The sequence below is a fragment of the Abramis brama genome (genome assembly GCF_963993115.1).
Source record: "Abramis brama genome assembly, chromosome: 1".
Lineage (NCBI taxonomy): Eukaryota > Metazoa > Chordata > Actinopteri > Cypriniformes > Leuciscidae > Abramis > Abramis brama.
The window spans coordinates 23,042,174-23,169,624 of record NC_139963.1 but is presented as its reverse complement, the minus strand read 5'-3'; the positions used below and the strand labels follow the sequence as shown (position 1 = coordinate 23,169,624).

At 36.4% G+C, this 127,451-nt stretch overlaps 9 protein-coding genes and 1 long non-coding RNA gene across 21 annotated transcripts; 7 read left to right on the top strand and 3 right to left on the bottom strand.

Annotated features, from left to right (window-relative positions):
• The first annotated feature begins 7,846 nt into the window (after positions 1-7,846).
• Positions 7,847-36,408, top strand: scn4ab (sodium channel, voltage-gated, type IV, alpha, b). Of its 2 annotated transcripts, none has more exons than XM_084091293.1 (25): positions 7,847-8,001; positions 9,596-9,920; positions 10,032-10,152; positions 10,380-10,467; positions 12,995-13,123; positions 15,156-15,247; positions 15,352-15,609; positions 15,798-15,861; positions 16,044-16,185; positions 22,072-22,269; positions 22,388-22,598; positions 22,740-22,978; positions 23,107-23,280; positions 24,222-24,578; positions 25,071-25,415; positions 26,854-26,971; positions 27,052-27,206; positions 27,299-27,472; positions 28,331-28,453; positions 29,972-30,256; positions 30,356-30,409; positions 30,563-30,700; positions 30,784-30,888; positions 31,604-31,874; positions 33,021-36,408. In XM_084091293.1, exons 1-25 carry the CDS (start codon positions 7,907-7,909, stop codon positions 34,256-34,258), a joined length of 5,499 nt encoding a protein of 1,832 aa, XP_083947419.1. In that variant the 5' UTR covers positions 7,847-7,906; the 3' UTR covers positions 34,259-36,408. The 2 variants fall into 2 exon arrangements, with proteins under 2 accessions (XP_083947419.1, XP_083947418.1); XM_084091292.1 differs by having other exon boundaries at positions 30,563-30,704; positions 30,788-30,888.
• An 8,547-nt stretch (positions 36,409-44,955) lies between these two features.
• gh1 (growth hormone 1) lies at positions 44,956-47,422 on the top strand. Its single transcript, XM_084115155.1, has 5 exons — positions 44,956-45,013; positions 45,291-45,430; positions 45,581-45,697; positions 46,407-46,568; positions 46,723-47,422. The coding sequence occupies exons 1-5, from the start codon at positions 45,004-45,006 to the stop codon at positions 46,924-46,926; spliced, it is 633 nt and encodes a 210-aa protein (XP_083971281.1). The 5' UTR covers positions 44,956-45,003; the 3' UTR covers positions 46,927-47,422.
• A 466-nt stretch (positions 47,423-47,888) lies between these two features.
• rdm1 (RAD52 motif containing 1) lies at positions 47,889-53,734 on the top strand. The gene is given in 8 exon segments (XM_084123468.1): positions 47,889-48,144; positions 48,419-48,598; positions 48,693-48,815; positions 48,937-49,099; positions 52,930-53,028; positions 53,116-53,195; positions 53,506-53,563; positions 53,566-53,734. Coding segments are annotated over 8 exon segments (840 nt in total). The 5' UTR covers positions 47,889-48,039; the 3' UTR covers positions 53,598-53,734.
• Positions 53,735-60,421: 6,687 nt separating this feature from the next.
• On the top strand, positions 60,422-62,414 carry ifnphi3 (interferon phi 3; the record flags this gene model as incomplete). The annotated part of the gene is made up of 5 exons (XM_084111458.1): positions 60,422-60,547; positions 60,693-60,776; positions 60,868-61,014; positions 62,119-62,214; positions 62,322-62,414. The coding sequence occupies 5 exons, from the start codon at positions 60,422-60,424 to the stop codon at positions 62,412-62,414; spliced, it is 546 nt and encodes a 181-aa protein (XP_083967584.1).
• A 5,177-nt stretch (positions 62,415-67,591) lies between these two features.
• Positions 67,592-72,835, top strand: LOC311098462. Of its 2 annotated transcripts, XR_014609485.1 has the most exons (5): positions 67,592-67,950; positions 68,208-68,396; positions 68,762-68,837; positions 70,943-71,008; positions 72,061-72,835. It is a non-coding gene; the product is annotated as an uncharacterized lncRNA (long non-coding RNA). The 2 variants fall into 2 exon arrangements; XR_014609486.1 differs by having other exon boundaries at positions 67,592-68,396.
• A 1,995-nt stretch (positions 72,836-74,830) lies between these two features.
• On the bottom strand, positions 74,831-75,870 carry LOC311080792 (interferon alpha-13-like). The gene is made up of 5 exons (XM_084110928.1): positions 75,787-75,870; positions 75,605-75,691; positions 75,316-75,465; positions 75,141-75,224; positions 74,831-75,036 (listed from the first exon to the last, which is right to left on the bottom strand). The coding sequence occupies exons 1-5, from the start codon at positions 75,850-75,852 to the stop codon at positions 74,947-74,949; spliced, it is 477 nt and encodes a 158-aa protein (XP_083967054.1). The 5' UTR covers positions 75,853-75,870; the 3' UTR covers positions 74,831-74,946.
• Positions 75,871-78,574: 2,704 nt separating this feature from the next.
• ifnphi1 (interferon phi 1) lies at positions 78,575-81,349 on the bottom strand. Its single transcript, XM_084108658.1, has 5 exons — positions 81,084-81,349; positions 80,444-80,512; positions 80,133-80,288; positions 79,429-79,521; positions 78,575-79,269 (listed from the first exon to the last, which is right to left on the bottom strand). The coding sequence occupies exons 1-5, from the start codon at positions 81,210-81,212 to the stop codon at positions 79,165-79,167; spliced, it is 552 nt and encodes a 183-aa protein (XP_083964784.1). The 5' UTR covers positions 81,213-81,349; the 3' UTR covers positions 78,575-79,164.
• Positions 81,350-85,246: 3,897 nt separating this feature from the next.
• On the bottom strand, positions 85,247-87,985 carry LOC311096152 (uncharacterized protein). Its single transcript, XM_084135141.1, has 4 exons — positions 86,648-87,985; positions 86,024-86,167; positions 85,861-85,935; positions 85,247-85,749 (listed from the first exon to the last, which is right to left on the bottom strand). The coding sequence occupies exons 1-4, from the start codon at positions 86,738-86,740 to the stop codon at positions 85,651-85,653; spliced, it is 411 nt and encodes a 136-aa protein (XP_083991267.1). The 5' UTR covers positions 86,741-87,985; the 3' UTR covers positions 85,247-85,650.
• Positions 87,986-91,008: 3,023 nt separating this feature from the next.
• arhgap27l (Rho GTPase activating protein 27, like) lies at positions 91,009-119,928 on the top strand. Of its 10 annotated transcripts, none has more exons than XM_084089160.1 (20): positions 91,776-92,024; positions 98,379-99,285; positions 109,114-109,297; positions 109,415-109,566; positions 110,158-110,370; positions 110,888-110,968; positions 111,121-111,234; positions 111,585-111,671; positions 112,034-112,096; positions 112,845-112,909; positions 115,147-115,234; positions 115,761-115,862; positions 116,265-116,363; positions 116,472-116,559; positions 116,651-116,773; positions 116,976-117,074; positions 117,436-117,513; positions 117,974-118,108; positions 118,339-118,444; positions 118,543-119,928. In XM_084089160.1, the coding sequence occupies exons 2-20, from the start codon at positions 98,443-98,445 to the stop codon at positions 118,715-118,717; spliced, it is 2,895 nt and encodes a 964-aa protein (XP_083945286.1). In that variant the 5' UTR covers positions 91,776-92,024; positions 98,379-98,442; the 3' UTR covers positions 118,718-119,928. The 10 variants fall into 10 exon arrangements, with proteins under 10 accessions (XP_083945281.1, XP_083945283.1, XP_083945279.1 ...); XM_084089159.1 differs by having other exon boundaries at positions 112,842-112,909; XM_084089155.1 differs by lacking the exon at positions 91,776-92,024 and adding an exon at positions 91,009-91,365 and having other exon boundaries at positions 109,114-109,566.
• A 687-nt stretch (positions 119,929-120,615) lies between these two features.
• coa3b (cytochrome C oxidase assembly factor 3b) lies at positions 120,616-123,747 on the top strand. The gene is made up of 2 exons (XM_084136250.1): positions 120,616-120,824; positions 123,431-123,747. The coding sequence occupies exons 1-2, from the start codon at positions 120,650-120,652 to the stop codon at positions 123,535-123,537; spliced, it is 282 nt and encodes a 93-aa protein (XP_083992376.1). The 5' UTR covers positions 120,616-120,649; the 3' UTR covers positions 123,538-123,747.
• The last annotated feature ends 3,704 nt before the right edge of the window (positions 123,748-127,451 follow it).

Genomic DNA, 127,451 nt, shown 5'->3' with positions numbered 1-127,451 from the left:
AGTGTGTTCTTGGCTGCTTGGGTAAGTTCTTGATTCTCATGGTTGCTTGGCTGCTAGAACTGAAATTGGAGAAATACAGTCCCGGCGGGTCTATCAGAATGATAAGCCATTGAGAAATTTGAGTGCCTAACCCTGATAACATTTCTGAAGAGACCAGGAGAGTTGTGTGTGTGTGTAACTGGTATTCCCTACGTCATGAGGACTAAATGTCCCTGTAACACAGTTCGTTGTTATGGGAAGGAGGAGTCGGGAACCGGCGAACGTTCAACAGACTTTAATAATAAAAAACCCTCACGGATGACTGCTGCTACATACAATAAAACAGAAACAAAACACAACATAAATCCAGGCCTGGTCCTCTCTTATCCTTCACTGTAGTCGATCCTCCTTTTATGCTTCCACTCCTCCGTGAGAGATATGAGACAATCACTCATTATCAATCACGCCACCGGCCTCGCGCCGTTCTCTCACGGCCCTCGGCCTTGTCCTGCTCGCCACCCTATAAGGATAGTAATACAAGTTTTGACCTCATGGGAATTTTTTTGGTCCCCATGAGGAAAACGGCTTATAAATCAGACTAAATGAAGTGTTTTGAAACTGGGGGTAGGGTTAGTGTAAGGGGATATAATATACATTTTGTACAGTATAAAAGTCATTACGTCAATGGAATATCCCCATAAAGCATGCAAACCGGTGTGTGTGTGTGTGTGGCACCAATTAAATTGTGAGTTACACAGTCACAGGTAACATTGCAACAAAATGTATTTAAAGCTACTGTTGCGAAACGAAGAGCAAAGATGTGCATGTTTTGGTGTGTGAATAATGCTTTACCAGCATTGCCTTGCCACAGAGAAAGATGTAGTGTAGTTACATAGGTCTGTCACATCATCAAGCAGCTAAATGAGTATGATTTCACATAATCAGAAAGAGCAGAATAGCTGTTGTTAGAGTGATTAGTAATGTCAGAGGCCACTGGAGAGGAGAGCGGGGATACTGCCATGTCCCTAACATTGCTGGAGTCCTTTCTTAGTATCAGCGCAGTGTTAGCAGAATTTGCCTGACGCTGTTGATCTTGACATGTTTCATGTTTCGCTTTCCTCATTAAATGTTCAAGAATAGGATTTGAGGACAGCGACTATAGATCTGAATTCATACGTGGAGTATTTCGCTCCGGCACGTTGCAATCACACAAGGTGAGGACGCTAGACACGAGGCGATCGGCAAGCGTCAGGGTGTTGAAGTGTGCTGGAGTAGAAGTGAGATATCACTCCATGAGAGAGGGAAAAAAGAAACGAGAACACAATGCGATGCATGTGAAAGAGAACCAGAAGATAGAGACTGAGAGACTTTAGTAAAAGCTGTCTGTGTCCAAGGCCCTTTAAAATCACATTATGGCGTCCCTTTATCAGAGCTACGAGTGGTTTTATGACAGGCCGCTGATGGATGAACGGTACTGTATTTCGTATCTGAGAGACCGGTTGAGGCTGCGCGACCCAGCGGCGGCGGGGTGATGGACTAGTATAGTGCCCACTTGTAGCTGTGACAAAGTGTTGTCATGAACACTGTTGTAATGCTTGCTCAAAAAAGCTCCCATCGTCATGACTTGAACAAGCGGAGACATTATTCATTGTAAGTCATCTCTGAACACTGTCAGAACTAATTCCTAGGTCCAGTTGTATATTCTTTAATATTGTTTTAGTCAGTCAGTTTTTGCTTGTCTTTTATTTTCTACTTGTCATCCATTAAAGACAGTTTAGTGGCTCTTGGTCCTTGTTTGTTAGCTTTGAGGCTATGCTAGTGTACTCTAACAAGTTGATGACGGTTCCCTTTTGTGCTCAAAATGTCTTTCTCATGACCAAAAATATTGATGACTCAAGTTGCACTACTCAGACTTTTGTCCAATCAATCACATGTTTTTAAATGTAATGTATTCCTGTGATGTCCAAGCTGAATTTTCAGCATCATTACTCCAGTTTTCAGTTCAGTGTCACATGATTTCTAAATAATGCTTTAAATAATGTTTGTCCATATTTGACCCAAACATGGGTTGAAACGACCCAGCCCTTTTTTTAGAGTGTAATATGCTGATGTGGTGCCCAAGAAACATTTCTTATTATAATCAATGTTGAAAACAGTTGTGCTGCTTACTATTTTTCTGGAAACTGCGACACATTTTGTTCAGGATTCTTTGATGAATACAAAGTTCCAACAGCATTTATTTGAAATCTATATATTTTTTGTAATATTATCAATGTCTTTACTGTCAAATTTATCAATTTGATGTGTCCTTGCTAAATGAAAGTGTTAATTTATTTAAAATCTTCCTGAAGCCAAACTTTTAAACGGTGGTAACCCAAACCTTTTAATAGAAATATGTCAACACTGAACAGAAAACTGTGCTCATCAAGCAATTTCATGCAGTCTTTTACTTTGTTAACATTAGGCATTAAGTTAAGTGCAAGAGCTACCGGAGTATTTTCCCTGACAGAGCAAGGTTTTTTTTTTTTTTTTTGCTTAGAAGTAATTTCACTTTAGAGAAATGAGGACAGCTATTTTATCATTATAATGGTTAACTTTATTCTAGCTTATGTTGTTGCATTCTTTGTTTTGAATGTGCTTTAGATAAGTGTCTGCTAAGTGCAGAAATGTAAATGCAGATTTTATTCAGTTTACAATTTCTGCTGTGTTGTTGGTAAAAAAAATAGCCTTGTAGAGGAATCAGATATAGTCTTGCAATACTGCTTGTTGACTGCTGCTCCCTTTTGCATTATGTAATATCTCTTATTTGTGAGAGACTGAGAATGTGTGAGAGGCTCAGAAATATGGTCTGCCATCAGTCCTCCACATGATACGGTACATCGGCACCTCTCTACAAACATCCTGTTTTGAAACCTCCCCTCTTCCCCCCACCCCCACCTCACTCTTTGAAATGGTACGTGCCTGTGGTTTCCTTCAATGCCTCTCTAATGATCCTTGCAATAGAGCCAAAGACCTAAAGCCACGCAACTTTGTTTCCGGAACAAACACCTGTTTCTTTGAGACAGTCTAGTGTTGCTCACCTCCCACTGTAGACTTCCACCCCACTGCCCTGCTCTGCCCTCCCTTATGTGGCACGTCCTTATGAGTCAGTGCATATCTGTCAATGTGAATGAACTATAGGCTACATTTGGTATCTCCTTAACTCGTCTATATGTTTTGCTTATCTGCTGTATGTTCATTGAAGTTCTGCTGTGATGCATTACAGATGCAGACAAATGGGTGTTTATTCAACTTTTATGTTCTATGGGCTAAATGATTTCAACTTTAAAAAATATTTTTTTTTTATATATATCATTTATTTGAGCTATTTTTCACATGCATACAATTTACCTTAATATAAACATTCATCATACAAATATATGTTTATAAATAACTAAGAAAGTATAAAATAAACAAATCATTTCAATATGTATTGAATGAAAATATAATTTAATATTATATATATATATATATATATATATATATATATATATATATATAAAATATTAGTATTGAAATAAAAATACATTTAATTTTTATTTCTAATTTTATTTAGTAATTTAATAATATCTTTTCATTATTTAATATTTTTTTTTAATTTATTAGTTTTATTTATAGTTTTCCAAATATTATGCTTGACCCATAATGTTATTTATCCAACTCTTTTTTTATTTATACATTCTGTAAAATGCTATCTATGAAATTAGCCTTAGCATTTTAGACTTCCATTTTTCCCAAATATTTTTAAAATGTAATTTCTATACATCTTTTACAATATGGTGGGAATGAAACTGTGGTGACCATGAAAATGTATGTGACTTTCATAAAAAGTCAGTTTGATTGGCTTAAATTCTTTAACAGTAGAATTGTTTTTTTTGTCCCGTCTATCGCTATACTCAGATTACTTTGCTCCATCCTAGTGAAGATGGGATTTCGAGACTTTACAGTACGTTGACTAAAATTATAAATGTTGTGTTGAGACCGGTATGATCTCCAACAGCTTTTTGGAATTGGAAGGCCATGTTACACGGCAAAACACTAGATGATACTGATCCAGTTTAGACCTTGTGCTCCTGAGGCATTGTCAGCACAGTCCATATCCTCATTTGACCCTACACTGGCCCTATATAACTAATGCCTTGTTCTGCCGGGTGAAAACACTTGTTGAACATGTTGCCATCTGGATCTTCACTCCTGTCTGTTTATTGTTAGGTTGGATGTATCAGACTTTAATGGCCTGTTTGGATTGCGTCTGTGTCAGGGAGACTCTAGTTCTCAGGTCTCAGCTCGGGCCCCCTGGCTTCGCAGTATACAGTGCATAGCGACTCTGCACAAGCAGAAATCGTGTCTCTGATCTGCTGACTGTGAGCTCTGGTGGCCCGGTTGGCTGTCACTAAGTCTGACAGTGACACAATCCTTTAAAAGCCATTGATGGGACATTCTGTTTATGCCATTCCTTTAAAAGAGATAAAAGGAAACTGCTACAACATGATGGACATATTTAATCATAATGTGTGTGAACAGGTGTATGCATCTAAGTATTTATATTTATATTATTAATGTAGATTTTTTTAAATATTTGTTTATGTGTAGTACTTTTATTCAGGACGCATTAAATTGATTAAAAGTGTAAGTAAAAATATGTATAATGTGACAAAATAATTATTTTGAGCTATCTCTTATTTAAAAATCTAGCATATTTTTAATTACATATATATTAGTGCTTGGTAGTAATGGATTACATGTAATCTGGACGTAATCAGACTCCAAAAAATAAGTAGGCCTACTTGTAATTAGATCATATTCCATTTTAGAATACTCATAATCAGACATACAGTTACTTTTTTGATTACTTGATTACATGTAATTCTTACAATGGCAGTAATTCATTCATAATTTATTGATTCTCCCTAATTCTTTTTAATGTTTTAAATTTTCCTTTTCTAAAAAGCATGTAGCTTATATATATTCAGAGAGTCTTCTAGTTGTTATTCAGACTCTGCTGTTGACCCTCTGACTCTCGATCTCTCTTTTGAGAGAGAGACCGATGAAGAGAGGGAGAAAGCGCAAACCCAAGTGTGCGTGATCTGAAGGAGACCATATTGGTGCACTGAAGCCCAATAGTTGTGGGAAAATACCAGTCATCATCCATCTCTGGCAGCCTGAGATGAAAAATAACCTGACAGGAGCGTGTTTGAAGGAGGGAACAGTTGAGGTCCAGTACATGTAACCCAATCTAACTGGTCTACAGTCCCCTCGAAAGCCCTGTCCCAAATGGAGCACTTGATGAGCATTTGCAGGCCGTTGTAGAACATTGAAGAGTGTCCCATTTGACATTTTAGGTTTCAGAAGGCTGTTATGTTTCCAAACTAAAACTTTCAGCTTGTATAGTGAATCTGTTGTCTACATCTTGATAAGTCAGAGGAAGAACACGAACAGAATGTTAAAAGAGCTGCAGTTTGTCCTGGACAAAAGTGTGCATTATACTGTGTATATATAACAGTAGTGTACAATAGTGTTCTGAAATAAGAGGGCAAAGTCCAGATTCATGTTCCAGTTACAGTTAATGATACAAATAAACACTACTCGCACTATCAAAAAAGTAACAAATTTCAGATTACATGTTTTATTTGTGAGCTCATGTTCAGCTGTTCTTTTTTATAGTCAACTTATTTTTAGATAATCAGTCATCAAAGCTCAGTCAACACTGCAGGTGTCATGAGTTTAACAGACACAGAGATGCACCATTTAATTTCACCAAGCTGACTTAAAAAACTTCCCAGATCATGTTTTCAAGTCATTTCAGGTGATTTTGACATGACATAAAGTGGGTGAGTTGTTTACTTTTTTATTTAGTTTCCCCATTAACATCATTATTTGTTCATTCAGACTGATTCACTGATGTGGAATGTGCACGAAAATAAGAGGCCGGATTTATTATTTGAACAGCCAATCATATTGCGATGGAAGCATTTCCTCCACTCATGTGAATTTTTACCGTTCATTCTCAATTCATTCTGCGCACACACACACACACACACTAAAAGCCAGATTGACCCCGCAGGATGATCGAGCAGTGGGCGGGAGGAATTTATCAGGAGGCGGGACTTGTTCATCGCACAATGTAAGCGAGCGAACACACGACAGGAATGAGTAGAGTCACCAGTAACTCGACGCCATACAAGGTGATGGCCTACAGCAGCTGCTGAGGTACCGCATGAGTCTTTGGCTTCGGTCCCTCCCAACTTCACAGAACCACACTCTACATCATAACAAATTCATTAAATTCACTTTCTGCGCAATCTGAAGAACCCAGAAGCCGAACATTATAGGCCTCATTAGAGACACATTCCAGTTCTGAACTGGTTAGTCTGTGTTATGTAACAGTGGAATGACCCTGACCAGCGCTTTAAGGAGCAGCATAAACACAGGTCTCAACACCCTGCACATGGATCAGTGGGCAGATCTCAAAAGAGTACATTTAGTGACTAAAAGATTTTGGTATCACCAAACATTGGACAATAACAGCCAATAACAGACAATAACATTGGACAATTACAGCCACGTGATCATGTGGGGTACATTATTTGTAGTCGACTGACCTTTTATACAAATAAAACATTTACTCAGATCTGGTGCAATTTTTTAGACATAGGCATTTTGTTTCTCTGTTCTTTGTTACATGAAAAGTGAAAAGTTTTGTCAATTTAACTGTAGGTAAATGGTTGTGGAATAGAAAAGATTTCTTTTTGAAGTTGTAATGTGAAGTTGGTTTAAAATGAAAATTAGTTTTCCATTGTATAGGAACATGGTTTAGTGTTGTTTGAAATGCATGTTAAGGTGAGCATTTTTGTTTTGTATTGTCAGATATTGGCTTTAAAATATAAATAATGATTGGTATCAACCAAAATGTTTAGATCACATCCCTAATTATTTTTTTATTTTTGGGGGGTAGATATATTTCTTGGATCAAGGCAAATAAAGGTGTGCTCAGGAATATACTTTCAGTATCTTTCAAAAATATGATGGCATGAATAAACAATGCAAAAGTGACTTTTTGACCTTCACTACTGTAGAGACAGCCAATCAGATTGGGCCTTGCTGTTTTGATATTTTTGTGTGCAGTATTTATCAGATGGTCTGTGATTTATCTGTGATCAAATGCAGTTGAATTGCGTAATGTATTTCAAAAATAATAAAGGGGAAGATGTAAGAAAGGCTTTTTTATATAAGCAGCTCCCTGCTGGGTGGATTTGGCACCAAAACACAACTTCTGGGAAGTTACCAGTGCTCTTCTTCACTCCATGTACGTTCATGTGCAGTGAGTCACTGCCTCGCTGAGAGTTAAGGAGTCTGCAAAAAGACTTGAATGGGGTCACTTGAACAGTCGTGATGCAATTTTACTGATTTTTCACATATAAGAACCAAATGATTTTTATGCAGAAATGTAAGGCGTCACATATCATAGCATGGAAAATATACTCAAATAATGATGATAAATGTTGTTTTGTAATTATAATGTGATGCAATATTAAAATCAGAACTTTGTTCTTTTAAAATTAGATACACGAGTGTCTGATAAATGACACTTCTCAACACAGCGTATGTTTCTTCTCATTTAGTGATCACATTTGACAGAGAGAGTTGTCTAGGACAAATCTTTTGAAGTGGAAACTTGTTCAGTTGTAGACAACACGCTGATCTCGCCTTCAATAGAATCTTTGTGTGCTGAATTGTTTTGTTACTTTGAGGGGGCAGGGTCTCATCCTGGTCCAGCTTGACCTAGAAGTAAAAAAGCGTCCCACAAACTTCAGCACACAGTCTAAATAGCATTCTTCAATTTGTCGAGAGCTTTTAACTGTACGCTGAAACTGGGGACACAGCAGCCATGCCTAAGCGAAAGATAAACCTGTCAGAGTTTTGGCGTAGGAACCGTGATCCTTACATATTCAGACCTAAACTAAAACTATGGCCTTGTCAACTGTAAGTTTGAAAACTTTTAAAACAGGTTACTTGGTCAATATATGTAACTTAATTGCGACTATTTGTCATAATTGCTAATTTTTTGTGCAGCTCAATTATAGTTGTTTGTTGTGGCAGTGCTGTGCAAATTTTAGTGTATTTCTGTTTTAATGATGTACAGTTTAGTAAAACTGTGGAATATAAATGCTTTGATTTATGTTTTAATGAAAGTTTTCATTGTTGCCTTAATTTACACATTTCGTTGTACTGAAACAGGAAAGATCCTACATGTAATATTTAGTTTCTCGTAAGTTTGTCTGTATATATACCTCAAAATTTTAAGAAATAGTCACCTCACTATATGAAGAGTTGGATTTACATAGCAAAAAAAAAAAAAAAAAAAGACATTTTATATACAATACCTTTCAAAAGAAATGTTTTTGAAAGACGTCTCTTATGCTCATCAAGACTGCATTTCTTCAAAATCAAAAATAAAGTAAAACACTAATATTGTGAAATATTATTAAAATGTAAAATAATTGTTTTCTATTTCAATATACTTTAAAATATAATTTATTGCTGTGATGCAATGCTGAATTTTCAGCATCATTACAGTCTTCAGTGTCACATGATCCTTCAGAAATCATTCTAATATGATGATTTGATGCTCAGTTATTCTCAATGTTTTTATAACCTGTGATACTTTTTTCGGGATTCATTGATGAATAAAAAGTTATTCATCATTCAAAAAGAACAGCATTTATTCAAAATAGAAATCTTTTTTAACAATATAAATCTTTACTATGACTTTTTGTTAATTGAACACATCCTTGCTGAACAAAAATATTAATTTTGAAAATTACTAGAAAGACTAGAAATTAAAAGAAAGAAATTACTGACCCCAAACTTTTGAACGGTAGTGTATATTGTTACAAAAGATTTCTATTTTAAATAAATGCTGTTCTTTTTTTCTTTCTTTTTTTACTCATCAAAGAATCCTGGAAAAAGTATCACAGGTTATAAAAAATATGAACTGTTTCCAACATTGACAATACATCAGCATATTAGAATGATTTCTGAAGGATCATGTATATGTCTTTAGTGTCAATTTGATCCATTTTTATCAAGTCAAGTCAAGTCATCTTCATTTATATAGCGCTTTTAGCAATGTAGATTGTTTCAAAGCAGCTGGATTTAATATCAGTTTAATATATTTAGGTATTGATTTCTTACTGACACAAACTTTAAAAGGCTATAGTGTATAAAATCTCACTTTATTTAACTCATTATTTAAACTATTTCCAAATATCCTGTTCTATTTCTAACTCTGAGACATACAAAAAAAACGTTTTATGTTTGCAGAAAACTAAGATGTGATGACAAATGCTATTTATAAAATAAATTATAATATATTATAAGCTGTAATTTCATAATTTCCTTTTTTTAATTGACAGAAATTGAATTCATTGTTAAATACTTGTTTAGCATGACTGAATATGAATAATGTTGTACAAGGAATTACAGACGGTCTAATATCTCATGTGATGACTTTCAGAGAGGGTTTACTAATGTACCACACCTTTCTCTAATGGACCACCTTTCTCTATCCCTGCAGGGCACAGTTGAGAGACCCCGAAGTGGTGGCAGCCCTCCTTCAGCAGAATGTCAAGATGGCATGCCTACTCCCTCCCACTGGTATCAATGTTTTCCGCCCCTTCACTTTGGAGTCGCTCGCCGAGATCGAGCGGCGGATGGCAGAAGAAGCCGCCGAGCAGGAACAGATGAAGGCCCAGAATATCGAGGTGGCTGAAGAAGATCTGCCCAAACCCAGCAGTGATTTGGAAGCAGGAAAGTCCCTACCATTCATCTACGGAGACCCTCCACCAGAGCTCCACAATGTTCCTATTGAAGAGTTGGATCCATTCTACAAAGCACAAAAAGTCAGTGGCAAAAGTAAAATACCAGTGATGTCAACAATATTTTACAGGTCTGGCTTATCAGAATAATAGTTACTCCACAAGAGGTGTTCTGTCCCTTTTTTTGTTTTTCAGACTTTCATCGTGGTCACCAAAGGGAAAACGATATTCAGATTCAATGCTGAACCTGCCTGCTACATTCTAAGTCCCTTCAACCCTGTTCGACGAGTAGCCATAAGAATACTCATACATTCATATCCTTTATATTCAATATAACCCATGGAAATAATCATATATATATATATAGTATATATATATTATATTATATATATATACAGTATGTCAACAATGTTCTCCATCTGTTCTTTGATTTCCATGTTTTAAGTTGACATCTTAGGTTTGTGTAATGCTCAGAGACAGAGTTTTTGTTTAGTTTAGAGGCACAAATCATTACTTCTGAGTTCTCCTTTACTCACAACAAATTGTTCAGCTTGTTCATCATGTTAACCATCTTGTCAAACTGTGCTTTCATGACATTGAGTGACCCTCCATCCTGGAGCAAAACAGTAGAGTAAGAGTTGCACCATTTCTCCAAAATCTATCCAACATTCCTCAAATACACAACCCCACCAATGACATCTATCTATCTATCTATCTATCTATCTATCTATCTATCTATCTATCTATCTATCTATCTATCTATCTATCTATCTATCTATCTATCTATTTATTGTTCCATCGGTCTGTCAAATTAGTTATATAATTTTCTGTGAACATCAGTTAATTTTAATTCTAATTTAATTTAAATTACAGTTCTGCATCCTGTTTGGTACCTCAATTCAAATTTAATTTAAATTCAGGAATTGGAACTTACAGGTAGGGTAGGCAATGTTTTTCATAAACACTTTTGTTATACTGGTTGAAACTCTCTTCACATCCTGATAGCAATCAATAATAGAGGTGGTCTAAATATATACACTCACCTAAAGGATTATTAGGAACACCATACTAATACTGTGTTTGACCCCCTTTCGCCTTCAGAACTGCCTTAATTCTACGTGGCACTGATTCAACAAGGTGCTGAAAGCATTCTTTAGAAATGTTGGCCCATATTGATAGGATAGCATCTTGCAGTTGATGGAGATTTGTGGGATGCACATCCAGGGCACGAAGCTCCTGTTCCACCACATCCCAAAGATGCTCTATTGGGTTGAGATCTGGTGACTGTGGGGGCCATTTTAGTACAGTGAACTCATTGTCATGTTCAAGAAACCAATTTGAAATGATTCGAGCTTTGTGACATGGTGCATTATCCTGCTGGAAGTAGCCATCAGAGGATGGGTACATGGTGGTCATAAAGGGATGGACATGGTCAGAAACAATGCTCAGGTAGGCTGTGGCATTTAAACTATGCCCAATTGGCACTAAGGGGCCTAAAGTGTGCCAAGAAAACATCCCCCACACCATTACACCACCACCACCAGCCTGCACAGTGGTAACAAGGCATGATGGATCCATGTTCTCATTCTGTTTACGCCAAATTCTGACTCTACCATCTGAATGTCTCAACAGAAATCGAGACTCATCAGACCAGGCAACATTTTTCCAGTCTTCAACTGTCCCAATTTTGGTGAGCTCGTGCAAATTGTAGCCTCTTTTTCCTATTTGTAGTGGAGATGAGTGGTACCCGGTGGGGTCTTCTGCTGTTGTAGCCCGTCCGCCTCAAGGTTGTGCGTGTTGTGGCTTCACAAATGCTTTGCTGCATACCTCGGTTGTAACGAGTGGTTATTTCAGTCAAAGTTGCTCTTCTATCAGCTTGAATCAGTCGGCCCATTCTCCTCTGACCTCTAGCATCAACAAGGCATTTTCGCCCTCAGGACTGCCGCATACTGGATGTTTTTCCCTTTTCACACCATTCTTTGTAAACCCTAGAAATGGTTGTGCCGTGAAAATCCCAGTAACTGAGCAGATTGTGAAATACTCAGACCGGCCCGTCTGGCACCAACAACCATGCCACGCTCAAAATTGCTTAAATCACCTTTCTTTCCCATTCTGACATTCAGTTTGGAGTTCAGGAGATTGTCTTGACCAGGACCACACCCCTAAATGCATTGAAGCAACTGCCATGTGATTGGTTGATTAGATAATTGCATTAATGAGAAATTGAACAGGTGTTCCTAATAATCCTTTAGGTGAGTGTATATTTTTTTTACATATATCTTCTGTGGAAGTCTCAGGACCTAAAGTTTTTCGTCCACTCACTGCATTTGGTCCAAATGCAATGATACGATGTTCTACCTGCCTGTCAACATGCTGTATGTATTTCCGTAACACCGTCTCTCGTGACGCTTTGCAGACTCTGTTCTGGCTGTATGCGTTCATGTGTTTTAAAGGAGGCGTGTTTTGGAGACGCTCTGAAGGGAGGGTGGGATCTTATGTTTTTAAAGCTAGCTTACTGTATCTAGCCTCTCTGAAATTGCCTACCCTACCTCTAAGACATACTGTAATGGTCTTGACATAAAATCAAGCATAGCGTCATTTCTGGCAGGTCATGTTAGTCAAGCTCGCATCAGCTGACTCTTAGCTGATCCACGTCTACCTATAGGAATACCATCAATACCACCAATACTATCACTGTATACATATATAAGCTCCTTCAGTATTATCAGCAGCTATCGCGTTTCACAGGAATTAATTACCCTCCTCCATCCCCAGCTCCTCCTCTCGTCAGCCAGGATTTGGCATTCTGATTCCCCTTGAATCAGAATAAATTCTCAAATTATGTTGTACTTTAAAATCTTGAATTAATGATCTGAATACATTCATGTTGGTTCTGTTCTGTTTACCCTAAGGGGGGTTATTGATGCTCTCCCTGCTCTTATCCATGCTAGGCTGCATGGATGTGCAGGGAGTTCTCACCCAGAACAGAACCATACCTCCAATCCAAACTGTATGCTAATTGTCAATCGTATTTGACGATAGTGGTCCTGACAGAAATAAAATTCACACAAAATGAGCTGACCTGAAACCTAAAGTGGATGTTATAGAGACACATTTATAGACCTTGATTGTTTATTGTACAATTTGGATCTTCGTAGGTACGTTTTCACTGGCATCTATACCTTTGAGGCATTGGTAAAGGTGCTGGCCAGAGGCTTCTGCAAGGGTAATTTCACATTCCTACGAGACCCGTGGAATTGGCTGGATTTCATGGTTATCAGCATGGCGTAAGTATGACCGTGATTGAATATAATCAGTGGCTAAACAAGCCAGTGCAAACATTTGTTATGGCTCTAAATTTATTGATGAAAAATGTTTGTGAGTTCCAAAATGTTGCACTATAAATCCTTCAATTAGAGTTGTGGTTTTAATGCAAATGGATTGTTCAGAAGAGGACTGGAACCATTTACAGCTTTATTTTTAACAGTAGTTTCCGTAATCAGATGCCATTCCAAATAGTCAGCATAGTGTGCGACTAATCAGTTTTTGCTCAGTCAGGGTATGTGGCAACCACATTAGACACAAAGGCATTGTGAAAATACCCACTCAGATGTGAGGGGTCAAAGGTCAGTGTGTTTACAGCATCACCAAAAGTGTAATGAGGCTGCCTGCATGGCCTGGTCCTCTGCAGACAGCCCTCCTTTGCTTCTCCATACGCCTCCCCAAGGTCCACCCTCACCTCCCTTTACAACCACTGCCTGGCTGAATGAAAATGTTTATCCACTTGTAAAGCGAGAACACTTACCAGGCCTATTTTTAGCAGCTTCACACTTTGGCCCTCCTCAGAACACTAAAAGGCTGCGGTTTGATTGTAGTTCTGAAGGTGTACAAGAACTTTTGTGGTCCCGATACTGTCCTGATAGACTGTTATTATTATTCCCTCTATGATTCCATCTGCTGTTATACATAGTATTACTTGGTACTAATAGCTAAAAGTATTTTATATGTATATAGGTAAGTATATATAGTCATGCATGTTATCAGAAAAAAAAATATGTGTATTTCCCCTGATGTCTAGTCAAGTGAATCCTCAATATATAAAGTGTATGAACACAACAGGTTGTTGATGAATATTTTAGCTTCCTATTGCAGCTTATTTTTGTTTTTATATTTATGATTTATGATTTTATGCAAAGCGACTTACGTTGCATTCAAAGTACACATTTTTTAATAGTCCCTGCGAATTGAACCCATGACCTTGACACTGTTAGCACCAAGCTCTACTGATTGTGCTACAGGAATCAGGACTATTTTAAAAGAACACATTTCATCAATGCTTATTTTTCTCAATACTTTCTCACAGTACTTTAGTAACTGTATAATGTGTTTCTCGTGGCTCCTGTACTACTTTCACATGAAATCAGTCGCCTGAAGTTCACAGACGTCATAATTCAATGCTGTGATCCAACTACCCCACAGGCATCTCACTTGCTATTGGTCCATAGTATACACATAATGATGCCATTTGGCTTCTGTGATCGACTGTTGCACTCAAGCTAAATATAGTCTACACTGAACATATCTCTTACCCCAGCAATTTCGACACTCCTCAGAAGACTCTGCAAAACTGACTCTTCAAAAATATGCCTAAAGGTCATGTCGATAAAAGAGATTTGAACGTACACTATCTTGAGCCATAAATACTCCAAAAGGACTTAAACAAAGTTTTTGTACATATTTTCAAGGATTTATCCACCAAAAAAAGAGTTTTTGGTTTTGGGTTTTGATTAATGATTTAATAGGTGGGATGATAGTTCATTGTAAAAAAAAAAAAAGTTATTTTTTGTTGCTTGTTAAATGTAATAAATTAAATGAGCTAATACATTAACACGTGAACATTGTGTCACAACTTACCATCAAAGCAGAAGTATACTTAATCAATGTGCTTTGGGACGACATAAATCATGTTCATTGCCCAAGACCAGATGTACAGAAATATCTAGGCAAACATATTAGAACCTGTTGTTATTATTCAAAAATAACATTTTCCATCCATTTAATTGCATAGTCTATTTAATTTATGTAAAATACTTAGTGCTCTATTTTTTATTATTAAAAAAAACAAAGAACAATAGTCGATTTTCTTTGGTAAAAAGCCAAAATTGTAAAAGGTATTAAACATTTTTTATTTTTTATTATGTATTATGTGGTAAAATTTACAACTATTAATATTAATAAGTTGAACATATACCATGTCAGTGGTATAATTGTGTGGTTTTAAAATAATAAGCATTGTGAGTCTATTTACTTCATCAACAGGTACGTCACAGAGTTTGTGGACTTAGGGAATGTATCCGCTCTGAGGACTTTCCGTGTTCTCCGCGCCCTGAAAACAATTACTGTAATTCCAGGTAAGTACAGCATGTCATTTAACATGGCAACTCACTTGAAATGAAAATGTTTTGTACAGTTTGGTAATGCATCAGCCGAGATTTTGTTCAACTACGAATTCCAGGTCTAAAAACCATTGTTGGAGCCCTGATTCAGTCGGTGAAGAAACTGGCAGATGTCATGATCCTCACCGTCTTCTGTCTCAGCGTGTTTGCTCTCATTGGCCTGCAACTGTTCATGGGAAATTTGCGGCAAAAATGTGTCATATGGCCTCCAGTTGGCTACAGTGACAACCTGACCATGCTCTTCAATCACACAGACGTCAATGGCACTGAAGCTGCCTATAGCTTTTTCAACTACGAGGAATATATTGAAGATCAAGGTGACTTCACATCACATTACTGAAGTAATAAGTCACAAATGTAGCCTGCAATTGCTGTACATAGTAGGAATTATTACGAATGGCTTTGGATACAGATGAAGTTGTTCAAAATTAATGAGAACTTGTCAAGTACTGCAGTTACAGTCATTTAACACTTTAGTAAACAGATATCCATTCCCTTTCCATAGAAAACTACTACTATGTTCCTGGCCATATGGATCCTTTAATCTGTGGGAACAGCTCTGATGCAGGGTATATTTTTCAAATATGATATTTGCCTTAAGCAATCATTTAAAGAAGCAACTTTGAATTGGTGTTTTGCAATACCAACAGGGAGAAATGTCAAAGAATTTAATTCAAACTTTATTCAGAGTAGTTTTAAGCAAACTGAATGTATTTATATTAAATTACCTGTTCATGGTTGCTGTTCACAGGAAGTGCCCTGAGGGGTTCGTATGCCTGAAAGCTGGCCGAAACCCAAATTATGGCTACACTAGTTATGACAACTTTGCATGGGCTTTCTTATCCCTTTTCCGGCTAATGACTCAAGACTTCTGGGAGAACTTGTTTCAGTTGGTGGGTATATGCATTCTGTTAAAGTCACATTGTTCCTCACCTTCTTGCATGTAATAATACAATGCCATACTATTAAAATAGTTAACAAAATGACATGAATCAATCCATAACAAAAGTTTAAGATTGTACAATTACAATTCATTACAGTAATAAACACATCTTAACATGAAGTGAATGCTTGTTTTAGGTGCACTGCTGTTACTGCTACTGAATTAATACTTAAATTCAGCAAGGCCATATTGAGTATTTCAAATAAATGCTGTTCCCTTTCGTTCAGTCACTATGAGTTAAGTCAATGAATGACAAAATGGGGGTTTCGCTTAGAAGCCTACCTCCTTCGAGTTCTACAAAACGAGCCAATGGCAAGGAAAATGCCATGGGTCTGTGGAATTTGCATACCGCAACTCCGCCCCACCGCGTGGGTATAAAAGGAGGGACGCTGGCAATTTTGCATTATGTTTTTGCTTCGGAGCCAAGAGCATCTCTTCACTCCTCTGCAAGCCTGTATCTGAGTTCTTCGAGACTATGAGACGAGCGGCTCTCCAGTGTGTTGGTGCAACGGTGCTTTCCAGTGAGATCACATTGCCTGCTGATCTGTGCAGTGATCTGCCAACAGTGTGTGTGCTTCTCTCTGGGCGCTTCAGCACTCTGCTGAGCTTTTTCCTCTCCTCACAAAAGAGCTTGCGCGTGGCACGTCTTTTTGGCATGTCTCGCCCTTGCACTTCTGGGTGCGGTCAGTTCGTTTTGCCATCTGATAGGCACAATCGCTGCCTAGCGTGTTTGGGCTTAGATCACGCTCAGGCAGCGTTTGTTGATGAGTCATGTTCTCATTGTGGGAACATGACCATCGCGGTGCTGCGGTCAAGATTCAATGACCTCCGTAGAGGTAGAGTCCCCTCTGCCACACCCCAATCTATCCCCTCCGCAAGAGGCGATACTTTGGCTGGTGGCCAGGGTGACCTGAGGGTGACGGTGTGGAAACAGAATACCCTTCTTCCCGGAGGTGCATGAGGAGGTCACGAGGTCCTAGAAGTCTCCATTGTCTTCCTGCGATCATTCGGCGGCCTCCTCCGCCTTCTCTTCCCTTGATGGGGCCGCGGCTAAAGGGTACACTGGGGTCCCCCCAGTGAAGCGCTCTGTTGCAGTGTAGTTGTGTCCTCAGAGCTCTTCTACCTCACGTGGTGATCCAAAGCACCCCTCCGAAGCCTGTAGGTTTTTGTCTACCCTGGTGGTGAAATCCTATAGAGCTGCGGGGCAGGCTGCCTCCTCGCTGCATGCCATGGCCATCCTGCAGGTCAATCAGGCCCAGATGCTCAGGGACATGCACGAGGGAAGAGCTGATCCGGGGCTCATGGAAGAGCTGCGTGCCGCTACCGACCTCGCTCTCTGGGCGACTTGGTGACCGCATGCTCCCTGGGTCAGGTGATATCCACAGCTGTGGTCCAGGAAAGACACCTCTTTTTTTTCTTATCAGTGGAAAAGAGATTTTGATCTTACATATAGGTGTTGTACATCATTCGATCCTGTTAAGTGTCTATTTTTTTTTGTATACTCACAATAAAAACAAAGTGTTGTTCTTTTCGCCAAATGTGAGGGACCAAGCAGTCAAGGAATGAGGGCCATAGAAATATGTTCCCAAAAAATATATTTTACTGAATTCAAAAAATCATATACAAAGGTTTCAAAAAGGAAACAAAGTCCAAATAATCAAAACAAATGTTTAGGCCTATAAAAGAGATCAACAGAACAAACTAAACTCAAACAACTGAGTACGTGTAAAGACAAACTGAACTGATCTACAAACTAAACATCAGGGACACATTTATACAAACGGACTAGTCCACATTAACACATAAGGGAAGACAAAAACAACAACTTCACTAATACAACAACAAAATCAATACCAAAGCCAGTTAAATAATTACACTATAATTATGTGCATATTTTTAACACAAATAAATCTAGGAAAAAGAACAAGCAATTAGGAAAGAAAATACCAACACAAACATTCGAGAACCCCCCACAGTTAATCTGCTGGTTGGTAGCGGCAAGCGGAAGTAAAATAACAGTTGAAGCGGCATGCCGGCTCTTAATTCGCGCAGACCACAAACGGAACTAGCCGATCACCATCCGAAGCTCCAGTCATCCACTCCTCAGCAACACAGCAGTAACTTAAACTCAAATAAAGCAATATTAATAAATGTGTGTACTGCACAACACCAACTAGATTGTGTGCACTTCAACCAGTCAGTGATGTACTGCAACTCAAATAAATATCTTAATGAGAAATAACCAGTGTCTTAGTCTTATTGCTAAATAAATATATGAACAGAAACTATTGAGAGAATAAAACGAAATACTAAAGAATGTGCAGGATAAATTACAAGAACATATGAGTAATGGGTGTTTGTATGTATGTGCGTGCGCAACATCACCGCTCACTGATGTGTGGCTGCATCGGGGCCATCACACCAAATAAAGAAAAATAAACATGATGCGAGTTCTGCCTTCTCTCTGTCAGTGAAGTCCATTCTGAAACGCGTCTGAAAATGAACTGTAACTCAGCGAATACTCAGTCACACAGGCAGAAGAGATATGTCTTGAATTCTCTTCTTTTAAATGAAGTAATTTATATAAAAAACTAATATTCTCTGTTTATGTAATCTGTATGAAAAGAGAGAGATGTCAGTCGTTCTCATTTCAGCTCATTATCTGCTAATGTGAACACGCCTATACGGAGAGCGCGCACTATTCAAACGCAAATGATCTAAGGCAATCCATGCAAACCTGTGAATGCCCACATCAACTCGATAAAACTCATCAAGTTTTATCAGATTCATGTACTTTGCGTCGTCTTGCTACGCTGTGAGGAATAATACTATCGTAATAATAATCCCGGGAAATTTACCTCAGAAGTGCTGGTTTAGTTTCACTTCGAGGAGCAATGGATCCAGCTGAGGATTGTGAATAGTAAGTTCTTTGTTCTTAAGTGCTTTGTTCTAATCGCGATATGGAAGTGTCTGTAAACGGCAAAAAGACTGTTTAAAGGGGTGGTTGAGTATGATTTCACTTTTCTAACTTTAGTTAGTGTGTAATGTTGCTTTTTGAGCATAAACAACATCTGCAAAGTTACAACGCTCAAAGTCCAAAGCAAAGGGAGATATTTGCTTTTAAAGAAATCGTTTTTTAAGGACTACAACAAACAGCTGGTAGAGACTATATGACATTCCTCCAGGGTTAGTGACATCACCAACCCTAAAATTTACATAAACCCCGCCCCCGGGAACATCCAGTCCATGTTGAGAAGAGGAAGAGTTGTTGTAGTCAAGCACATTTGTGAGTCAGCTCAAACTGTAGCATCCATCTTTTCACATGCAATAGAAAGTCACTCTGTGTACATCTCACAACAGTTCCTATACAAGCAATTTATACATTATCATGACAGAATATGCTAATTGAAGATAGTTAACTCCACATCAGCTACATAAATTCATCAACTAACCATTCAGAGATGTCCTGTTGCATTCTACGTGTTGTCACATCTTGAGTCTCTCCATCTTTGTCTGACTCCAGTTTGAACATAAAAGGCAGAACAGTTTCTGTCATTTTAGTGTGTGTCTGCATGAGGTAATCGGAGCTGCTAACACACAAGCTCTTGAAACCCCGCCCTCTGTGTCGGGAGCAACAGCTCATTTGCATTTAAAGGGCCAGACACTAAACGGTGCGTTTTTGCTCACCCTCAAAAAGTGACAACTTTAACATGCTATATAAAAATATCTGTGGGGTATTTTGAGCTAAAACTTAACACACACTCTGGGGACATCAGAGATTTATTTGACATTTTGTGAAAAGGGCATTATACCACCCCTTTAAATATGAATCATGTGTCTGTGTGTGAATGAATGAACTGCACAGATGTGGGGTATTCATCTGTGCCTTCATTCACACTCGCACTTACATTAGTAAACATGTTAGTTTTACATGAACACATCTACTAGTTTAACTTTTACCAAACTATATTGCTATACTGAGATGAGAAAAAATCGACTGAAATATGTTGAAATAAAATGTCTTTGTATAAGCAACGTATTAAACTGCAAATTAACATTTATATGCTAATATATCATAAAAACGATATGTTACAGACGAAATATGAAAGTTCAGACAAGATTTCGTTGATTAGTTTTGGATAGATTATAAAGTTTTTGCTGTAAAAAAGACTACTGCCACATCAAATAAGCTTTTGTTCGCCAATTTCTGCTCATATGTTAAATATATAGTATGGGATGTTTTGTCCAAAATAAAGTAGGTATAATGAATTATCAAATAAGATGTTATTATAGTGTTTGTTCCAATATTCAAACTAATGAATCCTTAACTTTGAAATACTTATGATAAAATGTATACTTTTTACAAAGAATGATTACACTTGAAATATAAAATTGTAATTGTTGTTGTAATTGTTACCTTTTTAATAAAATAGCAAAAAATATATTTACAAGGTAAATCTAAACAAAACAAAATCTAAATCGGTCAATATAAGCCTTCTCATTACATTATTTTATTGTGTTTTATTAGTGACAAATTTGGGGAGAGGATACAAAAGATGTTTCCAACTCTAACTTTGAACCAATTCTGTAGAATTGTATATAAAAATATAATATATATAGCTGGTCGCTTTGGCCTCCATCAAGAGGGTAGGGGACCTGCAGGCATTTTCGGTTGATGAAGCGTGCCTGGAATTTGGGCCGGTTGAGACCCCGGCCTGGATACATGCCCAAGGTTCCCACCACTCCTTTCAGGGATCAGATGGTGAACCTGCAAGCGCTGCCCTCGGAGGAGGCAGACCCAGCCTTGGCACTGCTCTGTCCAGTTAGTGCCCTCTGTGCTTACGTAGACAGAACGCAGTGTTTCAGGACCTCAGACCAGCTCTTTGTCTGTTATCGTGGGAAGCTGAAGGGAAAGGCTCTCTCCAAGCAAAGGTTGTTTCACTGGATAGTGGACACCATTGTCTTGACTTACCAGACGCAGGGTCGTCCATGCCCTTTAGGGGTAAAGGCACACTCCACCCGGAGTGTGGCTTCCTCCTGGGCTTTAGCGCATGGCGCCTCGCTAACAGACACCTGGGCAACACCTAACACTTTCTTGAGATTCTATAATCTCCGGGTAGAGCCAGTGTCCTCTCATTTACTCGCTTCCACTAGCCAGTAAGTAGGACCAGCTCGGTGTCATCGCTTGCTGCGCCATTCCACTCCACGGACTGGATACGTGTGCTATTTCACTCAGATGAGTTCTCCTTAGACCCTGAGTTCCTCCTGCACTTTTGATGCCGTCACCAGAGTGCATGTATTTCCACAGTAAGTCTTCTCTGAGCATGTTTTGAAGACAAATATCCAAAAATGTCAAAATTGACCAGTAAAAAAAAAACGATGTTTTTGCCTGCCGTGTCTCGCCTTAAGCCTAGCCCTTCGTCCGTGCTAGTTTCACAATAGGGAGCTCAGTCTTGCGCAGGGCACTGGAAGATAGCCGCCATGGCGTGATTAAATTGGGACCCCCATTTCGTCATTCACTGACGTAACGTCTCCTTTCCCTCCTCAGGGAACGAGGGTTACATACGTAACCGAGACGTTCTTTTGAACTTAGCAAAGAATTTTGAAAACTATGTCCTGGTTTCCAGAAAAAATCTTATATTTGGCTAAAATAAGAGACTTTTTTCAAAAAATGTGTAAAAATTCTTACCGACCCCAAACCTTTCAATGCATGTTAGTGTTTTATAGAAGTAACCATTTACTTCTCTATGCTTTTGTCCAAGAATATAAATGAAGCATAAAAAGTCATATGTGTGCAAAAAAAGCACCACTGTGAGAAGTGTCTTAAATGTTTCAGACGCTCCGTGCAGCAGGGAAGACGTATATGATCTTCTTTGTAGTCATCATCTTCTTGGGTTCGTTCTACCTCATCAATCTGATTCTGGCTGTGGTGGCTATGGCATATGCTGAACAGAATGAAGCCACCTTTGCAGAAGCTAAAGAAAAGGAGGAAGAGTATGCAAAAATCCTGGAGCAGCTCAAGAAACAAGCTGAGGTTTGTCATGCGTTAACATAACAGCTTAACTAGCATAGCCTGAGCATTGGATCATTTCTTTTTGAAAAATACTAATTGTTAGTTCTGATTTTATCTGATGTTTTTATTTGTCAAGCAGCAGAAGAACGGGGTGGTAAATGGCAGCAAGACATCACTATCCAGCAAAAAGAAAGGTGATGATGACCAAATTCAGAGCGACTATGATGGGATTGCACTGAAACCCCTTTCAAAATCGAATGGATCCAAAGGCAGCATGAATTACTTAGAAGTCCCTGACTCTCAGATGAGAAAAGTGAGTGCAGTGAATGCTACAGACAATGCTTTAGATGGTAAGTGTTAATGGTGAGTTCCAGAACAATTAAATCATCCAAATAATATATTATGATATACAAATCATACAAATCATATATATATATATATATATATATATATATACACACACATATATATATATTTACTTTAATTAACAGAGCTGGAAGATACTCAAAGGGTTTGTCCTCCCTGCTGGTACAAGTTTGCTGACATATTCCTGATATGGGATTGCTGCTCGCCATGGGTGAAATTTAAGAAGATCGTATACCTATTTGTGATGGACCCTTTTGTGGATCTGGGCATCACCATCTGCATTGTGCTAAACACAATGTTCATGGCTATGGAACACTATCCCATGTCTGAGAGTTTTGAAAACACGTTGTCGGTGGGAAACCTGGTAAGTACATCTACCTATCAATGTTAAATGTGTATTGAGAAAACTTATACTGTATATCCTTTGAGAATATGTTGAAAGTTTGTTGCAGAAGCTGATGGCTTACTTGCACCATGTTCTATCCCATGCAGGTTTTCACAGGTATCTTCGCAGCAGAGATGGTGCTGAAACTTATTGCACTGGACCCTTATCATTACTTTCAGGTTGGCTGGAACATTTTTGACAGCTTCATTGTGACCATGAGCCTGGTGGAGTTGTTTTTAGCCGATGTTGAGGGCTTGTCTGTGCTAAGGTCCTTCCGTCTGGTAGGTGAAACTTGGTTGAATTGCCAACTATTAAAGGGATAGTTAACCTAAAATTTCCAATTCTGTCATAATTTACTCACCCTCATGTTGATCCGAACGTATAAAACTTTGTTCCATGGAAGACAAATGAAGAAATCAGAACAACTGGAAGTAGATGGGGACCAATGGCTCTCAAGCTAAAAAAAGGGTGAAAAAGCACCATAGAAGCATAATAAAAAAAAGTCCATGTGACTTGTTAACTATATTCCAAGTCTTCTAAACCATATGATAGTTTATGTATGGAAAAGACTGAAATGTAAGTCATTTTTTACTGAAAATCTCACTTGAGAGTAGTGGACACCATTCACTTTCATTGTATGGAAAAGAGCAGCTTAGACACTGCTATAAATAACTCATTTTGTGTTCATTCGAAGAAATAAAGTAATACAGGTTTCAAAAAAATAAATTCTTTGATTTGTTTTTTTGTTTTTGTTTTAGATTTTTTTTTTAATTGTGTAATATTGTAGTATTGTTTTCAAGTTAAATTTAATTTAAAATGTAATTTATTCTTGTGATGGCAAAGCTAAATTTTCAGCATCATTACTCCAGTCTTCAGTGTCACATGATCCTTCAGAAATCATTTTAATATGATGATTTGATGCTCAAAAGAGGTTTCTTATTATTATCAATGCAAAGCAGTTTTTTTGTGCAATTTTTTTGTGGAAACCGTGATGCATTTTTTCCAGGACTCTTTGATGAATAGAATGTTCAAAAGAACAGCATTTATTTGAAATATAATTATTTTGTAACATTGTCTTTTGTACCATTGTTGCTTTTGCGTTGTCATAAATAACTATAATAAACTTAAATACATTTTATGTACAAATTTGTTTACTGAAATCGCACTGTTCAGAGTTTCAGGACTTATCTCTCTATTCAAATCATGACTCTGTTGGTTGCAGATGCGTGTGTTCAAGCTGGCAAAGTCTTGGCCAACCCTAAACATGCTGATAAGGATCATCGGTGATTCTGTGGGTGCTCTTGGAAACCTGACCCTTGTCCTGGCCATTATTGTCTTCATCTTTGCTGTGGTGGGGATGCAGCTTTTCGGAAAGAGCTACAAAGACTGTGTGTGTAAGATCTCAGTGGATTGTGAGCTCCCTCGCTGGCACATGACAGATTTCTTTCACTCATTCCTCATCATCTTTCGTATTCTGTGTGGGGAATGGATCGAAACAATGTGGGACTGCATGGAGGTGGCTGACCAAGGCATGTGCATCATCGTCTTCATGATGGTTATGGTTATAGGAAACCTAGTGGTGAGTAGATTAACTCCTATCTTTAATAGATAGATGGATGGATGGATGGATGGATGGATGGATAACAAAAGTTGGTTGTCAAATCTAGAGGGACAACCTGCAATGGCTTTTTTGAATGTTTTGAATGGACCCAAGAAGTAAAAAATGTCTATACCTATTTGGTATACCAGAGAAAAAAAAAAGATGGACCTGGTCTAGTTGTTGATTTTGGCATCAAAAAGCAGCTGAGATTACATAAAGATAGTCCTTATATTTAAAATACCTTTAAAATTATCCATAAAATAATGCTTTCTGTTGCAGTGTATTATACATGTTTCAGTCACCTATTTGAGATATTCAGTTTCAATATCAGTTTAGCAGGAGTCAAATATTTTCATACTATTGCATTCTTGAATGGCCTGGTAAGCCACATATCCCCATCCCAAATATGGTACTGTATGTCATTGTATTTCATCTTTTGCATTATTAGTTTTTCTCATTCTCTTCCTGAAGGTGTTGAATCTCTTCCTGGCTCTGCTGCTCAGTTCCTTCAGCGGGGACAACCTGTCAGCGTCTGATGATGATGGGGAGATGAACAATCTGCAGATTGCCATTTCTAGAATAACAAGAGGCATTGACTGGGTAAAGGCCTTCGTTATTGGACATGTAAGACAGTGTCTGGGCCTGATGCCAAAGGAAGAGGGTGCGAACGCAAACAAAGAGGGAGATTCTATAATGGCCACCATGAATTCCAGTCTGTCCGTTATCAAAGTGCCTATAGCCAATGGTGAATCGGATTATGAGGATGGCAACAGCTCTTCTGAGGATGAAGACGAAGGCGTCGATAACAATTCTAAAGTGAGTTTTGTTCAGTGAAAAATTCTGATAGTTGTGTTCCTAAAATCTAATGTGAAAGTTCACACAAATGCAAACCCGCTCACCAAAGTGTCACTGACATCCGTCCATCAACACCTTTTGACACCTAGACATGTGTCCCAAATACTGTGACACCTGCAAAGTCCATCTGGAGCCCCATGGGTCATCTTGTTTAGAGAGTATGTCTGAGGAATGGCAGAGATCATGTGACACGGTGACGGGGCGTGGGAAAGAGCACCGGCACAGCATGATTAGTTACCTTGCTGAACAACGTCCTGAAGAAGAACCAGCATAAAGCACGTCCATGCCTAATAAACTTTCTAAAATCAATCCCTACCTGCACTGTATACCAATGCACAGTAAAATGTATCTCTTACCAATTCAAGTCATACATTTTATTTCATATTTGGTTTGCTTAAGCGCGCTGGCTCTAACTCATTAGACAACTGATTGTTGGCATGCCACTGGATCAGGTAACACAGTTCATATGTCATGCCCTCATGTGTCGCACAGCCATGCATTTCACCACCAGCTATGTATCAGTGAGAGGGAACACGAAAGCAAAGTTGTACTTTAGTCTCGTGTGAACAGTCGAATAAGATCTGTAAGGTAACAGAAACATGATCTTATGTTAGTTTTTTCTTCACAAAGCCTAATCTTGGAACTTTTAGTCACATTAGTTATTTTGAACACACCTGCCAGTGATGGTAAATTGGAAATAAAATGTCACTTACCGTTCTTTTTTTATTATATTTTTGTTCATATTTTTTAAGCCATTTTCCTTGCGTTTTTGTCAAACTACACAAGATATTTAGCAAATAATGACGTTTGCTTGAGTTGACAGTTAAAATATCTTTGATTTTCTCTTCGTACAATTCAGCCTAAACCATTAGATCACACTAGATTTTTCATTCTGTTGACTTCCATTCATACGCGTGACCTTTTAGCTGAATTAAAAGAACGCAAACTTTAAATCTGCAGGAATCCTGTAGCTCGAACAGTATCGCATGGTGCTAGCAATGCCAATGTCATTGGTTTGATTCCCAGGGCTTGCATTAACTGATAAATTGTATACCTACCTATTCAAAGTAAGTTGCTTTGGATAAAAGCATCTGCCAAATGCATTAAAGTAAATGTAAAAAAAAAAAGATGTTGCCGAGTGTGATGTCATATTACGAAAATCTATATGTCTGTTGAAATTGTGCATGCTTAAAGTCTAATGTGAGTGCGGCTTTACCTGCCGAATCCAGTTTTTACTTGATTTGGGAGCTTGGAAGTAAGTTTGAACCTCCCTCAACCAGTTTGAGACCTTTTTAACGACCTTTTTGCCGGTTTCCAGACACAGAGGATATTAATATGTTTGTAAAAGTTATATTCAACCTAGAGCCAAAATTAACCTGCAGTTTTTTCATCTGTACAGAAGAAATATGGAGATGAATCTTCAACCTGCAGCACAGTGGACAGACCTCCTGAGGTAGAAGAGGTAGAACTGGTGGAAGAAGAGGATTCCACCTTCCCTGAGGACTGCTACACAGAGAGTGAGACATCAACAATGACTATGTGTAGTATACTGAGTTATATTCTTGTTATTAACATATTGGTTTGTCTGCGTTCCCAGACTGCATCAGGCGATGTCCTTTCTTGGAGCTTGACGTTACCCATGGTAAAGGTAAGGCATGGTGGAACTTACGTAAAGCCTGCTACGCCATTGTGGAGCACAGTTATTTTGAAACCTTCATCATCTTCATGATTCTACTCAGCAGTGGAGCTTTGGTGAGTCAATCAATAAACCATTTTTATTTGTTTAACCAGAGTCCACTGAATTAATTTTTTTTCTTCGTATGTATACTTTTTTTTTAAATTAGGCATTTGAGGACATATACATTGAACAACGGAGAATGATTAAAATCATCCTTGAATATGCAGATCAGGTCTTCACCTATGTGTTTGTCATTGAGATGCTTCTGAAATGGGTAGCCTATGGTTTCAAGGTCTATTTCACAAACGCATGGTGTTGGCTGGACTTTCTTATCGTTGATGTAAGTATTAGTTCATCCCACTTGAAAATTTCATGTTAAAAGTACAAATAAAATTCACACTATCGTTTTACCTTCCTAAGAAACTTCATCTATCTGTGATCCTTGAGTCAAATTTGATTCACACTGAAAGCCATTATAATGAATTTCTAATGTACTTAAGTTATAGATTATTTCTGTAATATCTCATATTTTATAACAGATTCTGCATTATTCTGCTATTGGTAAATGGATGGTGTACATCTTAAATGTCAAATTTCTATTATTGTGACTGGAGTAGTCAATATGTCACAACAAATCCATTTCTCTCCACTTATATAAAACAATGTGTTGCAGTACTACAAATGTTTAGTAGCACAGCCTGTGAGGTCAAGTCAATATAAAGACATGTCATGTTATTTTTATTTGTCTTTTTATTGCATCCCATATACTGACATGTGAAGGCCAAGTATGGTAACCCATAGTCTGAATTTGTCCTCTGCATTTAACCCATCCAAGTTAGTGCACACACACATAAGGAGTAGTGAGTAGTGAACACACACACACACACACACACACACACACACACACTGCAAATCGTGGACACCTTGCTCATTTGCACATCAATAACAGTCATTTCCTGCCGGTACTGAAAATCGAACCCGCAACCTTTGGGTTACCAGTCTGACTTTCTATGCATATTATTTACCAGCAATGGATCAGGTAATTTGGTAAGCAATATGTATTTAAAGACAACAGAAGGGTTAATTCAGTATTTTGAGAATTAAGGCTTCAAGATGTGTTATTGATGTGAAAATAACCAGTGATATACTTTATACTTATACTTAGTAATATACTTTATTTTAATTATTCTTTCTTCAGGTGTCCCTTATCAGCTTGACTGCAAATATCTTAGGCTACTCTGAACTGGGGGCCATTAAATCTCTCAGGACTTTGAGAGCGCTAAGACCTCTTCGAGCTCTCTCCAGGTTTGAAGGAATGAGGGTAAGTGTGTGTGTAGTAAGTTTTCTTGCGTCCACCCTCATCTTAACTCCATTCATTAATTACAAGTCCATAATATTATTAGTTCCTCACATTACACTTTAGTTACACTTTATTTTACAGTAGGTGCACTTTCAATGTACTTACAGTGTACTTCCCCACAAAAGTACTGAGTCATGCAAGGTAACAACATGGGATATGGTTAGGTTAGGGGTAGTTTCAGGGTTAGAACCTAGTTATTACCCAGTTAGTGTTATTACTATAATAAGTACATAGTATGTACATGAGAAACGGGGTAGGGTTGCACCAGTCGTTTGTAAGTTCTTTCTTCATTGGAACGCAAAGTCCACACTAGAGGCTTAGTAACTACTAGCTAGTTTGTAACTAACTCTGTACTTTATTCAGTTGCACCATTTGTTCTTAAGGCAGAACGTAGCTACTAGGTCGTAAACTGTCCGTAAAGTAATGCATAGTCTCATAATATGACGTTTACCCTCAATATTCCAATAGCCTTCAAATACATGCTGTGAATTTCAGTTTATCTTTCATTCTAACTTCTTTTGCCTCGCATAACTAACGTTATAAATAAGTTTCTATTAAATATGATGCCACTTAATCATGAATAACACAAGTGTTTTTATATGTAGGATAAATAACATTCAGAAACTGTATTTGAAACAAAATTAATAAGGATCAACAAATAAATTCTGATGCAAAAAAAAAATTAGGACGGATATGTTTTGAAGAGCCACTAACAAAGTAATATTTTCACACAATGTTCTTTCTCTTAAAAAGTAAGCGAGTATAAATGTCAGCATTATCACAGTCTAAAGAATTGAGTCTGTCGGATAAAAGTTCAGTCTGTCTGCTGTTTTATTCCAACCGTTACTCCTGATCGGAGGCTTCCGTAAATATTTAGCTTATACGTAGAGTTGAGCTTCAACGCAAAACTATTTAGTAGTGCGTAAGTTGTAACTTAGTGTCCATTTGGTGTCCACACTGCTGGAGCAACCGGCCCCAGGACTGTAAAATAAAGTGCTAACCAATTTTATATATCTTATTCATAGCTTTCATGTGACGTACATATTCTGGGCTAATCTGCTCCACTGTATATAATATGCATCATCAATAAGGTTTATAATGAAATTTGAACATTTAATCTCACTTGAACACATAAAGCCAATTTTCACATTAAGCATTTTAGAACGTCCCGTTGTTTTAGTTATTGAAATACCGCAGCAGGTGATGTACTGTATATGGACCACAAATGCCCAAAACTTCCATTTTGTTCACATATTTTTGTTTTTCTTCTATTGAGAGGTGATCTAAATATTTGTGGTTAGAAAAAGTCTGTGTTGCAGTTCTATGGTGGTTTTGCCAGCCACGTGTCCACATCAGTAACATGACTAAAAACTATGAATCATTTTCAAGTTGAAAAAAAAAAAAGTTGGCTATTCAATCTTTGTGAAGGTTAACGGTTTAAGGTTGGGTTCCAGGCTCTCACGCTGTCAATATGCATAGGTGGTGGTGAATGCCCTGGTGGGGGCCATCCCCTCCATCTTCAACGTCCTCCTGGTGTGCCTAATCTTTTGGCTCATCTTCAGCATCATGGGAGTCAACCTTTTTGCTGGAAAGTTCTACTACTGCTTCAACACAACATCCGAGACAATTTTCCTTCCCAGTGAGGTCAACAATAAGACTGAATGCATTGAGCTCATCATGGCAAATGAATCAGATGTGCGATGGATGAATATGAAGGTCAACTATGATAACGTAGGCATGGGCTACCTCTCCTTACTGCAAGTGGTGAGCATTGGTATTAGTCGTCGAATGTCTGCCCTCCGTAAACAGATGTGCACTGATCTGCAATGACAAATACACTTAAAAATACACTTTGCTTTCCAGGCAACATTTAAAGGATGGATGGACATCATGTATAGTGCTGTGGATTCCCGTGCGGTAATGTTGATTTTAACCATTAACTAAGAGAATAAAAGAATCATGACTAGTTGTGTCATCTCACATTTGTAACCCCAAATGATTCAAATTCAAATGCGCAATATTGTTTTCCTACAATACATGTGTGATTGCTTAATAGTGTTCTCCGTGCAGGTGGAGAGTCAGCCGGAATATGAGTCAAATCTCTACATGTACATTTACTTTGTGATCTTCATCATTTTTGGCTCTTTCTTCACCCTCAATCTATTCATTGGTGTCATCATTGACAATTTCAACCAACAAAAGGCAAAGATAAGTGTCTGCAATGGGTCTTCTTCATCTGTAGCGACACTAAAACACTTTATGCCTTAGAATAATTGTCTCTGTGCCTATACTTAGGAGGAACAGACATCTTCATGACAGAAGAGCAGAAAAAATACTACAATGCCATGAAGAAACTTGGCTCCAAAAAGCCACAGAAACCAATTCCAAGGCCTACGGTAATAAATAAATAAATATATATATAGATGTATATATAGATAGATGAATCTATATATTCTCATATAAATCCTTAAAATGAATAGTGAAAAATAAAATGTACCAAAATGTATTTGAAATACATTTATTTCATGGTAAGTTGAATACATTTACATATTTATGTACTTAATAAAAATACCCTACAATTGTACTTTTGGTATACTAAATTGAATAATAGTCTGCTAAATTGGAACAACTAAGTTTGCACTTAATGCACTTTAGTTATCCAGAAATAGTGCTGAGAGGTCCAACTAAATATATACTTAAGTATATTTGATTGTGAAACTATTGCAAGTATACTTTAGGGACACTTTAAATATCTTGCATTTAAAGACTGATATTATACAGTGATCATACTATCCTAATAATAATAGTGATATTAAAACAAATATTTAGGATTGATATTAAATGAAAATGCAATAAATAAGTACTCCAAATAAAGTTTAATTGCAATATTTATATCAGTTAGTGTCGTTATGTCAGTAAATATTATGTTAATGGAATTGTAGTATACTTAGTATGAAATAAATGTATTTTAAATACATTTTGGTATAGTTTTTTTTTTTCCACTAGAGTTGAATTTGATATCTTATTATTTTTAAAGTACTAACTGCATCTTCTCCTCCTCGGTATGCTCTTCTCCCATATATGCTACCTGGATATATCTGATGTTTGAAGAACTGCTTCCAAGGCTTGGTATACGACCTGGTCACCAAGCAATTCTTTGACATCTTCATTATGGTGTTGATCTGCCTGAACATGGTGACCATGATGGTGGAGACGGATGACCAGAATGCAGAGATAGAAAAAATTCTGTTCTTGATCAACTTTGTCTTCATCGTGCTCTTCACCGGGGAGTGCATTCTCAAGATCATCGCCCTGCGCTATCACTACTTCTCCATTGGGTGGAACATTTTTGATTTTGTGGTGGTCATTCTTTCAATCTCGGGTAAGGCTGCTTTATTAATAGTAATCACTAAGCAATCATGATGTAGAAAAATGTTAATGGATGCTATTTTTTGTTGTCCTATATATTCATTTAAATTCAAATGAATATATGAATTAATCTTCAATGATTTTCTATTATGAGCATTTTTAAGATTAATTTGAATGTCATACTAAAGACAAAAGCCCCATTAAAGGATTTTTAATTTGTGAAAATGAAACCTTAATTTGGCATAATCCTTTATTATTTTACCTTACAAAAACATTGAATACTTCAACAAAACTGCTTCACAAAAAACAAAAACAATCAACAAAAAAAGATATCACAGAGAAGACATGACTCTCATGAAATGACTGTGTCGAAGGTCTATAAGCTTCTTAACTTTCCTTTTTTATGACAAGATAAGGTTAGTTAAGATTGTAAAATGTCATGTGGTGTAACTTCCCAAAAACGTATATATATGAAGACTTCAGATGCAAAAGCCTCTAAGTGCCATCTGAAATTTCCTTCTAGAATGATCATTTTTATCAAGCTTGTATGTTTATGTTCTGTTATTTTACTTTAATGGCAATGAAAATGACCTATTAATTGTAATTAAAGTGAAATTACTGAACTTAAACATACAATCTTGAAAAAAATGCTCATTTTAGAAGAAAATTTCAGATGGCACTTAGAGGCTTTTGCATCTGAAGTCTTCATATATATATATATATATATATATATATATATATATATATAAAAAAAATTTCAGATGTGTGTATATATATATATATATATATATATATATATTATGAGCATTTATGTATATATATATATATATATACACAACATTTTTCTCAGATGAATCCTTAAAATGAATAGTGAATAGTGCTAAGTATACTACAAATACAATGTACTTAATATGTAGGTACTTATTATATATATATATATATATATATATATATATATATATATATATTTCTTTTTATTTCTTAAAAAAAAAAAAGATTTATCCAAATATTACACAAAAGCTATTACTTTTGACTTGATTTACATTACATTTTTAGAGGCTTGAAAATGCCATGATTGTTTTTGATATAATTTATATAATTATCTAATTGATTATAATTGACCATAATACTTCCATGTTAATTCTTTGTCGTCTCACAGGTTTTTTTCTGGCAGACCTCATTGAGAAGTACTTTGTGTCACCTACGCTGTTCCGAGTCATCCGACTGGCCAGAATTGGCCGCGTCCTGCGTCTCATCCGGGGTGCGAAAGGAATCAGGACGTTACTGTTTGCGCTGATGATGTCGCTACCTGCCCTCTTCAACATTGGCCTTCTTCTATTCTTAATCATGTTCATTTTCTCCATATTCGGCATGTCCAACTTTGCGTACGTGAAAAAAGAAGCAGGCATCGATGACATGTTTAATTTCGAGACCTTCGGGAACAGTATCATATGCTTGTTCATGATCACGACGTCCGCCGGATGGGATGGACTGTTGTCTCCTATTCTCAACAGTCCACCAAACTGTGACCCGGATGTGGAAAACCCAGGATCGTTTGTCCGAGGAAACTGTGGGAGCCCCGGGGTGGGCATCGTCTTCTTCTGCAGCTACATTGTCATGTCGTTCCTCGTCGTGGTCAACATGTACATAGCCATTATCCTGGAAAACTTCAACGTAGCGACGGAAGAAAGCGGCGACCCCTTGTGTGAGGACGACTTCGAGATGTTCTATGAAACCTGGGAGAAATTTGACCCCTCTGCCTCTCAGTTCATCGATTACAGTAAACTGTCTGAATTCTGCGACACGCTGAAAGACCCCTTGAGAATCCCGAAACCAAACACATTGAAGTTGATCACAATGGACCTTCCCATGGTCCCTGGTGATAAGATCCACTGTCTGGACATCCTCCTGGCCCTCACTACAGAGGTGCTGGGCGATTCTGGACAGATGGATGCCATGAAAGGAACTATGGAGGAGAAGTTCATGGCGAACAACCCCTCAAAGGTTTCGTACGAGCCCATCACCAGCACTCTCAGACGTAAGCAAGAAGAAGTGGCTGCTGCGACCATCCAAAAAGCCTACCGCTCACACGTCCTCAAACGCTGCCTCAAACACGCCTCGTATATGTACAGAGAGAAGACAGACTCGAAGAGACGAGAAGAAGATGCTCCGGAGAACGAAGGGATGATTGCTAACAAAATGAGGTATCTTTATGGAGATCAAACCATTGAGGACAACAGTCCTGTGGGTTTCTCTTTCTCTCAACATGGGAAAACACAGCACGGGGCTAAGCGTCCCCCGGTGAAGGTTCAGAGAGACGTGGTCTTGCACTCTGCCCCTTTTCCCGTTCCTGACTCCTCAAGGGCTGCGGAAAACTTGAAGGAGTCAGTTGTGTAGCAGGTTCAAGCCATGGTGTACACTCAACCTTTGGAAAGCCCAACAATACTGAGACCCTTCATGAGACTGAGTTATACTTCGGCACACAGCAGCAAGTATGAAAGAAATTCATTGAGTTAGTAAGGCGAAGATTCTTTGCAAATGGCTAAGAGTTGTAATCAGTATTACATGTATTGATGCAATCGATGGCTCCTCTCAGTACTGCCCTTGAGAAGACCATCAACTGTTTGTCTAATGGCATTGGAAATGATTGGGCTCTTAAGGCAGACATCAATCATTTTTGACGCACAGAACCTGAAATGACAACTTTTTTTTAAAGAAAAATTGTTAATGGTAATGATTACTAATCATTCAAAAGTAATTTAAATTATGGAGTAATTTTTTACATTTTAGAGTAATTTAAAATTACTACTCAGAATTGAATCAAGTATATTAGTCTTAATAGTTCAACGCAAAGACATGTAATATTATGTGCGTTTGTATTTATACAGACTTTACTAAAAGCAGTACATTTTGGTTATTGACTCATTTTAAACCTTAAATCAAATAAAAGCAGAATCTCTAGTTTGCCCGAAAACAAAAATGTCACTATAAAATTGAATTAACCAAGGCTAACTCAGACCATAAAACAAATAGGGCATGCTGGAATATGGATTCTGTAATGTTTCACTTGCCTAATGAGCCTTTTTCATGTGGAGGGTGTACTTGCAAATTGTTAATTGCAAGTCTGTAAAATCCTTGGCTTATGAATGTAGGTCATTTTTACTTTATTTTGAGCCAGATGTGCAGTTGTGTCCTGAATGTCAGGTTGTTCAGCACAGTCATGTAGTGAACGAAAATGGGCATGATGACATAATATACAGAGTATATTCTGTAGAAGATAAACTATGCTTTTAACAGGGTATTGTATGTTGGAAAAACTGCATGTATGAATGGATTCATCAGGGTCAGAAAGTAGAAAAAACTAGCCAGCTTAGCATATTGCATCCTACAATTTATTAGCATTCTGTGGAGACTGTCTCCCAGACAGCAACATAGTGTCGGCCCAGATCCGGCCCACATCTGGTACGTGTGGAATGCACATGTTGGTGACACTATGTTGCTGTCTGGGCTGTCGATGACGTTTTATGGACGCAGTCTGCTATAATGCCTCCAGAGAGTCAGACTGAACAAGACTGACCAAACGTGCCTTGTCAGACTGTTAGCATCCCTATCGTGTTTCACTGCACCTATACTCATCCAGCATTTACAGTCACTCGCTCAAATGTATTGTTATTTTGATTATCAATGTTTAATTGCAAAGTTAACAATTTATCTTTCTCTCACATAATCGATTAACAGCATTTAAAATATGACAGTTTATTTTTTGCTGCCAGGTAAAGAGGTTTAAATGTTTTTAAGAAGTCTTTTCATTTGCTTGTCGTTTCACACAATTTTTTTTTTAATTATTGAATTGGTGAAACATTTTGTACTTTTGAGGATAAATTTAATGTAATTAAACATGCACTGGCTTCTGAAGCAGCCAGTTTATTTAAGCCCCCAAGCTGAAAGTGTTAGAATAAGCACTTAAATGAGCATGAAGCTTTGGTTGCTTTCAAACTCTTTATTTATGGCATTTCTATCAGTTTTTTATACGTGTGAAATGCAAACCAATAGTGAGGGTGATAAGCAGAGAGATGAGGATTATGCACTAAGATCAAATGCAACTTATTTATTCATAGTTCAGTTAGTTCATAACATGACCGTGATTAAAATAGCAATGCACAGAATAACTGAATGCTTTTTAGAAAAAAACGTTTTCATTTATCATTGATTTGATTTATTTTATAAACTAAGACGAATAATAATAGAATAAGAATCTGAATCCACTTCTTGATGTTATGCATTGATAAAAACCATGTTGATCTATTATTTAATTTTCTAATTAAATCACTATTAAGAAATTTTAGTTGAATCTTTTATCAGATGGTCTTTAATGTTCTGCTTACTACTAACACACAGTTTACTGAATGTATTGACACTTCACAGTATCTGTCACTTGCTGAATGCATGTTATGGATAATGTAACATTTTTCAAGTTCTGAAATATTTGTAAATTTTATTGTATATTCTTTCTGTTTACATGCGTGAAATAAACTCTTGTTTTTTGAGTCTTTGAGTTTTTATTATGTTCTCTAACAATATGCAATGACAAAAAAATACAAGATTCTGTTTGTCTTTGGGATATTTTCTCATTAGTATTTTAATTAAATGCAGTTAAGAGAAAGTAAAGCTTAGAATTATGTTACCAAAAAAATTATATTAAAAAACAGCTTTATACTTTTTACTTTTTCTATTGCATATTCAATTGTCCAGCTGATAAGGTAAACATGCGCCACCCCGTGGTCAAGATCATTTTTATTCATAGTAGCCTATTAAGCTGACTTTAAACATCGAATCAGCGATGGTTTATTATTATTTTATTTTATTCATTTTGTATAGTCTTACTTAAGGATACACTTTAGCCATACCGATTTTTTTTTAAATGAATAAACTTCAGTGCACTAAATCTGTGTATCTTATACACACATTCAAACCTATGGGCCTACACACAAGAACACATGCTGCTCACTGGAACTTCTGCGGCATCCCCTGGATCACAGCCGTCCGAGTTCCGTGCATGCAAACCAGGTCAAGGGTCAGCTGTGAAGTGACCTCAGGACAGACGGTCAGTGCGTTTAGTGAATCTCTTTCACTCTGATGAGTGATTTTATTAGGCTCATTCATTCTCACTGGCGTCTGAGTGACAGGTGACTCTCAGTGCTGAGGGTTTATCAATTCAATACACTTTTATTTGTAGCGCTTTTCACAATACACATCATTTCAAAGCAGCTTTACAGAAAATGCATGAATCTGTTATCGGAGATAACTGTCTAAGTTATGCATTTTCAGAAATGTACATATACAAAATCACAGTTAGCTAAAAATGTATTAATTTAAACAATGTAATAATTATGTATTACTGAAGAGAATATTCTTGAAATAAACTCTCGTCATTTACAATATTACTAAAACTAGGGCCTGGTTTCACAGACAGGGCTTAGATTAAGCCAAGATTAGGCCTTAGTTCCATTAAGACATTTAAATAGCTTTTATAAACGTGCCTTTGAAAAGAAACCTCTTGAGACAAAACAATGGCACTGATATATTTTAAGATATGTCAGTGTAAGTGGCTTTCAGTTAAAACAGCTCAAACATGCATTTTAGTCTGGGACTAGTCTTAAACCCTGTCTGTGAAACAAGGAGGAGACGTTTTAAACCAAGTGTGACTTAAATGTATGTTTAGATTTAGTTTTGTGTCATGGTAATCAAAGTTTCAGCATCTGGAAAGAAATCACTAGAATCATAACATTCTTACAATAACCTGTTAATTATTTGCTTGCTTTATTTTTGTTTCTATTTAATTTTCTGTTTTTATTTTATTCATATTTACTACTCATACATGTTAAATTTTTTTAATTTGTCCACTTCTGTTGTTTTCCTATAACTTTTTTAAATAGTCAATATATGAATACATTTGTCATTTTTATTTATATTTAACTATTTTATATTTTTTTATTTTTTTAAATTAAGTGTTTATTATTCATTTAAATGATCCATTTATTTATTTTTAAGGCTGTTTATCAATAGAAACATGGACATTATTATGTAGAAAAGGTTTCCACAAAACAGGCTAGAACACTGAAAAAAATGTTATGTTGAATTTACTTAATTTTATTACGTCAAGGGGTTGCACGAAATAAATTTATCTAAATCCAGATATATTTTTTAAGTTGAGTGTACTTATATTTTGTAAATTGGTTGTACTTATATTTTATAAGTAATTTCAGATTAATAATATTAATAATTTTAGCTAAACTATTTTAAGTTGAATTTACTCAATTTTTTCAAGAATCAGCCTGTGAATCTCAACAATGGTGACAATTATAAAGCATGTTGCAGTGCATTCTGGGTGCCACCAATCAAAACTCATTCATGGCTCCCATCATGCATTGCTGCATGAATAAATAATGAGCTTATGTTCAGAGGTGATCAGTTTCAGTGTTTCAGGTCAAATGATTGTGAAATAATGATTATGTTAAAACACAACCAACACCATCAGATCACCTTTTCTATTTGTTCAGCTGGCTGTTATAACTCAGGTACAGCAGCCAAACAAAATCTAAAGTTAAAGGTTTCAGGATAAAGAGCCCAACTAAAACACACACTGATCCCCATGATGGTAACTTAAAATTACGGTTGTAACATTACAGTTTTCTCCTTCAGTGATTCTGCTTGTTAACATCAGGTGTCTTCAATGTTGGCAATACAAAATAAAGAGTTCTTAATTCATCTTTGACGTCTGTCTGTTATTCAGATATTTTTGTTTAAAAATTGTTAAATGGTTAACTTTTAAGGAATTAATTTTATTAATTATTACTCAATTCTAATGTGTTAAATTTAATTAATAATATTGCTTGTAATCTGCACAATTTTATTGAGTAGATATAGCGTATTCATTTTACAGTGTATATGGAAATTAAATTAAACTTATTTTTTTCTAATTACTTTTAATTGAATGAAATTAACTTGTTTTAAACAAGAGCAGTGAATTTGAAAATTAATAATAAAAAATAAGTAGGATTAAATAACACATTATAATCAGTGAAATTAACCAGATAAAAACATGTAACATTTACAAGGGGCCAGAATAATTTTTTTCAGTGAACCAATTACTCTGAACCACGTGCAGAAACACAGAAGTCACAGATCCAGCTTATGTTAGGTAACTTTTCACTTTTAACTGAATAGATTTCATAGTGCTTAGCACTGTCAGAACAGCACACTTGACCTGAACAACCTTTGTTTGCTACTTTTACAGGCTGGACGGGAACGTGAAAGACCTCTTCTGGGATTCAGCCTTTATGTAAGCTAAGGAAGCAATGGAGAAGCTTGTCCCATCAACGAGTGGCTCCTCCAAAGCAAAGAAGCCGCAGCTGCCCGGAGAGATGCAACATGAGACGACTCCAGAACTGTGATGAGCAGCTTGTGGAACCGGAGAGAGGGTGGGATGGAGTCAGTGCATTCCAGGGTAGATGTGTAACATTGCCCCCCTTTGAAACAAGAGTTGACGAGAAGTGGGAACAAGGTGGAGTTCGCCTTAAAGGAAGAGAGTGTCCTGAGCACGGCTTATACAGGTCTCTAAATCGACACAGAAAGACACGGCTTGTCTTTGTGCAGAAAAGTTATGGCTGCAAGTGCATCAATGATGCCAAAAGTTCAAGAACAGTTTACAACGAAAGGGTCGAAGGTCATTGTGAATATAGCAGGTGGCGTCAGGGGCAGGTGCCTCTCCTCTGCCTAAAGGTTGCCAAGTATATATATTATTGTTCTGAGCATTAAAGCACATAATGGAAATATTCTCAAATCATTCTATTTATATATATATAGGTACAAGAACAGTTTTTTTTCCCTCAGGCTATATTAAGTCTGAACAGTTAAAACTCTCATAACTACTGTATATTGTCTATCATAACTGTCCATTTGTACATCATCTCAAAATTGTACATCTGAAAATAACATATTAAACTGTACACCTGTAAATAATATATCTGTACATTCATAACACCATAAATTCCTTCTATATTTCTATTACTGTAAATTTTGTTTTCTTTATAATATAATTATTGTGTTATATTTCATTCTGATTCTGATTGATCGACATTTCAAGGGGCTACTCACCTTAGAAATAGAATAGGCTATTTCCTGTAAATGTGTGAAATTTCAAATAAGTTTTTTGGTGTTTTTGTATGAATAAAATAACTGGAAGCAGCTTTAAAACATGAAATTCCTAATTCGTAAATACAGCCTCTTTAGATAGAAAGAGATCTTCAATTTAGTTGCGCCGTCTTGTGGCTAGAAAGGAAATTACAAAGAAAATTGTGTAATTTTAGTAATTATTTTGGCAACTTATTCTCATACAAATCATATAGGCCTTTATATAGTTGTGGTCAGAATGAATGGCACCCCTGGTAAATATGATTAAAAAAAATAGCTGTAAAAAATAAATCTGCATTGTTTATCCTTTTGATCTTTCATTAAAAAAAATTGCAAAAATCTAACCTTTCACTGAAGTAAAAGAATTGAAAGTGGGGAGGAAATCCCATTATGAAATAAATGTTTTTCTCCAAAACACGTTGGTAAAAAAATATTGGCACCCTTTTATTAAATATTTTTTGCAATCTCCTTTTGCCAAGATAACAGCTCTGAGTCTTCTCCTATAATGCCTGATGAGTTTGGAGAACACCTGACCAGAAATCAGAGACCATTCCTCCGTAATGAATCTCTCCAGAAAGGTTCCCGGATCCATATTGGCGCTTCTCTTCAGTTCACCCCAGTCATCAGGTCAGGGAACTGGGACGGTCATGGCAGAAGCTTCATTTTGTGCTCCGTAACACATTTTTGTGTTGATTTTGATGTTTGTTTTGGATCGTTGTCCTGATGGAAGATCCAACCACGGCCCATTATAAGATTTCTAGCAGAAGGCGTTAGGTTTAGATTTTTTATCTGTTGATATTTGATAGAATCCATGATACCATGTATCTGAACAAGAAGTCCAGGACCTCCAGCAGAAAAATATGCCCACAACATATAAGATCTAGCAGTATATTTAACCATGGGTATGGCGTACTAGTTATCCCTGTTTGCACCAAACCATTCTGGTGGTTTCATCGAGCGAGGAGGATTTTTCTTGAAACCCTCCTGAACAACATGTGGGGATGTATGTTTTTTTTTTGTTTTTTTTTTTTTCTGACCCCAAGACTCAACTAATCTTTGCAATTCTCCATCTGTGATCCTTGGAGAGTCTTTGGCCACTCAAACTTTCCTCATCACCGTCCATTAACACAATATAGACACACGTCCTCTTCCTGGCAGATTCGTAACATCTTTAGTTGATTATAACTTCTTAATTATTGCCCTGATGGTCAAAATGGGGATTTTCATTTCTTTAGCTATTTTCTTACAGCCACTTGCTATTTTGTGATGCTCAACAATCTTTTGCTGCACATCAGAACTATATTCTTTGGTTTTACTCATTGTGATGGATGAGCAAGGGAATTTGTATGGAAGCTTGTTTCCGCCACAGAATAAAACATTTTAAAAGATAATTGCGACTTTTTATCTCACAATTGTGAGTTTACATTTCGCAATTCTGACTTTATTTCTCAGAATTGCGAGATATAAAGTCAGAATTGCGTGTTATAAAGTCAGAATTGTGAGATATAAAGTCAGAATTGCGCGTTATAAAGTCAGAATTGCGTGTTATAAAGTCAGAATTGCGAGATATAAAGTCAGAATTGCGTGAAATAAAGTCGCAATTGCGTGTTATAAAGTCAGAATTGTGAGATATAAAGTCAGAATTGCGTCTTATAAAGTCAGAATTCTGACTTTTTTTCTCGCAATTGCGACTTTATATCACGCAATTCTGACTTTATAACACGCAATTGGGAGATATAAAGTCAGAATTGCATGATATAAAGTCGCAATTGCGTGTTATAAAGTCAGAATTGTGAGATATAAACGTCCGTCTTTTTCCCCCTTAGAATTGGACTTTATATCTCACAATTGTGAGTTTATATCTCACAATTCTGAGAAAAGATGTCAGAATTGCGAGATATAAACTCGCAAATATGTGTTATAAAGTCAGAATTGCGTGATATAAAGTCGCAATTGCGAGAAAAAATGTCAGAATTCTGACTTTATAAGACGCAATTCTGACTTTATAACACGCAATTGCGACTTTATTTCACGCAATTCTGACTTTATATCTCGCAATTCTGACTTTATAACACGCAATTGCGACTTCATTTCACGCAATTCTGACTTTATATCTCGCAATTCTGAGAAATAAAGTCAGAATTGCGAGATGTAAACTCGCAATTGTGAGATAAAAAGTCGCAATTATCTTTTAAAATGTTTTATTCTGTGGCGGAAACAAGCTTCCATAAATTTGGCCTTTGTGTTTCCTCATATTTAAACTCCTGTGAAACAAGAAGTCATAGCTGGACAATTTCATGTTCCTAGTCACCCTAGTCTGCTAAAAGAGGTAAATATTAATGGGAATATTCTTCAGAGATATGTTACTCGTAATAAATTCTAGGGGTGCCAATAATTGTGGCTAACATGTTTTGGAGAAAAACATTTATTTCATAATGTGATTTTTGAGTTGATATTTAAAGGGAGGATGCTGTTCCTAGGTGCACCTGACTGGGCTTTCATCGGGGAGAATTGGTTTCCCACACTTGACTGACAGGTGCCATCAGACAGTCATCAGAATGCCCAGTGTGAACAGCTGAGGCATCATGGGGGATTTATCTCTGGCACCTGCTTTCATTCCGATTGTAACCACAGGGTGGAAGTAAGTTACAGTCTTCGAATGCTTGTGGTGCCAGTCAGTTCTGTTCTGTCTCTCTAGATGTTTCCCTGGCAAGCTGATCTGAGACCAGATACAATTGGTAAACCAAAAAAAAAAAAAAAAAAAGCTCAGGGAAAATCAGGCCATACCTACTCATTATTTTATATGGTATGGTAGAAGAATGATATTACTATATATATATAGGCTAGCTCTATATTTGACACACAAAATTAAGCCTATTTTAAAACATTTAAGATTGTGACATTACTCTTATGATAATTAAGAACATTTCCCTCCAAAATGTTCATTTGTTTACTGCACAAAACATTAGTCTCATTACTTTGATTTGATTTATTTCTGGATCAAGACGATACAAAACAGCAATCCAAAGGATAACATGCTAAAGTAAAATACTTATTTCCAGCACAGTCCTTGGTGTTAAACACAAGAAAACAATAAACAAGAAGCAGACAAACCAGATTAAAAAAAGACATACAGTATGAGGAGGGGGATAAAAAAGTCATCATATATAAAAAAAACAACAACAAAAAACAGAAAAAAACTGAAACACTGTAAAGAAACTCTCCAATTTATCAATAAATATTCACCTTGTTCCATAAAAGTTTCTTGACCTGTGTTTTAAACATCCCTTGTGATGATAGGAGTTTTGTAGCAGTAGGCAAACTATTCCATGCCCTGATACCAGTATAAAAGAAATAATTGTTTATTGCATTAGTAGCTCTGGGAACTATGCAAGAGTGGACGCTGGCCCTAGAATTATGACTATGCTGCGTATGGACCATGGTTAAGTTAGAGCATAAATATTTGGGGGAATGACCATTAACAATGTTAAACATATGGTTCAGCTTAAGTTGTTCCACTCTTAGATGTACAGGTAGTAGACCAGCTCTTATAAACTCCTCCCTACATATAAGTACAGGAGGGTGCTTTTAATAGGAACCGAATACCTGCTACTTTTTATATTAAAGTAGGTAAAGTTGCGACAGTCTTTTCTTCCTTCTAGTGACGCATATCTAAGTGAAACGGCTTCTTGAACAAGACTTGATTTAGTCCATCGGTAATTAATTAGATGGTTGGATGCTGTGATGTCATGTGAGTGACAGGTTGTCCCGCCCTCACGTAAGAAGAGAAGAGAAGAGAAGAGAAGAGAAGAGAAGAGAAGAGAAGAGAAGAGAAGAGAAGAGAAGAGAAGAGAAGAGAAGAGAAGAGAAGAGAAGAGAAGAGAAGAGAAGAGAAGAGAAGAGAAGAGAAGAGAAGAGAAGAGAAGTCACTGCAAGAGGGATGGGAATATGTTTTTGTTTTTTAATTTAAGAATGGTCAATTTTGATTTCATGGCGTCTTTAAATGCGTCCATTTGTCATGAACAAGTAGTTCACAATGAAAAAAACATACAAACAATGGTATTAAAACAGGATTATTTTTTATTATTATTATTATTATTTCCTTTGATTCAGGAGTGAAATATGACCCAGATGTTTTTTGACAGATTTGTGAGATTGACCATTCGCTATATTTTCTCTATCTATTATCTATGAATTATCCAACTTTAACTGTCCAGGACATACTATACTCTTTGGTCCTTATGCCACTAGTGACGGGCCAAAAATACAGCAATGAGGGTCAGGTAACTGATTGTATTCTGTTTTTCCACCAAAAGGGATTAAACTATTAATGTCATATCCTGACATTTCGCGACCCCAGTATACTGCTGAATATTACACACAGGGCAACATCAAGTCTGAATAGGAAAATCCTCCCACATCCCCACAGTGACAACAAACACATATATGACCTGATTCACTCATAATTATTGACAATGTGTCCTTTCAGAAGGAGATGACACCATTTACAGGTTACGTGGCGATGCTACACACATCTCCTTGTGTTTTGTTCGTAAAACATTTTCGGAATAAAAGGACGACTATATTTTCCATAATTTCACCAGATTTTTACATGGAAAGAAATATTGCTCATGTGTTTCTTTCATATTTAATTCAAATGATACAAAGGATTTTATTCATATTCAGTGAATAAAATGATGACCTCTATGTTTTTTCTTAGAGCCAACAACATCATACCAGAGTCATGGAAATATCCACATAAATGACTAGAACCACAAATGTATGTTGTCTAAATACATATTAAAGCAAGGAAACTATCATGTTTCTGATTAGGATGCATCAAAACATGCTCATGCCACATATAAATATCAGCACACCTGAGCCAGGAAAACAAACCTTCACAAGCCTTCAACTAAGACCGCAAGAGTTCGTCTATACCCTGAGTAAAAATGGCTAGAGGTATGGATGTGATGCTTTCTTTTGCATGTCATTTAATGTATTTTTTTAATGTATTTTTGACTTTTTAGTTTAGATGTTTATCTTCTTACCTGTAAAACCAATTTCATAGTTGTAAAAGTGTTTATTGGAGCATGGCAAATAAACCAAACAAATGTATTTGATCTTTTGATTAATTCAAAATCTTGATTTCATAAGTTACTTGGTTATTTTATCAGGAGCTTTAAAGCAACTATGTTGCAAATGGCAAACAATACCTCTTTCTTTTCTTCTCCTATAGCATTAGTGCTGTTGTCGGTGGTCCTGGTTAGTTTGTTGGTGAACCAGGGAAGAGCCTCAGAGAACCAGCGGCTCTTCAACAACGCAGTCATCCGTGTTCAACACCTGCACCAGCTGGCTGCAAAAATGATTAACGACTTTGTAAGATTTCCATTCAAATAAATTATGACAAAATTTCCATTTTTCGGTGAACTATCTATTTAATTAGTGTTCTTTGCATTTCTATCAGATCAACATGTATGCATTTGTAACATGTATTTTACTAAATACTATTTTACTTTTATTATCAAGGAGGACAACCTGTTGCCTGAGGATCGCAGACAGCTGAGTAAAATCTTTCCTCTGTCTTTCTGCAACTCTGACTCCATTGAGACGCCCACTGGAAAAGATGAAACGCAGAAGAGCTCAGTAAGTACACTGTAAAAAGTGATCAGTTGACTTAACTTAAAAAAAAAGTGAGGAAACCCATTGCCTTAAAATTAAGTAAATGAACTTCATGCGTAATTGAAAAAGTTAAGTCAACTTGACATTGCCACATAACTTAATTTTTTCAATTACAAATGAAGTTTGTTTAAGACAACAGGTTTTTCTCACTTTTTTAAGTAAAGTCAACTGATCACTTTGTGTAGACAATATCGTTAAAAATTAAATCTCAACCTGTCATGTTTTATTCAACAATATATAGAACTATTAAACAAATAATAGTATCAAACAATAATAAATATAATATTAGAGTACATGCATGATGCAAGTGAAATATTTTTGTTGTTTTCACGCAATTAGATGACAATTTTATTCTTAAATTGTTCAAAAATCAGAAAATGCTATAAGAGATGAAAAGTTCCATCATCACAAAAAAAAGTTAAAATGATCAATATATTATGACAACGGGTGTTTTTACATCAGCAAAATAAGTTAAGCAATTTTCAACTTTTTTATAAGTTATACAAGATTCAACTAATTTTTTTTAAGTCAGTTTAATAATTTAAGTTAAAATGACTTGAAAAATCCAAGTTGATTGTACTTAAAAATCTGAGGCAGTACCAAATATGGGCAGCATAAACATAAAATATAGATAGTGGTCTAAAGCCTCCAGTATTCTTTTTTCTTTCTTCAGATTTTGAAGCTCCTTCGCATCTCTTTCCGCCTCATTGAGTCCTGGGAGTTCCCCAGCCAGACCCTGAGCGGAGCCGTCTCAAACAGCCTGACCGTCGGGAACCCCAACCAGATCACTGAGAAGCTGGAAGACTTGAAAGTGGGCATCAGCGTGCTCATCAAGGTGAGAGAGACCAGAGACCCTTATTCTAGGCTACTTTAGGTTTTTTACTTTAACAATATGTCTAGTGGTCGTACCAGGAGGTGTGATGACATATTCACATCTTGTGGGCTTATTTGGATAGCTATTCCATAATTTGCCTTTTGTATCTGCACAGGGATGTCTGGATGGTCAACCAAACATGGATGATAACGACTCCCTACCGCTGCCTTTTGAGGATTTCTACTTGACCATGGGGGAGAGCAGCGTCAGAGAGAGCTTCCGTCTTCTGGCTTGCTTCAAGAAGGACATGCACAAGGTGGAAACTTACCTGAGGGTTGCAAATTGCAGGAGATCCCTGGATTCCAACTGCACCCTGTAGAGGGCGCCAATGTAGTGCTAGTCAAAGCCTGTGTGCTTTGCTGCAGATCTAAAACCAGTTTAAGTCCTCAAAACCTCCTAAAGTAGGCCTAATTATTATCTGGTCTTATATATGCAGGAAATGTCAACCAGGCATGGCTAGGTCTGTTCTCTAATTCCCTCCCATATCTAAACCCTACTATTGTATTTATTCTTCTCATTGGGGAGTGCTCATAAATCAAGGTTGAATCTTGCATCTGATTTAACATTTCACAGTGGTGCTAATCAATTTATTTTCAAATGTGCCCAAATCACTTTGACATTAGTATATTATGGCTCCAAAAAATGGCTAAAGATGCCTTTTGTCGACACTGTCATTTGGATGGTTGGGTTCACTCCCAAGTGTATGAATGTAAACTTTTGTCTGTCTGTCAGATTGATTATGCCCTTACTGTTAGATCATGCTGTTCTCTTGAAGCTGTGTGTCTTTATCCATTAAAGTGTTTAACTGCATCCAATCTGTCTATCACCTGTGTGGTTTCATTTTTCTGCCCGTCTCAAAATTACTCGTAGCCTACCTTAAATGCTCGGATATTCATCTAAGTCTGTGTTGTGCCCTGGTAAGGCGTCCACAATGAATGAGTTCAATATTGGACCGAAAAAAAAATAGCCACAACATTTCTACAGTAGCTATGATGTCAAACCAGGGGACCATTTCTTTGTTCTTAGATGCACTGCTGCAGGTCTCTATAACAAGATGATGAGACAAGACTAGCCTACATTTTTAAATGTTTCTAAATTGTGGTTATTATTATTTAAACGCTTCTAGAACGTTTGGAACGTTCGTAGCAGAGCCATATAGATGGCTCTGGTTCGTACGTACTATCACACTGGCTGCGCGGAAACTAAGTTCTCATTTGTTAAATCCTTCCGATCCAATCACGGCGCAATACGTAATATGACGTATTGCGCCGAGAGAAGAGCGCGAAATGCAATTCTGTTTACGGAAGTAGTAGAGGGTAGCCGTGGTGTCAACTCAATACTCAACTTTTTCTAGCGTTTTAAATAAATGTAAATGTTTTATGAGGCAACAACACCGTTTTCGAGTGGTAGCTTTATTTAAACCCATATCTCAATGGATATTGAGGTCGATATAATTGAGTTCAAAGTCCCTCTCGAAAACAACAAAACTATTTTTATTTGGGACATTCAGCCAAACTTTTCAGAGGCCTACATTTATGTAAGTTAAACCATATTACATTATTACATTTCTTCTTTATTGTCTTGATTTACTGTTCACCCGCTCTTTAAGTCAGGCTATTTTTAATTTTTGCCCATAGATGTACATAAGCATAATGTTTGCATAACAAGACCTGGATTGCTCAACTTTGGACTTTTAGTTTAAAAATCTTAGGGATTTTTAGTGCAAAATCACCAGTAATAGCGTGAATGTACCTAACTTTAATCTTAATGACTGTTTATTAAACTTCTCACTGTATCACCTGACTTCTTAGGAGTCCCTGTGGAGCGTGTATTCAGCATTTGGAGCTCTTTACCTTTTGAAGGTGTGCCCTAATGCCACGGTGGCAGAACCTGGGTTCTACACGATGGTGAAGTTCTATTCATCAGCACAGGCATCCAAAGCTCAGCGGGCCACTGATAAACAGTGTCTTTTCCAAAGCTCTCCTTTAAAGGTAGCCTAATCTATTACAACGACAGATAAAGCTGTAATGCGATTGTTTGATTTTATTTTGCTTATATTATTCTCTCCTTCAACCAACCCCTCAGGTCCGATTGAGCACAAAGCAGAACCTGTCCTTCTATAGCACTAAACCTCTCAGCCTTTCCAAATGTCACAACCTGGCTAACCACTATCTGGGCTTCAGCGGCTGGTCTACCCGCATTATCACTGTAAGCATCAATATGGATGATATACACTGAATATACTCTTCATTCCCCCCCCCCAAGGCTAAGTGTGCATCTGTTCATGGCGGCTTTGTAAACAAAAATTTTTTGTGTGTTTCATCAACAGTTGAAGGACATCTCAAAGTGTGTGGATGCCGGGTATCAAGAAGAAACAGATGACCAGGGTGTGCTTTTGAAATATGGCTGCATAGCAGAGTTGACCTTCCCACAGCATGGCGTGAGCTGCCAGGGGGTCGGTGTGGCAGAGGAGATCATTGACAACGATCGAGGTGATTTGATTCAAGCAACATGTTTTTTTTAGTTTTTTTTAGAAAACTCAGATTTTTAAGAAAACTTGAGTACACTTCAATTTACTTATATAAATATATCGTAAAATAATAATACATCATTATAATCAGTATTGGGGAAAGTTACTTTTGAAAGTAATGTGTTGTGTAACTTAGTTACTTTATATGGAAAGTAATGCATTATGTTACTTTGCCATTACTTTTTTCACCTGGGCTGGGCTTGCTTGTTTGTTTTTTAATAACAAACAAACAAAAGTTCTATTCTGGCAAATGTAAAGGCCCTTTCACACCAAAAGTGAAATTATTAAGCCTCATTTTGAAGGAAAAGCAAATTCACGCCTGTACAGTAGAGGGCGCAGATCAAATGTACCTTTCAGCTGTGCTGCCATTCTGGATCGCAGAAGAATAGGATGGAGAGGAAAGTTCAACACTCTTACTTCAGCAATAAAAACTAAAAAATGAAACTCAAATGTGATGTTTAACTAAAGTAATTTTTGCTTATTCGTATGGTTGATTTGGACCATCAAAGGTCTGCAGCAAAGACATTGGTTAATAAAGTGAGATTAAATCCATAAAGTATATTTGTGTTATTTAACATATTTGATTATTGCAAGCTTGTGTAATGTTCTGAGTTTGCATTTCACTGTTTGTAATTATTTTAAGGAACACTAAATCTATTTGTTGCAAGTGAGATGATTAAATGCATGCTCACATTTAGTCTAGAACTATAATAACCGTCATGTTTACACAGCGCACAATACACCTCTGAACTTACTGCCGATTTCTCTCAACATGGGGACAGAAGAAGACAGTCTATAAATGGGAAAACAGTAACTTGTGTAACTCAGATATTTTGTTGTACATTTAGTAACGTAAAAAGTTAATCTGATTACGTAACTCTCATCTCCCCCAACACTTTTTATAATAATAATAATAAATGTAATAATCATATTTAAATGAAAGTCATTATTTTAAATTAATTACATTTATAATTAAAATAATATTTAAATTATTTAACTTCTTTGTTTGTGAATTTATTTACTTTTTTGTTAATTTTTTTACCTTGTTCTTGTCAAGTAATAATAGCCCTACATGAAGATATGGCCAAATATACAGCGGGGGAAATAAGTATTGAACACGTCATCATATTTCTCAGTAAATATATTTCCAAAGGTGCTATTGACATGAAATTCAACATGAAACATTTGGAGGAGAAATGGCAGTGCACATTACCCTAAAAACACCATACAACTTGGTGTTGGCTCTTGGACAACTCTTCTGATTATTCTTTTCACTTCTCTATCAGAAATCTTGCGAGGAGCACTGGTCGAGGCAAATTTATGGTGATTTTATTGTCTTTCCACTTCCGTATTATGGCCCCAACAGCAGGGCCGTGCACAGACATTTTGAGGGGCAGTGGCTTAAACCAAAAAAGGGGGCACTGTAAGGAGTTTGAATGAGGCAGTATCATCTTAATACAGAAAATTAAAAACAACTATTTTATATGGGCAATAAGATTACAATTAGGATTTAGTGCAAAATCAAGTTATGTTGTTATAATTACTCTTCCAATTAAATAATTCAATGTCAATGCCAGTTTAACTGTCTGATGCTCAGTGGGTTCTCACTCTCTGAGCTGCCTCATCCTATGGAAGTAGTATAGACATTTAATTTAATATTATACACTTAAAGTATAAATTGAAATGATATACAGGTTACAACAGTTATAAAGTCACACCGGGGTAAAATGCGCATTTGACTTAATTCTCTTTTATACCACTCAATGGCACAAATTCTGCTCAGCACTTTTTTTCATAAACGCTTTTGATGATGGACTTGGAAATTTGGCTGATCATTTACTTGATCAAAGTTGATTCTGTGCTAATTTAATCTACTATTTTATGTATATTTTTTTTATGTTTTAGACTTATGTAGCAATTTAAATACAAAGATCTCAAGAATCTTGTTTCTGTATTTTTAAAATGAAAATTATGACAGATAGCCTATATTTATTGAACAAACATTTATTATTTAATTTATCAAAATAACTCCAAAATTGTTATAAACTTTACTAAAGTGATTGGTTTGAACAAGTATCAACTTAGACATTATTAAAAGCATATTAATTTAGCTTAAGTATTTTTATCAATACTGTGTGTCTTACCATGCTGGTTTTACCCCGTGTGTACCTCCTTGCCACCTCATACATTAATAAGATTTTTAAACAAACCACCTTTCTGATTTATTTTCACACAAAATCTGTTGCTCCATAAATTTTCAAACATTGTTCTGCAGTCATACACTGGGAGTAGTGAAAATTAGAATTCTTGTTCAATCAAATTATTTAACCTGATCTAATCTAATATAAATAACACTAATAAATAAATCACAAATAAATAAATAACATTTTCTGTTGTTTGCAGATTTTGTAGACAAAAAAACAATGCCTTCACAAAATTAGAAGAACAGAGTGAGAAAGAGCAAAGACAAAGCCTATTCAACATGGCAAAAATTGAATCAAAGTTCTAGAAAGCCAGAGGGTAAATCATTATGTATAGAATATTTAGCAGACAGTTTTTCACACTTTAACTCCTGTAAATATATTTCCCATTATAATCAGTTGCCTTAGTTGATATAGTATCTATCTATAACATACATCATATTTATAATATTTTAATGAGACCATATTAACATTATACATAATAAAAAGGTAATATACTATATATTATCTAAATGTGTTCTAATCTAAATTAATAGTACTTTAGTATAGTAGGTTACAAGGTGGCTAACGGCACAAAACACATTTGCTTTTCTTCCAAGAACATGGATGTTGCACGAGTTGTAACTTGTTAGCACTATTTGAAGACCAGGAGCAAAACATTTTGCGACAGAAATACAAAAACATATTACCAAAATACTAATTTTGTGGATCGATTACTGTCTGTAATGTGGATTGTAATTTGTAATCGACCTGTGAATGGGACGAAATTCTATTCTGAAACTGTCGTCGGAGAGCGGGCACATGCTTGTCTACGAGTGACGCTGCGGAGCGAGCAGGAAAACACGGAGCGGATTAGCGGAATCAGTGGATCTTTAGCGGAGCGATAACAGAACGTTTTTATGGGAATCTTCTGGAGGGTTAGGGAGGGGTCGAGAGGGGCACCTCAGCTGATGAGGGCAGAAGGGCAGTGGCTCTAGCCACCGGGCCACCCCCCTGTGCACGGCCCTGCCCAACAGTGCTCACTGGACCATTCAGAAGCTTAGAATGGCACCTAACCAATGCCATCATTATGTTTTGCAACAATTAGGTTGCGAAGGTCTTGAGACAGCTCTTCGCTTTTACCCATCATGAGATGTGTCTTGTGTGACACCTTGGCAATGAGACCTTTTTGTAGGCCATCATTTGGGACTGAACCTGTTATTAATTTCCACTGACAGGGGGCTGGATTGCTTTTTAATTACTGTAAGTTTTTTTGCGCCTCCCTTTCTTCATGTGTTCAATACTTTTTCCCTGTGTCATTTCACATTATTACACACAACTTAATTTCTGAACTTATTTTTGTTTGTTTCTTTGTATGTATGGCTTACTTGGGTTGTTACCAACATCTGGTGAAAATTTCATGTCAATAGCACCTTTGGAAATATATTTACTGAGAAAAATGATGACGTGTTCAATACTTATTTCCCCCGCTGTATGTAGTATAGTTTCAGGTGTGTGTGTGTGTGTGTGTGCGTGCCTGTGTGTGCAATATATCATTTTTGTTTTTCATGTGAAACATGTTATGAGTTCACATCTGCTAAAATTTTTTGAGACCCGGAAGAAAAGTTGAGAAAAAGAGGGACACTAATGAAACGAGCCAAAGACAAAGCTGTGGCGGTTGCCTTTGAAAAAGTGCTTCTCATGATCTTGGGTAAGTATCACACAACATATACAGCTATTATACAATGTACATTGCAGTCTGTGGTAACATCCATTTCATGTAATTAATGTGTCATAGGAAATGGAAAAGTGGCAATTGAAATCAAGTATGATCCAGATGAGATCCTTCCAGAGGAGAACTCAGATGGAGTCATAAAAGTAAGTGTTCCTTCAAGATCTTTGAACACTTCAGTCAATAACTTAGCGAATTTATTCCATTTACAGAAAGCTAAATTCTAAATTTCAGTCAACATTTGCCTTTTTATTAGAAAAGCTTGTATTAAAATATATTGTCCCGTGCATACCAGATTACTGTAGTTCAAGTCTACTGAAATCAGTTCATAAGTTTTGCTATGAGGAACATTTCCCATAAGGAACTAGCCAGTCACTTTCAGTTCTTTTTCCTGTTGGTCAGTGGTTTAGCAACAGCTGATCAGAGAGCTAACTATTAAATAACTTAATTTGCCAGGTAAATGACATCTCCTGGAATGAGTTTGAAGGTGCTGACAGTAACACCGAGGAGGATTTCCATGGGACCTCACTGGGGACCTCCCTCACTGAACCACCACTCAACTTTCTCAACCCACACAGTTGCCAATATTTTCCAGAGAACTGACCATCAAAAATGATATGTTTTCTCTTTAATGTATGGTATTGACCATAATGTCATACGTGTGCCGCGTTACAGTCATAATCTGTGGTAGACCTCTTGATTTCAGTGCAACTGACCCCAGATTCCTCTTCTCTATTTCCAAAGCAATTCTCTGTTTTTTTAAGTGGCTGATACAGTGGCCACACAGTTTGAGGTTTGAAGGTCAGGTCAGATGTCAAGCAAAGAAAGTTGTGTAATTTCATAAGGAATTGAGGGAAGCTGGAATGCATCACTTTATAACTTTATAAATCTGTTGTTAAACTGACTTTAAAAATTGTTATTTGTGCTACCTTGAAGAGGCTGTTGTATGTTGTCATTAAAAGGGTTTTTGTGTGTTGTGATGTGTTATGATTTTTCTGCTGTGTTAAAACTAAATTGTATCTTAATCATAAGTGCCTCTCTTTCCTTCATTGCATTTGATTATTGTTCAGGTGGCTGTCTTTTCTTTGTAGAATAGATGTTTAATCATGTGTTTTGGGTCTTAGAAATGGAATTATCCGGATTGAAGAATAATATCAGTAGACTGAATTTATAGAATCAAGGCTACTCTGTTTACCTATAATTTCTTGTGTCTATTTGTCAGAGTGATTAGAGCTGATGTGCTTGCTTCTTAACCTAATTGACACTAGGTGGCAGTGTCTGCTTCTATTCAACTGAATTGTACAAGGAGTTCTTTCAGCAAGCCATTGGCGACAGTGGAAGACCCTAAGAAAAAAGACCCTTAGATTGTAGCGTAAGAAGAGGGAGAACTAAACTCAGCTGGAAACACTCAGACTGGCACATATTTAATCTGTATAAAAACATATGTATGATAATATTGACTAATTAGTTTGATCAAAAATGTAATCAAAAAAAGGAATGCACACGCATTCTTCCTCGTTCTGCATTGTAGATGATTCAATCTGCATGCACTGAAAATATATACAAAAAAATCGCTTATTCCAGTCCAGTGACAATATCAAATAGGATTGTTTTTGAAGAGATAAAGATTTTTCTTTTGTTGTCATGATTTCTGTTCATACTTGTGTTTTGTGTATACCTATATGTTGAGGCTTAAACATGCATGTATGTATTTGTCTTCTTTTTCATGTCATTCCTGCATTATGTAATGAGAGATTATTACACTGTAAAAAAAAAGTACAACTTCATTATTTAAGTAGGGGGAGCGCGGGGCACAACCTAACGCGGGGTTAGTTGTAACACGCTTGTTTTAAATACTTGGATGACGAGACTTTGTTTATTTACTAGCTGCCATATCAACACTATATAGAAAAAAAAATTCCGCCAAAATGTTTTGTTTTTTTGGAAGATATCCATAGACATTTATTAAACCATAGCAAAAGTAAATTTCTTACTTAAGTTAATTTTTCATCTCTATTTTTTGTGTTTATTTAAAATAATACAAATCTGATATTATTTTAATCTCCAAGATGTTATTTAACAGTTGAGATAGTTCTTTAATGCTTCGCTAACTAGCAGAAGACACTAGCAGGGTTTAAATCCCAGTTGTGCAGGCGGGGGCATGTTGTAACGGGCGGGGGCACGTTACAATGTGCCCCTATTAGAAATATGCTATTATATTCTATACTTTTATTAATTTTATTGAGAAAACGTGAGAAAAAGGTGAATAAAGACTGAGAGTCAATGTTCAGAAATGACTATTTATTTGTTTTGAACTATGTTGTATAGCTGTGTTTTCATGTGTTCGTAGTCAAAACTCAAAAATGAGTTTGTATTTAATTATTAAAAATTGCCATTATTTTATATGAAAAAGTTTTTTAATTGTATTTTATTTAGAAAATATTTTAGTTTGTTTTGTATATTTTTTTTATTAGATCAGATAACATTTTAAGCTGCCATATGTTATGTTACAATGTCAGTCCCTCCAGGATTTCGCGATTTTTTTGTGTGATTTTTGCGATCAAAATGACTGATTTTGTGGTGGTAATTTCCAGAAATTTGTGAAAAAATTTGCGATTTTTATATTTTATAATTAGGACATCACATTTACCATAATAGTATTATGTCAGATGCACAATAGTCATACATGACACAAATCACAAACAAAAGAATTCTAATCAAATTCTCATCAAATGAAAAACTTTTGAAACAGCCTATATTAAATATTAGAGCAGGTGTAGTAAATATTAAGAGCAGGGGCACGTTCAAGTTCAAAACGGTGCGCAACGTTTTGCTACGGTTTCCGGGTTGAACGTCATGTTTCCTGGAAACGGCGTGCACCGGTGTGCAACGGGGTTTGAGATACGTTTTCTCTTGTTTGGTGGGTGTGTCAGAACTGCAGTCCAATCAGCAGCAACATGTATATAAAGCATGTGGTATTAAAGTGAACTCGCACAATGGGTTCAAGGAAAGTAATTTACAAATGTGTTCGATGCAGCTCGGTATACGCAACAACTGAGTATATTAGAAGACATGTTTGTCGTAAGTTTTATTGTAAAAATATAGGATATCAACATAATGATGTAATTGTTTATATTTTTAGCTTCATTGCAAGTGTATGACATTTGGTATAGAAATAAACAATGGTAATTAAGTGCTTTTCCTAAAAATGAGAAAGAAAATGCAGGGTATTAAAACAGTATGAGCTACAAATAAAGTCAGTATGTGAGGCTAAATAGATGTGTTTTAGTCTGAATTAGGTAAGATGTGTGCTTCCATTTCAGTTTCAGCAATCCCTTCACTCGATTGGGATGTTCTCTTTTGTTCTGGGCGGCAAGTGCAGTAACTGTAACATCGGGCATATTTTGTAGTATTAAACACATATTTATACCGACTTCATCAGGCTCCGAAAATTCTTCACAAAGAACACAAAGAATGGCCTTCTCAGCTGCCATAGTTGCAACTCTTGCGTCATCAGAACAGTGTGTTCAACGCATCACCGTTTCTGTTTAAAAAACGTTGTGCAACGTTTTGTCGGGGCTGAACGCAGCCCTGGTGTAGTAATCAGGCATGTAATTGGCGAAGGACAAAAAAGCAGGAAAATATACTGAAATTCAATCAGGCAATCATACATTTCACAATTTTATATTTATATATGAATGTCAAGAATTCAGAAGTGTGAATATTTATATAGCCTACACTACACAGAAATAACATACAATTAAATTATGCTTATTTTAAATGTATTGTGCAGGCTAGGTATACAAAAATACAGGCTTTTAATAATCTTTAAGTGCGCAAAACCATGAAAATATGAAACGCTTCAAAACAGAGCGTACAAAGCGCGTATGCGCATCGCGGGTGCAGAATGATGTGCTCAAAGCAACATGGAGTCACAGTGTGCAGCGCTGCACAAGTGCGCATTTAAAAGTTCACGGCACAAAGCGAAGAAATGTCGAGCGCACAAATCCTAGTGTCTATCTGTCCAACAGTTTATTGATCATTTGTTTCTTCACAGTTTTAAATTCCAGTTATTGTGCGTTTGATGTCGATTCATAGTCCTTGTGATGTGTGTGATCTAACAGGCACACGGTAGCGAGTCGTTTAAAAACAGCAACAAACTCCAACAAAATAAAGTCATTTTCATTTTATGCAAATCCACAGCCTTTTCTCTACAGATCAGGCATTATAATGTGAATATCATATTGGAGAGAGTTTTACCGTGCATGTATGCTGCTGTAACCGGAATAGGCGCGCGCGCTGTTTGAATACTGAATGGAGAATGATTGACAGCCGCAGAGGAGGGAAAACGAGTTTTCGTAAACTTTAATGATGTAAATAGACTTCTGTCCCTCACATTAAGCTATGAATTTAGGCTTCAGATGAATTTGTCACCCAAACTGACGTGAAAAAAGTGGGAGCTGCCGAAAAGCGCGCTGTTTCATCCCTGTACTTGGAAAGTAAGGAAAAATGCATCTCTTTGCCATCTGTAACCATGGTGACGTGCCGCCCGGTGTGGCCCTGTTGCGCCGGGACGGCGATTGTGGTTTAAATGCGTTTTACATTACAGGCTTCAGTAAATCGAGGAAAAGGAGTTTACCCTTTTCCCGCAACATCTGTATCCACGTAAAAATGCATTGAAACTTTAATTAAACTAGAGATATCAAATGGGTGATTATAATTTAATGTGTTGTGAGGTCTTTTTCATTTTTGTGATTATTTTGCGGTTAAATTAGGAATTATGCAGGATCGCAAAAAAATGCGACAATTTGTTGATTTTGCGTTGTATTCAGCGATCGCGGAATCGCGAAAAACTGGAGGGACTGCAATGTGCCCCACACATGTTACCATGTACCCCTCCTATGGGGCATGTTGTCACATTTCACTTCTATTCTTTCGGGGTATATCAAGAAAAAAGTATATACTGTATTAATAAAACAAAAACACATAATTGTACTAGACATGTGGGAAATTAATGTGGGAAAAAAGAAATACTCTGAACCATAAGTAGATTTACACAAACTCAAAAAGCGTTACTTTGTGCCCCCCTCTCCCCTAGGCTACACAAGATTTAAATAGGAAAGATTTTTAAAAAAGAGATGAAATTACTTATACAGCCAATTTGATTAAAAAAACTTAAGTAGCCTACAATTGCTGCCTTCAACGCCCCGTGAATCGAAAGTTGCGTTCGATGTGCGCTAACAAAGTAAATAGTGTCAATTTTGATTTCATGACGACTTTAAATTTTTAAGTTGACTTAGGGGATTTTTTTATTTTTTTTACAAAATGAACATTTGAAAAGAAATGCCTGAAAATTACTTCATATTCTTATTTCTATTTACTTTCTAACACTTTGAGAATGTTTGTTATTAAGGAAAGATGTTATCAAATCGAAAGCATTACAAATTAGAAGATAAAATTTAGCTTTCGCGTTTGATTAAAGCAGTGAATTTCCACATTTTGGCAAATTAAGAAACTTGATATCAGAAGTTCTAGTTCTACTGGATCTGTTGAGGTGTGTGCAGGGAATGACATTAATAACCACTTGTTTGGACTAATAAGTCATAAACTCGTGTTGATGAGTAGGCCTGGTTGTGAGAGGTTATTCGGTAATCAGAGATCGGGTTGGTTCTGCCAAGCCCTGAGGCGCTTGGCAGAACCATCAGCACATGCAGTTCTTTGATTCCTCTTCCCCGCCTCAAACAACCCCAGTTAGGGAAGGAAGAAAGTGATTTTTCGTGATCACAGCTTGGTTCACATTATTCTCTTTCAGTTCCCTGTCTTCATTTTCACTTTCCAATAATGCCAGCGGGGGGTCTCTCCATTTACCCACGAGATTGAAATATACCAGTCATTCATTGTATTTCACTAGAAACAAACCAGAGTAACGACAAATCTTTTCTTCTTCTTCTTGCAAGTAAAACCACAACCACAAATAGCCCAAAGAATAAGTCACACACATGCCATCTTGGGCAAATCCCAGTCTGCTAGTGTTGCATAAATCTTTTGTTCAACTCTCAAAATGAATTTAAATAATTGCCATTTATTTTATAAATGTAACTAAATAAAAGGCACAATGAATTGTTATAATATTATCTAAAAAAGAATATTCAATTCAAAATAGCCTATATTATTCTTAATAATTTTCACAATAAATATTGGTCTAAAAAGAAGCATAAAATCAACATCAGTCAACAGATTTATTGTTTAAAAAAAAAACTAAATATTGAAATGAATAATCTGAGAGCATTTGTAACTGTGGTCTGGTTTAATACCGCAGGCCGATAGCCTACCAAAATCAGAAGCAAGAACGACCAGAAATCTAACAAAGAAAGTAGGCTATCTGTGATTGCAGGCACATTTGGAAATGACCATACAGCATGTCACAAATATACAGTGCTGTGTTATAACCATATTCTGTGGTTAACCTCCTAATTTCAATGTAACTTACTTAACATTTCCCTTTTCACTCTTTGTTTTTTTTACACCTGTGCTGCTATACCAGAGTCTTTTTAAGGGATTCGAGTGTTTGACACTTGACGCAATGGAAATCAGTTTTAATTGTAATAAAAATGTAATTCTCATCACATTAAGAGACTGTAAAATACAAGCCTAAAATCTGCCAACACAATCTCACAACAGTTAGTAGTCTATTTTACGATTTGCATTTAAATTGATCATCTTGGATGCGTTAGAAAATGTTTCAACAGAATGTTTTTGTCGATCAGCTCATCTGTGACTAAGCCTTCAGATGTAGCCTAAATTATAGCTAAGTTGTTAACTATTAGTTCTATCGTGAACAACAAACATGTGTCAACATGCCACAATGCGTGTTTTAACTCAAAAGATATCACTCATCTTGCCACAATTACAAATACATTGGAATGTATTTATTTACTTTATTTGGGTTTCGTACCTTAGGCACTTAGATACCATTTAAACCTATTTAAGATGAATTAAAGAGCAATGGTTGTGACTGAAATTAACACGTGTTGTGGCTTCATAACGTTCGTACCGTTAAAAACGGGGAAATATGTCTTGATTTGGGATACACTGGAATGACGAAGTCAGCATAATTAGAACAAACGGCGGAGTAAAAGACGTCTCGAAAACAGTTGAGTTCCCCAACACTTTTCGATCCAAAATGCAGTATATAAACTGCAGACCTGCTGTGAGTATATCACATAAGAACAAACACAAGTTGTTAAGGATACACAACAATTCAACAAGGTAAGCAGTCATATTAGAGGCTTATAATTATTGATTGCTTGAATTTGCTGAATCCTATTGCTTTAAACTCATGCTCTCCGATCCTCTATAGGCATCTGTCAGAATGGACCTTCATTATGTGGCCTGGCTGTGCACCTTTTTCTGCTTTGCGCAGGTTTGGTCAGCACCAACAAACTGCAAACTTCGGAAGCCCTTAATGGAGAAAACCTGTACATTTATAGAGACTGCGGTAAGAATCGTTGCAGATAATTTTCAGAGGCACAAGGTTCATTGAAGGCAAAAAAAAAAAAAAAAAAAATATATATATATATATATATATATATATATATATATATATATTGGATATTCTTTAACTAAAAACAATTTTGTTTTAGGGTGGCCTTTTCCCTTCGCAATGCCTGGGCCACGTTCCCATATCTTTCCCGCAAAATGTGTTCGAGTCCAGCAACAAGGATCAGGTAAAAACTTTGAATAACCGTTTTCATTTGCACTACTTTAGGTTGTTATTGTGGACATGAGGTCACTCTTCAACTCTTAATGTTTCTGAAGGTTTCTGGTGTTGAAAAGGCTGTTTACCAGACACTCCAGAATATTGACGCACTGTTTGAGGACTACAATGTTCCAGACCAGTGGGATGCAGAAAAAATGACTAAGTTTCGAGACATCTTATACCTGCAGATTGTGGAAAGCAGATGCGTAAGTTAATGTTTGTTAATGTCTTCAACTTCAGAGATATTGTCTTTGTTCAAACGATATGTAAATAAATTATAATTATAATTACATTACATAATAAAACTAATTTGCGGACCTCGCCTAGTTCTAGGCTATAGGCTATGTTGCATGTTGTTTCAAAGCCGCTACGAAAAATAGTTCTTTGCAACGTAGAAAATAATCGCCCAACACAAACACGGCAACATATTAGGCTATACAGGATTATTTATTTTTATTTATTTTTTTAGCTGCAATTCATTTCTTTCACTAGCCCAATCCAGTTCGAGTCTTTTGGCGGGTTGCATAGTTCTTCCGTGTGATCTTTTCGTTTGCATTAATTGTATATTGATCTTGAACTTGAACCTGAACTTGTAGTATCAGAAGCTTTCAAGATAAAATGAACAGGCCTAATGAAGTGCTCCGAACAACTTAAATTGTGTTTTGAGACGCATGAAGCCCCAAGAGACGCTGGAAGTAGAACCGATCAGTTGTTGCCCTGGATTTTATGCATTATGCAAAAAAATAGGCTATATGACCGCTGACTGCCTCAACTGACGAATCAGAATCAAGTAATAGAGCGCTGTGTAGCCTGATATGTATGTTACAGATATGGGGAGATGCCCCTTTAAGAACGATGTGGATTTACTTTTAAATTGTAAATGCAATTAACATCAATGAGGTAATATTGATTGCCCTTGAAATAAAAAATATTTTATCTAATTTTATTTTTCACTGCAAAATGAAAACTATAGCCTAATTTTTACTCCACAAATCTAAAAACATTAATGTGTCCACAAATTTATCGTTAACAAATAAATTCAACGTAATACAATGTCATAGATCACTATTATCTTTAGAAACTAAATTAGATTGATTCACCTCGATTTAGTTTCAACTGACTAAATTAATGTTGATATTCAAATGAAATGACCAAATTAAAATACCATAGCCATTCATCAAACGTCTATGAGATGAGATTTTGTGTCATTTATGGTCAAGAGAAAAAAATCTTACCCATATATAGCCTACGTGTATGACATTTAATTCATTTGCATTCAGTATTTAATGTTTTCTGGGTCTTGTATACAGATCATGAGCAAATCTGATGCGGCCCAGGATTTTCCCAGCAGAGAGGCCTCACTCAAGGTTTACTTCGAGGCTATAGCCTCAACTCTGAAAGAAAAGGTACGCTTGTGTCCCAAACCTGACTGTAGTCATATATACTCTTGTGTTATATAAAGGTAATCATTTTATTTATTCTTTATGTTGAATGCATTTTTTTTTCTGCGCAGGATTCCAGTTACTGCGCATGGGAAATCGCGAGAAGTGAGATTATCCGCACCCTGAACTTCATATTGAAGAACAACTCTGACATCATGCATTGATCTCCACAACTCTAGATGCTTACTCGCATGCTGGCTTATTTATTTATTTATTTATTTATTTATTTATTTATTTATTTATTCATTCATTCATTCATTCATTCATTCATTCGTTTGTTCATTTATTTATTTATTGTCTCATTTGTGGCTTTATGCCTTTCTATGCCTGATCACTGTAAGGGAAATAACTGTCAGTTTCACTTTTGATTTTGATTTGTTACGTCACCATTTCCATTCAGCACTGGACAGTTCACAGCTTGAACACTCCAGACTATTCATTCATTTACAATGTTTTATTTTTGTATGTTTTTTTTTTCTGAATAAAAGATATATTTTGAATACACTGACCTCTCAGAATATTGTGTTATTAAAGTATAATTTGTGAAATTATTACCTTAAATATCTGAATGAAAGAGGTCAATGCAGATCAATAAAAAAAAGAATGTGATGAAAAAAGGAAGGAAGGTGGATGAATAAATGACATAAGAACCACGTGGTGTATGTGGAATATTGAGGTTGATATTTAAACTACAACTCTCTCTCTCTCTCATATATATATATATATATATATATATATATATATATATATATATATACACACACATATACGTGTGTGTGTGTATGTATATATATATTCAAGATTCAAATAGCTTTATTGGCATGGTAAAAGAAATACATTACCAAAGCATTAATAACACTATATTAATAATAATAATAATAACAAAAAATAAATAATAATGAACAAAAAAACATTAATGTTACATTACTCTCTCTCTCTCTCATATATATATATATATATATATATATGTAAGGAATAATTGACGACAGGCCGTTGAATTATTAGAAAAATAATGCACACCCGAGGTGGTAATGCGGTCACGACGCGAAGCGGAGTGGCCGTTCACCTCGGTGTGCATTATTTTTCTAATAATTCAACGGCCTGAAGTCAATTATTCCGCTTATACTACAGTTACCACACCTCGAAACATTGTTCAGATTATGTATTTCAAGACGTTTGTAAAGTTTTTGTCATTAAAACGCTCTTGTATGTAGGACTAATTTCTTACGCATCTAATCCAATGCCTCCGTTGCTAATTCCAAAACGTCATTTTAGAGTTAGTAACGGAGGTTTGAGCCACTGATAGCAGACTAATGCTGGGACACACGACTAGCTGACACATTCTCTGACTGTTTTCATCGACTGCAGCAGATTTTAAACACCGACTTTGAACACAGACTGAACGCGCTGAACGCGCGTTTGGGCATGATCAGTCATAAGTATCAAATTGCATTCATAACCGGCCTTAAAGTGTGTCCCCGGCTTTATGCAGTTATTAATGCAGTTATTAGAGAGAGATGTTGCAATAATGAGACAGAAAAGCATGTGCGTCAGTATTATTAGCCTATTTATTTATTAATTTAATTCGTTTTAATTAATTCGTTCATTCTTTTTTTTTTTTTTTTTTTTTCATTGACAGATGACAGTAGACTATAGCCAAATAAATGAAACACAAAGCCCTTTTAACAAGTGGGCCTATAAATAATTATTTATTTATTATTATCTGCAATAAAAATCCGTACTGCAGGACTATCCATTTATTTAGCCTATATTCAGTTTAATTTTCTATTGATTATAATATAGACAGGACTATATACTTTATTTATTAAAATTAAACTGCATGTTTCCGTTGATTGTGAAGCTAGACATTGAAAATTGCAGATCAAGCGCATGGGGCTAAATGCTTTTTCTTGTTATGAATTGTATCCTATTTTCCGTTATTACCGTTAACTACGCGAAGTGATATGGAACTGTAATGCGGTCAAGACCTGCCTGGAACTACTTTAGCCGTGCGTTTCCCTGAAAATAATGCACACCTTAGAACGTTCGTCAACCAATCAGATTCAAGCATTCAACGGCCCTGTAGTATAAATATATATATGTGTGTGTGTATATATGAATATATATATATATATATATGTATATACATGTATGTATGTATGTATGTATATATATATGTGTGTGTGTGTATGTATATATATATATATATATATATATATATATATATATATATAAAATCAAGATTCAAGATTCAAATAGCTTTATTGGCATAATAATAATAAAAAATAAATAATAATGAATAAGAAAACATGATTAAAAAAATACATGTTTACATGCATACATAATCTCTCTCTCTCTCTCTCTCTCTCTCTGTGACCTTAGACATTGATGATGACCTTAGACATTTGTGCATCTATGCAGCTGTTTGTTCCAGTAGAAGTTATTTCTAGTTCTAGCAGATCATGCTATATGAGATCCGAATAGACCTATTCTAGCGATCGCACTTTAACCACATATCCTGTTTGTACATTGTTGCAAAATAACATCCTGTTTTTGTCTATTTCTATGTCTAGAGCAAATGCAAATGTGTTGTACGTAGTATATGAGTTACAGCATATAGACTCTTCTTTCATATAGCCTACTGAAGCTTATTTTTTGCTCTTTTGCCCTGTACGTTTACATTTTTTATTTCTGATGAACCTAACACTGCGTCTCAGTTTTTTAAATCACAAAAGTATTTTACCCGTCGCTATTGTTTAACTGTTGCTTGGCTTTGAGTTAACTTGGACAGGTGTGTAAGAAAGGGAAGAGCTAAAGAATACATGTTCACAGACATTGACTGTAAACCATTTAAACACTGTTATTTTTAGACAAACGGGAATGTAGGCCTACATGTCAAGTTTACAAGGTTGTAACAGGAGAGCTTCTCTGTTTGTTTGTTTTTAAATGGCGTGAAATGAATAGCCTAATGAGGGAAACCATAGCTATTTGCCACACGTTTAGTGAACAAAAATATAAAATTGTTTTGGGCCAAAATATAATGTAATTAACAAATTGTAAAATCATTACATTAGGCCTAACAATAAAAAATGCGTTAAAATGCCTTAACTTGGCATTTATGAAAATACAATTGTTCCAAGAATACATCAACTCAACCGGGGCCTCATTTATAAAATATTGCATAGAAACCCATTTCATCGATTATTTCTAAAATGTGATTCAGAGGACAAACGTACGCACAAAAAAAAAAAACCTGCGTAGGCTACCCTCCATCTCTCCCAAATGTGAAATCTATAAATCGCAAATAATTTCAGAATTTCAGATCTCCGCCTTATAGGCTACATGTGTCACGGTGTGGTGTAGGTTGAAGAAGACGAGGCCAATGGCTCCAATACATACGTTTTACTATAACTCACTCAGATAGGCACATACAGGCAGAAGGTTTACACACACCAAACACGACGTGACTAAGAACGGACCAAGACTGACTGAACTGAAGGAACATAAATACACTGATGAACACTGATTAACTGAACACAGGTGATGTAGATGATGATAACGATGAACTAAACCCAGGTGATATAGATGAACTGATAATGAAGACACGTGACAAGACGACAGGCAGACAAGTCCAAAACAAAACAGAACACAACTGTGACAACATGTCATTAACATAAAAGATCACCATGCAGTCAACGTCCAAATCCTTTACTTGAAAATGCAAGCAATAACTGTTTCTTTTTTAGTATATTTTTCGCACAGTCTGCAGGAAAATGGAGAGTAAAAATGCATTAATATAACATAATTAGCATCTGTCACTGACTACATTTCCCATCATCCTTCCTGGCACTAGCCACGCACACCTGTCCAACCTTCGCGTCTTCGAAGGCGTGGCATTTGAAGTCCTAGTCCTTTGAAGGATGCAGCTTGTGAATTGGGACACAGCTAAACCACCAGGAAGCAGCGATGAGAAGATGTAAGGTAGCTACACACCTGATGATTTATTTTTTTATTAGGCTACACTTTACCAAACCCACCCTATAAAATAACCAAAGAATCGTGTAAAATTCATTAAACCTTACAACAACAAAAAAAAACTTAAAAAGATTATTACTTGTGATAGAACAAAATATATATTGATATGAGAACATAGGCTATACTTCATCCAAGTCAATTTCCAGGCATCTGAGTCGACTTCAGACAATTGTGCTCCGACGATTCTGTGAGACAAAATACACAAAGTTAACAATTCAAGTCTATCTCATCTGCTGACAAAAGTATCAGATATTATTTTGAATATTAAAACAATAACATATTACTATGATTGCAAAATCAACACCATACATGAACTATGTGTTTCTAACACCCAAGACAGCATGAGTGCTGCTGTGTCATTTTTAAAACATTAGCTAAAGTGTTTCGTTACCCTCATCATTCATAATTTAGTAACATGCTATTTTATTTAGACATATACTTCATAATGGGCCTATAGCTATTTTATATTAATAAAAAAATAAAAACAATTATAACAGCACTTACCTGAAGCTAATTAGAGTTTTTTGGGCAAAGAAATCAGAGACGGAAATAATGGACATAACTTTAATAGCTGGATGATCCGTCCATGGATTGTTGGATGATTGTCGGTTGCTATTGTGATCTCATGAGCGACAGGTTGTCCAGTCATTAAGATAATAAACACATCATCAGAGAAAAGATGTAGCTGCAAGAAGGATGGGAAGTTATTCTGATTAAATATTATGAGGACACGAATAAAAAATAAATAAATAGAAAAGATATGCACGGGTAAATAGTTGGCCTATTGTCTATTCTAAATTAATGGCGACTTTAAATACATTGATTCATCCAGGGATTAATCAAGTGACTATTTATAGGCCCTAAATTAGTAATTTAATAATTCACTGAATTCACTTAGCCTATTCCTTCAAGAACGACACTCCGCTACTCTGTGTTACTTAGAAATGCGCAAAGTTAAGCCAATGGGTGGAGCTTGACATCCTCTCTGCACGTGATAGGTGGGCTAAAAGGTAAAGCCACACCCTAACCCTAATGTTACCCTATCCCTTGTTGTATATTAACAAGGAAATGCAATTACCCTGTCTCCTTGTTTATTAATTGTAGATGCTTTTACACATATTTTGGATAATGTATTTAATATTATGCATTATTGCTTACATGTTATTATTTATTTATGTTTCTAAGAAATGCCTTATACTGTATGGGCAGAGATTGTTAGTTATGTATGTCAAGTCAAGTCACCTTTATTTATATAGCGCTTTATACAATACAGATTGCTTTACAGTGATACACTCTCAGAAAAAAAGGTACACGGTGGTACAAATAATGTTCCTCAAAGAACAGTTTTGTACCTTTTCAATAATAGTACCTTTAATGGTACAGGAAAGACCACTGATGATACTGTTTGGTACCTGTTAAGGTACAATTGAAATGAAGGTACATAATTGTTCTCACATCAAGGGTACAGTTATGGACCAAATAACTATTTCATTCATGATTGGTTGCTGTGTTGAGTATTTTGCATAGCAACAAGACACTGATTGGTCGAAATCGCTTCAGCCACGGAAATTTCCGAACTGACAGCGGGAAGCAGCAGGCTAACATTACACGGCTGCAGCGCGGTCGAGATTATTTTATCAAACTTGAAGAAGACGAAATTTAAAGGTGAGTTCTTATAATTTATGTATATATTTAGTTCACAAGTCTAAAATATAAATGTTTCAGCCACTTAACGTTATTTTAGCGAGTTGCTTTGCTCCAAATGCTTTTTAGCCATTTGACTTGTAAGTTATAACGTTACACTTTTTAATTTTTTTAATGCAATTATTGACTATTATTAAGTCATCACGTGTACAATATATGGCGTTTGTTCTCCATTATCCACCATAACGTTAACTGTTAAATGTTAACTTTGCTATTAGGCGACATGAAACTGATTGCCCAAGGTTGCTGCAGCCGTTACTGCATTTTCAAATAGACCGGAGAGCGGGAACTTCGGGAAGCAGATTACGAGCACGGAGCACCACCACAAGCCATGGCCTCCGCCCTCGTCAGAAGTACTTTAGTGGCTGGACTCGAATTATAAGACGAAGAGAAGAGGAAATTCAAAGGTGGGTTTTATGTTTATGTTTAACCAAATAAAATGTATAAAACGTTACAGCTACTCAACATGATAATAGCGAGTGTAACGTTAAATAGCTTATTTGTACGAATCCAGTCAGTGATAGCCGTCTGCATAATTTTTAAAGCAATTGAGTTTCTGTGTCGTAAGTTCACATTTAAAACATTATTGTTGTAAATGAATGCTCAACCAGAGGTGCCATGCTGGTGTAGCCTACTTTACATTAGTCCACAATGCGGTTTTGGAACAACGTGATTGAGCGCCAACGAACAGTGCGCAGATAAAATAGTTGATCACTCGTTCTGTTTTTGAATGCGATGTCATATACTCAGCTAATGTGTCTTTGATTTTTAGATCATGATGGGGTAAACTGCATGGTAAACTGTCAGTGCTGGTCATCTGAAAGTCTTCCTGCGTCCTCAGCTGTGAGGCAAGTATCAGTACAATGTGTTATTTGAGTTTCTTAATCTTATGATATTCTTTTTTCTGATGAGGTTGAATATTTCTAAGACAAAATGTTTGCCATAATGACAGAGTGATGTCAATCTTGATAAAGCACAGTAACTGCACTTCAAATGAACTCTGAAAGATTTCGGTCACTTAACTGAAAGTATATTCACCTAAAACTCTGACACTCACAAAGTATGGTAACGTTAGCATACCGGTACCAAATGTCAATATGAAATGTAATGTGTAAAATGGCAATGTATTTCTGTATTTATATTTACATTTTCTATATGATATGTGCAACATCTGGAGCAAAAAAATATTCAAAATCAATAATATAATAATTTGCATTACTACACTAGCTTTAACATAAAATTAAAACATACATTGAATTTTTTTTAAGTTCAAAAATAGAAAATGAAATGTATTACAGAAATTAGATGTTTAAAATGTTCAAGCAAATATTATAGCAAAACTATAATTTAGGTTATTTTTCCTAGTTGCTTTTACACTCAAAGTTAAGGCACTTGATGCAAAGATCATCTTGGAATCCTTTTTTTAAATCCAGATTGAATTTTGCCACGTTCATCGTGGGTATTTAATAAAAATGCAATCATAAGTGTCTTAACTGTGAGTGTAAATGCAATTAAGGAAAATAGCATTTAAATTATCATTTTGCTACAATTTTACGTTGAACATGTTAAAGGGTTAATTAGTTCACCCAAAAATGAAAATTCTTTCATCAATTACGAGCTTTCTGACCCCCCATAGACAGCTAAGCAACTACCACTTTGATGCTTTAAAAAGTTCCTAAAGTGATTGTAAAACTAATCCATATGAATTGAGTGTTTTAGTCTAAAATTTGTGCTGTATGATGAACAGGTTGAATTTAGGCTTTTATTCATCAATTCACATCAGATAATACGGTAAAAGGAAGCTCTAGCATGTTCCCTTGACATGCGAAAACAAATGAGGTTCATTCTCGTGTGTTGCGCAGCACGTTTGAGAAAGAGGTTTGTTCTCACGTGTCAAGCATGTTCGGTTGAGCTTCTGAAATCTGTTCATCATATAAAGCGATCATGTCTTATGAAAATTTGAACTACGGTAAACTGCTCGATTCAAAAGGATTGGTCTTACGATCTCTTTATGAACTTTTTGAAGCATCAAAGTTTTAGTTGCATGGACTGTCAATGGGGGGACAGAAAGCTCTCAGATTTCATTAAAAAGATCTTCATTTGTGTTCCAAAGATGAACGAAAGTCTTACAGGTTTGGAACAACATGAGAGTGAATAATTAATGACAGAGTTTTTTTAATTTTTGGTGAATTGTGCCTTTAAACATCTCTAATCATTTTGTAATATGTTTAAATTACCGGTATATGTTAAAACAAGTGTAGGAGATGGCTAATTTAATTATATTATTGAATTTGAATTGTCACTTTGCCCCAAACATTGCACATATGGTATGGAAAATGTAAATTTAAATAAGAACATTGCCATTTTATATATTACATTGCCATTTTGCATATTAAATTTCAAAATGTCTTTTGATACCTGAATGCTACCATAATAAAGAGATCGTAAAATAATTTGAATTGAGCAGTTTAGTCCAAGTTTTTCTGTAGAGATACAATCATTTTATATGATGAACAGATTTAATTTAGGCTTTTATTCACATAAAAATATACATCAATTCACACATCAGTTGCAGTAAACAGAAGCTCAATCATGTTTGCTAAACGTGCGAAAACCGATGATGTTCATTCTCATGTGTTTTGCAGCACGCTTGAGCTTCCGCAAGAACCACTGAGGTTTGTTCTCGCTTGTCAAAGCAAGTGCGGTTGAGCTTCTGTTTGTTCAATGTTTAAATGTGAATAAAATCCTAAATTTAATCTGTTTATTATACTAAGCGGTAGTCTCTTCAGACATTTTTTACCAAACTTCTCAATTCAAATGGATTAGTTTAACATTTTACTTTTCTGGGTATTTTATATGAAGCTTTATGTGAATCATTTAAAACTTTGTGGGAAATGTAAAAATGCAGAAAGTTTTTTTGTGTGTGAAAATTGTTTTCTTATCTGCATTTCAGTTATTCCAGAAAATGGACCGAATGCATGCTGTGGTTGATTTAAGGTGTTTCCAGGATTTCTTAAAGGTATAGTTCAGTAATTTTTTTTAATTCTGTCATTAATTATACACCCTCATGTCATTCCGAACCTGTAAGACCATCGTTTATCTTCGGAACACAAATGAAGATATTTTTGATGAAATCCAAGAGCTTTCTGTTCCTCCATTGGTAGCCTACGCAACTAAAACATTCAAGCCCCAGAAAGGTAGTAAAGACACCATTAAACTAATCCAAGTGACTCCAGTGGTTTAACCTCAATTTTATGAAGCGATGTAAGCTTTGTTTTGCCAAAAAAAAAAAAGAAGCATAATTTACCTCTATATTTACAAAATAATATTATCTAAAGCACATTCATGGAACAACACCCGGTCTTGAGTCAACACAATTCGCATGCGTCGTAGTGCTCCCCCTAATAAATAAAGTGTTAAATTGTGTTTTTTTGCTAAAACAAAGCACCTGCATCGCTTCATAAAATTGGTTAAACCACTGGAGTCACATGGATTACTTCAATGATGTCTTTCCTATCGTTCTGGGCCTTGAATGTGTTAGTTGCATTGCTCCCAATGGAAGGACAGAAAGCTCTCAGAATTTCATTAAAAATATCTTCATTTGTGTTCTGAAGATGAACAAAGGTCTTACAGGTGTGAAATGACATGAGGGTGAGTAATTAACAAAATAATTTTCAGGTTGAGGTTTTTGAGGTTGTTAATTTGAGGTTGGCTAAGCTGAAATCCGTTATAGAAGCACATTACATGGATGCCAAACGAGATGTTGAAGGATGTGTAGTTCACCCAAAAAATGAAACAGTCAATGGGGCCCCATTGACTTCCATAGTATGAAAAATATTCTATGGAAGTTAATGGGGCCCCATCAACTGTTTAATTTTCGATTCTCAAAATATCTTTTTTGTTCAAGTTAACAGATTTGGAAAAACTTGAGGGCGAGTAAATGACAGAATTTTCAGTTCTAGGTGAACTATCCCTTTAAGTCTAGAAGTGAAATTTGAGCTTGTCATTGGAAGTATAAATTTAATAAATTTACATCTGTCTTTACTAATATTGATTCTTCATTATGTTCAGGAAGAACCGGCTATCTCAACTCACTGTGCAGATCTTGGGAACTTCTTGACTGGACGTGTCTTCAGTGAGAGGAGAATCTTCAGCAGTGTAAAAATGGAGGGATCTGAAATTGCCGAGCAGTTCGGTTGGATGATGGTGTTTTAAAAAGTTAAATAAATGCAAGGGTATTGTGTGAAAAGTGGGGGGAAAAAAACAAGTCTAGCTTTGTTGTAGATAAGAAAATATATTTTATGTACTGTAACATTTTTGCATTTTAAATTCTTTCAAATCTTTTTAAAGAAGTGATATTCTGTTAATTTTGCTAAGTCTTTATTGTATTGTGAAATCTTTGATGTATTTACACAAAGATATACTTTACTGTAAGTTGGAATGAAAGTATTCAAATGTTCATATGAATTTGATATGTATTTACAGAAATTATTAAATTGATGCCTTTTTGATTCAGTTGTTGAATGTGCTTGTTATTCAATAGAAAAATAGCCTTTCTCGTAGGAACAAATTTGACACAGTTAAGGTACAAAGGGGCTTGTCACTGGGGCGGTACCTTAAGAGATCAAATTTGTACCTTTGATAAAAGGTACAATATTGTACCAACAAGTTTTTAAAAACAAAAGGTACATTTTGGTTTGCCCATGGTACAAATCATGTCCTTTAAGGTACAAACTGGAATGGAACAAATTTGTTCCTCTATATTAAGGTACAATTTTGTACCAGTAAAAGGTACCGCCCCAGTGACAAGGGTTTGTACCTTCTTTGGTACAAAATTGTACCTTTTTTTCTGAGAGTGTAACATGATGCATTTCGGCTGTTGTCACCCGCTTCGAGTGTTAACACTGGATTGAATTGTCATTATCAGTGTTGATTCAGTTCCGTTGTTAAGATAACCAATTATTAAATTAATTCGTTTAATCTAGCAGTTCTGCAAAAAAGGATGTCATCGTCCAGCTCAGTTCTCATACAACAGCTTCAGTACAGTCAGATCTATAATATTGTTGAATATTAAGTGTGTATGAAAGTGTTGACTATAGCCTGCCTGAGAAGGAGGAGTGAAACTGGACTGCTAATAGCCTACAAACAATTTATGTTATTAGAGCACTGTCATTTTTGCTACAATCTGCCATGGCAAAAAAAAAAAAAAAAAGTACATGAACAAGAACATGCTGTTTTATTTATTTATTAATTTATGTAAAACCCAAAATAGATGCAACAAGATATAAGACCAGGCAGATAGAGGGCTAATATATATATATATATATATATATATATATATATATATATATATATATATATATATATACCCTGAAACACCCTAAAGATGATTGGGTACACAGAGGTGGTGCTGGACTCAATATCCAGTAGCAGTTTACCCCAAAATGACATTACAAAAAGTAGCTTTAGAAAAGAAATATTTGATTAAACTTGTTATACATAAACTTTTAAGCTTCAACAGCCATGATGGTGAGTAAATGATGACAGAATTTTTTTTTTCTGTCATTTACTCACTTACCTCAAGTTGTTTCAAACCTATATGAATTTATTTCTTCTGCTGAACACAAAAGATATTTTGATGGACCCCATTGACATCCATATGACGTCCACTAACTGTTTGGTTACCAACATTCTTCAAAATCTTATTTTGTGTTCAACAGAAGAAAAAAATTCATACATGTTTGGAACAACAAGGGAGTGAACTATCCCTTTACCCCTTAAGTCCAGATAGGGGGAGTTAGACTTCGTTTGTCTTTGCAGTGAGCACCACTTTCTTAAAAAAAATTTTTTTTTCAAGTTCTTTTAAAGGAGCTGTATGTAAGAAATGTATTTCAATTAATCATAAAATGGCCCTGATATGTCACTAGACATTAAGAAATCATGTTCATTTCAAATACTTATATCACTGACAACAGTAGTACGGCCAGGATATTGTCATTTAAAAAGTGAAGTTGCAGCCCTCAACTGATGTTGATGTTGTCATGTTGTGTTTTGGCCTGAAGCGCCACCCTCCACCTATCTACCAATCACGAAGTCAGTAGTGTTTCAGCATCCGGGTTGCCAGCTCTGCTCTAGTTACCACAGCTGCAGCTACAAATGTTCAAATCTGGCAACCTCGAGTCAGGGGGGAGGGGGAGGGGATACACCGCTCTACAGTAATTTGAAAGTGATTGCAGTACCAGTTTTGGCCACAATCTTACATACGGCTCCTTTAAGCTAAAAATAAGAACGTATACTTTCAGTCTACTATTTATGTACTGACAAGTAGCCTATACTTGCAGTATACAACTACTGAACTAGTAGTTTACTTAGTCTTAGAGTATATTTAATTGTGCTTTCTTAAATAGTGTGTGTAAAATGTGTTACTCAATCAATGTTAACTTTTTGTTTATCAAACTGTTATAGAAAAGCATTTTTTACAGTTGCAATCTACTGTCTGAATATCATGGCTTAATTTTACAGCAGCATGATGTTCGAAACAAGGCTGTTCAGTTGTGTAAATTATACTCAGAGATAAACTTGTCTTCAGTTGTATTGAGTGTTTTATTGAGTGTTCAGTATAATGATTTGAAATCAGGTAAAATACACATTTCTTTGTATAGCGCTTTTCACAATACAAAGCAGCTTTACAGAAAATGCATGCCTACATTACAATTTAGAGTGATGTTATCAAAAGAGACTCTGTCCAAGTAATACTTCACAAATGAACAAATACAAAGTAGCTACCATCAAGTATAAATTTTAGGCGGAAACAATGATACAATGAAACAAATGTACGGTTTACAAATCAATGAAGTATCAAATACAAAAATAAATAAATATATAAATAAATATATATATAAATAAATAAATAAATAAATATATAAATAAATAAGTAGTCAGTCAGTCCACGGAAAACTACCCTTTGAATGATTTAAGCTTGAGGATGACGTTGAGAACACGTAGGAGCTCCTTTCGAACCACCTCCCACGCGCAGACACTGTGGTCCTGATTGAGGAAAAAAAAGACAGCAATTAATATACAGGCTAGGCTATGGGATGACGTTACAGTTTTTACTTGTGCGTTGCCTACTGAAATCTACTGTAATCTACCTTGTTTCTGAGGAGAGTGGCCAGTTTATCAAAGTAGGTTTTCAGAGCATCCTCCCTTGCTGGAAAATCATCCACGGGTGAGATCTACACACGGATGAGAAATATGACATAATTACGGCCATGTTCATATATTCATCTATAACAGCCTATAAAAATAAATGTATTTCGAACTTACACATTTGTTCTCGAAATTAGTTAAACGGTCAACTATGTTCTGGAAATGCTCCACTTTCTGCTGGTTCCAGGACTCTGGATAACTGTCGTTAGCAAACAGGAAGTCAATGTGCTCCATGATTTTATACATTGCCTTTGTTACACCGATGTTCTGAAAATTAAACATATAACAGTTAGAATAGGCTATATATTATATGCAGTCTTCATCATTCCAGGTTATTATAAGTATTCCTCAGAAACATTTAGACAATCAAGGAGTTAATATGCCTGGAATAACTATGTGTTTTTACCTGGTTGGAGCCATTTGATTGCAGTGCAGATTCCGGGAAGGGTATTTTGACGTTTTCTTCCAAGCATTCACGAGGAAAAAGACCTCCCTATGAGAAAAGACACATATTGTTTTAGGACATAGGTAAGGCAGGGAAAGGAAATAAAGAGAACAGGGGGGAAAAGAGAGAGAAACTCAACTTACCATATTCTCAAGTAGATTGTGAGTTGCTTTCACAAGTGTCCGCCGCATATTGCACTTTGTTGGCATTGAACAAATTTGGGAGAAAAAAAGAAATAGACTCAATAAAGCGATACATTTCCAAAGTGCCATTTTGTATATGCGAACAAAAATCAGAAAGATGATGCCGACTGTCCAAGTCAAAAAAATTAAAGGAGCTGTAAAAGAGCACTGAGTCTCAAACGGTGCTGAAACTTCTTGAAAATCTCTTGCTGAAGACATGGATGCCAGTTGACCGTTTTATACTAAAACAGAGTGATGAATGGAAAGAACTGTGTGTATCTGGAAGTTTTGCAAACCGCAACTCTCTTTTGTTTCGCTGCGTATCGCTCCCCTTTGCTGTGGTTAAAAGGATGTGGTCTATCTATCTATCTATCTATCTATCTATCTATCTATCTATCTATCTATCTATCTATCTATCTATCTATCTGTCTGTCCGTCTATCTATCTATCTATCTATCTATCTATCTATCTATCTATCTATCTATCTATCTGTCTGTCCGTCTATCTATCTATCTATCTATCTATCTATCTATCTATCTATCTATCTATCTATCTATCTATCTATCTATCTATCTATCTATCTATCTGTCTGTCTATCTGCCTATCCAAGACGTTAAATTTTGAACAATAGGCCTATTTCTGTATTTGAAATCTATCAAACTTTCTGAAATGCTTTAATTGAAAAGTGTGCTTATGCCATTTTTCTTTAAAATAAAGGCCACTTATTTTGATAGTTTGTTATATAATGCATATTTGTCATCTAATTCATCTATCTAATGAATTATATGTCGGACAAGTATCTTATCAATAAAACTTGTGAATTAATTAGTTCTTTGGATTATTGCCATCTTGGGTTTTCTTGTAGGGCAACAAAAAAAAGACTACAAACCTGGTAGAAATTCGTAGTAAAAAAAAAAAAACGGAAAAAAAACCGTTAAAAACTAAAACTTAAGTTTTATTATATGGCGTCATTTTTTAATTACAGTCGGTGTTTTTTTTATTCTAGTTTTTTTATTACACTGATTAGCTATATCTTTCATCTTAACCAGGAGACCGAAGGGTGGTAGACTACGTAGTAAAATGTGTGTGTGCCATTTTCACTTTTCACTCAACTCGAAAAAAGCTGCTGGGCAATTCCCATTGCTTTCAATGAATGAACGGCTAATTTCTTTTCTTTCATAAAATTGATGAGAATAAAAAAAATATTTCTCAGATAATGGGAGAGGGAACCACACATGTGAGGTGTTGAAACAACCCACATCAGCGAATCATAACTGCCACGATACACCGCAGCGTATATAGCCTATTCCTACGCACAGACCACACGAGCATTTACACCCAGGAGCTCGCGCTCTATGAATTCAATTCTGCTAATTCAGCGCATGCATGTGGCAGCTTGTGTTCCACTTAAAACTAGACTAATAGTGAGTGTGCGCTTTATTAATAATACCCACACCGTCATCAGTCAATAGCGGAATATTCCATCTTCACCAGTGTTAACGTACGAAGCGCAATTACCTGAAATTAGCTATTATATTCATTTAGCCTCTGCTGTGTAGCCTATCTGGAAAAAAACACAAGAGAAAATCATTAGCCTATGTGCTTGCTCATCATTATGGAGCATGAGACCTACTGATTTTTAAAACAAAACAAAAAATGGTTTCCTTTAAATGCATCATCATGGAATTGTTAAAATAGTTTAATGAGACAAACAAAAGAATAAAAGAAATAGCCTAAAGATTGCGTTGTATTGATATGGTGGAGTGTTGTAGGTTATGACTAATTGTGTTAGTCAAATGTCTTGTAGCCTACTTGAACAGTCTAATATAAAAATATATAGGCTAATTGTCAATCATCAAGTGGAATGCTTATAAATGCTTCAAGATAACCACTTTAGAAAAGAGTGTAGTCTACACTTAAAATAGTTGGTATAGAAACAGTTTTCACAATTAATTAAAAGAAGCAACAAGTAACACTAAATTAAACGTGAAATTTTGAAGTAGAACGACTGAAATAGGAAACGTCGTAAAACGTAGGCCTAGTCTACTCCAACAATCTTTGTTTTATTTAAAGCTGAGAAAAACAATGTTAGTTTACAGCCCATTTTCACAAATAAATCTTAAAGCACCATGAAAACAAAAGCATGTGACAGACAATCATTAGATTAAGTGTGAAACATAGCATAAATGCGTCCAAGTAGCCTATGCAGTCGCATAAAAATGGAACTAGGCCTACTAGAAAAGTGGAAAAGGCCAACAGTTCGAATTTATTCGAAAATGTAAACTCTGTAATCAGTTACTTATTGCATTCCAAAACCTGTATGACGTTATTTTAGATGTCTCGGTTGTTTTTGACGCTCATACGCTCAAAAAAGAAGAAAATTATTATTTTGTGTTTCACAGAAGAATGTTTGTTTGGCGCCAAGTATGATTTTGGCGCCCCCCTACGAGAAGAGCCCTAATATGTTGCAAACGCAATTTCTGCACCTCTCTCCTGTCCATTATAGTGAAACGTTTGCATTATAGACGAAGCATTTGCATTATACAAATGTCTGGAAATTAGAATTAAAAAATGGGTTTGCATTTTGATGCCATATAGGCAAAACTTTTTAAATACCTCAAATAACATTTTCAATCTCTGAAGAACCATACTAGAAAAGTATAGGACAAGTAAGGAGTTGTCAACCGTCTATACTTATACTGGTGTGTGACAGTTCAATGGATTTAGTAAACCAAATGAAAGAAACATTAGTTTCAATAACTTATTTTTATTTAAAAAGTACAAAAATGTTGTCAGCAAACAGATCAAATAAATAAATAACTTTGAAAGTACAAAAACATTTTGAGAGCAAACAGATTAAATATATAAATAAATATAAATAACAGTACAAATGAAAACAGCAAATAACCTGGGATACAAAAATTGCACAATGTAAATTAAATTAAGAATAATAAATACCAGAAACAATCACGAACACATTACAACTATCTGACAAATACTGGTGAACTGCATAGCTTGATTGTTTCTTTTTTAACATTTGTTCACATTCAGCAAAAAATCTCAGGAAAAACACAGGAAATTCACAGGTAAGAAACATAATTAGCCTGCTTGATCCGATTACTTCAAGTTTTCATAGGAAAAACACAAGGTAAACTCTATATTAAAACAACTCTAGGCTACATTCATTGCAATGAAATACAATCATGTAAATAAATAAATACAATTGTTACATTCAATTTTTTTAGTTTTTGTTTGTAAGGCATTGTTAGCAGTAACTTTTCAACACTCCAACACCACTGTATCACAAGCCATTCTTCAGTCATTATATCTGATCATCTGTTAAACTTTTAGGAAGGACATGGCATTGCTTGCGATGATGTCCATCCTCTGAAGGTGATGTTTCACAGCTCTCCGGATCTTCTCCCATGCCTGGGCGCTATATTTCTGAAAGCACAAGAGGAACAACTTTAGCTGAGTACAACAGACTACATTTTATAAGGAAGAAAATCATTCATTTTACTCTTTACAAAGTAACATTTACATTGAGCAAATACGATATGCCTCTTATGGTACGCATATAATATAATATGCGATCAAACTTACGTCTTTCTTTAGAATCTTATGTAACTTCCTGAAGTGCCTTTTTATCTTTATCTCGTAGGACTCCTTACGTGATGGATGGTCGTATCGAGCCACCTGAAAAAAAATCAACAAAACATAAACAATTAGCAAAAATAACATTAATGACAAAGTTAACATGATGAAAAATCTTCTACAGCGTCTATATACTTCTACAATCATATCTTTTGACGGTCTCTAAATCTCATTCAAACACTGAATAGTTAGGCTCTTATTCATTCAGCCTTTTCATCCGAACGTCATCAACATTTGTAAGATTAATGCAATATTATGTTAAATGGTTGAGTGTAATTCATTCTGAGTTTGTGGTCTATTACTATTATGATAATCGGTAACACTTTATTTTGATGGTCCCTTTTGAGCATTCTGTTGACTATAAGTAACTTTGCAACTACATGTCAACTCTACTCATGTAACTCTCATTAGAGTATTAGTAGACTCACTGCTTTACATCTGCTAACTCTTTATTGTGATGCTCCTCCAACAGACATTCAACTGACTATAAGTAACTTTGCAATATGTCAGCTTACTACCAGTCTACTAATGCTCTACTAACACTCTAATGAGAGTTAGTAGAAATGTACCATCAAAATAAAGTGTTCTCTTCGATTAAAAATGTAGTATAATATGCAATTCATGGAATGGTATTCTGAAAACACAAGACTTACACATTCTTTAAGTTCCGACGACTGCCTGTTCAGGTCAGCTAGGAAACGGTCTAAAGTCTTTTGGTTCCATTGCACTGCGTTCATGCCCTCCCTGGCATCCATGAGGCGGATGATATGTTCTAAGGTCAGGACAAGAAACTTCAGCTGGTTCTCCACCTGTAAGGAGACATAATGCCTGTGTAGGTAACTGGATCCTTCAGATTCTGAACATAGTATGTAAGATGTTCTCTGATAACTTAAGTGTTATTTAGGGAATGAAATGTTTGCACTCTGTTCAAGTGCTGTTTAATAAGGACAAAAGTTCTGCAAACCTTAGCGTTGTCTATCCAGTTGTACAGTTGCCCTGGAAATGGCACCCTGATATCATGATAGTTTCCACCCTATAAGACAGAGTACAATGAGTATTTTTTGATATATAACACATGCTGAATATTTGACATTGCTGTTACAGACATCAATTTACAAAAACGAAAACTTTAATTGCTGCCTTCAATTTTTAATAAAATCAAAGTGGTGCCAACCCGCAGTGGTTAGTGCATTGCACTTTGGCAACCACGTTGAATTACGAATGAAGATTAGAGCATGTGGAAATAGAAACTTATCAAATACAGTGTAAACAACAGAAATTGTTGTGACAAAAATGAAGGAAAGAAGCAAAGATGTAACATAATGATGAAACACTGTTATAGTGGAGTGTACAATAGGAACAATAGGAAAACATTGCATAGTATTCCAAATAGTTGTAAATGATTCTGTATGGTTGAGTTAACAATTGGATACTTCTAAGAAAAAAAGTAACAAATCTGTTGCACAAATCATTGAAAAGAAAGGTCTTTTAAAGGAAAGTTGCAGAGCTGTGCGCAACAGTCTAATGTAGAACTAGCGGCATTGTCACTATTCTATTCAAAAATTCACAAATAAAGCATAAAGATTTAAAGTGTAGCTACTTACCATCTCCCCAAGGAGAGTCAGAGAATCGCTGCTTATCCTCCTGTATTGGCCGAGCCATTCGCAAGCTGAGCATTTACTCTGCAGAGTAAAAAATATCACAAAAATATACGTCCACATTTGAGTCTTCATCTTTGTATGCAAGCAGTAGTTTTCTACACTGTCGCTCGAGAGATTGTTGTAGGGACATGGTGCAGTGTCTTGGATTTATTCGGGAGTATGGAAAGCAAAATCGAAGCATGGGCATTCCCACTTTCACTTTCCCACGTATAGGCTATCACGCAAAATAACTTATCTGGTCTGCTTTAATTCATCAAAAATACTTTTAAAAGTAAATAATTTTGCATTTAGAAAAGACAAATGTAAAAATTACTATATGTAGCCTAGTTATAGTTTACTCTTTAACAGTCTTTAGCTTAAACAGCAACGCAAAAAGCACACAAACTTACGTGCAATCCATTAAGCTATGCTATTAGCAAGTTCGTATAAAATAAAGCAATTCCACGGGTCAAAATAATTACCTGATTCCAAAGTATTTTCGAGCGAGACGTTGGGAGATGGTCTGCGGGCTCGTATAGAAAAACACTTTCTGTTTGAGATATAACGATGTAACGCAATGTTTACGCAACGTCAACGTGCTGACGTAACCTCAAGCTCTCACTGGATTTCACCGCACTTTCTCATGGTGCAATGAAATGTAATTTCACCTCTTTTGTAATTTCACATCTCAATATTTACTTTTTTAAAATCATTTTTGTTATTGTTAAAACATTTTAATGGTTATATATATATATATATATATATATATATATATATATATATATATATATATATATTATTATTATTATTATTAATATTATTATTATTATTATTATTATTATTATATTTTTTTTATTTTTTTTATTTTTTTTATTTTTTTTTTTAGAAAAAATAAATAATATTATTTAAGAATTAATCCTGGTTAAGCTATTTAAATGGGCCTATTGTGTTTTGGAACAGGGTAGCTGATTTCGAGCTTGTAAACAAAAAGGTGTTTTGGAATATGATATCTGCAACCAGCTAATGGACAGCTTGCACCGAAATTTCACTGATTAAATGTAGCCTATAGCCTATGACAATCACAAGAAAAATATTAAATTAATAAACAGTTGTTAAAACAATCAATTCCTCAATCAAGTGTGGCATTTTAATCAAGTAAATAATGGTCCATTACTTTAAAACAAACCTAAGAAAAAGCTAAAACATTGCACCCTGCAGATAAATCAAATGTAGGCTAACTCGAAGATTCTTCAAGATCAGTGTTTTGTTCTGGGATTATTTAACACACATTCGCGTCACAGTGATTGTCTCTCGGTTATGTGCGAAGTTGATACGATTAAATGAAACATTTCTGGGCAATATGGCAACGCATGCGTTATTCCAATCATTGAGCACCGTATACTTTGAAGATGTTGCACCTATTTGCCTGTAGATGGCAAGATAAAATCATAAAGAGCCTTAAATATTGAAACAGATGTAATGAGGATGTGTTTTGAGTTTTGACCGCAGTTTGTTGACCTGAGAGTGAGACCAAAAGTATCACGAAGAAAGTCCTTACAGCACACATTTTGTTCACAGTAGCTCTTATAAAAGTGAAGGAATGAAAGAAAGTTAGGGGGAGAAAATATTTTCGTGACAGTGGGCTCCTGGTTTCATAGTTCACTCATCGATACCTGTGTTTGGTGTCTTTCGACCACAGCTGTCGCCTCCACCTTTTCTGTCGAATATTGCATGAGGACAGAGCCCAAAGCAATACAAACAGTGAATAAAAGTAATGACGACTTCTTCGTCTTCTTCTTCTCTTTGTACTTGTTCATGTTCAAAGTTTTTGTTGTTGTTGTCTGTCAGGCTATGCTATATGTCTATGCCGAAATTGACTTTAAAAATATATACAAAATGTGACAACTTGCCTGGATAGACACCATGTTGTACATGGGGGAAAATGCCCCCCTAAAGAACCATGTTGAGACCGGGGATGGTTGTAATACGGGCTAATTGTAACACTTCCAATTTCTCCAACCAGGAACAAGTTACAAATCACCTGATTCACTTCACACATGCTCGGTTTTGTCCTTATTCCACATGTGAGGAGAAAACACCGTTTTTAGAGCAGAAAAACTAATTTTGATGTAAGAAAGTAACCAGAAAAAGTAACCTAAAAGTAGGCCTACTACTGGTCAAATATTACTATGTTACAAGTAAAAGTTGTAAAGACCGATTTTTACTTAAGTAAAAGTACAGAAGTAGCCTACTCGGTTTTAAAAGTACTTAAGTAAAAAGTAAATGTCGATGCATTGTTGTATTATTGTTGCATTGTTGTATGTAATAGGCCTACTTACAGTACCTTATGCCTCTGAAGTTAGTAGAATCTGTGGAATTATTGACAAAAAATAAAATTTAAAAATAATAATGCAACCACTGACTGACGTTACTACTTTATACTCAAGGACCTTGACAGAAATGTAATGGAGTAAAAAGTATAATATTTGTCTTTCAAATGTAGTGAAGTTAAAGTTAAAAGTTTCCAGAAGAAATAATACTTAAGTAAAGTACAGATACTCAAAAAGTGTACTTAAGTAAATGTACTTTGTTACTGTTCACCTCTGAAAGTAACTTTTAAAAATTCCTGCTTTGTAGTTAAACTCATCAAAGTTAAATTATGTTTATTGTGTGTCTGTGTAGATATTTTGCATGTAAGTTGTTGGTGTTTTGGCTGTTGCTGTAAGGTGAGCTATGTTCATGGCTAGTTGTAACAGCAAGACTCTGGGTTAGTTATAACATCAATGAAGAATATTACAACCTACCCCAAGTAAGTTGTATTTTTATTCGAATTTCAGTATGCTTGGGTCTTGGAAGAGAAAGACAAACTGAGGGGTGTCTCTTGGCATTCTGAAGAGAGCATGTGATGTATAAGAGCTGGGAAAGTCTGATCTGTGGCAGAATTGTATGGCATTTTGTTTTATTGCCAATTGCTATGACCGACAGTAACAGACATGCTTACACACACACACACACACACACACAATTCAGTTGTATTATGATGATGCTAATGTAACACACACACACACACACACACACACACACACACACACACTATTCAGTTGTATTATGATGATGCTAATGTAACACACACACACACACACACACACACACACACACACACACACACACACACACACACACACACACACACACAGTATTCAATTGTTGAAGCTGGTGCACATTTGCTCATTTTATTCCTTTTTGCTACACACACACAAACACACACCCATTATATTATAAAGTCTGTGTTGAATAAAAAGCTGAATAAAAAAAGCTTAAAAAGTCATTTTTACCAAAAAAAAAAAAAAAAAAGAATTCCAAGATACAGACAGAAATGTCAAAAATGTTACAACCATCCCCGGTCTCCCCCTACTTTTAAACCGCAACTAATTCGATATAAGTTTAGCATGTGCTGGATGATGATACATCAACCAATGTATTATGAAATAAATAGACACATTTGCTAATTTAGTTGTTATAGCACAAAATGTCATATAGATGTCAAATAGACATGTATAAATCACTTTTTATGTTTATAATTAATAATTATATATTTTTAAAGTGTCATTAATGTAAAATACTAAATGAGCTATTCAAAATTGTATTTTGACAGTTTAGTTGAATAATTGAATAACCGGTGACAGACAAAGCAGAATTCCATGAGATTTATCTGAAAGGTATATTACTTATGCAGGCATATACATTATTTACATATTTAATTGGCCATGTTTTAATTGAAGATATGTCATAATAGAAACACTGAAACCAAATTGAATGATTTCACTCAGTTAACCAGGTTTTAATAAAAGCCAACATGTCTGAACTAATTAATGGAAATATTAAATAATAACCCCATGAATCACAATAAGTATCCATTTAAAAATAATAACACAAGTAACAACATGCAACTTTGCACCTGGGGTTGGTTCATCTTACCCCAATGGTCTGATTTTATCTTTTTACTTACAAATAAAAACTATAGCCTATATAACTTTTATTGGTTAGCATCTTCCCCCTTGTTACTGAATGATGTGAAATAACAATTTGAGAGACAAGTGTACTTTTTTTTTTTTGCATTTATTTTTGATGAACATTGGTGAAGTGACAGATTCACACATCATCTTATGTGTATTTCTTACAAAGACATTTAGACATTCATTGTATACTTCATTCAACATGTAAACGAAACATTCCTTCATAGCACATGCCCTGTGCTTTGCATAATAACAGACAATATTTGCTCAATGTAGATCTTTTAGTGTAGATTAGTTGTAATAAATAAGAGCAGAGCCATTAAAGCCAGTTTAGACAATGGCATATTAATATTAATCTGGAAATTCATTCATTCATTCATTCATTCATTCATTCATTCATTCATTCATTTTACGAACTCAACTTCAATGAAAAGTGAAAAGTGCAAAAGAAAAACAATAAAATAGCATATAAATAAATTACGGCCAACATTTAATTTACTACATGTATGTATAGGCTAATTGTGTCTCTTTCTATGTGCTAGCTTTCTGCTGAAGTGGTTCATGACGGACTGAATCTCATCGCGTCCAATCTCCCACGCGCAGCGGCTGAAGTTCTGGAGGAAAGAAGAGTCACTCATTAATCACAGATTTGAACTACGAAGGTACAAATACCTGCTAAACTTTTTTTTGTTATGGTATAGCGCATCATTTGCTGCATATCTCACCTGCTGTGTAAGAAAATTATCAAGCAACTTGAAGTTCTTGACCAGCGTCTCAAGTTCAGAGCTCATCACCGGGACCTATTGACGATATATTGTATTACAATCTAGAATTGTAAAAAAATGAGAAGTCGATGTTGATTCAGCCCAACTAATGCCCGTGACTTACGCTATTTGACAAAGCTTGCCGGTTGAGGTGCTCCATTAGATTTTGGAATGCATCGTTGTTCCAGTGACCATGAGTTCTTTTCTTTTTGAAGAGCTCGAAGGTAGAGTTATATAATATCTTCAGTGCATGGGATATTTCATTGGACTGGGATAAAAAAAAAAGACAAAACATTAATTGTCAAACCATCAGGATGCTAAAAACAATGAGTAACTCCAACAGTGCTGAATATTTCTGGCGATCAACCTCACTGCAGAGTTTAATCATGATGGCACACCTGAACCAGCAAATCAAGTTCTTTGGGCTCATTGACAAAACACAGTTAGGCTGCAAATAAAACTCAGCAGGAAGATATGAAGACCTCCGATACAAAAGCCAGCTATGTCAAAAATTAGATAATAATATTGAGCTAATGCTCCCCGCACACAGTATACGTTCATCAAATACTTTCACGTCAATCTCACTAAATCCCAGCCTCAGCTCAACCTATACATAGGAGCCTGATAAAAATGTTAATATTAAAGAAAAACGTTAGACGGACTTAGAGGCTTTTGCATCTGAAGTCTTCATATGTCTCCAGGATTTAACATTTCTGTGTACTGTGTACTTGATATTTTGTCTAGCTACCTTTTTGGGAAGACTCGTGAAGCGATCAGACGTGGCATTTCCCACCTCTTCTAGGCATTCTTTTGGGCCCTTTGAGAGAGAGAGAAAAAACATGTCAATGTTCAAGGTGTGTTCTTCACCACTAAGCAGAGAAATATTGCAGTCTCAGTTTTGATAACATTAAACCATTAGGTATCATGAATTAACAATGAACCATCATTTTACTTGAGGGTTTCATAAGGTATAAGCTCCATATTAAAACAATACCCACTATACTGTTAAGTAGGCCTATTTGTTAACCTAATGGTTAATATTTAATACACAAGTTGTAGGCTATATTTAAAATAAAATGAACAATTAATGGTATACGTATAAATTCACATTAACCTTAATAAAGTAGGCCTATGTAATTTTGTTTTCGTGATACAGTGATATATTGTTATTCTAGAAACTTTTCTAATAAATCCAGTAAATATTTATTAATAGATGAATGGACCATGATAGATAGATACACTGTAAAAAAAAATTACATCCCCAAGTCAAAAATTTCAAGTGACCGATAACATCTAAATTTTTCAATTAGTCTGACATATTATTTCTCATTGAGCCAATGTTAACAGACTATTGCAACAAGAATTTCACTTGGGCCAATTGAAAAATTGAAATTTTTGATTTGGGAGGGTTAAATTTTTTTTACAGTGTAGATAGATAGATAGATAGATAGATAGATAGATAGATAGATAGATAGATAGATAGATAGATAGATAGATAGATAGAAATACTAAATTAGACTACTCACCAGCTCACGCAGAAGTCTAATTGTTTTAGACAAATCCCTTCTCTCCTCAATAGAGGATCCTGCAAATAGGCTCGGAAAAATGATAAGCCACAGGAAACACAAAAAAGTTCTCATAATGGTTTTATATTGACAGCAGTGCAGTGCTACAATTCAAACGATATGAATACTACGATATGGATACTAGTTCATGGCAAGACCTTGGCTATATAGTGTTCTCCAAAGAAAAAAAAACCCTATAATTTGCATTCCCTTGAGCAGGTGCGCAGAGCGGGAAGCCCAGCGGTATTAGCTACAATTGGAAGTTTCAGAAGGAGAAAATGAAAGAATCACGTGATTCTCTTCATCGCGATGGAAGTTCATTTTCTCACCTTGAAAACGCAATGAGATGGATCAAGAGCTGATTACTCAACTTGAAAACACAGTGAGAGTGATCTCATTCATCTGGAAAAAAAATAAAATAAATCGGGAATTTCATAATCACTATTATGTATAGGCGACGCAACGACATCATCAACGCAACCAAGTATGATGTCAAAATTAGGATGTTTACTGTAGCCGTTATCCATATCCCCATATCTTCTGTTCTTCCTTAGGTACAATCTCGCGTTAGATCATTTTGTCAAAAAAGAGTTTTTACACTTTTTTTGCACTCTTACATTTTATTTATTAAAACAAGTTTTTTTTTTTCAAAATAAAAAAAAATTGTGATAAAATCATGCACAAAATGTGCAACATTATTTAAGAGCAATTGCAAGCGCTCTTGATTAGGGTGACATCATCAAACCGTTTGTGTGAGGTGATGATGACAGAATTCGGGCTAGTGGTAATCCCTCATTACATACAGCATTTCACTTTCAGTTTCCATAGTGACGTGTCTGCGCTCTCCCTTAGAATTCCTTTAGCAATTCCATGGACATGCTTGTATTATGATGACGCAAACAATATTTTCAAAACTTCGTCAAAAACAATCGGGGATTGCAATTGTGTAAATTTCCCTTTTTTCTTTTTATCCTTCAAAGAATCAGCAAAGGATATTAATGCTGGAACATATGTTGTGCAAATCACGCTGGACGACGAAGCCTTGTAAAAAGAAAAACAACTGCTCACCTATGCGTGAAGACATGGGCATAATAAAAAAAAACATTAAAAATAATAAAAAAGGAAATGCCTAAGTGTCTATTTCAGTTCAAAGGAAAAATTGTTAATTAACTACCTATATCTCTCTTTGTTTTGTCAATTTATTTCAAAATCCTAGACACTATTTCTGATTTAGAAAGATAAAAAGTACGATTCATCTTAAAGGGCCAAAACATTGTTGCTCTTTCCAATAAAATTCATAATAGGCTATATAAGAAATAAATTATAAATAATTTAAGAAGGACCTTTGGCCTTAATATGGTATAAGCTATTAAACGCCATTGAAAATGACTAAATTAAAGCAAATAATGAATTTAAAAAATAGAAATGTTGGCTATAATAATTTAGTTTAAGTTGGTGAGTTTAATATATATATATATAGAGAGAGAGAGAGAGAGAGAGAGAGAGAGAGAGAGAGAGAGAGAGAGAGAGAGAGAGAGAGAGAAGTTGTAGCCTTGAATTGAATGCTGATTCTAGGCTAACACACATCTAGTCTTAAAACAGAAACCGCACAGCAGCACAAAATCTGTGTTAATGTCATATCATATCATATCATAATAAAATCATTTGAATTTGTTATTCCTGCGTTATTGCAAATCTCCGTCGGTAGAGGGCAGCCCAACATTGCTGTTGTGACAATTAAACAAATCTGTGAGATTCGTAGCTTGTTTACACAGTTTACATTTACATGCAAGGCTTATGCTCTCGAGAAACCGAGATTTATTTATGGGAAATAAATGTAGTTACATAACACTTATCTGCATCTATTTACCGTTTGTGTTGTTAACTGTCCTCTTATTGTACACATATGCCTAATTGACAAATAAGAAACATGTTAAGCATAAAAGTTTATATCGTGCACTGCTTGCCTGGTCTAGTTTGTTCTTATGCCTCAATATATGAGTAGGCTTATTTGAAAAGTGAGAACTGCCTGAATTAGGAAACTGTTGTGTCCATTGAATTGCAAAATTTAATCTGACAGAGGGGCAAAACATACTTTGGGCTGAAAAAAAAGTTAGATGTTTTGCTAGATTGCAAAAGATCATCTACTTCAAATGAGGGGGAACAATCTAAGATAGACTACTGGGACATGTTCATACCTGATCAAGAGTTGCACACCACCTGTATCTTAAGATCGTATATATGCACCATCCAAAACTCACACACTATACATGTCCTCTACTCCAGATGTGTTTGGGGCAAGGACATGTGAATCCTCGGCAGGAAATGAGATCGTTTGAGAAGAGGAAACTTTATGTGGCTGGCTTACTGAACCGGAAAGAGTGGGTTTCCTTCCAGAGGATGAGGAAGAGGGAGGACTGCAGGGAGAAAGAAAGGCAGACATGTGAATGTTTCTAGGCCTTGCAGGGACAGTGTCAAAATACCACTGATTACTAATCAATTTGAGCTTTTCTAACTTTTGCAAATGGTGTTTATAAAATATGTTTATACTTTTAAATGAATTAGTTTACACTAAAATAATACATTTTATAATTTTGAAAGAGACAATTATTTGTATCGTTCAAATTATTGTATCACTTTAAAAAAAATACATTTTCCACAACACAAATGATATCACCAATTATGACACAAATAACATCATAATGCACCCTCTACAGTCAGAAATAGATTGTCCTTGCTGAATCCTGCAATATGAATCATTAATCATCATTCCAAAACAGTGAGACCTTAAAGATGCCTATAAACACTGACACTCAAAAATACGTCATTATGGAATGTTTATGGTCACACAATAATTTGTTTGCCAGAAATGTACTTCTTGATGTTGTTAATTCCAGGGAACAGAAAATGCCCCAACTACCTGAAAGACATGACTAAATCACACCTGTCTAATGACAGCCTTAAGCTCTGTGATGTACAAAAACATGTCAGGTAGGCGTTAAAAACACTCTCTGCCTGTGAACCATTTTGCTCCTTTAAGATTAATAAATGGCACTAGCAGCACCTTTTATTATTATGTGCAGATCTATAAAAGGAAATTAATTTTGCAAAATGTTTTTTTTTTTTAATAAATGAATAATCCAGAGGAAACTATAACATGCATAACATACATGTTTGTAACAGTTGTGAAAATTTAACAAAAAACTAGCCGTTCATGCATCATTCAACACACTCAGTTTCCAACAATGCTAAATGCACCATGTGATTGTGTTCACTAAACAATGTTGAGTAACTTGAACATTGTTTTATGACCTAACTACAGCTGATTCATTGAATTATCCTAACAAAAAAATTCCACCAATTGCCCTACATTCCAAGAGCATGCTAAAATGGGACATCACTGAAAGTATAGAGTCCAAAGGCAACAGTAAATCTTCACGTGCCCCACCCAGAAAACATACTTTTTTACTACAGGGGTGGGGCATGTTGTCCTGTTCACACACGTGAGGGTGAGTATCAACCTCTTTGTTCCTGGTTTTCCCTTAGTGTTCACTGTTCAGTGTGAGATTTCTTAGTATTTATATTTAGTGGTCGTTCCGTTTTATCCAGCCTAAATGTGATCAGAGGTTGTGCAAACTGGAAGGGAGGGATGAAACCACCAGAGAGCCCAAATGGGTGTGAATCAACCACGGGGTGTTATTCATAGAAACTGCATGGGGAACTCTTGCAATAGCTGATGTTTTTCATTCAGTCGTTGACATCAGGAGTGCATGAAACTGCCACAAGGGAGCCTGTACAGGGTAGCATAAAAATACCTTTTACTGCTGACTGGGACCTGAAAGATGTCAATAAGCCTGCACAAGTGAACAGCAGAGATGAAAGCAGAACTTTCTGTTTGCAGGTGAGGAAACTATTTCAAAGTTAAAACATCCTGTCAGTTGTAGTCTCAGTCATGTGTTCCTGTCTACTGCTTTGTTGATTGATTTCACCCACCAACTTTCCACTGACCTGATTTGTTGATGAGGCACAACACAGCTTGAAACACATAGTAACATTGCAGAACATCTATTTAATAAGGAACATCATCTTGTCAGAGTAATGCTTTATTGCTTTTGTGGAATAACAATTGGTTACGCATTACAAGGCTTTTCTCTCTGATTCAGTTGAACCATACCCTCATCTCTCTCTTCCTGTTGCTAACTGTCTGAATCTTCTGAAGTTGATGTGTGCTGGAACAGGAAATGAATGCAGACAGAGGAGGCAGGCAAGCTGAAACTGGCACAAAGCACTAGCGTGTATACACACCCACCCACATACAAGCATACAGACACACACACACACACACTGGCCCTGAGCAACAACTGTCAGAGGTGGAACGTCAAAGCGGTGGCGACAAAAGACCGGTGCCGTCTAAGATATTAAGCGGAGTGAGCTTCTAAGAAAGGAAAAGAGATTTGAAGACGAAGAAAAACAGGAGACGGATCCTACAAATTTAACTTGAACGAGAAGAGTAGGAAACAAAGGTGTGGAGAAGATGGTGTTCCGATCCTGCCTCAGCAGGTAATCTTCTAAGAATTTGCTTATTTTAGATGTACTTTGTATTCATTCTTAAGGTAGGTCGCATTTTTATTTTTAGCCTTTTAAAAAAAAATCTGTTCGAGTTACCTCTATAACAGCTACCTTCCTTATTTTCTGTTTCTGTCTTGTTGCGTGACAAACAGCTGTCTGCCCACATAAACAGCAACTTGTTGCAGTTTACAAAGAGAAGGCACAGTGTGCCTTCTTACGCTGTGATGTGAGACCAAAAAAATCAGAGCTTGAGTTTTACATCCTCAAATCTGTGATAATTATAAAAGTTTTGTTTTGTGTCAGTGGCACGTCGATCAACTGAGGCTGTCAAGCTGATAGGTGAAATTGTGATGTGAGAAACGTTGTCATTCAGCGTCTTTGGATCTCATCGTTCTCCGACCTTAGTAATTCAGCTTCATAAGCTCAATGGAACCTGTTAAGAAAGATAAGAAGAAACATTTTGTATGCAGGCTGTATGTGCCATTTAGTGCGTAGACTTCACAGAGTGAGAGTGCTCTTTCTGCATTCCTGAGGTGACTGGGCTGGTGGGTGTGGGTGTGGAGGGAAAACTGGAACACCACAGATCTGGTACAGCTATCCGAGGTGCACGGCCCATTCCAATCTCAGTTCTGCCTCGGGTCTTCGCTGTGTGCACACCTCAAAATAACACCTCTGACTTTGTGAGGCCACTGCTTTGGTTGGGTTCAAATCTGAAAGCACAGCAGGTTTTGCTTAGAATCTTGAATTGCAAGCACTTTTTCTGTACACATCTGAGTTTGGCTTACTGGTTAACTTTAAAAAAATGAAAATTCTGTCATTTACTCACCTTGTAAAATGTTCTTTCTTTCACGCAACGTAAAAGGCAAAGTTAGACAGAAAGTAGTCCATATGAAAGGAGCACTAAATTCCAAGTCTTCTGAAGCTATAGAGTAGCTCTGCATGATGAACCGACCACAGTTGTTAATTGCTGAAAATCACATCCGCCAAAACTTTCACCTCACATTGCATTTATATCACAATTCATGTAGGCCATGAAGTTGGAGATTATTGACATCAAAACTAGTGCATGTTTGAATGCACACATGCACAGATTAGATTTGATTATTTTCAACAAATAACAAGTTACTGTTTAATAAACAAAGCTATCTGAACTATTTGGTTCCTCAATTCTTTTTTAATATAGCATGTACACAGTCTCTGGCACACTCTCAAAAATGTAACAAGGAAGAGGAGGGGAAGACAATAGCTTTTAATATTTTTTGTTCTTGTATTTTTATGTTCCGTACCTGACAGGCTATGTCAGATAGAAAAAGACTATTTAAAACAAAATGAGGATGTTGAAGACCTTGGACTGACAACATGTGGCAGGGGGTAATATGAAGTGTTAGGACAGCCCTAAATCTGAATAAAATGACCGGGTGCTGCAGGGTGAGTGAACACATCACATAGGGAACCATTTTCCCCCCTGCAATGAACATCCTGTGAGAGATCCAGACAGCACAGCAAGGTCAAAGCAAGTCAGGCTAGAGAAAAACAAGGAGTTTCCGTGTTTAAACACTGTCTAAATGGGAATGGCCTCCTCCAATTGTTCTACACTAAAAGCCATTTTCAACTGGAAGGACACCCCTCCCCCCAAAGACAGCTTGTGCAGATTCCAAGGTGATTTCTTTTTAAACCGCTCCAACATGATGAATCACATTGATGTTTCTGTCATTTTTCTCCAGGCTCAAAAGTTGTGAAACAGGTTCTGGCTCTCCCCTTCCAAGGTGAACTGTTTGTGAAATACATTAAGTATCCAGTCTGAGATCTAAGTTGGCATGACAGTATATCAGTATGAAGAAGATATATTCTCAGAATCAAATGTATAGCAGTGCTTTTGGCCACTCCCTCCTTGGATTGTGCAATGTGCTCCTTTGGTAGACCACAAGGCCTCCTCTCGATCCACTGCCACCCCCTGGTTTATAAATCGAGAAGGTGGTCTGGCCTATCATTTACTTCCCTATTTAAGGAAGGACTGCTGGGTGTCTACAAACTCTCTCTTGGTTAGCTTTTTCAAGTGTACAAGGGTGGTGTTCTTTGTCTCGTTTGTCTCTCGGGAGGCATGTCTTGACTTGTTAAAAAACAGCAGCTGATGTTGTTTTGGCAAGAGGCTGATAAAGTCTTCTGTACATATTACATACTTATTCTGTACATACTTTTCATATTGCTAAGAGCAATTCATTTCAATTGGCCTTATCTTTTTGTTGGGAGACAACCAATTTCCAGTCTCCTAAATAGTTAAAATAATATTTTTGTGACAAATGAGTGCAAGATAATTTTGTGATTTTTTTTTTTTTAAATCACATTACATTCCAGTGCAGTAGTAGCCGTAAGGGTGTTTCACTGAACCAATCTGTCTGCAGATTGCTTACATCAAGGGTGTTTTTACATATCCCACAGATGAATTGCTTTTGAGAGCTTCTCAGACATTGTAAATTCATAATTGAAGAACAGGCTTCCTTTCAGTTGAGGAGTTGGAAAATTAATTTATTTAGCCATCCCTGACAGGAAGTTGTAATTTGAATTACATGAGGAGAAATTTACTGAATTGCAGAAAGGTAATTCTGGGAAAATAAGTGTTCTTCCACTGTGATTCACTGGTTAATTTATTAATTATAATGAAATAAATAAACTAAATAAAACTAAATAAAACTTAAAAGCTTTTTAAACTTAAAAACACCACGTCTCATGACAGCAGGCTCTTTCACTCACTCTCATAAAATAAAAACATCAGATGTGACAAGAAATTCTAAAGAGACACCCTTTTAAATACTGTAAATTTTGACCTGATACTGTCTGAAATGCTGCTTATCTAATGAAAATAGTCCCAGAGCACATGTGCTTTGTGGTTTAGAGTGCTGTGGTTAGACTTAAAAGAACTACATATAAGATCCTTGGATAATTTTTTGATTGAAGCAAGCTTGCTTACTTTTGACAGCTTCAAACAACTACTACACATTAGATGTTTACAAAGATCAAGGCACATTGGGTGTGAGGGATTGACATTTTAAGAGGCGCCTGACCAAGCACTGAAGTTTTCAAATGTATTTAAATATACGTATATTGCCATAACCAGAACACACACACATCTCAAATCAGTAGAAAGCTAATCTGTGTTGCTGACAATGCAACCCAGTCTTCCTCTCTCCTTCTCAGCAAGGGGAAGTAGCCTAAGTCTATTAAAAAGAGCCCTGACGAAAACCAACATTTTTAAAAGATCAAGTGAAACAGTGGTCATTAGTTAATAAAAAACAAACAAAGGTGCGGCAATGTAATATTTGTCTTAGAATTGGAAAATATGCATCACCTCTCCAGTGCTTTAGCAATTAGATCAATCACTGGCTACGTTTACGTGCAACCAAATGATCCGTTAGTAGGCTAATCGGATTGACGGCTCAACCGGACTGAAAAGCCTTCATGTAAAGACCTTAAATCGATCCGATTGAGCTCGATCCGAATGAAACTGCGATCGGATTGAAAGGGGTGATCCGAATTAAACTGTGATCGGATTGAAAACCGAAACTGAAAGGACTGCGAATGTGCAAAGATGTTGAAATAGCGTAATGACGTATGACACTCGGAACAAGCTGTTAAATGAGTGTCCCGTCATTCTAAAATTCTCCTTTCCCTCTGTGTCTGTGAAGTGGAGCAGGACAACATCCCACCAGTCCTTGTTTCGGATTCTCATCCACAGACGACTGGTTTTGGGTGCGGGGAGGAGCATTTTTACTGTGTGATAATAAGCAGCACGACACAACGGTTCATATGCTCTTTTACTCCAAATTATGACCAGAAATGGATAAATATTAAGTCTGCTGTTTAAAACAAATAAAGAACTGTGGCTGAGCAAATATGGGCAGAACTCTTTACTGCCCTAGTACTTCAGAAATCCTTTTAAAGGTATACATGTGAATTAAACGTGGCACAATGGCCTTCATCATCACAGTAGGCTATCCTAATGCCTACAGTATATAGTGCAGGGATTTCATCAATATGCTGATTGAGGACTGTTGGGCACTCTAGGCACAGGATGGTTCTGTCAGGAGAAACTGAATCATTTGCACCTCATGGCACGTCTGTACCATTTGCTTCACAGGACATATGCTTTCAACTACATACTGTTTACTTACTAGTGTGTTCTAATATGTAACTATGCCATGTTTGGTCTCATCTGACAGCTTATAAACTGAAATGAATGGTGGTGAACTTAATAGAGGTATTAAAGTATCCTAATGTACAATATTGGTTAAACATGCATTGAGGAGAATATGTTAATGTTCTTCTCCCCCTCTTGATCACCACACATTTGCCTCATATTTTGGTTTCCTGTCGGTCAGTTTTGGTGTTGGTATTCCACTCATGTTTAACAATGCTTTGCTCAGGGTATAAGAAGGAAAGGTAACTGTTGATCTGGGAGAAAGGCTTTAACCCTGCCACTCCCGCACACCGGTGCGTAACCTCATACTACAAGAAAGGCTTTTACGGCCTCTTCTGCACGACAGTGCATTATTTGTTACAACTAAGTTTTCTTTACAGTATGTTGTTCCATTCTACTGTCTGTATATTTAAATGTAACCTAAATAACTTTGCCTGCTTTAAAAGCTTTGATAATCTTTTATCACTGATTATGTTGAAAGCTAAAGTGATTATAACTTTCGTTATCTAAACGTTCAGGTTAAATCCTACGTTTTCCTATCAGTTCTAAGAAAGACATTTAAAGAATAAGAGGTTAAAGAATAACAACAACTTTAATGGAGTCAGATTAATTATATTGGAGTCAGATAAATATTTGAATTATACACGTCATCCTTCAACTGCCTTTTGTTCCGATTATTGGTTCAAAATAGCAGCGTAAGCTTCCAGGCTTACAGAACCAATGTAGGAGAATAGTAATGCGCAAACAGCAGGAAACTCTGTATATTTGTGCACAATGTGCAGTGTGCGCATGTAAAAAAATGATATACCGATTTGAAGCTTGTGACATATAAATGCTCACATCAACCCGATCACATGTTTAGCATTCATGTAAACACTACGTTCAAATTCATTTTTATTCATTCCGATTGAAACAAAAGTTGTGCATGTAAAGGTGTTCCTTAGAATGACAATGACATCATTTCCTTTGTCTGTACCTTAATGTCTCAGATGAATTTCTACATAATTTGCTGGCAGCTCAATTCAAATAGCACCTTGACTAGTGACACTATGCTGTTATCTGTCCTCGTATAATAATAGTCAACTTCCTTTCCTTTACAGGCAGTAGTCAAACCACAAAAGATTAACAAGCGATAGAGGATGCTTAGCAAACCTTAAACCACGGTTGCGTCAAGGGTGAATCTCTTTGAGGACTGAGTAAACAAGATGAACTGTCAATCAATATAATTTTATAAACATATATATATATATATATATACATACACACACATATATATACAGTAGTATCAGAAAAGAAGTGGATCAAAAAAGTTAATCAAGATTGTCCTAAGACAAGAACGGGTATTGTTTTGAAAGGTTGATGAAAGGTTCTGATCCACTTCAAATGTTGACTATTGTATATATATATATTTCATCAACCTTTCATCAACCAATCAAAAGCATTGTGAGCTAAGTTGATCATATTAGAGACCATTGGTGGCAATGGTTCTACAATCTACTTACTCTTACAATGCTTTGGGGAAATGCAGCCCTGATTAGTACATTTAAATTATGCAATTTTCTACAATCTTATCCCATTTATTTAAACTACAAGAGCATTGCAAAAAGGGGGTGCTCTAATCTTACTTGAGTGGCTGTGGAGGCCACACTAGATTGATTGCTTCAGGTCATTGATCAGAGCGATGGCATTTAACCTCAGTTACTGGTCCATATCAGAGCACTACCTCACAGCTGCCTGCCTTAAATTCTCTTAAGTTAAACATCAGCTGTTGACAAAAGGAGTAGGTTAGATCTCCACTGTCAGCTTAAAATGATCAAGAGCTCTTGGAATGTGGTCCTGTGTGATTAAATGAAATACTGTGCTTGCCTTTACTGCGGAATGCATTGCAGAATTTGTAGTGACTGCACCTTGTTATGCCTTGTTAAAAAAAACGGGGTAAGGAGTAGTATGATCTATCTCATTCAGGCTTGTTGGGCGATTCCTGAACAGCTGGACCAGTAGAAAGTTCAGCCAAAGTGCTGTTGTTTTTACACTTGTAGAGCAGGTATTCTTTGCTTATGACTCAGATATGAGAACAGCAATTAAACAGTAATCTGTGTCTTGTGCTCAAACTGCTTTTTATAATCCTCTCATTTGTTTTCTACCCACAGGAGGGCCTTTCCTGAGCCTTGATTCCAGCTTGATTCCCTTAAAGGGTAAGGTGAGACGGGAAAGATGACGTCCTTACACAGTGTGGGCCTAGTATTGGTGGAGTTTGAATATGAATATGAGGGCCGGGATGGCCACATGGTCTCCATTAAACCCAACGAGCGCTACATCCTCCTGGACAAAACAAACGATCATTGGTGGCATGTGCGCAAAGATGAACGAGCCAAGCCATTTTACATCCCTGCTAATTATGTAAAAGAGCTTCCACCCAACATCCCTTCACCTCTGGACTTACGAGAGCCTCCAGCCCCTGACGTGAGGCCTGCGGTGTCTGACCTCACAGAGATACGCAAACCAGATGAGGTGACAATTAAACTTCGCTCCAAAGGGAATTACAAGACAGAAAACCGCATGTCGACATTTGGTGTTCCTTTGGATTTGCATGAGCCCCCTTCTTACAAACATGGCAGACCTTCAGATTCTCTCCTCTCCCTGAACACAGTTTCTGCCTCAGATTCTTCACAGCAGAAGAAGAGGATGAGTCACGCTACCAATCTGCTGTTCGGCTCTCGCACTGCTCCAGCTGAAACAGTGACTGATAAGTTCAGAGTTCCCAGCTTCAGCCCAGCCGACCCCCTCCATAGACCTACCCCTGCCAAACCTGTGGAGCTCCCGGTCATCAAGAACCTAAATGAGACCAGGCCTCACAGGAAGTCTCCAGAGCTGGAATCCCCAATAAAGCCTGAAAGTGAAAGTTCCAGTTCAGAACCACTGCCATCACCAGACTCTGAGAATATTTATGAATCCATATCGGACCTGAATCTAGACCTGTTGTCACTGACTGACAAAGCACCTGATGGATTGCCAAACCCTCAGACCAACTCTTCATGCTCACCTCCAACAATAAAGGTACAGTTTTAACTGTTGTGCCCCATTCAGAATTGAATTGATAATGTCTTTTAGATTTTTATTCCTTTCCAGAATTTAAATTGAGGAAACAGAATGTAGAATTAACAATTCATATTTAAGGATGCAGGATCGAAATGAATCGAAATTCAAATTCATATAACTGCAATAAGTGTAATTTTAAATTAAGTCAAATTAACGTAAAGTTAAATAAAGTTTGAAGACCATATATGCCATGCAGGTAACAGCCTTTATCGTGCTAGTAAATAGAAATAAGAATGCATGTTTTCACAAGAATCCTCTTGTGGCATTGGTTTCCTTTTCAAAATTTCATTTTTGACAGTTACTTTAACACTGACCTATTTCTGTACAGACAGATTTGAAAAATGTGAACAATCTTTTGAGGACATTGACAGCATTGCCTTTCACATATACTATAATGTTATTTCAAGTTTCTGTTTTTTATCTTTCTAAGAGAAAAGTTAGCTTGAATGGAGTATCTTCATATTACATTGATTTTTGATCCGTTTCTATTGTAGAACAAAATAAGTGTTTGATTACATAATGACTTTTGACCTTTAAACTGTGTATTTTTGACAAATAGAGTATTTCTGCTTGGCAGGATTGTTAAGCAACAGAGCATAAATCCTTATGAGGAAAAGCAGTAGAACAGAAAGTGTGTCAAAGGAAATGTTTGGGCATGTTATCAAAGTGGGCCACAGGGAGGCGATGTTGCCATGCTGCATAAAGTGTAGTACATGTTTTTTTTTTCCGTTAAGAATAGAGTTTTGAATGATAATAAAAAAAATAATAATAATAATAATATGTTTAATTTATATAGCACCTTTTCCAAGCTCAAGGATGCTAACATTAACTGTACAGTAGCCTACAGTTTCATCATTATCCAAAATCATACAGAACATTGAGACAGCCATGATCTTGATGCGATCAAGTCACCATCAGTGAGACATTTTGTCCACTAAAGAAGTAGTTACTCAGCTGTTTTGGAGCCAGATGAAATAAAGCACAGAAAACAACGGGAAATAAAGGAGAGCCGCTTCACAATAAGGCCTTCCTATATGACATCAGAACAGGATATTACAGACTTTCCTATAGCGAGGGATGGATATAGTGAAGTAAAGCTTCTAAGTTTTACCATTTGAAAGACAATCTATAGACACTGTCATCCAATAAAAACGTATGCCATCATGCATCATGTGCATAACAATATCCAATGATAGTCCCGACCCTGTTAACTGACAAACTGTATCCTAAGAAAACATTCCAAGTTCATTTTCTTTTTCTGTTCGCATTCAATGAAATCGTGTCTCTTTACAGGTTGTAAGGGCGCCCATCCCTTTTTTTTTTCTTCTTTTTTTTCATGTGCGTGAACAAATTTTAGAGTTTTGAGTTCAGTTATTAAGAGCTACAGGGCATGTCACAACAGGGTTAGGTTTTATTTTATGTAGTGAGGCATCTCACTTCTAGCAGGTAATGTTTTCAGTCAAAATCATACCTGAAATATAATGAGGCAATATTCCTAATATTTTATTAGACAATATTCCTAACAGTACAGTAAAAAAAGTATAATTTAGCTTTTGCATTTTAAAGGGAACATGTTCATCTCCTGAGACACTGTTAACACAGATCTTGGGATCTGAGTCAGGCTTGGTGTTGTAGCTGCAAGGTTGCTATTGTTAGCACAGATGCTTTCAGCTTCTCTGTTTCAAAAACAGTAAATGATCCTGAAGATCACTGAAATTTGGCAAAAAGCAAGGCAGAGAGAGAGAGAGAGAGAGAGAGAGAGAGAGAGAGAGAGAGAGAGAAAGAAAGACTGAGTATGAAAGAGAAAGGCTTTTGTTCTCATTCTCTGTTACTTTGGTAATTCAAATAACTTTATCGAAAAGCCACTGAAACATTGAGAGAGAGAGAGAGAGAGAGAGAGAGAGAGAGAGATTGAGGGTGAGAGCGAAAGAGAGAGGCTTTTGGCTTACTTTTTAAAGAAATAACTTTCTAAGAATATATATTTAATATAAAATGTTCATATTCATTTCAGTTTCACCACAAAGTATTTTTACAAAATTCCAGGGAAAGTTCACTTTCATGTTCTCAGTTTCTCTGAACTTTACCTCATTCCAAAGAATTTGAGTTATACAGTGCCAACAAAGTGCACTTTTCCCCCCACATATTTTTTTGTCCTTTCATTAAATATCACAATAAATAAATGAATTCAGTGAGTGTCGGTTCCATCCTTGTTTGGGAATAGCTTGGAATTTGTTTGGAAAGAAGGGGAGAGGCGCAGCGGGAGTGGAGCTCTCAGTGCACCTGTATCAGGTTTCAAAGCCATTGTTAGCCCGTCTACATCAGTGTACATGACGAATGTTTTACACAAAACCAGTACTGTGTGAAGCTTCGGTTCTGAAGGTCCTCAGATGACTTCATGCTTCTATCCACCTTATTTTTCAACGCGGAAGTAAGGTGTTTTCTGTGAATGTGCAAGAATTTCGATTTATTAGCTGCTATAGGAAAATAACGAGAAGAATATATTAAAGTAAACTGTAAAACTGTTTGTGCTACAAACCAGCATGTTTATAATTAAGACATAGGCCTACATTAAAATAATACGGTAAGAAATACCATTTGCAATATCAAACAGCATAATGAGCTGTTTTGTAAATAACTTGAAAGCAAATGACACAGAAAGCCAGACATATTACAATTACAAATACCAGAAAAATAAGGTGGATTATATTAAACGCTTAAAATGTTTCTTTAATGACTGCAAAGTCAAGGTACATGGTTGTCACCATATTTTAAGAATATCCATGAGCTCAATTCAGGTATTGAGGAATACACATAGGCTACATTTGTAATCACTATAGGCTCACTTTTACTGCTTTTAGCTGTGTGTAGGCTAGGCAATTGTTATTTGTCTATGGCAACAACCATGAGAACAGATGACAGCTGGTCCATTCCTGCTTAAATGCCCCTCAGCCACCAGAACGTTTACAAAACAAAGGAGGAGTTCTTCCTGAAGGCCTCCAAATCTCATTTTACTGCTTAAAACCCAAACAAGCTAAGAACAGCTCCCACCCTAACCCACACCACAGGCACTGTGAAACCCCAGCAGCAAACCTTGTCCTCTCCTCTGACCCTGAACGTGACAGATGCCGGTAAACTGCGAAGAGCTAAATGGAAGAATAAACGTATTGACTAAAGGATACACCACTTTCGTTTTACACCGAAAGTAGGTTATTATTCGTATCTGCCCGTGTAAACCATAAAACGCTGTAAGTGTGGTAGAGAAAGAGTTAAAAAACGAAGGTGGGTCGAGTCGACGCTCCCTTAAACTTGTTGTGTGGTAGTTTACCTGCACGGGCGCCGCTGGCTCCATGGAGGCGGACTTGACTCTCTGCTAGGAGTCGGAGAAACAGGTGAGATTCATCGAAAACGTCCGAATCAAATACAGGTATTATTATACCTAATACTATAAGGTAGAACTTAACTGATTCGCGCGGTTTTTAGACGGCTTCGTTGATTGTAAGTCATACCGAGCGTTCGCGAGACTCCACTGGAGCTTGTGTAGCCTATATGGGATATTGTCAGTTTTTGTTTGTGTTGTGCTTTTCACAGTACGTTGTTGTATGCAGCCTATGCGTTAATACCTTTTTTTTTTTTTTTTTTTTTTTTTAATTGGAAATTTACGGATAAAAATAAAAAGTGGACTTTAGGTTCACGCCTTGTTTTACTATGAACGTGGACATTATTGCTGTTACATGATTACTGTGTCAGTGTATTTATATAATGTTTTTTTTCTCTCCATCAGATAGGATCATCAATTATCATTATTTATCATTGATTAATGTAAATACTAAAACTGTCTATTTCCAGGTTAAAATTATTAGTTTGGTTTAAACCTGTTGCCTAGGCTACATAATATTGATATTTAAAAGAAAGCTGTAGTATTTTTCTGAAATGATTGCAAAAAAAGCTTGAGAGCTTTTGTAGACCCCAGTTAGTAGTGTGCTTTACCTTTAAGGTGACTCAACAACAGCCAGCATAAAAGAGCAGCTTGTTGTGGTGTGCACGTTCTGAAGTGGGCTACTAAAAAACGTATTTTCTCTTTCTTGTGTTTTTTTTTTATATTTTTTTTCTTTGAGAATTATTGCGTCTTTTCCCTCTGCTCAGTCATTTCTTTTTGTCTCTCACACTTACACACACAAACTCACAGACCGTCCTGTTTTGCCTTCTCGCTTGAGTGGAGCTATTATGAGCAGATAAGGCTACTTTCTCTCTGAACTGCAGTGATAAGCTGTAAATCAGGATTTCATTGATTGATAATATTTGTGCAGATTGTTTATTTAAAGCCCTTGTTTTGGGGTTTACTCGGAAGTTGCTGCCTATTTTGGATATGATTGCAGTTACAACATGACAAAGCCGAACATTCTCAGATATATGCAAATGTTAAGTTTAGCTTTGTGTCCTCAAAACTTTAGATAATTATTATTTCCCTGCGTTTAAACTTTGACAGGGAGTCACCACTCACAAATTTATCTGACCTAATGAATCAGTGTCCACGTGATTTATTTTGTGACTAATAGTTGTGTCATCTGGTTTGGCATGAATTCCATTACTTTTATTCATTTAGGTTTGCTTTTAGTAAGACCTAAGTGATCAGCAGTTTAAAGGATATGGACTTGGTTTGATTCCTGGTTTCTGTTATTGTTTGTTGCAAAAGGAAGAACTGCTTGATAAGTGAATGATCAAGAATGGGGTCAAATTACACTGGAATGTCACATCATACGACTATTCTGAGACTTTAGGCAACATAAATGATTAACCAAACATCCCACTTGGTGAACATTGATTTTCAGCAGTGTACTGTATGTTGACAGTAGTTCATGGGTTATTTAAATGAAATATGTTTACCTGTAACCTGAGGGATTTTGATTATTGTTTTGTTTTTCTCTAAAACATGAATGTAAACAACACAATGGTAATGCAGTTAATGTGGACTGTTGTCCCCCTTGAACCTTTCAACACTTTATTGGCCTGTGTGTGTCAGTGTGAAGTCAAAACGAGATGGCACAAAAACTAACAAACAAACTCAAATTCAGTTTCCTTGACACCAATGCTAGTAAACTGTTTATCTTTGAATAAAACTACCAGTACAGTTATTTTTACATTGTTTGCCTGTGCAAAACATCCCACCACACTATCACAGATATTGCTCAGATCCCTCATTCAGTGTAAGCCTATGATATTTTTGGACATGTTATTATATTTTGGATAGTTTTTAAATTGTTTGCATAGATAAGTTATACCACCTCTCCTCAAGCCAAACAATTTTATATATGAGTTGCATACCTTGAGTTAGGGGTTTAAAAACATCCCTAAAATATGAACAGTAGTAATAGTTTGTGAGTTGAGTTGAGTTGAGTTGAGTTGAGTTGTTCTCACTGTTTGTTAACTTGATGATTCTGATTACAATGCTGATACAGATCCATAGGGCCATCTTTAAAGTGAAATCAGGCTTTTGAGGTTTTATTTGAATGACAAAACACAGCCTGTGATCTCTTACCGCTTGATTTGATTACACCAGAAGTCTGTCTCACCTAGTTTATTGCACATAGGAAAGAGGAAGTAATGGGAGAGACTAGATTTGTGATTTAGGTTTTGCAAGCTCTACTTCCCCTATTGGAATGACGGGGCTTTGCATACACTAAAGCGTACTTGAAACGTTAAAACGTAAATTTGCAAATATCTGCATTTATAGCTTTGGTTTTACTTCAGACGGTTGATTGTTGTCCATGTAACCTTTTGACAGATCCCAGGATGTTTACTGAGCCTATATGATTGTTTGTTTATTTTAATTAGCATTACTCCACCTCAAGAGGAAATGATAGTCCCTCCACCCACAGCAGTTAGTTTGTGTTCCCATTTGAGCTTTCTGTGTATGTGCACTCAAACATGCGTGTTGGACCCTCAGGAGATCCCCTTTAGCTTTCCTGTCAAATAATCTGATGTGCCCTTCCCCTAAAGCCTGATGTTAATTCACAATTTCTGTGAATCTCTGCTCGCTGTATACCTGCTGATAATGTACTGAGCTGAGCCGTAGTTCGGCGGAAAAGCGTTTCCAGATTTTGTGGTGTTTTGAAACTCTCGCTCCTTTCATATGTGGTCTGAACACAGTAATTAGGGCCCGAGCAGCAATGGTGACAGGACCCTACTGGAATTGCTCCGTTTATTGAGTTTTGATATGCCTTTTTTTCTGAGAGGAATTTTATTTTGATAACCATTCGGATGGAAGTGAAAGACGTGATCCGTAAGGCTTGCCGTACGCTTATGCCCAGACTGCAGACCTTTCTGAGGTTTCGTAAGGTAAGCGGTAAACACAAGGTAGCTTTGTGAAGCTGATGGGTTTTTTGGGATTGCTGTGTTAGATATGCAGGATATGGTGAACACACTGATTACATCAGTGCTTGTGAGACTACTATTGTTTGCTTAAAAGAAGCTGTTGTTTACCAGATAAAGATATTCTTCTCAAAGTTTGTTACTGCTAGAGAAGAGGTCAAATGATTTACTTTTGTTTTGATGCTTTGAACTAAACCCATAAATAAACTGTAATTGTCATTGGGTCATTCCTGTTTTCAAATCATAAAAGAGATTTTGGATGACAATATATATAGCCTGCATGGAACACCAGAATTTGAATTGTAGATAATGCAAATCCATTACTTGCACTTGATAAGATATTTGCAGATTGATTTATGTTTATTTTAATACTATGAGAATATAATAATGGGGTTACATAGCTTGTTCTTGCATTTGTATTTTACAGCTTTATTTTAGCAGTTCATGTGAATTTTTAAGCAGTGAGAGCTGTGTACTGCAGTTTGACGTGCATGTAAAATTATTTCAAAACAAAATTATTTTAAAATGAACATGCAATTTAATGACTATGTTAATTAAGCGATTAATACATGAATTATTGTCACATGACTTTAAGTGAACATGATAACGCTAAAAATTTGCTCTGTTTACTGCATTATAAACATTTCTTCTAGGTGTCACACAGAGACAGAGTTGATTAATTTGACAGTATCTGGCAGTTATATTGGCCGTTGTCCACACTCCACCATTATGTGTGTATCAAGCTCTTCTCAAATGTCCATCGTGCAGCGGAAACCTCTGCCCGTTCTTCTGTTTTGATCTTGGCTTCCCTTCCCCAGAGAGTGTGCTGTGCTTTGGAAAACACATTAGCTGGATGCATCCAAATTTTGAAAGGACATGGTTTCCAGAGAAACTTTCACTTGGACTAAACAAACACAGGCTTATATTAAGAAGGCCTGCTGTTGATGTTTATCAGACCTCACATTGTGGATTCAAGTGAGGTTTCACAGGTGTGCGGGTCAAAAGTCTGCAGCCATGCTATGATAGTTGAACTCAAACTGAAATTGTCATATCCTCACCCCTCATGATGTTTCAAATGCATATGATGCCATTTTTTGAAGTTGGAGTTTTAGGAGTTGTCTATAGCAGAATGTCCAGGCTGCTTTTCCCCCAAACAAATCATGATTACGACTCTCAAGTATACATACTTTAAATTGTCCATACAAGTCTAGTCTATATTCTTTTATAACTCTAAATGTTTTAAGCAAGATGAGGTGAATAATATGAAATGTTTTGGTCAAACTTTCCATTTAAGTGCAAAGATGTGTTCTGTTTGATTGAAGCTCTCCATAACAGGAGAAAAAGTGAAGGCCTAAAGATGAAAGCTGGCGAGATATTTGATTCCACATAAACGTCTTTGTGTCTTTCCTGAATCGAGGGAGTGGTTCCAGCGGGATTTTCTCCCCATAGCTCTTTGTTTTCATCAGGTTTCTATTGATAGATCTATTGAGATGAATAATGGAAGTTCTTGCATGGGATATAGACAGATACACTCAGGTCCTAAAACCAATTTAAAAAACCAGTCTGGTGACTTAAGAAAATTTACCGGCTAAAAATATTTTTTACTGGCCATTAAACCGATTTTGCAAAAAAAGGCAGTTATGACCAGTGAAACCAGTTTAGATACCAGTGAAAAATCTCAATTCTCTATTCCAATTTTAATACCACAGCTAAAACTACTAGCCTACTAATATAAATTAAAATCATTATTAAAAACAAGTAACAGTAGTTTTCAGGTAGACATTGAGTTAATAAGTAATCAAATGTAAAATGACACTAGAGTAGTATTCGCTGCATAAATAAACATAGTTTAATCCTTATTGAAGGTGCAACAGTTATTCAGTCAGGAGCAGTGAGTGATTGTTTTCCTTGTCTTTTGTTGTTTTTTTACCTTTAAAAACAGACATTAAGACTAATGCTGCCTTCACGTGCTATTAGAAATGTCCTACTTACCGCTTCTGAAGTCGTGATTATGAGCTTGTCGCATTCAAGTGCTTTGTTGTTCGAAAGAACAGGAATCATGAAGGACACCAGGTTTACGCTTGCCTATTTTTGGGAAAACCTTATTAAAGCCAAAATTATATTTAGCATCCCATTCATTGACAACAATATAAACATTCACCACGCTATCTAGACAGCTTGCTGATGATTCTGGAATTTTGGTTAAATACAGGCTATTTTCGCTGTACAATATGGTTCAAATGATTATTCATATATGTATGCATTACTTTCATTACAAGACAAGGTGATTGTAGCTGTTGTGAACTAATGAAGAATACCAGTCACAGCAGCAATCGGTCTTCCCTCCACCATGTTTAAAGTTTATGGCACGCCCAACTTGTGAACTTGGGTATCACAATTATTCCCGAACTTCCCAGTAAATACAACTTCGGCGTTCAAGTCCAATTTTTAACTTGGAAACTCGTATTTACGAGTTTAGCATGATAGCATGCAAAGGCAGCCTAATGCAAGGATCCAATATACTGTACACATGTGTTGTCTTTCTCAACTGTTTACGTTCACTTAAGACATAACTGATTATGTTTACTAGGATACTTACTTTTTTTGTGTGAATTTGTCTGTTGAAGCGCAAGACGACGTGAAAGAGTGCTCAATTCATTAATTGCCTGCTGTCGAGACTCGGCTTTCTGGGCGTGCTTCGGATGTGTGCACACACAAAACGTTCCACACAGGGTGCGAGTAATGAATTGAGCTCCCTTTTGCGTTTTCTTGCACTTAAATTTAAATTGGCTAAGCTTAAACTTCCGTGACGATGCAGCACTGACCTGTCAACTGTCCCAAGCGTCATTCATGTTCTCCCAACATTGCATATTTAGAATTCATAAAAATGTTACCGACCAACTGGTGATTCACAATGTTTCATACAGTATACTCCCCAACGTCAATTTTTACTCACATCTGGTGCTTGGCAAGTGTTAATTTTAGGCCCTGGATACACTCCTCACTTTGACATGATGTCATGTTAGTGTTGTGTTTCATGGGATGTGGTTTCAAATGTATAAAAGTTTACCAGTTCACTTTTTAAATGGTTTCCACTGCTTATGTACACCACAAAATTAGAAAAGTCCAATGAAATGTTAAGGGTAATGCTTTCAATCTTTGCTACTAAAGTCAAACTATGTTAAACTCATTATTTTGGACCTTCAAAAGTAGTACATGGAACATTTTTCTGACTGAAATTACAATTTTTGCTTTTGGCATCTCCTTATAATTCAGTGACTTCAATTCATTTAAATATGTAATGCAACCATGAAGGTCAGTAGATGATGACCATTATATTATTTTTTCATCTTTAGATGAGATTTAGTCTTGTAAAAGCAGCCATCATACCTAAAACATGTCCTCTCTCCCCCCCAGACTGAGAATGACCCCACCACTGCAGTGTATGCAAACGTTACTGACCTGAAGAAGACCGTTCCTCGCCCTTCAAACTCCTCTGCCTCCACCTGTTCCTCACCCGGCATCGCCCTCAGTCCCGGCCCAGACTCCGCATACTCGCCCAGCTCGGCCGGATGGCAGGTCCATACTGACCACGACAGCGGTAAGGAGTACTACTACCACCCTTCCACAGGAGAGAGCAGTTGGTCTGATCCCCGTAGCACTAACCCAGAAGCTGGTATGGAGTCTGTGACCTCCTCCATGCCTGTGTCCTCCTCAGCTCACTCGCTGGGCTCTGACTGGGAGAAGCTTTTGGACGAGACCACTGGGAGACATTATTATTATAATCACGCTTCGAAGCAAACCTCTTGGACTGCCCCGGAGCAGTCCACGGACGTGGCACACAGTCATGGCAATGAGGCGGATGAACCGGTAAGATTCTGCCTGTCTCTATATCTCTCTATCTACAATACCATTTGGAAAAAAAAAAAAGAAAAAAAAAAAGAAATTAATCTTGTATTCAGTAAGGATGTATTAAATTAAAATGACTTTAAAACCGGCTGTTCTGCTGTTCTTTTGAACTTTATATTCATCAAAGAATCCTGATCAAATGTATCCCGGTTTACACAAACTTGTTAAGCAGCACAACTGTTTTCAACATTGATAACAATAAATGTTTTTTGGGAATACATAAATGTTTCAAATATTCATCATGTGGATCATGTGACTGAAGACTGGAGTAATGATGCTAAAAATTCAGCTTTGCTTCAGGAATAAATTACAATTTAAAGTATTATTAAATTAAAGTAGTATTAAATTACAATTAAAGTATTATATATTTAAAGATCTGTCTGTCTGTCTGTCTGTCTGTCTGTCTGTCTGTCTGTCTATCTGTCTATCTATCTATCTATCTATCTATCTATCTATCTATCTATCTATCTATCTATCTATCTATCTATCTATCTATCTATCTATCTATCTCTGTCTGTTTATTAATCTTTTATTAATTTTTTGCATCCTCAGCCACCTCTTCCAGATGAGGACTACCCAGCGAATCAGCGTGAAGATTCCCTTATATCACTTCAGATCCCTAAAGATTTTCATTTGCACCAAATCAAGCATGCCATCATCCCTAGGGCTGTTATGGACACACGTAAAGATGTCCATCTGGGCTGGACCCACTCTGTAGGGGCCGATGGAAAAAATGTCTACACAAATGAACTCACTCATGAACAGGTGATGAGGGCTTATCAGAATAATTGTATTACTACAATGATCATACACTTCTAAACAGACTGTGAAAAAACTATATTTAATTTATATATTTCCTTTGTCGTTTTAATGGTTGTCACCGTAGAAAAAAACCCAGCAGAATTATGACTAATGTTTTGTGTGTATTAGTGCCTCCTTTTGGTGCCTTCTTGATACTGCAACTGCACATGGCAACATACTGAGGACATATTGCAAATGTATCAAACAGAATTTTTTTCTTTTTCACATTTTCTGCCCTAATTTGGTAGAAAATCATGGGGAAAATAATTGGAATGTGTTGAACTTTGTGAAAGATTTGTCAGAGACTTCTGTAGCTGACCTATATCACCACATCAAATAAGCTCAAATCATTTCATTGGAGTCCAAATCATTTTGTGGCCAGGTCAAGTCTTCTTTAAAAATAAATGGCTTAAAAAAAACAAAGAAAACAGAAATGTGTTTCACAAAATGACTGACTAATATTTTTGTCTCCCAATTGCAGTGGATCCAGTCTATGGATGACAAAGGAAAGTTGTTTTACTACTTAAAAGGGGGGTCTAAACGTCAGTGGACCCTTCCAGAGGTCTGTGCATGATTTTGTTTCATTTGTCATTCTCTATTTGTGATTTATTTTTTGTCTTTGTTAAATCGAAAACATTTTATATTCTTTACAAATGCATGTCTCACCCTGAACTCTGTATATACTCATAAGACCTTTATTGACTCTTTGTGAAGGCTTCAGTCCCGTCCGGTCAGCCAGTGAATGGAAACGGAATAGACCAAGATGCTCAACCTGTTTTGAACAACTGGAGATTAAAGGCCCAGTTCAACTTGTCTCAGGAAGACCTGGTGAGTGTCAGCTCAGGACACTCTCTACCTGGACCTTTTCAAGATATACACAATTCTTTGACTCTTTTTATCCTTTGCTTTTTAAATAGTTAACATTTATCTGACTTATAAACCTTAGAGAGGTCAGTCAGATACAGCTACACATAAGCCAAAATGTTTCATCAAATTGTGTGAGGGATGCCCTCAAAGTCTGTTCTCTCTCGCGTGAGACATTTCTTTCTCAGCTATTTTCTGCAGCTGACATCACAGGGACCACAACAGGAAGGAAGGAAACATCTGGTACCCGATCCGCACCTCTTTCCACCACCTAATATTCATTTATTTTTCTTTCTCTTCATTTCCTCCATCAGAAATTTTCCCCCTCACACAGGCGGATCGCCTCTGACAACGCCAGTGATGCATCCAGCACAGGGAATTCACCAGAATCGCAGCATTACGTATGTAACGTGACCTCTGTTATTTCCAACTCTCATTGGAGCTAATAACTCATGTCATTTAGTTCCCCAAAACTCATTCACGTGTAACAGTCTCATTCTAATTTTATTGTAATTTTGCTCTAATTCATGTTCCTCTAACTGAATGCATTTGCATACAAGATCTTACACCGATTTTGACCAGTCGTTTAAGGTTATGTTAATAAAAAAAGGTGTTTTTAAATCTCAAGTAAACGATTTTCTGATGTGCGGATTTAGTTATCAGCGCTCTGATTTAAATATAGGTATGTTGTTTATAAAAAAAATTCAGTATAGTATGAAAAAAAAGATTTGTGAGAACCCCTAATTTTGTTTCCTTTCTCAAGGATAAAAAGTTAAGACGGCGGAGAAACCTGTCCAGTCAAAGCACAGATTCACATTCTCATCATGTGCGTCCTGAGCTTGTTTATTAGGCCTTTTAAGTTGTCTGCGCTGGGGTCCAAAACTAACATGTCATGCATTAGACAAAAACTAACATCACTGCTCGTTCTCTGGTGGTCTTGCTTGGCTTTTAAAGGGATAGTTCACCCCAAAATGAAAATGCTGTCATCATTTAGTCTTCCTCAGGTTGTTCCAAACCTGTATGACTTTCTTTCTTCTGCTGAACACAAAAGAAGATATTTTGAAGAAAGTCGGTAACCAAACGACTGATGGACCCCATTGACTTCCATAGTAGGAAAACAAAATACTATGGAAGTCAATGGGGACCAGCAACTGTTTAATTACCAACCTTCTTTAAAATATATTCTTTTGTGTTCAGCAGAAGAAAGAAAGTCATACAGGTTTGGAACAACTTGAGGAAGAGTAAATGATGACAGCATTTTCATTTTTGGGTGAACTATCCCTTTAAATGTTTGTCATTCATCAGTAGCTGTAGATCATGTTGTTTTGTGGCATGCTATTCTATCATTACTCATTAAACATTCTACAGACAGAACTGAACTAACACGCACTTTTTTTTAACAACTGTTGCACTCACATCAAACAAAATTTACCATCAAATCTCTAAGCTCTGAAATTTAGTTCTTGTTTACTTTACTTGTCATTATATAATGAACAAATGGTTTATGTTTGTCCTTGGTTTGATTTATTCATGTTTAATCTGACAAACAACCCCTTGTCTTTTGCGTTCAGCAGTCATCGCTGGAGAAGGCTGGGATTCTCAACAAGACCAAAGTCGCTGAGAATGGAAAGAGGCTGAGGTGGGGCCTTGAATCAACAGCTTTTTTCTGTGGTTAAACAGTAGTCATACTTCACCTAAGTATTGATGGGAAAAAAAGCATGTAAATCAGTCATCGGTTTAGGGGCCGTTTACACGACACCGTTTTCAACTAAAAATGGAAAACCTTTTAGTTCATTTACATGACCTGCCTGAAAACGCAAACTTTCGAAAGCTGGTTTCAAAGTGCGAGTTTTTGTAACGATACTGTTATTGTCTCCATGTAAACTACAAAACACGTGAATCTGTGAAAATGATGAAGTCATGTGCATGCGTATTACGCGTTCAGTCCCAGGCGGGAAGGAAGTCGACCAGAAGTTGAAGCCGGCCGCGTGCCACCATCTTGTAGCAGAACTTCACCTGCAGTTAGCATCCCATTGACTCCCATTCATTTTGGCTACACTTTGACAGCGAATAACTTTACATCTGAGGCGTTTGAAGACTCCATTTGTCCATTATTTATTTCTAAAGAAACACGACAATGTATAAAATGCTCCATTACCTTGTAGCTTATGTTATGGCCCCGTAGAAGCAGTTTTTGTAAAAGTAGGCTAACGATTGCGTCATAACCACGCGTCTCTCTGTCGCACAGTAGAGAGATTACCGTATGGACGGGAGGAGAAGCTCGCGGGCAATCGGGGGGACGTGGAGGCAAAATGGCAATATAATTAATCAGAATACCTAGCAAAAGTTGCTCATGCTCAAAGCTCATGGACAATTCCTACTCACACTCTCCGTGTCTGCAAGATTCGGAAGGGAATGATTCAGATTTCTCTTGGCACAGCTACTAGAAGACAGACGGGTTGCTCACGTGGTCCGTGAAACGCTTTGCTCGGTTTGAGTCTGCGCGTCAGGAAAGGAAGTGCTAAGAAATCGCTAAAAATGGGCTTCACTTGTCTCAATTGAGATCCAATGAGATGGCTCTGTCCACTTCTTATACTGTCTATGGTTCAGTCTATAGGCGTGTAGTGTTTCTTTACAAAGTGACATCGCCAACTACTGGCCTGGCATGAATACAGCGTTTTTAGTCGTTTTCGTGGATCTGTGTGAACGGGGATCGTTTTTGACAACGTTGTTGTCTGTATGCGTACATTGTTGTCGTGTAAACATACCCTTAGTTTTTATGTTTTACCTTAGGGCAATCCTTTTCTTGGAGATCTACCTTTCTGCAAAATCCAGCTCCAACATTGATCAAACACAACTGAACCAGCTAATTAAGATCTTCAGGGCCCAGTTGTTTGAAAGTTATCAGATCGGATCAAATCTTGAAAATGGGTTGTTCAAAAGAAAAAAAGGATTCTGAAATCAGATTAGATCACAAAATCCAACCCTGGTTTTGATCTTGATCAAACCATCAGTTTGTGTTGTTCAAAACTTTTTAGTAAGATTGGATACCTTTGATCCAATAAAATCAGGATTATACTGATCCCAGCAGAAGGGTGGATTTCAGGAACAAATGTGTAATAAAACGTTAATACTGGTCAAATACTGTCACAATTATGTTCTGTCTTGTCTCCACCTGTTCTCGTTAGTCTCTATGGTTTCCATTCAGTTCAGTCTTGTCAGCTGTTCCTTGTTTAGTCTGCTTGTGTATTTATACTTCCTGTTCTGTTGTATCCCTTTTCGGTTATTGTTTGTGTCAAGTGCACATTGTCTCCTACGTTGGCTTGTTATCACGTTTGGAATAAATCCTCTATTTATTTGAATCTGCATTATCACCGTCTTCATTTGGGAACCTAGTGTTACACACATATTTTTTTTTTATTTTGCTCTTGATTAGTTTAACTGTTAAAGTAATTAATTAGAAGTAGACATTAGGCAACCTATTAAGCCGTACGGAAGCCTACAAAAGTAAAGTAAAAAAGAAAAAAGAGATTATTGTGCCATAAACAGCTGTAAATATTCAACAAAAATAAGATATTAAATGTTGTGTTTTTTAATCACTATTGTAAATTGCATTGGCACAGTCATAAGAGGATTTTTAAATAGTTTAAACAGAAAAATAAGGATTACCTCATTCTGGATAGCAAAACATGAGATTTCCAAATCCAGATCACTCTGAACTTTTTGAACAACTGGGCCCTGGAGCACTTGATAATTACAGACAGGTGTGTTGGATCTGAACTCTGCAGGTAGATAGATCTCTAGGGCCCAGTTAATGTGTTTTTTCAACAAGTCTCTCTGCTCTGAAATGTTGAAATCCTGCTGCTGTCTGTGCAGGAAGAATTGGGCGCAGTCGTGGACCGTTCTCCATGATGGCATACTCACTTTCCACAAAGACCCTAAATTTACACCTGCTGGGATGTCTGTAAGTTTATATTTATATTTGAGGTTATTTAGGATTATATGAAATTCTACATGCTCATTTTTATCCTGTATTTTTACATTCAGATTACCTTTGCCATCATCTTTTAAAAGATGATAATTTAAAGGAATAGTTCACCCAAAAATGAAAATTTTGACATCATTTATTTACCCTCATGTTGTACCAAATCTGTATTAATTTCTTTCTTCTGTTGAACACAAAAGAATATATTTTGGAGAATGTTGGTAACCAGACAGTTGACGGTAGCCATTGACTTCCATAGTAGAAAAAAACCCCAAAAAAACTATGGAAATCAATGGGCGTCATCAACTGTCTGGTTACCAACATTCTTCAAAATATCTTTTTGTGTTCAACAGAAGAAAGAAATTCATACAGGTTTGGAACAGCCTGAGGGTGATTTTTGGGTGAACTATCCCTTTAATAATACATTTAAATGTAATGTTTGATTAAGTTTACTAAAGAAAGCTACTTTCATATAAACTGATTGCCATTGGTTCGTCTCCTGCAGACCAAGTCCAATCAGATTGTCCCAGAGTACACCGTGGAACTGAAAGGAGCAACTTTGTCATGGGCATCTAAAGAAAAGTCAAGCAAGAAGAATGTTTTAGAGGTAATCACTGTGACTCAGCACAGTCTCTGAAAATAAATAAACAAAGGACTTGCATCCTGTGAAATTTATTACATTGCTTTTCCTAGAATTATGACTGAAGTTTCCTGAATAGTTTCTCTGAATTCAAATCAGTTCATAGGCCAGTGTGACTGTGACCTTTGTTTTGGCAATAAAACACAAATGCTGTTATAACTCTTGCACTATTATGAACATGTGTTGTAGTTTAAGGTGTGGTAAAGCCTAGAAGTATGTTATCTTATGCACAAATATGTTAATTTACAGCTTTGATATTGATTGCTGGCAATAATGGTTGACTTTTGCCCTTTAGAGATTTTCTTGTAGGCATATACAGATCATATTTCTAATATTAAAGCCTGTAATACTGTCCATGTCACTGAGCAGCTCAAGACACGTCACGGCTCTGAGTATCTGATACAGTATGACACAGACAGCATCATACATGACTGGCACAAGATCATTTTGGACACTATCAGACTGCTGGTGAGTGCTGCCCCATGCTGGCCACATACAGTACAACACAAGATTTGTCTACCCCCCCCCTCACATTTGCTTAAAACAATGTTGAAAGTATGTTGTGATCTTTCACAGCATGACCATGGCCATTACTCAGAGGATGAAGTGGAAGAGATCCCAGAAAAATCTCCATTGCTTGCAGATAAAGAGAAGAAGACTGAATGTGAGAAACTGAATCAGATGCACATCACATACATAACTGTTATCAATGACTTAATCCAGCATCTTTGAGTTTTCACATATTTTTCTTATAGCAACAAGACTGAGTTCAACAAGTAGCATAGACACAGAACAGGGCCGTGTCCGTACCAAGCTACGCAAGTTCCTCCAGAGGCGTCCCACCTTACAGTCGGTCAAAGAGAAGGGCTACATCAAAGGCTAGTTTCAACTTTTGCCTTTCAACATGAATTTAATCAGTGACACTGTTCAGTCCATACATATATAGAAGACCCTGTTTCAAAGAATTCAAGCAGATATCAATGAGAAATTGACTGTAATGGACTGGTTCTTATCTTATATTCACTTCCTGTTTTACTATAGTAAATGATTTTAACTTTCAGTTTGTTCCTTTGTTTACAGAGAATGTGTTTGGCTGCCACCTAGATACCCTCTGTCATCGGGAAAACACAACCGTGCCCAAGTTTATGGAAAAATGTATCAGATCTATTGAGAAAAGGGGTAAGCAATCATTTTGATAACGAGTTTGAGTTAAGGCCTGTTCACACCAAGGACGTTAAATATAACGATAAAGAAATCGTTTTAAAAATCGTTCTGAATGTAAAAGAACGTCTACTATAACGATAACAGCACAGAGAAACAATATCATTGGAATCACTCTCACAACTATTTATTTCCATCTGATAAACGATAAAAGCATTGACAGCCAATCAAAATTCTTCCTTGAGCATTTAAAGCGGTGGACAACAAAACTGCAGCATGCTTCTAATAAACAAAAAGATATAATATAATTATCGTTCTTGGTGTGAACGGGCCTTAAGAAAAGTAATCTAAAGTGTCAGTGTTTGTTTGCCTGGTGCAGGTCTGAAAATAGATGGAATCTACAGAGTGAGCGGGAACCTGGCTGTCATCCAGAAGCTGCGATTTAAAGCTGATCATGGTAAACAAGAACTAGACACATCGTGAAAGATCACCGCAATTACTTTTATTGTGTTTAAACCGTTTCACCGTACACATCCACCATTATGGATTGAGTAGTTCACTATATCACAGTGAATTTATAGACTATACTCTGGAAATAAACAAAACACCACAACTGCTACAGCTATAGTAAAAGATTTTATTCAGAATTTTATTTAAAAATTGTTTTTAAAACATTCTCACCAGGACAATTTTTTTTTAATTTCATCAAATTTCAAATTGAAAGAGCTTAGTTTTTAATTGTTTTGTCATTGTACTTTAACTATTCTGCTCTAAAAAAATTATTATAAATATATATTGTTAATGCTGTAAAATCATAATAACTTAATGCGAGATCTCCTTCAAACAATGATTTCTTATTTTTAAAAAAAGGTTGTTTTATTGATGATACAAAACTGCATTTGCCTTTCTCTCTGTAGAAGATGATCTGGATCTGGAGGACGGGCAGTGGGAAGAGATCCATGTGATCACAGGGGCTTTGAAGCTTTTCTTACGTGAACTTCCTGAGCCTCTTTTCCCATTCAGCTTTTTTGATAGGTTCATCGCAGCCATCCGTGAGTATAACTGTCCTGTTTTAGAGAACAAATGAATGGTGTACCTAATAAATCTTTGTTAGATTGTTAGAGTTTGTTAGATATTAAAAATAATATATTTTTGACATGGATGTACAGTATATTTGCTTTGACAGCGATTTGATTTGGTATGATTCTTTACGAGTTTTGATTATTATATCTATAACTACAATTCACCGGGATAAAAATCAAAAATTGTACTTGTTTTCTAGAAATGAGTGACTACAGCCAGAAAGTGTCGTATATACGAGATCTGGTGAGAAACTTGCCTTTACCCAACCACGACACCATGGAGGTTCTCTTCAAACATCTCCGAAAGTATGGACCTCTTTTTTTTGCTCCGTTTTAATGTAGTATTTTCTCACATATGTTGGTTTTGTCTGTTGAAGTACTAAATCCATTTACCCATCTTTCAGAGTAATTGACCATGGTGAGCAGAACCGCATGTCTGTCCAAAGTATGGCCATCGTGTTCGGCCCAACGTTGCTGAGACCGCAGGAGGAGTCCAACATCACCATGCACATGGTCTTTCAGAACCAGATTGTGGAGCTCATCCTCAACGAGTTCATTGAGCTCTTCCAAACCAAATGAAATTACAAAATGCTAGGAAAGATAATACAACCATCAGCACATCTTCTGTCGTTCCCATCATCTTTCCAGAGAAATGAACATGGTTACTGACTGTTTTCTGTCCACTGATTGGATATTGACTGTCCCATTCAATACTTTTTTTCATTAGACTAATCAAAACGTCTCAACCAATAAGTGCCCTGCGAAACATCAAGAGGATCTGCACCTCGAAACTGCCTTGTTCTTGAATTCAATCTGTGTTTTTGTTACTGCCAAAATCAAGAGAGCAAAAAGCCGAAGGGACCATCAGCCGATACGATCAAACAGATCTTATAAAGAAAGACAAATTCTAATTTGTCATGGTTTTATGTTTGAGATGAGACCGTTGTGGAGTTCTCAGTAAGAAATAACTTGCAACAATTGCTTTGAAGATATTAGACAAGCAGAGCACAAACTTGTACTTGTTACTGAATAATATACTGTATATTATTGCTACTCATCCAAAACAGTTCCTGTGGAACAACAACATTTTTGAATTAGCCAAGCAAACAAGGTTTTTCCTGTGAAAAGGTTTTTCCAGATGTTGAATGACCAAGTAAAGGTCCTCAACAAAGGTATGGACATTTGCTTGATTTGTAATTTTTCTCTGAAAGAAGATCTTGCTTGATCACCAATGTGGAGGAAGCTCTAGGCCAATGAACTTTATTGCTTAGGAGACTGAAAAGAAACTGTATACTGACTAACATTTTTCACTGTCTTTAATGTTTAAGATCAAACGTGTTTATAAAATGCTGACAGTGCAATGTACAGACGTATGAAAACGAATATGAACAATGGAACATTATGCAGTAAAGGAAAATGTGGATGTAGACTAAAGCTGTACATATTTTACATATGTTGTTTATATAAAAGTATGGTTAAGAAATAATTGGCAATTTAATTTCATTACAGAGATAAATATTCTGTAAATAAAACAGATTAACCATATTTAATTTTATGCAAATATGTGCATAGTTTTTACACTGGTAATTACTGAAATCTAGGAAATGTATCAAAGATATAAGAAATAAATGTTATTAGTATTAAAAGAGTGCATATATACAATAATAATTTTGCAAGTCAGATGAAAAGTATGTACATCAATTTAAGATAGTGAACAGATATTATCACTGGACAATATATCAATGCAATGTGAGAAATGATAAATAAATATGGTGCCTTGGTTTTCACTCTTTGGTTTCCTGTCTTTGTTTATTGTTCCCTGAGATATTGTCAAGCATTCAATAACCAGTTTGTCAATTTAAACAAGATTATGTACTTTTTTAATTGTCAAAAATGTGTGATTAAGATTTTTTTTAAATACGCATCTTCCTGCACTACACTATCTATGATTGTTTATAATTATTTAGGGGGAGGGGGAATTATTCTTACATATAATGCATAGAAAGAGAAAATTAATAGAAACTAAATTTTAGTTATTTTCTCATTGGGAAATAAATTATGAATCTATTTGTTTCAGGTTTGGCCCTCCATAATGGAATAATAAATGAAGGAGTTTCATGTCATACTAATGCCCAGTTTCACAGACAAGGCTTAAGTCTTGTCCCAGACTAAAATGCATGTTTGAGCTATATTTTATATAACTATATTTTAAGATGTTTTTGTATATTTTAAGATATTTTTAAGATGTCAGTGCCATTGTTTTGTCTCAGGATGCACAGATATGTTTTTTTTTTTTTCTAAGGCACGTTTAAAAAAGCTACTTAAATGTCCTAATTTAACTATCTAACTACTCCTGGCTTAATCTAAACCCTGTTGGTGAAAAAGTCCTAGCCAAAATATTCCTCGTAGTTATAGCGACACCTCCTGGTTGTTCGCAGTGAGACACCTGACGTATCGCATATGGATGATTTGATTGGTGCAGCGCCTGACGTCACAGAAGACGGAACAAACATGGAGGGAAAGACTCCAGACGCGTCCTCTGCTGCGCCGAAACATCTTACACCTGCCCAGAAACAGATGCTTAAAAGACAGCAGGAACTGGAATACTGGAAAAGGCACTCAAAACAACTCCGAAGCCGTAATTTGATCACGGGACTGACCATCGGAGCCTTTGTGGTGGGCATATGTATCCTTCATAGTTTCATAACATGACAGCTGAGCCTCAAATGATTTATTTTCATAAGTGGATAAACATCGTTTTGTACATTTAATTTAAAAACTATATAATTAATACTGCTCGTACTTTTCTACTCTGCCAATTTATTTTAGAACGTTCTTACTGGTATTATTTTTAAAAAAATTACATGGTAACCATAGTTTCTTATAAAATACCATCGTTACTACAGTAAAACTGTTATTTACTTAGTATTAGCTAAGATAATATTATATATATGTGTATGTATATATATATATGTGTATGTATATATATATATATATATATATATATATATATATCTACAGTGTGGAGAACCAAGTATTTGATACACTGCCGATTTTGCAGGTTTTCCCACTTACAAAGCATGTAGAGGTCTGTAATTTTTATCATAGGTACTCTTCAACTGTGAGTGATGGAATCTAAAACAAAAATCCAGAAAATCACATTGTATGATTTTTAAGTAATTAATTTGCATTTTATTGCATGACATCAGAAAAGCAGAACTTAATATTTGGTACAGAAACCTTTGTTTGCAATAACAGAGATCATACGTTTCCTGTAGTTCTTGACCAGGTTTGCACACACTGCAGCAGGGATTTTGACCCACTCCTCCATACAGACCTTCTCCAGATTCCTCAGGTTTCGGGCTGTCGCTGGGCAATACGGACTTTCATCTCCCTCCAAAGATTTTCTATTGGGTTCAGGTGTGGAGACTGGCTAGGCCACTCCAGGACCTTGAGATGCTTCTTACGGAGCCACTCCTGTGCCCTGGCTGTGTGTTTCGGGTCGTTGTCATGCTGGAAGACCCAGCCACGACCCATCTTCAATGCTCTTACTGAGGGAAGGAGGTTGTTGGCCAAGATCTCGCGATACATGGCCCCATCCATGCTCCCCTCAATACGGTGCAGTTGTCCTGTCCCCTTTGCAGAAAAGCATCCCCAAAGAATGATGTTTCCACCTCCATGCTTCATGGTTGGGATGGTGTTCTTGGGGTTGTACTCATCCTCCTTCTTCCTCCAAACACGGCGAGTGGAGTTTAGACCAAAAAGCTCTATTTTTGTCTCATCAGACCACATGACCTTCTCCCATTCCTCCTCTGGATCATCCAGATGGTCATTGGCAAACTTCAGACGGGCCTGGACATGCGCTGGCTTGAGCAGGGGGGACCTTGTGTGCGCTGCAGGATTTTAATCCATGACAGCGTAGTGTGTTACTAATGGTTTTCTTTGAGACTGTGGTCCCAGCTCTCTTCAGGTCATTGACCAGGTCCTGCCGTGTAGCTCTGGGCTGATCCCTCACCTTCCTCATGATCATTGATGCCCCACGAGGTGAGATCTTGCATGGTGCCCCAGACCAAGGGAGATTGACATCTTGAACTTCTTCCATTTTCTAATAATTGCGCCAACAGTTGTTGCCTTCTCACCAAGCTGCTTGCCTATTGTCCTGTAGCCCATCCCAGCCTTGTGGAGGTCTACAATTTTATCCCTGATGTCCTTACACAGCTCTCTGGTCTTGGCCATTGTGGAGAGGTTGGAGTCTGTTTGATTGAGTGTGTGGACAGGTGTCTTTTATACAGGTAACGAGTTCAAACAGATGCAGTTAATACAGGTAATGAGTGGAGAACAGGAGGGCTTCTTAAAGAAAAACTAACAGGTCTGTGAGAGCCGGAATTCTTACTGGTTGGTAGGTGATCAAATACTTATGTCATGCAATAAAATGCAAATTAATTATTTAAAAATCATACAAGGTGATTTTTTGGATTTTTGTTTTAGATTCCATCTCTCACGGTTGAAGTGTACCTATGATAAAAATTACAGACCTCTACATGCTTTGTAAGTAGGAAAACCTGCAAAATCGGCAGTGTATCAAATACTTGTTCTCCCCACTGTATATATGTATGTATATGTATGTATATATATATATATATATATATATATATGTGTGTGTGTGTGTGTGTGTGTGTATATTCAGAACATTCCTAACCCTGAAGGCCATTCCATATAAATGTACAGTATAATGTTACAAAAGATTTCTATTTCAGATAAATGCTGTTCTTTTGAATTTTCTATTCATAAACATTGATAATAATAATAATAATAATAATAATAATAAATGTTTCTTGAGCAGCAAATCATCTTAGACTGATTTGTGAAGGATCATGTGACACTGAAGACTAATATATGCTGAAATAATGTAATAATGCTGAAAGTTCACCTTTGTCATCACAGAAATAAATTACATTTTAAATATATTCAAATAGAAAACAGTTATTTTAAATTGTCATAATATTTCACTTTTTCCATTTTTTTTTCATTTTTTATTAAATAAATGCAGCCTTGATGACAGAAGAGACTTCTTTTGAAAACAAAAAATCGTTAAAAAATATATATAAGAGTACCAAATGACAGTGAATAATGTAGAATAAAGATTTCCATGACTCAAAAAACATTGTATTATCATGGTAGCACCATAATCTATTTCTTTCTGTTAAATATGTCAATAGCACATTTTTACATAGGCTACTCATACTCCAGTTGTGTGACTTAATGGCCTTAACTACTCTATCACTCCATCAGTCAGCTACACTATTCTCTCAGTCAGGCAGGAGAGAATCATGGACGAGATTGATGACGAGGCAAAGACCTTCATCATGAAAGGGCCTCGGACGGGGGCTAACTCTTAGTCTTAGTGATGCCGAACGAGCTCCAGCTGTGCAATGTTGGCAAGACAGTCAACATTTGTCTTGATGTTTGAGACTTGATCTTTTGCATACAGTCTCAATGAACATTTATTTTCCAGTGGCCACATTATATGATACAAAGCAAAATGCAAATGCCCTCATGAATGCGTATTTCACTAAGGAATGATTTCAATAAAGATTTATTTATTTGAATTATTCCTTGTCTTTGCCTTTTCTTATTGTTATAATAGTTACTGTGACTTAAAAAAAGTATTCCACTAGATGGCAGTATGTGCAGTCCCATCAGGAGGAGGTGACAGTAATTTGTTTACACAGTAAATACTCATATCTTTATAAGCTTAGGACACACTGTACCTCTCCGGTCACGTGTCACTTAAGAACAGTACTGACGTATTGCTTATTACGGAACAAACTGATTAGTGATATAGAGGGCAGGATTTCTCTGAGAAATCTGGATAATATAACAAAATGTTGTTCTTTATGTCAAAATGAAAAAATTGTACATACAATATTTATAACAATCCTAAGATCTGCAAAGCCGTAGCCCATAGAGCTAGCTATGTTCAGTTTAACTTTTGAAACCTTTTACATTCTGATAATATTCTTACTGGGGATGTTAAAGAAAAATTCCAGGTTACATTTATTTAAGCTCAATTGTGACATAATTTTGAAAGAAAATCAAAACATTTGGATTACAGTGAGGCACTTACAGTGGAAGTGAATGGGGTAAATCCATAAATGTTATATTCTGTTTTAATAATATAGCCACAAGACACGAAAAAAAACTTTTTGTGCAAAGTTAAAGTTACAATTTTGATGCCATTCCACAAAACAATCAACTAATATAATAACTAATCTAATCAACTTCAAACATTCTCTCTCTCTCTCTCTCTCTCTCTCTCTCTCTCTATATATATATATATAAAGTGCCTTTTTATTTATATATGAGCTTTTTTTCATTCAGAAATTTTATTAATATATGTTTTTAAAAAGGTTTTTAGCATAGGAAATTTTAGAGTTTCTGTTAGGGTGTACCGTCGGTGAAGGTGTAAAATCAATGACGATGGAGAAGAATTTTCAATCCAGGGTGTTTATTTTGGTGCAAAAGTGATTCCCAAGCAAACATATATACAGTAACAAAAACTAAGGCAAAAGCCCAAAAATACAAGGAGTGATCCCACACTCCAAACACTCTCCTAAAAATGGCTGCCAGGAGCCCTTTTATAGAGTTAGGCTCCTCCCACTTCTGGAACATACCATGTATAAATAAATGATAATTTTAAAGCAAGATAAAACTACACATATATTTTAAACAAATGGTATTAACATGCAACCTATGCATCACACTAATAATTACAAAATTATGTCCCAACATTGCAAAGAAAAATGTCTGAGAAATGATAATTTCCCTGATTTCCCCCTGTGATGTCACTGACAATGAAAGTGCCCTTCCAATTGGGCAATTAGAAGCTTTAAAATGGCAGCCGTCGCTGCACAGGGGTTTGCCAGTAGAGAGGTGACCCACAATGTGAGTATAACAGTATTTTATGTGTATATGTTAGTTTGTTACAGGGGAAATAAACTGTTAACATTTGTAAAAGAGTTTGGTGTGGTTTCTTTGAATGTTAAATCATATAACAAAACAAAACATTTAGCATTGAGACAAAACAAACAACCAACAAAAGAAAAGAAAATTATATTAATAAAAACATGGAACTAAGAAGAGAGCCTATCACACCACCTAAACAGAAAAATAACCACACATCTAGTATACGATGTTATTTTGCCGGCATGTAGATTGTGTGTGTGTATTGGTGTAAACTGTTTATGGGTGTACATGCACTTCAGCAGTCCTGTCAAAATAAAAGTCCTTTTAGTCTTAGGTCACAGGCCATCTGTGACATTTACCCCTCCCTCTCCTGACACCTCTTGAGGTGTCCTTGAGAGAAAATCAGCAGTACAATTCTGTGCCCCTTTCTTGTACAGTACCTCAAAATCAAAGGGCTGAATGGCTAGAAACCACCTAGTTATTCGGGCATTAGTGTCCCTCATTTTGCCCAACCAGGCCAGTGCCCGATGGTCAGTCTCTAGCCGAAACTTGCGTCTCAGCAAATAGTATTGCAGAGAGTCTAATGCCCATTTCATTGCAAGACATTCCTTCTCCACCGTTGAGTACTTTGTCTCTCGGGGAAGGAGCTTTCTACTGATATAGGCAATGGGTTTTAGATGTCCTTGTTCATCCTGTAACAGCACAGCTCCTAGGCCATGCTCTGAAGCATCAGTCTGCACAGTAAACAGTTGCTCAAAGTCAGGACTCTGAAGCAGTGGTTCCTCACATAACGAGTCCTTCAAATCCTGGCCTTTTCACAGTCCATAGTCCAATTCACCTTGTTTGGGTGGCACTTTTTGGTGAGGTTAGTCAGGGCAACTGCCCGGGCTGAAAAGTTTGGTACAAACCTTCGGTACCAGCCAACCAGTCCCAAAAAGGACCGTACCTGCTTTTTGGTCACAGGCCTCTCAGCATTCTTAATGGCTTCAATTTTACCAACTTGTGGTCGGACCACCCCATGTCCCAGTACATACCCCAGGTATTGGGTCTCAGCCTTGGCCAGGCCACACTTGTCTGGGCGGATGGTCAATCCAGCAGTCTTTATCCTCTTTAGCACCTCTTGGAGATGCCCTAGATGTTCCTCCCAGCTCTGGCTAAAGATGATAATATCGTCCAAGTAGGCTGCAGCAAACATTTCCGTCCCTTGGAGAATCTTGTCCATCATTCTCTGAAATGTTGCTGGAGCACCATGAAGCCCAAATAGAAGAACCTGGAACTGAAAGTGTCCAAATGGGGACATCCTTGCATTCTGGCTTCAATGGAACTTGCCAGTACCCCTTGCAGAGATCTAGAGTACTGAGGTATTTTGCTCTTCCAAGTCTTTCAACCAGCTCATCTACCCTTGGCATGGGGTAAGGGTCAAACTTACTGACACTATTCAGTTTACGGAAGTCCAGGCAGAACCGGAGAACCGGTACCAGTACAATAGGGCTGCTCCATTCACTGGTGGATGGTTCTATTACCCCCAGACTCTGCATGGTTTTTAGCTCCTCTTTCATCACTGGCAGCAGTCTTTCAGGTACACGATAGACAGGTTGTCGGATGGGTTTGGGGTCGTTCAGAATTATGGAGTGACTGATCAGGTCTGTTCTACTGGGTGACTCCATGAAAAGTTGGTCAGGTAAGCATCCCATCAGCTGCTGTTTCTGTTTCTCAGTCAAGTGACTGAGATTTAGTTCACTCTTGCCTGGATGTCCAGGGATGTATTGCTCTTCTACCTCCTCCTCCTCTGCTACTGCTCTCACAAACATAGCGTTGTCCATCACTGGGGCTGCTGTGCTTTCGGCCATATCTGATGATGGTATATGGGAATGCCATTTCTTTAGCATGTTGATGTGGAATACCTGCAGAGGCTGGCTTCTGGAAGGAATTTCGATTTCGTAGGTCACTGGACCCACTTTCCGCTTTACTTCATAGGGACCTTGCCACTTCGCCAACAACTTGTTTTCCAATGTTGGCAACAGCAAAAGGACCTTATCACCAGGATTGAAACTGCGTGTTCGGGCTGCTTTGTCATACCACTCTTTCTGCTGGGCTTGGGACTGGAGCAAGTTCTTTCGGGCTTGAGCTGTGGTCTTTTGGAGTTGCTCTCTCATCTTGAGGACATAAGTCAGAATGCTTTGCTTACTGGGCTTATGTGTATCTTCCCAGCTCTCTTTCAGCACATCCAAGGGTCCTCTAACAGGATGGGCATAAAGGAGCTCAAAAGGGGAGAATCCTGTTGAGGCCTGGGGTACTTCCCGATAGGCAAAAAGAAGGAAAGGCAGCCACTTGTCCCAGTCTTTGC

Bases quoted from the DNA above. Each gene is read 5' to 3' on its own strand.
- scn4ab (XM_084091293.1), top strand. From the start codon at position 7,907: ATGCCTAAGCGAAAGATAAACCTGTCAGAGTTTTGGCGTAGGAACCGT. The intron at 8,002-9,595 runs GTAAGTTTGAAA...CTATCCCTGCAG, and splicing joins AAACTATGGCCTTGTCAACT to GGCACAGTTGAGAGACCCCG. The intron at 15,248-15,351 runs GTAAGTACAGCA...TACGAATTCCAG, and splicing joins AACAATTACTGTAATTCCAG to GTCTAAAAACCATTGTTGGA.
- gh1 (XM_084115155.1), top strand. The intron at 45,698-46,406 runs GTAAGTACACTG...TTCTTTCTTCAG, and splicing joins ATGAAACGCAGAAGAGCTCA to ATTTTGAAGCTCCTTCGCAT. The intron at 46,569-46,722 runs GTGAGAGAGACC...GTATCTGCACAG, and splicing joins GCATCAGCGTGCTCATCAAG to GGATGTCTGGATGGTCAACC.
- LOC311080792 (XM_084110928.1), bottom strand. From the start codon at position 75,852: ATGCCAACAAAGTGCAATATGCGGCGGACACTTGTGAAAGCAACTCAC. The intron at 75,466-75,604 runs GTAAAAACACAT...TTTAATTTTCAG, and splicing joins AATCAAATGGCTCCAACCAG to AACATCGGTGTAACAAAGGC. The intron at 75,225-75,315 runs GTAAGTTCGAAA...ATCCGTGTGTAG, and splicing joins CTAATTTCGAGAACAAATGT to ATCTCACCCGTGGATGATTT.
- ifnphi1 (XM_084108658.1), bottom strand. From the start codon at position 81,212: ATGAAGACTCAAATGTGGACGTATATTTTTGTGATATTTTTTACTCTG. The intron at 79,522-80,132 runs GTAAGTCTTGTG...ATTTTTTTTCAG, and splicing joins CGTCGGAACTTAAAGAATGT to GTGGCTCGATACGACCATCC. The intron at 79,270-79,428 runs GTAAGTTTGATC...TTGTGCTTTCAG, and splicing joins ATAAGATTCTAAAGAAAGAC to AAATATAGCGCCCAGGCATG.
- LOC311096152 (XM_084135141.1), bottom strand. From the start codon at position 86,740: ATGTTTTTTCTCTCTCTCTCAAAGGGCCCAAAAGAATGCCTAGAAGAG. The intron at 85,936-86,023 runs GTAAGTCACGGG...TATCGTCAATAG, and splicing joins GGCAAGCTTTGTCAAATAGC to GTCCCGGTGATGAGCTCTGA. The intron at 85,750-85,860 runs GTGAGATATGCA...TCTTTCCTCCAG, and splicing joins ATAATTTTCTTACACAGCAG to AACTTCAGCCGCTGCGCGTG.
- arhgap27l (XM_084089153.1), top strand. From the start codon at position 98,443: ATGACGTCCTTACACAGTGTGGGCCTAGTATTGGTGGAGTTTGAATAT. The intron at 99,286-109,113 runs GTACAGTTTTAA...TCTCCCCCCCAG, and splicing joins GCTCACCTCCAACAATAAAG to ACTGAGAATGACCCCACCAC. The intron at 116,364-116,471 runs GTGAGTGCTGCC...GATCTTTCACAG, and splicing joins TGGACACTATCAGACTGCTG to CATGACCATGGCCATTACTC.
- coa3b (XM_084136250.1), top strand. From the start codon at position 120,650: ATGGAGGGAAAGACTCCAGACGCGTCCTCTGCTGCGCCGAAACATCTT. The intron at 120,825-123,430 runs GTATCCTTCATA...TCACTCCATCAG, and splicing joins AGCCTTTGTGGTGGGCATAT to TCAGCTACACTATTCTCTCA.